Raw genomic sequence first — 116276 nt, forward strand, 5'->3', positions numbered from 1 at the left:
GATAAAACATAGGCACTGCCCTGGTGGTGCAATGGTTAACAATCCGCCTGCCAATGCAGGGAACATGGGTTCAATCCCTGTTCCAGGAAAATCCCACATGCCTCGGAGCAACTAAGCTCGTGCACCACAACTACTGAGCCAGCGCTCCAGAGCCCACGAGCCATGACTACTGAGCCCATGCACCACAACTACTGAAGCCCACATGCCTAGACCCCGTGCTCTGCAACAAGAGAGGCCACTTCAATGAGGAGCCTGCGCACCAGAACGAAGAGTAGCCCCCACTCGCTGCACCTAGAGAAAGCCTGCTCGGAACAACAAAGACCCAACGCAGCCAAAAAATTAATTCATTAAAAAACGTAACTTTGCATGTATCAGCTTTTGAGACTGTCAGCACTCTAGTCTCCTTCTGCCTTTGTAAGATTCCTTGGGCTGCTGGCATCTTGGTGTGAACTTTTTCCTGACAGGTCAACTGCAGGGCCAGATGAGAGCTCTGTCATGACAGCAGACTTTTCTTCTCACTGACCCTGCTGCCTTCCGTGCTTGGAATACCCTGACCCACATGTCCCAGAAAGTCTCAGCTACCGTGAGTCTGGTAGGGCGGGGAGGGGGGAACCTATGGATGGTGTCTGAATAGTTGAGTCAGAATCTACCTTTTTTTTTTTTAAAGCCCTGTTCTCAGAAGAGCATCCAGATAAGCACAGAATGAACACTGCACGGCACAGACACTGCACCTGTGAAGTAGCTGTTGGGAGACTGGTTACTAGCCTTGCTTTTCTGTCTTCTTCTGGCTTCGAAGGCTCATCAGAGTGGCGCCCCCAAGAAACTGTCTGTGCGTCCCAAGTAAACCCTTAGAAAGGGGCTGGAGAAGCAGACTGGGGTGGGCTGGAGGACTTTCCCACATCAGGGTGCTGTCCTCCTCCTCCAGCTGGAGCAGCTGTGCTCCCCAAAGCTCTTCCTCCCGGAGCTGGGATGGGAAAGGGAATGGTTGCCCTCAGAGGGGTGGAGAGACCAAGGGGCGGAGGTCAGCCCTAGACCTCTAAGAAAACGGAGGAGGCTGGCTCCCCATATCTCTTTCCCATGGGGTCTCAGCCGTTCTGGTTTGGAAGGGGCCTCCGAGTGTGGCTGGTAGCCTGTGAGGGCATGACCAGCAAGGAGGGACAGTCTCCAGTAAACGGAGCAGGAATCTTTACGAATTTCCATAGGTCCAAATACTTATTTTCTCTTTCTTTAAACCACAAATGCCAAGTCAGGGTATGTTTTATCTGGGGGAGAAGGCGAGAGACAATCACAGACAAAACATGGGTGAGATCCGTCCACAGTCCCATCAGCGCTCGCCTCCAGGCTGACTCAGGCAGGGGGGCGCTCACCACTTCCCTTGGGAATCTGGCCCAGGACTCGGGGCTCCTCGTTCAAATGCTTTCCCAGCGACTCAGCCACAAGCTCCTTTCCTGGGGGGCGGAAGGGGGGCTGCAGCTTCCCTCGCTAGACCACAAGTGTTGACTCATCTCGGACCTGTGTGGAGGTGGGAGGTGTAGGGCCACGCAAGGGACACTCAGCTGGGGTGGTTGTCATCTGTCACCTGTCCTCCCCCTGGGTGGTCAGCTGGGGGCCAAGCAAAGTGGCCCGTTCTTGAGCTCATTCCTTAGACTTAAAAATTCCTGAGGCTGAGAGCTGCTTGCAGCCCTCTCTGTGTGTTTAGGGCTCAGGAAATGTGAGTATGAAAAGAACCCCCAAATTCTCCCAGGCTGCGTTCTGGAATGATGGGGGCCTCCTGCAAGAGGCCTTCCACTTGCCCTCCCGCAAAGACCCTAACCCCAGAGCTGGTGCTTTCTTCTGAGGAGGAAAGGAACTGAGCCTATTTGTAACCTGACAAGGTGGAGTCAAAGCTTTCATCCTGCAGTAGACCAGCTCCCTCTGTGTCTCATCTGTCCCCAAAGATAAAGCCTTGAACTAGCTCCCCTCCATGAAGACGTCCCCCCACCCCGGCAATTATAGGCCATTCATTTTAGGTTGGGGGACCTGGTCTCATAAACCCCATTCACTGTGAGGTGAGAAGAGTCATAGGCGCCTCCGGCCAGCCAGCACAATTCCAAGGAAGAATTTCCCTCTAATTAGTCTGGTATTTGCTAAAACTGCTCTTACTTTCCTTATTGTAAAACCCAGAGGACAATAGCTCCTTACTGCCAGCCCAGTGTGGTGGGTTCCTGGTCCCTTATTCCGTGACCCATGCCCCTGCATCCCCTTCCCCCACTGAAAGGGGAAGGCTGTCACCCTGTCTGGTTACTAATTAAAAAAAGGCTAAGCCTTCCATGATTGCTATTGTTTTGTTTTTGTTTTTGTTTTTTTTCTCACTGTACTGCATTCAAAGGCAATTTCTTTAGCAGGGCGACCTCCTACTCACTCAGGGAAGAGACGTGGAGCGAGAGGAGGCAGGTTCAGAACGTTAAAAAAAAAAATAAAAAAAGCAGTTGGAGGGCAGGCTTCAAACCATGCTGGCTCTATTGGTTGGTGCCCTGTTACCAGGGTGTGGAATAGGGTCTAGGGCTGGAGTTGGAGCTCTGCCTCCGTGGGACCTTGGCTACTCCCTCTGGGGCAGCTCACCCAGACTTGGGGACCCCAATAAAAGTGTTCAGACATTGGTCCCAGCCGAGGCTCTAGTGACTTTTCAGGCACTAAATCCCTTCAGTGTCTATGGACTAGTTCAGCCGGGACGCTGTCCCAGAACTGATGAGAGCGCGCATTTCCCGTTTAGAAACACTTTTCCTGTGTGCCCCCAACCCCCACCCCGCGCTCCCCGCCGCGGCAGCTTTCCTTGTCCCAGGGATGGCTCTGCTGGGTGCTGCGAAGGGGTCCGGGACCAGAGGGAATGGCTTGGGTTTCTGAGACAGAAATAATAGCTCACTCTACTCCTCGGGGAGATTCGGAGGATAAAGCGCGTGTGAGTGCTTGCTGTGAGTAGAAAAGCTACTGTGTGAGTCCCTCCCAGAGCCTCCAGCCCCGCAGTCCCTGAGTTGGGGGCTCCGGGCAGGAGCGCTGGGCGCCGCGGGGGCTGCTGGCGGGTGAGTCCCCAGGTGCTCCCAGAGGACGGGTCGAGTTCCGGCGAAGAGGGCGGCGGCTGTGCGGGGGTTCCGAGCGGGCTCCCCACGCGCGCCCGGGAGTCGGAGCCCGAGGAGGAGCAGGCGCACGGGGCGCGGAGGCAGGTGCGAGGCCGGGTCCCGCCGGGGAGGAGCCCCGGGGGCGGGTTGGCGCGGCGCGGCGGGGGCGGGGAGGAGGCGCGGGGCGGAGCGCGGGGCCCGGGACCCGCCGGCCGGCGCCGACCCTGCACTCGGAGCCGCGGCCGCCACCGCCGCAGCCAACTCGGGCCCGAGTTCCCGGCCGCGGTGGAGAGGAGAGGGCAGCCGGCGGCCCGAGCCCGGAGCAGGGCCTGGCCTCCGCCGCTCGGCCGCCGCCCGCGCCCCGCCTCCTCCCGCCTGCTCGGACCGGGCGCCGCGCGGGAGCCCTCGGGGCAAGGAGCGCGGGCTCCGCGGGGGCGACCGGCCGACCTCGGGGGCCGGGCGGACGCTCGGCGGGACCGGAGCGCAGCGCGGAGAGTCGGCGCCCCCGGCCGCCCCGGCCCCGCGGTCGCTGGAAGGGCCGGGCCGGGCGAAGAGCGAGCCGGAGCCCGCGGGCCTGACAAGCCGCGGACGCGCAGGTAAGCCCGGCGGCAGCCGGGGAAGGGGAGCCCGCGCCTCGCCGCGTAACTTCCCCGCGCCCCGCGCCCGCGGGCCGGTCGGGGCGCTCGGGTCGGGAGCCGGGAGGCGCGGTCCGGGAGGGGCTCCACCCCCACCTCCACCCCCCCATCCCCGGGGACCGCGAGCTCGGCCCGGGGCGGGGCTGCGGGGCTGGGGGCCCCGGCGGGGCGGGGTCGCGCAGGGGAAGGGGTCCTCGCCACCGAACAAAGCTGGGGCCGCGGGCTCTCGCCGCGCCCGAGCCTCCCCCAGCCGGCAGGTAGCGAGGGTCCCCGCCCTCCCGGCGGGCGGGCGTCGCCGCTGTCTGTCCCCGGGCGGCGACCGCCGGGCTGCGGGGAGCCGCCCCCGGGCGCGCAGACTCGGCCCCGGCCCGTCCTAGCGCCGCGAGCCCCCGAGCTTCCCGCGCGCTTTTCCTGGCGCACTCGGGCCCAGCTGGGGTCCGCGGTGGGGTCTGCGCCCCTCGCCCGCCAGACTGTGGCGACGGCTGCATCTGGATTCTTTTAACCCCCGCGAGCAGTGCTAGTTTGGTGCCTGGATTCCTGCCTAAGCCCGAGCAGGTCTCCGGCTGGTCTTCCGAGTTCTCTGTTTTCTTTCCTTGCGCCTCCGCTTGCCCTGCCTCTTCCATCCCGGTCGGGAGAGGTGCGGGGTGGCCTTTTCCCACCTTCTCGTGGAGCCTCGGGGGATATTTGGCCACGCACTCTAGTCAGAGCCCCCTTTCCTAGATGTTTTCATCCTGCGACTCGTTGTGAAAGATCGTTCCGTTTGCTTGGAGCGGGATTGCTTCTCTTTTACAGAGAGGGGAGCTGAGTGGTGACCCCGCTGTGCTGGGGAACTTGCTCTCCGCTTTCCCCCCCACCCCGACCTTCTTCACTGATTCTGCCACCCGGCCGCTTGGCAACAGCTTTCAGTTACTACCACCCTGGGCAGAGTTTCAGCCTGGTACCTGGAGGAGAAAGGCCAGGATCGTGTTACCGGTCTAGTGGCCAAAGAAGTGCCCACTTGCTAGAGCTGTGATGCCATGGCATCAGCGTGGGTGCGGAAAACTCCAGTGGGGCAGAGTCACCCTCCTGGCCAAATACCAGCACCCAGGCAGGCACAGGGGTGGAAGCTTAGGGTGACCCCTCCTGAGGCTGGCCCTAAGATAATGTAGGAGCCGGGGAGCAGCAGGCACACCCTGGGAAAGCCGAGGACCCGTTTCTGGACCCCGCCCCTCCTGCTGATTCAGATGTGCAGTTTACTTATCAAAGGCAAGGCTCCAATCTCAGGCGTGGATGTGAGGCCAGGCTCCGAGCTTGTGCCCACACGCCCACCAGGACTACACCGCATGTCCTGGGCAGATCTGCCGACTCTTGAGACGTGGAAGGCTGAGTGGTGATTTCCTCCTTTTCAGAATAGCGTCTGTTCTCTGTTCACGCAGACGATTTGTGGCTATAAATAGTGGGAGGAAGGAGGTGCATCTCCTTGCAGGAGGAGTGATGCGGCTGGGCTCTTTGTGGGGAGGTCCAGTCTGGAGCTGAGGAGAGAGGCAGGCTGGGGCCAGATCTCCGCCCCAAAAGGCGCAGGTGCAGTAGGCGCAGGGGAGGAGGTTCGTGGAGCAAAGGACCTACTGAGGTGACATGTGGATAAGTACCTAAGGACAGCCTCTTCCTTTCCTAAAGAAAACTAGCCTGCGTGCGTGAGACCTGCTGGGGTCTGCCTGCTGGGGATCACAGCCAGCCTTGCTTTCCCGGCCCCGACTTCTCATGTATTCCACTATGAATGTGTGAGCAGGCATCTGCTCGGTGTGTCTGAGACCAGCCCTCTTCAGGTCCTTCGGTCATGTTACTGTCTCCAAGGGTGTCTTATTGGCTTGAAACTCTTTTCTGAAAAAAAAAAAAAAAAAAAAAAAATTTCTATGCCCAAAGCTTAAGCCGAATTGCTGGGAGCCATGTACTGTGAAAAGAAAATATCTGGGCTTGTTCTTCACCTGCATGTTTCACCCTGGTCTTGCCCTCGTGGCAGCTGGGAGATTTTTTGTTTGCTCTTCTTCAAGAGGCACAGGAGCCCAGGCAAGGCTGTTCTAATTTTCACTCCTGGGGTGGTTCTGCGGGTTCTGGATTGCCACGGCCGGCACGTCTAGCAGGGGAGGAGACTTTTACATGAAGTGCTAGTCCTCGCTGTCTCCAAAAGAAGCACCAATAAGTCCACAAAGCTTTCCTGTTTGCTGCTTTGGTGCTGTGCTCCCGAGCTCCTTTCCAACCTGCCAGCTATTAATCCCCTTCAACTTCTGAGCAGGTCCTCAGACACCGCCCTTGCCCCATCCCCACACCTGAACACAGTCCTGAGTTTTCAGTGGTTATTTGGTTGATGCTGTATTTGCAGCTTCTTCAAGTCTCTAAAGACTCACAGCAACAGCAGATCTAGAAAGCCCGAGAGAGGAGAGGACATGGGGGCTCCCCACCCTCACCCCGGGGCATCTCTGGCTGATTTCTGTTAAGCATCTTCAGACCGCATCCAGCAGTCCAGAGAAATCCAGCATGGGGTCGGGAACTGACACCGTGATGGAGGTGAAAGGCCCTATAGTTTTTCATATGAATCACCTTTCACGGTAAAAGTCACCTTCTCCCAGTCTCTGAGGGGCAACTGTCCAGTCCCCCAGGCAGCGAGTTGGCAGAGGTGGGAAAGCGGACCCGCAGTCTGGTCCAGCCTGGCCAGCCTTGGCTGTGGCGGCCCCCTCCTCCCAGCCCCCCAGCTGGCTCTGTTTACCTGGCTAAATTTAAGCCTCCGCCCCCTCATCCCAGTTTGACCCACTGGCTCTCGGTCTCGCCCTGCTGGCCGCTGGGCAGCATTTCCAGACTTCGCCCCTGTGGTTGCAGCTGGGGCTTTCCCAGCTGTGCAGCCTGAGTTCTCCTATAGACTTTCTAAAGCTGGTCTCTCTCCTCCCTGCTTCTCCCCTTGGGGCTTTCTTCGCAACTCTTTTTGGAAGCTGGTTGGTACTCAGACTCTCCCCTGACCTCTCCAAATATCTCGCATAGACGTCTCAGGGAACTCAAGCCTTGCCACCGAGACCCTTGTGCTGACTGTAATTGTCTCCAGCCCAGCCCAGGGCCCCAGGGCCCCCTTGGGAGCGAGTGCAGGCCTTAAAGACACAGGGGTGTACTCTCAGACACAGGGGTGTTTCTTTTTGCACCCAGCCCGCCTGTGTGTCCTGTTCTTGTGTGAGGTGTCAAGGGGAGGGGATTGAGGGGAGGGGTGCATTGTAGCGGAGTGTCCCCTCTGGGGGGCTCACTTGTCTCTCCCGCAACGTGGGGGTTGGCTTAGATTGCTGTGGAGGCCCTCCCAGTTCTAACAGTCCCTTGTTTCAGACAGCTCTAGCTGGATCTGTTTTAGAAATCCCTCTGCTGTGGGCCAGGCCTGGCGGTGGAGAAGCAGCCAATCAAAGGCGGTGTCCGTTCCCAGCCGAGGGGCAGCGGGGCGGCTTTCACAGAGTTACTGTTTCACCCTCCTCGAGCCTGCAGGCAGGGCTTGTGGTCCAGCTGGAGGCTCAGGTTGTGCTCCTGGCTTTGGGCTCTTGCCTGGAAGGGCCCCTGTGGTTAATCCCAAGGATGGCGCGAGGCCCTGTCTCCTGCGGCCAGTGTCTTAGGGGCCAGGGCCTGAGTTTCTGGGGGGGGGGGGCACCCAGGGTCCTTGAGCCCCAGAAATGCTAACTCCTCCAAGGTCACTCCTGTCTGACTGATAAAGGGTCAGGGTTGGATTTCCCGAGGTCTGGGCTTCAGTTTGAGAAGTTCTTGGTTTATAAACTTTAGCCTCTGAAGGTCACATAGAGTTATCTGGAATGTCCAATCAGTAGATCTGCTCTGAGCCCTGCTGGGGAGCAAAAGAAATGAGAAAAAAACTTTTCTGACACGAGCTTGGGTGACCCTGTTCCCTGCCGAGTCTCACTCTGCCTTCCTTTTGGAGGGGACTTTGGGGGAGAAGCCACAGAGCAGCCCTGGGCTCCGTTCCTGCTTCTGGGGCCCCCCATTTCTCTTCCCAGCAGATACCCAGAGATGATGGGGTTCCCGTCACTGAGGGAGGTTGAAGGAAGTTGAATCCATTCGTGGAATCATCTCTAAGATTGTAAATCTCATCTATGCTCATTGGCAAGTTTCTCCTGGGAAACTTTGAGCTATGAATTACTAAACACTTCATACAGATCTTGTTTGCAGTACAAGACCTGCAACCAAAGTAATGAAACCTTTAAAGATCTTCTGTACTAAAGTGTAGGTCTAGAAATGTCCTATCCCGCTGGGGAGCTGGAGCTGGTGGATGCGGTGGGGGTTCTAGGTGGTACTGTGGCTTCTGACGCGAGTCCACAGGCTGCGGGAAGCTAAGACAGCAGATGCTCAGCCTCAGGGTCACGCTTCGGCTGTGGCCCAGCACTTAGAAGCCAGCCAGGTAACCTGGCTTCTCTGTGCCTTGGTTTCCTCACTTGTAAGTGGAAACAGTAACTGTCTGTTCCTCTCATGTGGTGGCCGAGAGGTAGTGGGTGGTGAGGGTCAGGGTGTGTAAAGCACTAGAACGGTACCTGGGGCTCTGCGGGGCTGGGGGTTGGGGGATGTTGGCTGTGATGCTGTGGGGGAGGCATCTAGAACCCTCGGCCCCGCCCCACCCTGCCCTGCACCATGCTTACAGACGTCAGCAGAGCGGCTGCTGCCTATGCCAGCATGTGCTAGCCAGTCCTGGAAGGGAACAACTCTCAACCGCATCCCATCAGGCACGACGTCAGTGGGATGCAGGCTCCTGGTTTGTGGAACGACTGCTAACAGGAGGGAGTGGGTGTTCAGGGTTGGCTGTCTTGAAGGGAAGGAAAAGTGGACGCTCTCGGGATGCTGATGGGGCCTGTAGGATTGGGGGTTGAGCAAGGCCTGGCTGGGGAGGGGAGGAGGGGTCTCGCGGACCCCATCTCAAACAAGCCCGTGCTTTTAATTAAGCAGATGCCAGGACAGTCCCTGCGTTTGGAAACCACTCAAAATCCTGACATGTTGTATTTTCTTTTTGTTAAAAAGGTAACCTCTGTGAAGTCAAACCTAAAGTAGGGTTTAAATACACAGGGGGAGCTCCCACGTGGGTGTCTTCCTTTTCCCCAGGCCAAGTCCGTCCACCCTTGAGACGGGGCCACAGAGCGCCTGTGAAGGGCCTCGCCCTCAGTTGGGCCCGGGAACCAGCAGGACCAAACTGCAGGAGGAAGGAGGTGGGTAGTTTCCAGCGGTGGAGGAGGGCTCAGGTGCAAACTGGAGAGGCTTTCCCACTGAGAGGCGTTTGGATCCACTGACTCAGCCCCACCAAACACCACTGCTGGCGGGACGCTGTCCCAGACCTTCCTTGTGACCACGGGGGACCTCGGGCTGACAAGCAGGGACCCGCTGGCTTTCCGGGCGACAGGCCCTCCTCCAGGGTGGAGGTGAGGCCTCACCTGGGGGATCAGGTTGAGTCCTTTAACTTGTCAAAGCCCAGAGACTGCTGTCCCCAGCCCTGCCCCTAACCTAGTCTCCAGCTGTTCCACGGGTCCCACCTCTCAGAGTGTCAGGTTTGGAGCCATCGCACATGGGCTTTCCTGCAGATTTTCTGTGTCTTTCAGTAAGTTCCCTACCTTCAAATTGCAAACTTTCAAAAACGTGAACGTGCATTCCCATGTCCAGTCATGTGAGTTAGTTCACGTGTCTGGCGTACATTATCACTTGCGTGCATCTTCTGCGAGTGGTTGTGCTTTTGTGTACTTTACTGTACAGTACTGTATAGAGCACCGTAGTACAGTGTCTTTATTTCAAGCCCAGAACCTGTGCCATCAGCATCAGGCGTGAGTGACACTGCAGCTCGCCCTGTGTCTCCTGTTGCTGACAATCCTTCAGCTCTACCATCTCCCACCTCCTTTCCCTCCTCCAGTCGGTAAGTCTTCTTGCCTGTCCACTCGACGGCAGCCCCTGTATGCCAGCTGTACTGTACTACTGTACTTTTCAAGGTACTGTGCTGGAAGATTAAAAATGTTTTTCTTTGTTTTTTGTGTTTGCTTGTTCTTTCTGTGTTATTTGTGTGAAAAGTGTTATAAACCTATGATAGTACAGTACTATATAGCCAGTTGTGTTACTTGGGTACCTAGGCTAACTGTTGGACTTACGAACAAATTGGACTTAGGAACGTGCTCTCAGAAGGAACTTGTTCTTATATAGGGGACTTACTGTATTAACAGGGAGTCTTCATGCTTCCCAGAGAATACCCTCCTTACCTCCACTGCAATTAAAACACAATGCACACTGCGTGCCGTAGTCTGCCGAGCTCCCTGTGGCCTGGTCCTGCCGTGCGGGTACACGTGATGCTGCTGTCCTATCTGTGCTGGATGGACCCCCAGCCTCAGGTCTCAGCAGCAGAATTGCGTGCCTCCCCCCACCCCCGCCACACACACATTCTCTATTCCTGGCTCATTGCTCTAGAGCACCCATCACCATCTCGAACTCTCTTGTTTGTTAGTTCTTATTAAACATCTGCCCTGTGTCTGTCCTGTTCGCCACTGCATCCTCGTTGCTGAAGCGGTGCTGATGGAGCCTGAGCTCAAAGGTGCTCCCAGAAGAGCTGTGATTGTTGATCTTAGGGCACTGAGCTGTGTAATTGTATAGCATATTCTTTCTAGAAAGAGGCCTATTTTGCCTTAAAAAATTCCATCCTTAATGATTTTCTGTGTATTGAATTATTCATATAATAAATATTGGTCCAGGCATGTCCCAGGTGCCTGGGACATAACATACAGTTCCTGAATTTAAGTAGCTTTTGTTCTAGTAACTCCTTCTATGTACAAACAGCAAGAGTGCAGAATTCCAAAACCTCCCGAGTCTTTCATTCTCCATGTCCTGTGCTTAAGACCCGTCTGTGACGATGCACACACATCGCGGGTGGTTTGGGATGCAGTAGACAGTGGAAACGCAGAAGAACAGGAAGCCAGAGGAGCGGTCCAGTCCAGCAGTAGATCCCAGAGAGGAAGTACTGACCTGACTTCTGCTCAGGCTGGACGCGTGGCTGTTCCCAGGGGGACCTGGAACATTCCTCCCTGTGCCATTGCTAGCAGGACATCTTCCACCTGAGTGTGACCAGGTGGAGAGGTGGGGAGGGAACTGGGTTAAGGGTTCTGTGAGTGCATCCCAGCATACAGCCATCTACCTCTGTAGGTGGTCATTCCAGACGACTGGCACCATCCAGAAGTTACTAGGACTCGTGTCTTTGGTCCCAGGTTGCCCAACACAGTGTCCAGTAAAGTCCCACTGAGTATACTTTGGGAAGACCTGATAGGAGGTGTCTCCGTTTGCCTCAGGGCAGCTGCACCACCTCCCCTTCCCTGATGCTCGATCTTGGCTTGGCCCCCAGATGCCTCACTCCCCCAGGCTCCCTCCTCCCTCACTGGCCCATGCTTTCTGGCTTTCTTCCTTTCTCCGGACCTCTTCTCTTCTCTACACACTTCGATGGCTATAAATGCCATCCGCACTCTAGTTAATCTCACACCGTCATCTCCTGCGGGCCCCTCTCCCTTGACCTTCAGGCTGGTATCTTGATTGTTCAGGCAGCATCTTCTCTGGAAGGTCAGAGGGGCATCCCGGCCTGACCTTCCAACCTTCCCTTGGACCTGCTCTTCACACAGCCTTCTCCATCTCACTCTTTGAGTTACTCGCGCTATAAGCCCTGGATCCTTCTTGGTTTCTTTCCCTCTTTCACGGCCCACATCCAGGCCAGCAGTGGATCTCGCCAAGTCTAATCTCAGAAGATCCCCAGATCCCTGATCTCTCCTCACCCCCTCCACCCCTTCCTCCAGACTCAGTCCTCCAGCAGTAGCCTCCCAACTGGCCTCCCACCTGTGGCCGCAGCTGTCCTGCTCAGACAGGTCAGATCATATCACTTTTTTTTTCTCTGAGCACTCTTCTGGCCTCCCACCTTGTGCAGGAAAAAGGCATCCTTTTCAGTCTTTACCACATAGACATGTGCAAGCATGTATGCACTTTCAGACACACATGTGTGTTTCTTATATGCTTGTCTCCCTTCTGCACGGTGATGCCTGGAGGGCAGGGACCGTGCCTGTCCTCACCTTCAGTGCCCATCAGGTCTGGCCATAGCAGGTGCCCGGAAGTGTAGAGGAAAGGCCTGGAGACAGGTGTGTGCGTGTCCTGGTGAGTAGCTGTATCTCTGCGGAGGTGGCCCGGTGATTCCTCTGCCTTTTGGGCTCACGAGCTGCCTGGTGAGTGGGACATTGGTACCACTTTCTTTTCCTTACAGTCCCCAAACCGTGTTTCTAAACCTCGACACTGTTGATTATTTTGGACCCGATACTTCTTTGTTGCAGGGGCTGTCCTGTCCATTGTGGGCTGTTCAGCAGCATCCCTGACCCCTGCCCACTAGATGACAGTAGCACCTGCCTTCCGGTGATGACAGCCAAACACGCCTCCAGACACTGCCCCTTGTCCCCTGGGGGCACAGTTGCCCCTGCTTGAGAACCACTGTTCTGAAGTGTTTCTATTCCTTTCAGAGAATCTTTCCTTATTTCCTTTCCCCTAAATCCTTTGGGGTTATTATCCATTTTGCATCCTGTATCGGGGCGCTTGCCCGGGTGTGAGCCCTTATGCATCAGATGTGCATTACGGCCCCAGCTCTCCCGCCAGCTCTTGGTCCCTGATCCACTCCCCAGAGACATTGCTCCGCTCATCTGCTCCCGGACGGTCACCCTGCCGCCCTGGGTCCCTCCCCTGCTCAGCGTTCTTGAGTAACTCCTCCTGTCCCTCCTGAATTCACAGACTATCTTTACGCTGGTGTTCAGTACCTGCAGTCCTCACCCTAATGACCTTCCCAGACTTCTCGCCTCTGCTTCTCTGTGTTGCAGCCAAACCTGAGTCCTGCTCCCTGATGTTTGCTCAAGTCACTCAACCGCCCTCCCCTCTTCCTGTGGGAACCTGCCTATTCTTCAAGGTGCCGCTCAGATGCCAGCTCCTGCCCGCCTCTGTCGGAAATGACCTCTTTGGCTGGGACGTGGCTCAGAGGGGCTGCTGCAGTTCAGAGGCCATCGTGTGGCCCTTTCCACACTTTGTTTTACGTCGTGACCATTTGTGTTCACATCTCATTCTCGCTACCAGGCATGTGGCTGGTTACGCTGTGTTCTCAGCAGATCTTAGGTGAGGCCCTGCGTGCAGCTGGGGCTGCGCCGGGAACCGCCTCAGGGAGGTGACCGGCCGTCCTGCTAACCAGCAGGTCCCGGAGAGTGGGGTGTCCTGCAGCAGAAGGGTTATTGTTTGCCGTGCAGTTGTTTAAACCGTGTCCGCCTTCTGGGCCTCAGGTCAGCACGGCTGTGATTTTCAGGCTTGTCGAGGCCTTGGCCCTCCCTGCTTTCCCAACCCCAGGGAAGTGGAAAGCACGTGGCTTTGGGGGGCAGGTGGGCGGACGTGGGTTTGAGTCCTGACTCAGCCGTTCCCACCTGATGCCCCTCACCCCGGCTGCTAAACTTTCCCGAGGCCTCTGTTCTTCACCCTTTAGACGGGGGTGATACTGGCCGACTCACAGGGCTCTTCTGAGACTCCGCCGTGATGGTTTGTGTGCGTTAGGCGGATGCCTGCACATCGCCAGTGTCAGCCCCCTTCTTTAATTCTTCACTGAACAAATTGAAGGTGTCAAGGAGTCGTCACCCAAATGCTCCAATACCTGCTCAGAGTTTGGTCCAGAGCTGAGTGTTTGTAACTTGGTTCCTGACGGTTGAGGAGACAGAGGAAATCTGAGAATTCACCTCTATGACAGTTGCTTTCACAAGGGGCTGTTGTGAGCTCACGGCTCCAGGCGCCTGGAATTTTCCTTGAAGGACCCACTGTGCGTGGGTCCCTGGAGTAGCCCCAGAACTCAGCGTTGTTAACTCTCAGTAGTAGTTGATAAATCAGTGAGCTAGTGGTGCCTGAGAAGGTTATCAACCCAGCTGGAGAAAGCTGGTCTTGAATTACCCCATTTCATCAGTAGTAAGATACATTAAAAAATTTTATTTTATTGAAGTATAGTTGATCTACAATGTGTTAATTTCTGCTGTACAGCAAAGTGATTCAGTTATAAATATATATTCTTTTTCATATTCTTTTCCGTCTGGTTTATCACAGGATTTTGAACATTGTTCCCTGTGCTCTACAGTAGGACCTTGTTGTTTATCCATCCTGTATATAATAGTTTGTATCTGCTAATCCCAAATGCCCAAACCTTCCCTCCGCAACCCCCTCTCCCTTGGCAACCACAAGTCTGTTCTCTATGCTGACACATTTTAACATATCTGAGATCAGGATGCATTTTTTAAAAAATTATCTATCTATCTATCTATCTATCTATCTATCTATTTTTTTTTTTTTTGGCCACACCAGGTCTTAGTTGCAACACACAGGATCTTTAGTTGCAGCATGCAGGATCTAGTTCCTCGACCAGGGATAGAACCTGGGCCCCCTAGATTGGGAGTGCAGTCTTAACTCCTGGACCAGGAGAGAAATCCTAGGATGCATCTTAAGGGATTCATTTGAAATTTAATATAAAGCTAGCTTAATAATCTTTTTAAATGTATTTTTTATTGAAGTATAGTTGATTTACAATGTTGTGTTAATTACTGCTGTACAGCAAAGTGATTCAGGTATACATATATATATACTCTTTTTTTAAAATATTCTTTTCCATTTTGGTTTATCATGGGATATTCAATATAGTTCTCTGCACCATTCAGTAGGACCTTGTTGTAGGATGCATCTTAAAATCAATGTGTTTAATTGGAAGTACTTTTCTCTCTGAATGGGATGGAATAATGGTGCAATTTAGAATAAATAGCATCTTAGATTTGGTGAAATAAGGTAATGTCATTGATCACTGTTTACTAAGGTGATCTGTTGTCATTTCCTGGAGCCTGCCTTGGTGTTCTCTTGGAAATCTTCTTCTGTTGGTTTGCCAAATAGAGTGTCACCTTCATGTTGACCATCTATTGACTAAGAGTTAGAATTGAGATGGGAAAGTCTAGGCAAAGACCAGATGTCCCATGGCCCTGGACCTGGATGCTTGAGTCCACTCAGCCCCCTGCGGTCGCCTGTGAATCAGAAGTCCAGGATCACTGCCCCTGTGTTCCCAGGGACCTTGGACAAGCCTCCTTGTCCTCATTCGTAAATGGGTTCACAGTGTATACCACCCCCCCCCATGCCTACCTCACCGAACTATTGTGGATTAAGTGAGACGGTGTGCATGAAAGTGGCTTATAACCAACGTGAGGCACTGTTCATCCCTGCAGGATGTACGGAGTGGAAAGGTGACCCAGAGACTTTTTAAATCCACTGACAAAACACAGCCCCAGGTGACTCAACAGTGGTTCCTATCTGGCACCTCTCTTCTCATTTCTCTATTTCTAGGAGAAAGTCTTTGAAAACTTTGTGGAAGCTTGTCTGGTGAGGCAAAACCCTATCCCAAAAAATCAAAAAGAAGTTACGTCCTATAAGTAGAGTGCTGGGCTTTTTTGTTTTTACCATTTAACATTTTCCTGTTTCACTGCCTTGGCGTTGGAAAGCATGTCAGAAAAAATACCATCAACATTGACACAAATGTGTTTATCATGAAGAGTAAGTCTAACCTCTTCATGCAGTGCTTAAGAAATCAACTTCTGCAGCCCAATAGGAGCCTGGTCCTGGCCTTAAAACTCACCAGCAGTGAGAATTCCCTAGAGGTCCAGTAGTTAGGACTCAGGGCTTTCACTGGCCAGGGCTCGGGTTCCATCCCCGGTTGGGGAACTAAGATCCCGCAAGCCACGAAGCTTGGCCAAAAAAAACCCTAAGAAACAAACAACAACAAACAAAACAAACAGACAAAAAAAAAAAAAGCCCCACAAAAAACTCACCAGCAGCATGACAAGCACACAGAGGTGATCTTGAACCAGACCCAGACCTTCTTGCCCTGTTTCCTCATCTGTTAAAATCCTTAGAGGCCTTGTGAGGATGAAAGGAAATGCATGGAAAGCAGTTAGCAGGGCCCTGCCCATAGAGAGCCATGCCCAGCAGATGTTCACCCTAATTGTGCTTCTCAGCAACCACAGGGACCGCTCTTGTGCAATCACCAGTGACCAGCCGGCATCATCAGAAGCTGGGCTATGTGTGGAGAAAAGGGGTCGAGTTGCTGTTATTTTCATACTTAGGCGTGGCATTAATAAGCTACACCAACATGTCAATTCTGCAGTAATCTGACCTCAGCGACTTTGCATTTTCAGATGCAGTTTGTGATACTGTAACCAAATCAGAAGAATCCTGGTCTCAACCTTGCCTGATAGCTTTGAAATATTTTCTTTTGAGTGAGCTGTTGAGGTGCACTACTAACCATCCCATGCGCTGAGGAAGAGCCTTAAGTGGCATCTCACCTTTATGGGTGAAACCTGGGAGGCCTGCTTCTGAAGAAGGGTCCTGAGCTGTTTGCATCCACATGCCACCGTTTGCATCTGGAGGCTGGGAGGAGTCTTGGCGGCCTCAGAACTCATAAGCTTCCTGTATACTGTCCTCTGTTTCTTCACATGCTGCCCTGTATTGCCACAGCTGAACGGGGTGGGGGGGGTGGGGGGGGGTGTGTGTGTGTGGCAACTTTACTTTTTCTTTTTTCTTTTTCCTTATTTCTTTTGGCCGTGCCACAGGGAATGTGGGATCTTAGTTCCACAACCAGAGATCAAACCCATGCCCCCTGCAGTAGAAGTGTGGAGTCTTAACCACTGGACCTCCAGGGATTTCCTTTTCTTTTTCTTTTTAATCAACTTTATTGAAGTATAATTTGCATACAGTAAAACTCATACATTGTTAAGTGTACAGTTCAATAAATTTGGACAAACCCACACAACTGCCTTCCCAGTCAAGATATTTCTATTCCCCTGGAAAGTCCCCAGGTCCCCTTACACTCTCTCCATGCCAACACCCACCACAACTCAGGCAACCGCTGATCTGATGGATGTCATTCTAGATTAGTATTGTCTGTTCTACTATTTCACGTAAACAGAATTATACCAGAATTCTCAAGTTTTTTTGTTTCAGCTCTTTGGTGTCTAGCTTCTTTTGCTCAGCATAGCATCTATGAGATTTTTCCATGTTGTTAAGGTATTAGTAGTTCATTCCTTTTCATTGCTGCATATATACCACTGAATTCACTTTGCGTGGACATTTAGGTTTTTCTAGATTTTGATTAATATGACAGTCTCTGTCTTTTAATTGTCCTGTTTAGTCTATTTACATTTAATACCATCTTTCAACTTTTTGTTTTGAAATTTTTTGAGCTTTACAGAAATGTTGCAAAAATAGTTGTTTCCTCTAATGTTAACATTTTTCTATAACCATAGCACAGGTAGCAACAATAGGAAATTGACATTGCTACAGTATTGCTAAGTATTCCACAGATCTTCCAGTTTCACCAGCTTTTCCCTAATGTCTCTTTCTGGCCCCCAGTTCAATCCAGTCCTGAGTCTCATGTTAAATTTAGTTGTCATGTCCCCTCAGTCTCCTCCAGTCAGTGACACTGCCTGGTGTTTCTCTTGTCTTCCTTGACCTTGACACTTGGATGTGTACACTTGCAAACTGTCCCTCCTTCAGTTTGGGTTGCCTGGTGTTTTCTCACGAGAGGGTTGTGGTTGTACATTTCAGGCAGGAATATTACAGACGGGACGCTCTGTCCTCTCAGTGCATCTTCTCCGGGGTACATGATGTCGGCATTCCTACCACTGGGGATGTTAACTTTGGATCATTTAATGCAGTTTTTGTTATGGTTTGGTTAAAGTCTGCCATGTTGATATTTGCTTTCCATTCATCCCCTCCCTGCTTTTTTTTTTTTTTCTGTGAGGGGTGTGTGTGTTGCTCTAGGGCTAACTGCAGCATCCTTAAATAATCAGGTCTATTTAGAGTACCTCTTTACAGAGGTACTCATACTTTGCAGATATGATAAATTTACAGCAGCATAATTCTACCTTCCTGCTCCTAACCCTTCATATGTTGTCATATCTTTTACTTTTACATATGTTATAAACCCCTCCTTATAGAGTTCGTACTTTTGCTTTACAAAATCAGTTGTCCTCCAAGTAAATTATTTGAAGAAAGAAAAGTCTTCTATACTTACACGCTTATTTACCATTTTAAGTGCTTTTTATTCTCTCCTAGAGGCCCAAGTTTCCAGCCTGATAGATACCCTTTAGCATTTCTTATACTGCAGGCCTCTCGATAATGAATTCCTTCACTTTCATTTACTTGAAAATGTCTCTTTCATCTTTGTTTTTGAAGGATATTTTTGCTGGATATAATTTTTTTCAGCACTTTAAAGGTGCTATTTCATTATGTTCTGTCCTCTGTAGTTTTTGATGAGAAAGCAGCTATCTTTTTCAAAGTCTGTGTTTCCTGTACATAATGTGTCTCTGCCACCCCCACAGACCCCACACTTTCAATATTTTATCTTTGTCTTTTGGTAGTTTGATGGTGATGTGCCTAGACATGGTTCTTTTTATGTTTATCCTTCTTGGGATCTGGTGAGCTTCTTAGATCTATGAGTTAGTGGTTTTCATCTAATTAGGGAATTTTTTGGTCATTATTTCTTCAAATATTTTTTCTGCCCCATTTTCATCCTCTTATCTTGATACTTTTATTAGACTATATTAGGTTGATTGATATTGTCACTCAGGTTCCTGGAATTTAGTTCCTTTTTCTTTAATCCTTTTTTTTATTGCTGTGCAAATTAGATAATTTCTATTGCTGTGTCTAAGTGTTCACTGACTCTCCAATTTGCTGTTAGGATTATCCAGTGAATTTTTCATTTTAGTTATTGTACCTTCCTTTTCTTACATTTTCTTGGTTCTTTACATAGTTTCCATTTCTTTCCTGAGATTCCCTATCTGTCTCCACATTAAGATCATGTTTTTATTAAGTTCTTCGAACATATTTTTTTAATGATTTGAATATAATTGTAATAGCTGCCTCAGAGTCTTTGTCAACTAAGTTCAACATCTAGGCCATGTCAAATTTTATCTATTTCAACTATTTTTTCTCAACTTTTTCCTATTTATTTATTTATTTCTAGTGATTTTTGATTGAATATTGGGCATTATGTTAATATGTTTTAAAGACTCTGGATTTTGCTGTCAGTCTCTGAAGTGTGTTGTCTCTTGTTTCAGCAGGCAGTTAAATTACTGGCTGATCATTTGGTGCCAGTGTAGGTGTGGTGTGGCACTTTGTTAGTACAGATCTGTCAGCCACACAGACTTTAACTTGGCAGGGCTCAAACTCTAACTTCATCTTTCCTGTAGATCTTGTTGGGGCTTGGTTTTAGATTTTATTAGACTGTGTTTAGAAGAGGTTTTACTCAAGGGCAAGGTCCATACTCCTAAGGCATATCTCAGCTGGATTCCAGGGGTGGTAACTACCACTTACTTTTTAAAAATATGACAGTTTTATTGAGATATAATTCACATACCATATAATTCACTTGTTTTAAGTATATGATTCAGTGGTCTTTAGTATGTTCACAGTGTTGAGCAGCCATCATCAGGATCAATTTTAGAACATTTTCATCCCCGAGAAGAAATCCCACACCCATTAGTAGTCACTTCATTTTCCCCCAACTCCCCTACCAGGCCTAAGCAACTGCTGATCCACTTTCTATCTCTATAGATTTGCCTATTCTGGACTTTTTGTAAAATAGAATAGAATCATATGATACGTGGTGTTTTGTACTTGCTCTTTCAGTTAACATAATGTTTTCAGGGTTTTCTGTGTTGTAGTACTTCATTTTTTTCTGTGGCTGAATAACACTTTGTTGTATGGATAGGCCACCTTTTATTTATCCTTCCATCAGTTGATGGATATTAAGGTTGTTTCTACTTTTTGGCTATTATGAATAATGTCGCTATCAACATTTGTGCATGAGTTTTTGTGTGGAACTATGTTTTCATTTCTTTTGGGCAGATACTAAGGAGTGGAATTTAGGATTTGGGTCATTTGGTAACTCTATGTTTAACCCTTTGAAGAGTTGGCAGACTGTTTTTCAAAGTGGCTGTACCATTGTAAAATGCCACCAGCCGTGTGTGAGGGTTCTGATTTCTCTACATCTTGTCAGTCCTTGTTATTAGCTGTCTTTTTATTATAGGCATGCTAATGGGAAAGCCTATGGGCTGAATTACTTCTCCCCAAGTCCCCATGTTGCTTGCAGTCCTACCTCCCAGTATGGTGGTATTTGGAGATGGGGCCTTTCCCTGAGTCAGTTGAGATTAGATGAGGTCATGAGGGTGGAGCCCTCATGATGAGATTAGGGAAGAAACACTAGAGTTTGCTCCTTCTCCCTCTGCCATGTGAGGACACAGTGAGAAGGTGGCCATCTGCGAACTAGGAAGAGAGCCTTCACCAGAACTCCACCTGTGTTTGCACTTTGATCTTGGACTTCCAGCTTCCAGAACTGTGAGAAAATACATTTCTGTTGTTTAAGCCCCAGTCTATGGTATTTGGTTATGACAGACTAAGACAAGTCTGAAGTATTTCATTGTGGTTTTGATCTGCATCTCCCTGATGTCTGGTGATGTTGAGCATCTTTTCATGCTTATTGGCTACTGGTATATCTTTTTTGGAGAAATGTCTATTCAGATCCTTTGCCCATTTAAAAAATTGGATTTTTTGTCTTTTAATTATTTTTAAAATATTTTATTTATTGATTGGCTGTGTTGGGTCTTCATTGCTGCACACGGGTTTTCTCTAGTTGTGGCAAATGGGGGCTATTCTTTGTTGCAGTGTGCAGGCTTCTCATTGCAGTGGCTTCTCTTGTTGTGGAGCATGGGCTCTAGGTGTGTGGGCTTCAGTAGTTGTGGCACATGGGCTCAGTAGTTGTGGCTCTCGGGCTCTAGAGTACAGGCTTAGCAGTTGTGGCGCACAGGCTTAGTTGCTCCTCAGCATGTGGGATCTTCCTGGACCAGGGCTCTAACCCATGTCCCCTGCATTGGCAGGCAGATTCTTAACCACTGTGCCACCAGGGAAATCCTATCTTTTAATTATTGAGTTGTAGGAGTTATTGGTATATCGTAGCTTATCAAATATATGATTTGTAGATCCTTTCTCCTGTTTTGTGGGTTCCTTACTTTTGGGTGCATTGTTTGTGCTGCTGAAGAAGAAACATGTTGAGTAGCTAATACAGGTCTCTGAGATATCCTGCATAGTTACTGATAGAGAAAGTAATCCAAGCATCTTAAGATCCAGTCCAACTATGACAGATTGACAAAATAGAAATCTTCACATCATTTGGAGTACCTAATGTTGTTTTCTTGGATAGTAACTAGGAAATCCTGTAATTGTCACTAACTGGTATCCTGAGGGTTACAGGATCTCCGAAGCCTAGGGCCTCTCCTAGGGGGCAGGTGGCTTGTTCACCAAAGCCCCATGGACAGTTGGCTTGTAGAAGGGGAGTGCTGGGCGCGTGAGGCACCTGCGATCAGAACCTGGGAGTCTTAGGGATGTTTAGACTCCACAGTCACCTGAGCGTCATGCCCTTAGTATCTTGCATAATTTCAGAAGGTTAGAGGTGAATGAAAGCCCTCTGAAAATAAAAGTAAGCTTTTCGGAATGTGTATCATTATGTGCTGTCACAACTCTTCTCTCCCTTCTCCCAAAACACTAGCCAGTGTATGCCTTTTAAATAAATATGAATTGAAGTTCATGGAATTTTCTGTTTCAAGATACCCCTTAAGATAATTGGAGCTGATTAGAGATAACACAAAATTCTAATTGGATACTATTGTTGTGTTAAACCATCCTGAAAAGTGTTTGTGGTATTTCAGTGTCATGACCGCCACTGGAGGTCTCTGTGTGAGGCTGTTCTTTCTGTCCACTGGTAGCCCTGCTGTTTGCCCACAAATCATTTGCCGAGAGCAGGTAGGAATAGGATGATGCTTTGTATTATAGGATAATCGCTCCGCTCTGCCGAGTGTCCCTCTGTGTGGTGGTGAGAAGGCTTTGAGGATTAGAGGTGAGAGGGACAGTCCTGATTCGGAGAGTCTGGGTTGGAGAGCAGGCTGTTGGACCTCAGTCCAGCGCCTGCCTTTGTGACCGCCATGTGCCCTGCTGCTTGCCGAGGGGGTGACATGTGAGGGCGCTCGTGTCCACAGGTGCCAAGGTCAGAGCAGGCACTGCCAGACTTCTTTTGTTTTGCCGTCTTGTTGCCCTGACCACCCCCATTGGAAGGGGCAGGGGGAGACCCAGGGCCTGGAAGAAGGGGTGTGGGGACTACTCGCTCCAGGGCTTTTACAGGGTGTCCAGACCACCTGATGGTGGCCCCCAGCTTGTTTCTGTTCAGTCCTGTTTACTGAGCTTTCTGTCCACACTTGGCTCCCAGCGGATGGGTCCTGTGGTCTCAGGAGATCTCTGACCCCTGCTTCTCCACGTGCTGTCATTTCAGAGCTGCAGGGGCCTGTAGGCACGTCTTGTGTCACATCCACCAAGCCTCCTGGGCTTTCTCCCGGGCGAGTACCCTGGGGACAGTTTCTGCCAGCGCCGTAGTAACTGTACATCCCGCGCTCAGGCTCAGGATGTGAGGAGGGCACGCGAGGAGAAGTGCTGCACAGAACAAATTCACAGACCCACGTGGGTCTCCACTTGGTGACTCGCGGCCACCTCTGTCCAGGCTCTGCAACCAACTGTGCTTTCTTCCCTTCACTTCCTTTGGCATCTTTTTCTCACCATCCTTTTCAATGTGGCAAGTGCGGAGTTAGCTACTCAAAATGCTGTAACCAGAGGGATTCTTTGGAAGAGATTGTTTTATTCAAGAGCTGTTTATTCTATTTTGTGGCAAGGTGCTGTGCTAGGTTCTGCTGAAGCAGACATGGCTAAGACAGTCCTCACCTCAAAGGAGAAACAAAAAAACCAAAAGACACGTATTACAAGGCAGAAGCATTTATTAGCTCTGATGCCTTGGGAGATGCATTAAACTTCTCTGACCTTCAACTTCCTCATCTCTGAAGGGGGTTGAGAGTTCACTTTAAGGGGTTATTGTTAGGTTATTTAAGACAGAAATAAAAACAGTTTTCTTTCAAATTATGTATTTCATCATCTCAAATGGCCCCTAAGTTGTTGGAATATAAACACTTATTGCATTGTTTGGACTTAAGTACTCACTCAATGGAATTACCAGGTATTTTGGGGAGGCCTGGGGGCTCCATGAGAAAATTACTGAGATGCTAATCTTTTTTTTTTATAAAGTTATTTATTTATTTATTTTATTGGCTGTGTTGGGTCTTTTTTGCTGTGCGCGGGCTTTCTTTTTAGTTGCGGTGAGTGGGAACCACTCCTCATTGTGGTGCGCAGACTCCTCATTGCTGTGGCTTCTCTTGTGGAGCACGGGCTCTAGGCGCGTGGGCTTCAGCAGCTGCAGCACATGGGCTCACAGGCTCTAAAGCACAGGCTCAGTAGTTATGGTGCACGGGCTTAGTTGCTCCACGGCGTGTGGGATCTTCCTGGGGCAGGGCTCGAACCCGTGTCCCCTGCCTTGGCAGGTGGATTCTTAACTACTGCGCCACCTAGGAAGCCCCTGAGATGCTAATCTTGATGTGAACCAAGGGCTCATGGAGTCCTTTGGTTTTATGTTGTGCTTCTATGTGGCAAAGAAAGAAAAGCATTGCCAATTGCCTATGAAACAGGGCCTTTCAGACAGTCCCGTGAAACAGTGAGTTTACACCAGCCCACCTGCTTTGCAGTGTTTGTAAGAACTTTGTGTTTCAGTGCTGAATCCCGGAGTCATCTTTTTGAAGACAGTTTAAACAGCAGTTAAACTCAGTGTGTGCAGTACCAACAGTGGACATTGCTCAGCTGAAGTGACAACAGTGTGAAAAACTGTGACCAGATTCTCTTATTCAGCGGCAGCGACAGTTCTGTCACTGAAATGTGTTTGGCTGACAGCATTGAAATTTGCATTTGATTTCAGAGTTGTTAAACTGTGATAGAATGTACTGGAGGACTTCCTAGGTGGCGCAGTGGGTAAGAATCCGCCTGCCAATGCAGGGGACACGGGTTCAAGCCCTGCCCCAGGAAGATACCACATGCCGCGGAGCAACTAAGCCCGTGCGCCACAACTACTGAGCCTGTGCTCTAGAGCCTGTGAGCCACAACTGTTGAGCCCATGTGCCGCAACTACTGAAGCCTACGCGCCTAGAGCCCGTGCTCTGCAACAAGAAAGGCCACCACAATGAGAAGCCTATGCACCACAACGAAGAGTAGCCCCTGCTCGCCGCAACTAGAGAAAGCCCGTGTGCAGCAACGAAGACCCGACACAGCCAATTAAATAAATAATTAATTAATTAATTAATTAAAAAAAAAGAAAGAATGTACTGGAGTGTTGACTTTGATGGATGGTCGCTACCTAGGACCCTGTGCTTTGTGAAAAAGGATCGTGAAGGCCCAGGCACTACTCTCTGTCCACGGAGGAGGTGCAGGGACGTGGAAGGGGTGCAGGGAGATGCAGGGGTGCAGGGGGTACAGGGAGGTGGAAGGAGGAGGGGTATGCAGGGGTGCAGGGAGGTACAGGGGGGAGGAGAGGGAGCAGGGAGGAGGAGGGGTACAGGGAGGTAGAAGGAGGAGGGGGTGCAGGGAGGTGCAAGGGGGAGGAGGGGGAACAGGGAGGAGGAGGGGTACAGGGAGGTAGAAGGAGGAGGGGGTGCAGGGAGGTGCAAGGGGGAGGAGGGGGAACAGGGAGGAGGAGGGGTACAGGGAGGTAGATGGAGGAGGGGGTGCAGGGAGGTGCAAGGGGGAGGAGGGGGAACAGGGAGGAGGAGGGGTACAGGGAGGTAGATGGAGGAGGGGGTGCAGGGAGGTGCAAGGGGGAGGAGGGGGAACAGGGAGGAGGAGGGGTACAGGGAGGTAGAAGGAGGAGGGGGTGCAGGGAGGTGCAAGGGGGAGGAGGGGGAACAGGGAGGAGGAGGGGTACAGGGAGGTAGATGGAGGAGGGGGGTGCAGGGAGGTACAAAGGGGAGGAGGAGGAGCAGAGGGGAGGAGGGGGAGCAGGGCGGTAGAAGGAGGAGGGGGAGCAGTGGGGAGGAGGGGGAGCAGGGGGGAAGGGGGAGCAGGAAGGAGGAGGGGTACAGGGAGCTAGAAGGAGGAGGGGGGTGCAGGGGGCACAGGGAGGTGCAGGGGGGAGGAGGGGAAGCAGGGAGGTGGAAGGAGGAGGGGGTGCAGGGGGGAAGAGGGGGAGCAGGGAGGAGGGGGGACAGGGAGGCCTTGCCAGCTGGGAGACTCCTTGCCCATATGGCCCCCAGCTGCCGGGTGGCTCTGTGGCCCGTCCCTCACCCAGATGTTCGCTCAGCGTCCAGGCCAGGCTCTGGCCGGCTCTCAAACATCCGAATAATGGAAACCATCTCAGAGGAGGCTGTGTTTTCAGCCAGCGGCTCTGGCTGTGGTTGGCGATGGCTCTAACTGTCAGCATAGTTACTGAAGTGGCAGGAGGTGCGGACGGCCAAGGAGAAGTGTAGTTCTGATTCTGTCTTCCCTCCAGACAGACTGTGAGCTGCTGGGAGAGCCGCCTCCACCTTCCCTGAGGGTCGCACTTGCCATTTGTAACTGGGGAGGATGGTAAATGCCGTACCAGGGGTCGAACTTCAGACACCAGAACGGAGGACAAGCTCCAGCTATAAGTACGGCAGCTGAGTGTCAGTCATGGTTCTCGCTAAGGGATAGAGGGTTTTCCTGTTTGTTGTAATGGAAGTGTCGTTGATTTACAAAGTTGCATTAGTTTCTAGGTGACAGAGTCTTAAGTGCAATTTCTTCCGATTTCTTATTCTTATTTTCTAACATTTCTGAAAGCAAACAGGTAATGACGTAAAACCCCAAAGTTACTTTTAACAATGCAAATACTGATTCATTGTGATAAAAACTGTAAACTACGTAGCGTGTCCTGGAATAGCAGCTTAGACCTGGTCTCTTTACTTGAATTTGGGCAATTACACCTTCTCTGTGTATTAAAAGGAAGCTTCGAATGCCAGCTGTTAGACCAATGTTGATAGTGAGTGTCGGTGGTGACACCCAATTTAAATGAAAGGACAGCGTCCCTGGCCTCTTTCTGCGTGGGCCCTGGAGCAGTTTCCCTTCTGTGGCAGCCGGAGGGAGGGAGCCTTCGTTCTCCCTGGGGGTGGAATATGTGTCAATGCCATCACTGCCTAATTGTGCAGGGCGAGAACTTGTGACCCAGGAGTGACAGTCACAAAGGCCTCCGTGGCTTCTGATCCGTGGGGCACTGCTAGCTCTCAGATTGGGTGAGAATGTGGAATACTTTCCTCTCGTGTAGAATCTGGAAGCACAAGAACTTAGCAACTCACAGATCTAAAAAGCTTTGTGTTCTGATAGAGACTCCTGGAAAAAGACCTTCAGTTTACCCAGTTACCTGATAGGTTCACGAACATTATTGCAGGTTTTTTTTATTGTGGTAAAACGTACACAACATAAACTCTACCATCGCAACCGTTGTGCAGTGTTCAGCTCTGTGACTGTGAGTACAGTCACACTGTTGTGCACCCATCACCACCCTCCGTGTCCAGAATGTTTCATCTTCCTGAATGAAGACGCAGTGCCTGTTAAACACTGATGCCCTACCCCCACCCCAAGCCCGTGGTAACCACCCTTCTACTTTCTGTCTCTCTGAATTTGCCTATTCTAGGGACCTCGGAGAAGTGGAATCACAGTGTTTTGTTTGTCCTTTTGTGCCTGGCTTGTTTCACTCAGCACAAGATCCTCAGGGTTCATCGGTGTGTCCATGTTTTGTTTACCCGCACGTCCATCAGTGGAACATGACTGTTTTTTAAAGTTTCTCTAGTTAAGGTCTTGAATGTTTTTTTTTTTTTTTAAATCTACCTGATGGTGTGCCTGTCTGAAGTGCCTGGGTGATTTGGTTCATCTCTGCACTTCCAGGGCAGATGCCAGCGGGTCGGTACCAGGGTGAATGAATGAATAAACAAATAAACCGGCTGGTGCTGTGATTTGAACATTTGCCCAAGAGTCAGAGCCCAGCTCTTCACCTGAACCTGATTTTCTGGGTAAAACTGAGCTACAAATCTGTACTTCCTGAGTGTTCTTATCTGTGACATGAGGGAGGTAATATTTGCTACTCTATTGGCTTTTCAGGTTAAGGTTGCTGTTGAAGCACTCAGGATTAGCAGTAACACTTTTCTCCCCCAGAACCTTTTTGTGAATTTAAGAAATTCAAAAGCCACTTCATTTAAAACCATTCAAGACTTGCCTTGGATTTATGTTAAAAAAGGAAAGAAAGGAAGGAAGGAAGGGAGGGAGGGAGGGAGGGAGGGAGGGAGGAAGGAAGGAAGGAAGGAAGAGAGAAAAAGAAAAGAAGAAAGAAAGAAAGAAAGGAAGAAAAGAAAGACCCCTAGTTACCTGGACAGGAAATAACTTGGCACGTGTCAAACCCGCGTCCCTGTCCAGGTGTCCTGCAGCTGCATCCTCCTCCTTGAACTTGGGCCACCAGCTTGTCCATCTCCTCTCCCTCTCCCCTTCCTCTGTTCTTTTCTGAGACACAAAATTACTCTCTTTTCTTCTTCTATATAATTTTTTCTAACTGCATCTGGTCTGTTCTCTCTAGATGGATGATTCCAGAAACTTCATCTCTGCCCAGACTTCTCTCCCAAGTGTCCCTTCTGCATCCAGCTCCTCTTGGTGTCTCTCCCAGAGAATCTCACGTGTCTGGGACTGAGTGTACGTTTCCGCCACGTCCCACCACACTCCCCGAGCATCCCTCTTTATGCCTCCTTTTCCCCCTGACATCTCTTCAATTACTCAGCAACTATTTATGGACACTGGATGATACTCAGTGAGGGGTCCCAGGCACCCCTGGGTGCACAATTAGCTGGTTAATCCAACAATCAAGAAAAGGAGCGGTCAGGGCTCTACTCCATAGCCTCTGACGGTTCTTTGGCCTCTGCTCCCTTTGCCATTACATCCTGCATCACTTTCCTGGGGCCGCAGTAACAGAGCCCCAACCACAAGCTGGGGGGTTTATAACGACAGAAACTCTTGTTTCACAGTCCGGAGGCTGGAAGTCTGAGGCCAAGGCATCTGCAGGACTGGCTCCTCCCGAGGCCGTGGCGGAGGTGGGTCTGCTGCAGGCCCCCAGCCCAGCTCCTGGTGGTTTGCAGCAATCTTTGGGTTCCTTGGCTTCTAGACTCACACTCCCATCCGCCACCTTCACCTGGCATTCTCCCTGTGTCTTGACATCGTCTTCCCCATGTGCGTCTGTCTGTGTCCAAAGTCCCCCTTTTTATAAGGACACCAGTCATATTGGATTAGGGCCCACCCTAATGACCTCATTTTAACTTGATGTCCAAATCAGGTTCACATAGTGAATGAATGAATGAGTGAGTGAGTGAGTATGTGAAGCTGGTCTCAACCTACCCCCCCGACCTCCATCCAATCATTCCCATTCAAGGGCTGTGTCCTCCGGCCAGACGTTTGGCTTCTGTTTCCCTTCTCGGCCTCCAGCTCGGATCCTAGCTGCCCGCTCAAGGCCCAGTTCACCTCCACTTCCATGATGCTACTGCCTCCCCTCCTCCTGGCCCTCGTGGCACTTTCCTGGGCCTTTTCTGCGGTGCCCTTGGCTTCAGCTCGTGTTACAGTGATTTATCGCAGAACTTAGCTGTTAAGAGGGGTCTTACAAATGGACCAAGGCCAAGATACCTGCATTTGATCCCTTGGGACATTTTAAGAATCATGGCAGATCCCAGAGCCCGACCCTTAGGGATTCTGATCAGCAGGTCTGGGGAGGGGCCCTGGGACCTGTAGTGTTAGAAGCTCCTCCGAGAGATTCTGATGCACAGCCAGGCTTGTGAGCCCCGAATGCCGTCCAGCCTCCTCATCCTGCTCACACGGAAGCTGAGCCACGATGGCTTCCCCAAGGGCCATGATTGGTGGCAGAGCCACCGGTGATGTGGTTCTGTTACCTTTTCAATCAGATTTAAGCAGCTGAGGAACAGAGTCTGCACCTCCCTTGTCTCCATTATCTACATGGTACCCCCCGCACACCTCAGTCGAGACAATTCACAGAAAGTGCTATTTGGTGCCTAGGCCAGTGGCTGTCCTGAAAGCTCCAAGGCAACAGGTACCAGCCCGTCTCTCCTGACTCTTCTTTCTAGAGTCCGGCACGTAGTGAGATGCTCAGTTGATACTGGTTGAATGGACAAAGTATCTGCTGGGTACCAGGGACTATGGTAGATGCTGTGCATACATCACCTCACTTCATTGATTCCAACCATAACCATATGAAGTAGGTCTTTAACATTCCCATTTTACAGATGAGGAAACTGAGGACCAGAAGGTAGCTGACTTGCTCAGGGTCATGCAGCAAACAGTTGGGGTAACTGAGTTTAAAACCCCAGTGCTCTTTCCACTGTGCTGCAGAATTTACATGCTCCCAGAGCTCAGCCCTCCTCAGAGAGCTGTAGGTCCCTGCAAAACATGATGTGGTGCAAAGGTATTAAAAGTCCTTGATGTTTAGAACCGCAGCTTGGTTCTCAGCCCCAGCTTAACCTGGCTGCCCCGTGAGGGCAGACATGCTATAGAATATACCGTCCCCTCATCATTTGCAGGCTTGTGTGTGCATGACTCAATGCTAGCAAAACCTTTTACAAGTATTTCATCCTCTCTCTCTTGTTTTTTCAATGCTGTTAAAATTCCCCGCCCTTTGCAAGGCGAGAAGTGCCAGGAGCAGGGCAAGAGTTCAGAGAGCGTCCCAGCATGAACTGTTCTAATACCAGGTTCCAAGTACAAGCTAATGGTTGAGAAACCCGAGTAGGGGGTGCGCTGGCCCGGCATACCTCGTCCCTGCCCGGATCCCATGCGTGGCAGGCGGGGTCCCTCTATCCCCGGGGCCTTGCATGTCTGGGACTTGGTGTCTAGAGATGGCAGGGCTCTGATTCTGGCCGTCAGGCATGAGAGGCAGATCTAAAGAGCCGTGTCTCAGAGACAGAGTTTCAGCTTTGTCATCTGAAATGTTTCTGTTATTTTTGTTCTTTCCAATTCGATGTTTGATTTGGAGCTTGGCCTTGAACTTATACTCCGTGTAGACGAGTTCCTCGTTCCTGTGGCCTCCCTCTTGTTGCTGTTGCTTCTGTGACCGATCCTTCCTGACACTGAAGTATCACCCCAGGGGTGCAGGGCTGAGTCCGAGGGACCCCAGCTCCCAGGCTGTTTCACAGAGGTGCCAGCCCCCCCCACCCATACCTGCCTCCGCCTGCCTCCGCCCTGCCCATTTTCAAATGTGCACGTACATTTCTTTCCAATTCTCACTCGTCTTCCCTTCTTTTACATTGCCTTGGCCATTATTGCTTTAAGAAGTCCTCTGGTTTTGTAAATAACCTGGCTTCTTACTGACAAAACTGGGGTTACAGAGCCCATCCCAGAAGGGCTGGTGGAGGCCTCGGGGGGCCATGGGGGGCCTGGGGAGAGCTGGTGGTTCTTCTCTCTGACCCAAGGCAGCAAGTTGCATATCATATCTGACTACCTGGGGAGCTAAGTGGAGTGGGGGGTAAACTCCCAGGGATCCTGCCCGGGGTATCCTAGTGTCGGATTCTGTAACGTGCGGCCACTTTGATGGTAGAGGGCTTGGAGCCCACTGCTCTCTGGATGATCACATCTTCCAGCATGAGGCCAATGGATACACTATAGGCAAATCTTTTGACAGTAAATTTCAAAACACTATCCAAATTCATTTGTCGTTTAGCGCTAAATTCTCGCTGATTAAATTTGACTGGAGTTTGTAGACCATGAGCTGGGTTTGAAATTTGTTTTTATCTTAGTGATATGTGTTTAATAGACTCTGACCTATATTACCTTTGCCAAGAGGAATTCAAAGTTACCGACTGGAGTTAATGTGGTGCAAAGAACTAAACAGTTATTCTGAGGAAATGAACACGAGGGAGTCACTAATGAAAGCACTGAGTCAGTAATTTTTGCGGCTTGATATTGCCACATGTAATTCCGTAGGTTCAGAATAGATTCTCAAAGACAGAGTGTTGTAGTGGAAAGAACAGGGGATTAAGCTCTGTGACCTGGAAATTGACCTGACCTCCCTGTGCACCCATTTCCTCGACTATAAAATGGAGGGACTGACTGGGCTAGACCCGTGGTTTTTGAGACAGTTCTTACTTAGGGGCCAGTCTGAAGGTCCCTTCCCCTCCCCAGATTTCAACTACATGCATGTATTTATTTCTTTGGCTTCAACATATGATTTCTGTAGAAAAGCAGACTTATATTTCTTTAAAAAATAATAATAAATTGAAAACCATGGGACTAGGTAATCACTGCCTCTAAATCTTTGTGATTCAATACGATGTCTACCATCAAATTGTCCACAACCCTGGATGCTACTCTCATGTTTTTAGGAAGGCTCCCTACACCATAGGTCTCAGCCTGCCAGGCTCACATGTAGGGACGCTCATTCCCTGGGACCCTTATACCAGAGTCCAAACCAGAAGGCCCACTGGGCTGCAGGAGGGGATTCTTATCCGTGTCCTTAGAGCAGGCGTGGGCAGCAGTTTATAGAACAATCACGAGACAAAGTTCTCCAAGCCTATGGACATCAGAGCCGGACTAACAGCTGGTAGAGAGCTTGGAAGAGAACGTTAGTAAAGGGTGAGCCTCTGGGCTTCCTCCGCTGTGCCCTGTGGAATCCAGGCCCTGTGGCTATGAAATGTGGACCAAGAGAATTGGATGGGTCCAACCGACCAGGTCCTTTGAGAAGAGGCAGTGAGAACTGTGATGGTGGGACAGGGTTTGCTCGTTATTAGTTTGAGGTCCTTTTGTCCCCAGAGATTCTCCTTGGTCCCTGCGGGAGGGGACCACCACCAGGAGTGTTCTCCGCGTGGGAGGGAGGGCCGCCCACAGAGTTTGCCCCTCCTCAGCTCTCCTCTGTCTCTTACCCCGGCCCTCTTTAAAGCTTTGTTCTTTCACGAAGCATCCTCTCACTCATGGAAGCAAAATGACCCAACTTTGTTTATAAAACCGGGAAATTATTCCTCAGGACCAGGGAGAGAGACAGAACAAGAAGCAGCAACAAACACAGACATAAGATGTGAAAAAAAGACGTGTATGTTCTACCTTGTTTCTATTAACAGGAAAGCCCCCTGGGGAGAGAAATGTGTCTGTGAAACGTGGTGGATTTCTTTCACATACCACACTCAGAACCATTATTAGTGAATGATAACACCTTGTCACGTGACTGAAACTGTTTCAGGGAAGGACCAGGGGGATGAAATACAGGGAGGGGATTCCTAAGCAGGTTGCCCAGGTGTGTTTTCCTTGGGGGAGGTGTGAATTCCTTGTGTGTCCAGATATCACTGTGTAATCATAATTTGCTTTCTCAGAAACATATATCATTATTACATAATATCATCATCTTATGTATACATGTACATATATATGTAGACACATGTATACATATATCCGCACATTTACATACACATGTCTATAATGAAAATGTGTTTCCTTGAGGTCGCTTTGGGCAGCACAAAGTATAGTCCTGAGACATTAAGAATAACCCAGAATTGGGACTTCCCTGGTGGTCCAGTGGTTAAGATTCCACACTTCCACTGCAGGAGGCACGGGTTTGATCCCTGATCGGGGAAATAAGATGCTGCAAGCCACGTGGTGCTGCAAAAAAAAAAAAAAGAAAGAAAGAAATAGCCCAGCATAATTATCAGTTATCTTTAATACTATAATAATAATCATCTTAAAACATTTTCATAAGGATGGGGTGTAAAGAATGCATTGACATTTATAGAACTAAAAGGAAAAGGTGGGTGCCTCTTCCCCTCTATGCACGTGAACGTTACCAGTGTTGTATTGATGGAGACTGTGTGTGTGAATCTAAGGAATGGGACAGCCTAAATCAATCCTGTATCTTTGTCTTGCCTTATTTTTTCCTCCTTTTTGTTTTTCCTTCCCTTCTGAGGTGGGGAAAGGTGGTGGTTGTTTGGGTAGATTATTTGTGAGATCAGGGAGAGTGAGACAAGGAAGGGAAGGCAGCTGGTTCCCCCAGGGCTGCCGGGTGGAGGCCGCCGGGGAGCTCAGTCGGGATGGGACACACGCCCCAGGGCCGGAGGCGGCGGGGGACTGTCCCTGGGAGCACTCATCCCCACCAGCACGGGCAGCGAGGGCTGGGCTCAGAAATGCGGGATCTGGCGTGAAGAGGTGGGCTTCCGCGCCCCGCGTGTGGGGGAGAGGGCTCCCCCCCGGGGGTTCTGCACCCGCAGGACACGCTCACAGAGCTGAGGTTATTTCGCTCCCGGTGATCACCTGTCGTCTCTCTAGGACCTGATGGCAAGGACCACATATGGTATTTTGTTTGGTTTTACAGGTGAAAAAAAGTGAGGCAGGGGCAGGCCAGTCAAGCTCAACGTTGGACTAAGTGAGCAAAGCAGAACAGAACCCAAGTGTCTCCACCAAGTTTGCCCATTTCAGTCCGGCCGTACACTAAATATTCAATACATATTTGATGATGTGATCGTGGGGACTCTCCTTGGCCACTCTTGATTTTTATCCCTTTGGAGGTCTCCCAAGTGGCCATGGTAACGGTGGCCAAAGGGCAGACCACCAGTGCTGTCATATAGCCCTGCTCCTCTTACCCGGGTCTGCTGAGTCTGGGGTCAGAGGCCACTGCAAGACAAGGGCAACTTAAGCCTGCCCTTGTAGTCAATAGTCCTCATCCCGCATGGCATTTGTGTGTCATTGGCAGTCAGTCATTGCTGTGACCATTCGAGTGGACGGTCCTTCAATCACTATTTTAGAATCCTGTGTATATCTCAGATTTTAGATATACTTGTGTATATCTCCAAAACCGTGTTTGTGTTTGGCCATAGTTGTGAAACACTTTTTCAATCAGCAAAGCTTAAGCAACATAGCTCATCAATGACATAAACCGAAATTGTGCTTTTAAAAAGATGCTTGAAGTATTCTAATGTATGTTGTTTCCTTGACTTTGAAATGGTTTCCTTGGGACAGGAACACAGCAGTTATCCAAGAGTGACTTTTAACAAATCTGGCTTTTAATAGGTTTCTCACTAGTAAGGTTAGTGCAAGATTGTCCCTGTCTCAGGAATTCGCTGACTGTCCAGTGGTTAGGACTCCATGCTTTCAGGACCAGGGGCCCAGGTGCAGTCCCTGGTTGGGGAACCAAGATCCCACAAGCCTTGAGGCAAAAAAAAAAAAGATTGTCCCTGTCCCATTTGTATTCCTCAGGTAAGAGTTGCCCGAGCCTGTGTGCAGAGTGTGTATCTCTCCTCTGCTTGGATTTGTTGAACACCTGCTGTATCCTGAGCACTTTCTTGAGTGCAGTGGTTACCAAAACAAAGGCAGTTCTGTGCTTTGGTCATTTGCAACCTCACCACCAAAGCCTTGTATTTCTATAAGGTCTTAAGTTCCATAACTGCAAATTCTCCCACCCAAGGGACTTCAGAGACTCACCAGCAAGGATGGGGAGGAGTGATCAAAACTGAGGGGACAGGAAGGAGACGCCCAGGCTTGTCTGGGGGAGTCAGGAAAGGCAGTCGGGTCAGCAGGATAGAGCATTTTAGGGGAGGGTGTGACAGTTCATGCAGGGGTGAGTTTGGGTGCAGGGAACATTTTTTATAACAACCTTATTGAGATATAATTTATGTACAACAGATGACACACATTTGAAGTATACAGTATGGTGGGTTTTGACAGATTTATACCCCCATGGAGTCACCACCACGAGCAAGACAGAACTTTGCTTCATTTCCAAAAGGGTCCTCCTGCACCTTTGCAATCAGATGCAGGGAATTTTTTTTTTTTTTATGATACATGGTTGATACATTTATTTTTCACGGACATATAATATTCCATTTAAAGGCCATTCCACAATTAATCATATTCCTGTCACTGTACATCTTGATTGTTTTAGTATTTTTTGATCTTACAAACAGTGTTGCTATGAATAATCTTGCTTGTATCTTTCCACCCCCCCCCAAGGTTTATTGAAGTATAACTGGCAAATAAAAATCGTATGTATTTATGGTATACACTGTGATGTTTTGCTGTACATATATATTGTAAAATGATGACCACAGTAAAGCTAATTAACATACCCACCACCTCACCTAGTCACCATTTTAAGCGTAGGCTGTGAGAACGCTTAAGATTTACTCTCTTAGCAAATTTCGAGTATAAAATACAGTATTTTATAAGTATAATCACCATGCTATACATTAGCTCTCCAGAACTTTTTCATCCTGCATAAGTGAAAGCTTGAACTCTTTTACCAGCATCTCCCCATTTTTCCTATCCTCTAGCCCCTGACAACCACAGTTCTACTCTCTGCTTCTGTGAGTTCCATTTTTAAAAATTCCACATAGAAGTGAGATCATGCATTATTTGTCATCTTGTGCCTGGCTTATATCACTTAGCATAATGTCCTCCAGGTTCACCCATGTTGTCAAAAATGACAGGCTGAATGTTATATATATATATATATATATATATACACACACACACACACATACACACACATGGAGGGAGAGAGAGAGAGAGAGAACCCATTTCTTAATCCATTTGTCAAAGGACACAGGGTGATTCCGTATATTGGCTATTGTGAATAATACTGCAATGAACATGAGAATGCAGACATCTCTTTGAGATGTTGATTTCATTTCTTTTGGATGTATACCCACAAGTGGGATTGGTGGGTCATATGGTAATTCCGTTTTTAATTCTGAGGGGCACTTCCAAACTGTTTCCCCTAATGGCTACACTATTTTTTTTAAGCTCTTTATTGGAATATAATTGCCTTACACTCTTGTACCAGCTTATGAGGTACACCAAAGTGAATCAGCTGTATTTATACACATGTCCCTTTATCCCCTCCCTCCCGCTACTCCCCCCCACCATCCCCGTCCCAGCCCTCTAAGGCATCACCCATCATCGAGTTGATCTCCCTGTGTTATACAGCAACTTCCTCCTGGCTATCTATTTTACAGTTGGTACTATATACGTATGTCTGTGCTACTCTCTCACTACATCCCAGCTTCCCCTTCGCCCCCCGCCCCCCCAACTCTGTGCCCTCCAGTCCATTCTCTGCATCTGCATCCTTATTCTTGTCCTGTCACTGGGTTCATCAGGACCATTTTTTTTTTTTTTTAGATTCCGTATATATGAGTTAGCATACAATATTTGTTTTTCTCTTTCTGGCTTACTTCACTCTGTATGACAGACTCTAGGTCTATCCACCTCATTACATATAGCTCCATTTCATTTCTTTTTATGGCTGAGTAATATTCCATTGTATATATGTGCCACATCTTCTTTATCCATTCATCGTTGATGGGCATCTAGGTTGCTTCCATGTCCTGGCTATTGTAAATAGTGCTGCAATGAACATTATGGTACATGTTTCTTTTTGGATTATGGTTTTCTCTGGGTATATGCCCAGGAGTGGGATTACTGGCTCATATGGTAGTTCTATTTTTAGTTTTTTAAGGAACCTCCAAAGTGTTTTCCATAGTGGCTGCACCAGCTTACATTCCTACCAGCAGTGTAGGAGAGTTCCCTTTCCTCCACACCCTCTCCCACAGCGGGGAATATTTTAATGCAAAGAATGTGCCCCTTTCAGCATAGGAACAGTTGCATCTGATCAAAAAAACACTATTCAACACAGAATATATATCGTTTTTTTAATAAGAGCTTTAAATATATATTTATTTATTTACTTAGGCTGTGCCCAGTCTTAGTTACACCACGTTGGATCTTTGTTGTTGTTTTGTTGTTGTTGTTGTTGTTGTTGTTGCAGCATGCGAACTCTTAGTTGCAGCATGCATGTGGGGTCTAGTTCCCTGACCAGGGATTGAACCCGAGCCCCCTGCTTTGGGAGTGCAGAGTCTTACCCACTGGACCACCAGGGAAGTCCCAGAATGTATATCACTTTGAGTAAAAAAGATTACTTAAAAAAATTGGCCATGAAATAAGGCCACAAAGTATTTATCATTAAATTCTGAAGAATCAACTTCATTCAGACGAATTCTCCAACTATGAAAAAACAGTTCAGCAGTCAGAAATAATTAAAAGCAATTTATGTGTTTATTGGTGTTTTTAAAAGAATGGTGCAGTGGTCCTTCTTGTACATGTCTTTTTGTGCATAAAGATAAGATTTTTTCTTGGAACGTATTCCTAGAAGTGGAAATTCTAAGTTTCATGAAATGTGCACCTGTTGGAAGAACAGGGGCTCAGAGCCGCCGGCAGGCACAGGTGTGGGCAGCAACCGTGGAGCGGGAGGATGCAGGCCAGACCCCCCAGGGCCTCAGACGGTGTGCGGCAGAGTTCAGGTTTTAACCTGAAGGCATCAAGAAGGACTTCCTAGGTGGCACAATGGTTAAGAATCCGCCTGCCAATGCAGGGGACACAGGTTCGAGCCCTGCTCCAGGAAGATCCCACATGCTGAGGAGCAACTAAGCCCGTGCGCCACAACTGTTGAGCCTGCACTCTAGAGCCCGTGAGCCACAACTATTGAACCCATGTGCCGCAACTACTGAAGCCCACTCACATAGAGCCTGAGCTCCGCAACAAGAGAAGCCATGGCAATGAGGAGCCTGCACACCGCAATGAAGAGTAGCCCCTGCTCGCCACAACTAGAGAAAGCCTGTGTGCAGCTACGAAGACCCAACACAGCCAATAAATAAATAAATAAACAAATAAATAAATTAATTAATTAAAAAAAAAGGCAACAAGGAGCCATTGGAGAACTGTGATGGAGAAAGTGACAGAATCAGGTTTGCACATTAGAAAAATCACTCTTGGAGGTTGGGTCAAAGTTACAAGTGATGAGGACTGACTTTGGGACGAGGTGGTGGGGCTGGAGAGGAGGGCGAAGCAGGTTGACAGGCCGGACGCTCTGGTCCAGCGCTGGGTCTATGAGAGAGAGAGGAATCACACAACACTCCAGGCTTATTGTTTGGCCAGCTCGGGAGTCCCTTTTATGGAGACTAGGTTATTTGGGCAGGTGGAGTAGGTTTGGGAGGGAAGATGTTTAGTTTTCAGAGTGTCGGGTCGAGCTGTCCGTGGATATATGAGTAGAGATGGCTTATCGTTGGGCCTGTGGGTCCAGAGGCCTGGGGCTGAGTACTGCAGCTCATCCTCAGTTCGGTGACACTTTAGTTAATACGTTTTGTTCAAAACCTCCTAGTGTGCAAGCAGCAGTGCCAGGGATGCAAAGTAAAGCCTGGCGTGGTCTGGGAGGCATCCTCTGACCCTTGGACGAGGTCAGAGCCTCTCGGTGTGGGTTTCTCACCCCCAGCTGTACTAGGTGCCTTTGCAGTCAAGACATTCATCACACATTCTGGTAATTGCTAACTGTTTCTCCTCCCACGAGGCGGTAAGCACTGTGGGACTGGCACTGCGCTCAGTCCCTTGCTGTATCCTCAGCCCTGGGTAGAAGCTCGGTGCAAACTCTCACACTAGTTGGTTGAATGCCACCCTGGCCGCCCATGACTGGGAGAGCCTTCTAGGGTGAGGGAGAAATGCAAAGAAGACACACGACGCAGTGTCAGGGGCGCTGATGCTTGGAGCCTCAGATGATGTGGGGGACACGGGAGAAGGAAACAGGAGGTTTCACAAAGTTCACGTGAGCCCGGCCTTGGAGGGTGAGAACATTCTAGGCCTGGGGCACAGCATGCACTGGAGTTGAGGAGGATGAGGGCCGGTGGGAGGTGATGCTCAAGACGCGACTGGGGCCCTGACGGCTCACAGGACCGTCGTGAGGAGCTGGGACTTTATTCTTTGCCAACAGGAAGCTAGTGGAGGTTTTTAAGAAGCAGGACAGCAGTGTGACGTGATTCCATTTTTAGAAGACGTCTCTGGGGATAGAGAGGTTGTGAACCCTTCCCCCTGAAAAAGGCATTGTTGGAGAGCACCGTAGGTCCTCCAGAGACCACACCTGGGGAAGCGGCACGGGAACGAGAGGCGGGTGCGTGCAGGCTGGGGGCGGGGCGGGGACAGTGCACGCACCCGGCACCCCGGAGCTCACGAGGGCCATGCAGCTGGCTGGCCGGAGCAGTCTCCAGACCCTTCCTCTGAGGCTTCCAAATCTGCAGCCTCAGGGATAATAAGCCCCGTGAAGCTTTGCAGACCTGCCTCGTACCTGCTTTAAGGGTCGAGTGTGGGTGGAACGCAGGAGCCTGCCTTCCCTAGGGACCTGGCTGGTCGTAGCCCCGGGTGTTCTCTTGAGCACTTCAGTACGATGCAAGCATCGTCAGGGCCATCGGGAGGTTTGGTAGGAGTTTGTTGGAAAAGTTAGGGGCCTTCTTTTACAAGTCGTCTTTGATGAACTCAAGAGTGTATTTCAAAAGTACTTTTAGGTCAGCCACGATAAACAAATTGCTCCTGAACTAGATGGGAAAGATCTAAACACACCATCTAAGTACAACACTTAGTATCAAAGTATCTCTGCTTGTCTTTCATTTGCCCTTAAAAATCTGTACAAACAAATGTGAACAGACTCTGGACTCTAAGAATAATATTTTCTATGGACATATATGGACAGATAAGCAAAACCTCGGGAGAGAAAAAAAACTATTAAAATAAAAATAAAGATCTCCCACAGCTTTATCCTCCTTCGCTCACTGGGGTTCCTTTCTTCCGCTTTGAGATAAAAATAGTTCAGTTTCTCAGGAGATGCTGATTAAAAGTTGAAGAAAAAGAAAGTCAGTCTAGACGGACTGTCTACCTACATACCTACCTACCTGTCTCTGGCCCTGAGTATTCCAGCCGTGAGCACAGGTCTTTGTGTGGGACTGGGGTTAAAGGCATTTTGAATAAACACTAACAGGGGCCCCGGGACCACGTTCTCCTCCTTGCTGATCTCCCAGCTCCCACTCACCCCAGAAGCCCACGTGTGAAGCTCACGCAGGATGCTCTGGGATCCGGTGGACCCTCTCCACCCCCAGCACTGGGGTCCTTGTTCCAGAACTGCTATTGCCTTCTGTCCAGCTGTGTCTGCATCAGAGCTGATGGTCCTGGGAGCCCAGGAAGGCACCTGGCAGCCTCCCAGGAGCCACAGGGAGAGGAGTGTGTGCTGGGTTTTCACGGGGCAGTGGGGGTGGTGGGGGGCTGAGGGCAGGTGCCATCTTCGAGGCAGTGTCTTGGGTTCTGGGACTCTCTGAGCCCGGTGTGCTGGCTGCGCTCTCCCTGAAGCTTCTCCCTATGCAAGATCTGGGGGCAGTGGGGTCTCAGCCGCAGGGGAGCCCCCCACCCAGGGGCCTGCGCCCCAGGCTCGTGTACGCGTACAGATGCCCACGGAGGCAGCGCCCCCAGCACAGCCCAGCGGGGTTTCTGTCTACGTTTCACTGGCTTCAAAGGGCAGCAGGAGACTTAAATCAGTCCTTTCCTTCTCTAATAAAACAGAGTGACCGGAAGGGATGCAGGGACAACTCAAACCGTCCTGGACGTCAGGGACCTGGGCTGGCCTGGCCTCCCTCCAGGCTTTTAGTTTGTGTGTCGCTGACACAGTCCAGGCCGGCCTGGCTGACCCGAGCCAGGGGCCGGGGCTGGAGGGAACTTGGCCTTGGACGGCGTGACCCTCGGCTCCTCCTCCGGCCACAGCCTGGCCTCCTGCACTGAGAGCTCTGGGAAGCAGGACCCCCCCCCCATTTTGTTTCCCCTAAAACACACAGGAGACACCTGGGCACCGAGAAGGGGGCTCTGCGGGGAAGCCTGAGCCAGGCCTCTGTCCCCGGCGTGGCCCGGGACTCGCCCTGATCACTGCCAAATAAATATTTACCAAGTGAGAGACAGCCTTGAGCCCACCTAATTTGTATTTTTAAAAAGTCATTCATAAACTCTAACATTTTAACTATTAGTTAGCAATTAATCCCAATAAACCAGCAGGCTCTTGTGATGTGAACCTACCCGAGCTCGTATGGGTTGGTCAGAAGGAATACTCATCAGCGTTTCTGTAGGCTCTTCAAGCGGTGTTAGCTCCGTAACTGATGAAACCTGGCTCAAGAGTTATCAGCCCTGCTGCGTGACTGTCAGCACCACGTAGATAAACTCTTCAAGTCCCAGGGAGGACCTGGAAGAGGCTCTGATGCAGGAGACCAAGGGGGAAAATAGCCTCAGTTGCCTGATTACCATGGACCCTCTGGGGGCCTAATCCATGCTGACAGATGCTTCACTTCAAGATCGTATGCAGATCAAGAATAAGATCATCAGCCCCAAACTGGGAGCATTTGTCACCTCACTACTGTTGGCAACTCTGAAAGCTGGAGGTAAGTCCAAAAGGATATGGTCCACTGTCACCAGGGCCCCTCAGGGGATGGAGTATCAAAAGGCAGCTTTGCCATCCAAATTTTTCTATTCTGGACAATTGTTTTTAATACCGATTTTTAAAAAATATTTATTTATTTATTTGACTGCGCCTGGTCTTAGTTGTTGCACAAGGGATCTTCCTTGTGGCACGTGGGATCTTCAGTTGCAGCATGCAGGCTCTTAGTTGTGGCACATAGGATCTAGTTCCCGGACCAGGGATTGAACCTGGGCCCCTTGCATTGGGAGTGTGGTGTCTTAATTAAGCACTGGACCACCAGGGAAGTCCGTAGATTTTTGAAATAAGAATTTATGTGTCGCTTTTAAGAACAGCCTTAAATAGGCAGGCATATTGTAGTAATAATAATATTTAAAAGCTTCAGTGTAGAAATTGCCAGTCAACTACAGGAATGGCAACCATCAGTCTCTGGCCACCACAGTCTGGATGATTCTGGGAAACTCTGTGTCTGTTGGGAGGTGCCAGGGATGGGCTTGGAGGGCAGGGCAGGGAACCCGAGGGCCTCAGAGTCAGGAGTGCAGCAGCCCCCACAGGGCCTGCGGATACTGAATTGAGATTGCTAGGCATGGAGATGGTGGTTTAGAGAATTAGGTGAGTCAGGATGTAAGTGTGCCTGTCATGATGGAAAATGAGTGAACAGGAGAATTTCAGAAATATGAAGCAATACCACAGAGACGATTTGGGCAGGAATGAGGTCTTGCCTGGGTTGTCAGGAGCAGGAGAGGAAGAGCTGAAGAAAATACTGTGGAGAAGTGAGGCTCCGTCTCTCCTGAAGGTTCTCCATCGGGAGAAGTAATATTTCATATCTTCCTCGAGATAGAGATGGTCCACTGTCTCCTTTGATACCCTCGAATGTGTCACTTCACCTTTAGGAGAAGTTCATCTTCTCCCAAAGCGGGATGAAGATTATTCATTCCTGGACTGATAACATTTCAACCTCAAGATATAATTTCCTTCTCTCTTTAGACCTTGAACATAACTTTCTCTTAGTTAATTTGAAAGCCCATACTTTCTATTTCTTAATTCTAATTATGTTCATCTTGCCTTTTGAATGGAAAATTAAGAGAGTTGGCCTTACGTTGGTTTTTAGAAACCTTTGTGATCGAATGAGCGTCTGAAAGAAGTTTACATTCCAAAGTACTAAAATTTCCATCTGCCCTGAAAAATCTGAGATGGGTTGCTGTCTTTATTTTATCAAATTACTGTTTCCGAGTTGCTATTTTATTCTCCCCAAACCTATTTTGGTAGGAAGAGTGGCCTTGAAAACAACTGATGTTTTGTTCAACAGAGTATGTTAAAAGGATGCAGGAGTATAAAAATAATGATAAACATCAAAAGAGTGGTGGTAAGCCCAGGACGGAGTAGACCAGCCTCCTGAGTGGTGACTCTCGGAAGTGCATCGGGAGAGGAGGCCTGGGGACCCTCCCCTGCAAGGCAGGCCTGTCTCATGGTTTGCCCTTATTTCAGGAGTCAGGCCCCCTCAGGCTCTACTTTAGAGATGGCCCACGGTCTCTTGAGGTGCCCTTGAAGTATCACTTCACCCTTCCAAAGACGTTCATCTTCCTCTACAACAGGGTGAAGATTATTCATTCTTGGAGAAAGCTGTCACGCTTTGAAAACCAGGAGAAGTGATTCAGCAGTGACCTCTTTGTCACTATTTGGGGAGAGGACCCCGGAGGGTCCACCCTGACTTGCTTTCTTAAGGAGAACTGTGTGGCCCTCTCCTCCTGTAACACCCAGCAAAGGAACTGTGAAGGCCGACATAAAACACAAGTGTGATATCTGCGTTAAGTGTAATATGTTAAATGTAATAACTGTGTTTCTCTCCATCTACTTCTTGGTTATTCGGGGCCCTTCTGAGGGAGAGCTGCAATATCAGTGAGGCAAAACATGTCAGTAAGGCATGTATACTGGTGAAAGCAGGCCAGAGATGTTGTTTGGCTTTGGGCAGTTGTTTTTATTTTTGACCAAAAGCATTTTAGAGACTTTTAAGAAAGGACCTGAAAATTATCACTCAGCATGGTATTTATTTTGAAATACACGCTGACCTCTAACTTTCAGAGCCAAACAGCCTAATCCTGATCATCCCAGAATGAGTTTAGGAATCTATGATCATATCGTTTTTACTGGGGATCTGCACATATCACTAACCAGCTGGTTTAGAGGATGAGCAGTTTCTCTAGATTGAGATAGAAGGATGAGGACAGAGAGCCAACCTTTACCAGTCAATCCTTAATGAACGCTCCTGTACCAGCAACATCAGAAAAGGTCCTTCCCAACATACAGGGAAGACAACTCCCTTCTATAGCATGTATTTTTAAACGAAGATTCCAAAGAGGCTGATAAAATTGGTTGGCGCCTTGTACTTTTACCCGTATTTTGCCTTGGGAGTTTCCTGGATATTTGCTCAGTGTCGGGGAAGGGTCATTGTATATAAATAAGGAGGAGGAGACCTGGCGAGATTGGGAACACGACCTCTTGGCCTCCGAAGCCTGGGAAGCCCCAGTGAATGCTCCCAACCCCAGCAGCGAAGGGACCCTCCCTCTGCATACAGAGCGGGGTCAGAGGCTAATGAATGAGGGCTGTCCCCGCACACGGGAGCCCGCTCCATAGTGCTTTTATAAATAGGGGCTTAAACGGGGTCAGAATAGGGCCTGCACGTTGCTTCCAGACTCTCTCAATCTTCCTGAAGCCACGGTGTTCAAAGACGCATCCTTCCACCACAGGGCAGGGAGAGGTGAGGCCTGGTGCGCGGCGATCCGGGCGGCTGCGTCTCAAGCAGGACCAAACGGGAAACAAAGTGGGGCTGGTGGGGGGGAGGGGTGCTCCCTCCCCCATTCTCTGTAATCCCTTAAAAAATAATTGCAGACCCAACCTCTGGCCTCCAGCACATTTTCCACTTGATTAGAGGCCTTTGTGAGGTGGGAAAGGGACCCGCAGGCCTGTACATTGTGCGAGGCCTGAAATGTCCAGCTGGGATCTTTTTCCATCAAAAGAGGATTTTAGTAAAACCGTTATCAGGGGCTTAGGGGAGCGGAGCTGCTGAGCTGCACTGTGGGTGGATTAGCTCCAGCGGGCCTGTCTGGGCGCTGGGAGGGCGGGAAGGTGTTGGCGGCCAATTGCCCACAGGGCCTCAGTGGCCCCGTGAGTTCCCGGCAGGTGCAGAGGCAGCAGTGGCCGCGGGAGGGAACGCCCGGGCGTGGGGGGCTCGTGGGACCTTCCCTCCGGGCATCCGGCAGAAGGCGCCAGGTCGGGGGCGTGGGGGCCTGCACGGAAGGGCCTGCCTGCTCCAAGGTCGTGCCCACTGCATGCCCGGCCCCCACTGCAGAGCTGCCTGCACCCCTGTCACAGCCTCTGCAGAGTCACGGAGCGGGTGGCCCGGCCGGACCACTTCAAAGGGCCAGTGATGGCCGTGTGGCCCATGTATTTTTGTGGGGAGGACGTGTGGTGCCGGCTGCCTGGCTTTGCTCACGGGGCCTCTGGGGCCAGGGCTGGGGACATTACCTAAAACAGAAGGGTCGACTCAAGTGCCGGCCAGGACAGAGCGCAGAGGCCCGACTCCTGGGGGTTGAGGGACAGCGGCCAGCCCAGGGGACTGGCCCCTCACAACATAAGGGGTGTCACACGACAGCCCTGGAATGCTGTCGTTCTGGCTGGTTTTCCCTGCAGGACGGGGAAAGGGGGTAGGACAGAACCTTCATCCTGAAGGTGAGAGCCGGGAGGGTGGGCCGTAGCAGCCACGGTCTGGGAGTGGGACCTGTCGACTTACTGCCAGCTCCTCAGGCCAGCCTGGGGACCTAGTAGTTGGAATTTTTGTCTTGTGTCTGATGTACACAACCAAAAGAAGAGGGACTGTCTTCCTGAAAACACAAACAGCCCGAGAAATCTGCTCCCGTGGACAGCGGCCCCAGGGCCCCCCCAGCTCCTCCTGCGGAGACAGCGGCCCCTGAGCCCCACCACCTCCTCCTGGGGACCAGGCTGGGCGTGCTGGCCGTTGGCTTCCCCTGCCCTGACCTCTCCTGGTCTCTGTTTATCACGCTGGTCCCCTCCGCTTGGTGTGAGTGATCCGTGTCCTCTTTTCTCTCCTCTGCCCCCTCTTTTCTTCATCTGGGTTGTTTCCCTGAACCTGTGTTTGTCCCGCGTGTCCCTGACAAAGGTGTATTTCAGCCTGGGTGTCCACAAAGGGTTTACTGCTTTCCTACAACCTTCTTGGTTGCTGGCAGGAGCGGTGATCTGGTTCGCGCCTGGGCCCTGAGTTCCAGAAGCTTCTCCTTTCTCTCCTTCCATTTTCTAACCAGAAAGGACCTCTGTGTCACCGTGCTGGTGGCAGAGCCTCATCGGGATGGCAGGGTGTGGAAGAGCATCCGTGGGGCACGTCCACCTCCCCCTTCCACGCTTTTACTCCACGTCTGCACCAGCTGCCCTTCAGATCCTTGCTTTCATCCCCCGAGGCCAGGCAATCAGGACCAAGGGGGCAGGAGCCCCCAGCCTGCCCCTCATGTGGCACTTTACGGGATGCGGCCAAGCTGGCTCAGAAGTTCTTTCCCCTTGTCTTAATTTCTGCTACCTGTTCCTAATGTCTGTTTTCCATGGGAAGAATTTAGGTATGTGAGCAACCTCACTGCTTTATCAGGGGTCTTAATAATTCTCACTTTCATGGGCTCCTTTAGAATATAGTCATTTTGATAATAAAAAACTAAAAATTGATACTCCTAAAAATTTTTTAATATTTTTGTTTTTCCTCAAAGGATCTTGAGAATTTTTCATCACAGACAGTACACTTTAAAATTTTTTTTGTAATAAAAAGACGCCAGCACGTTTGCTCCTCCTGCTAAAATGGATATTTCCATGTATGAGTGTAAACTTTTTCCCAAGTTGTTCTCCCGGAATCCCCAAATATGGCAATCTAACAGGATTTGTATGGGTCTTAAAGAAAAGTTAGGAGTCGATGTTTGATTCCCGCCGGCTACATCAGGGAAATGTTCTGAGGGTGCATCTGACACTTGCTACCAAACCGAGTGTCCAGCACTGCTCCCTGACTCCACCAATACTTAAAAATTCCATTTCATCTTTTTGGCGATGTGAGATTCTCTTGCCAGCTCTCACACCGCAGCTGGGAAGGTCTTTGTGGGGAGGTGACTGGGGGCACCTGATGGAGGGTATCCAGCTTGCAGGCAATGCTGCCACCTGCTGACGGGACGAGGGACTCGCAGGCGCCGTAGGTAAAGATGGTCTGTCTTTCCACGTGGAAGACAAATATGCAGAGTTTGGCATGAACTGTGCTTTACTTTTCTGCCCTACGGTGGGTCCTAAAATTGTCTTGGTGAAGCTGAGGTAAAGGAAACCACGAGGTCGGACTCCTGGCTCTGCCCCTGGTGTGGCCACGACCCAGGGCTGCATCCCGGTGGGGAGGGTGAATGGGTGGGAGAAGGTAGGAGGGGGGAGGGGGAGGGAAGGTCAGGGAACAACCCAGAAGGAGGCAGGAATGACTTTCCACCCCTGCCTTTCACGGGGTGCCATGTGTGACCTGTCTCCTGACTTGTAGAGACACAGTTTGGCTTCTGAAGCAAGCAGGGCTTAGGCAGCTGCTGCTAAACCCTGTGCCCTGCTTCGTGGAGTGGACTTCCACAGGTCCTCCTGTGACTCCACTGAGCATTAGACCCTTGTGTGTGGGGCAAAGACAGGCCAGCTGCCTTCCCATGAGTCATGCTGTCCTGTCGCCATTTGCCTCCGAGCACCACGGCCGGCCGTCTGGACCTCAGGGGGGCCAGCCGGCTATCCAATCCAGGCTCTGAAAATCCGCACACCTTCCCTGCCTCATACAGCAGCAGGCTGCGAGCTTGATGAAGTTCAGACCACAGAACCTGGCCGTACTGTTTTCACAGGTTCCGGAAAGACTCTTAATAAATTTGGTACCTTTGAAATGAACTAGAAGAGCTAGAAGTTGTCACTGTAATTCTGTATTTTCATATAGTTTGCTCAAGACACACCTCTTGGCCCTTTTTTTCTTTCTTCATTTCTTTTCTTTCTTTTTCTTATTTTGAAGTTCACAGCAGCGGGCTTTGAGCTGAGAAGCTAAGGTTTAAAACACTGAAGTAAAAATGGAAGGCCCTGGTTAGTTTATCATCCATCTAAGAAGGCTACGAATTTGAAGTGTTTAACTGTTGCAAATTCCTCCCTCATTTTACCCGTCGTCGGTCCAATTTTGGCCTTGGTGATTTTACTAAAGATTCTAAGGAACATCAGGACTAGTTTTGAGGATTCCTCTCTATTTAGAGACCACTTGTCAAAAAGCAGAATGGAAGCCGGTAGCTATTCCTACACACATGTACACAAGTGTGTACATAAAAATGCCAGTTTGGGGTAAAGTTTCCCTAAGGAGAAACATTATTATGGAAAACGTTTGTAGTAAATATTTGCATTATCTTTTTAGATGAGAAAAACAATGCTTTCCAAGCCATGAGGAATAATTCCACACTATTCATAAAAAATGAATCTGGACTCGACAATTTCCCCACCGGGCCATTCCTGTCGTTCAGACCCTGATCTGGGGGGGTCACCGCCAGTGCCGTGAGCGGGCCTGAGCGTCTGGAGGGTGGGTCACATCCACCGGGAGCGCGGAACAGAAGCTGTGCTGATGTGAACACACCTAGACCCTTTTACTCTGTAGAGACAGGAGGTATTTGTAGGTAAAACATCTGTAAAGGCAGCACATTTTATCCTTGAGTGATGAGAATACAGCTCGTGTTCGCACAACTCAGTTCTTTCCTGACAGGCGGCCCCAGGCGTGTGGCGCTGTGACTTCTCAGCGTGGTGGTGTTTGCACTGTCTGTCACCATCTGTGACGGAGCAGTGCTGGGGAGCTGGCCCAGGTGCTTGAGGACAACAGGGGATGGATAGGACCCTCACTCGGGCCACCCGGTACCCTAAGCCCGTTTACTAACTCCTCATACTAGCTTTCCAGCTCCTTGGAAAACCCTGTACACGTTTGAGTCTGCATAAGTAATACTTATTAAATAGTAATAATAACTTTCAGCACTCGGGGTGTTTACTCCAGATGAAAATAACGTGCTCTAGGTCAGCTCCCTTTGGAAGCAGGGGGTCAGGTGTTGCCTGACAGCAGCACAGTGCCCTCCTGCTGGAGGCCAGCCTTCACGGTGATCGGTGAAGTCTGGGGCGGTCACTGGGGCACAGTCTTTCACCCTCGTTAGGCCTCTTTTCCCGTTTATAAAGTTAAATGTCCGGGATCCACCAGCTCTGAGGAAACGTAAATCCTGAGACAGGGAAGCCAAACATAGTCGCGATTCCGTGCGTCCGCAGGCCTCGTCCACATCCCGCCCCGCTCGCCTGGCTCTGCCCCGCCTGTGTGACTGGGATACTGTCCACGCTCAGAGATGAAAGCGAATGCACAAGGACACGAGGCATGTGTCCTTTACACAAAGTGGAAGAGTGATAAGAGGATAAAAAGCTTAAGTCTTCTTTTAAGAAAATACGTGCGCTTTTCTGGCTTAACAGGAGGTGGAGGAATTCCACTTGGGTTTGGTTTTGTTTGGGGGGGATGTTAACGTATCCCGTTCTCGTGCTGTGACTTCTGCTCTCGTGCTCATTTCCTCTTGCCCCTAAACTGGAGGAGCAGCTTTGTACGTGGTACCCAGCACTCTGGGTGGTACAGGCAGCTCCACCAGGCGATGTCAGAGCCCCCCCTGGAAAAGAGGAAAAGGCTGATACCGATCAGTTGTGGACACTGAAAGGTACAGATGTCTGGAAACGCCCCTTTTCTACCCGAGACCTGAGTGTTCAATCTTACCCTAGCTGTGCGCTCACTTTGGAGACGTTCTGAATTGTTAATAGTTGGCACTGATCCAAATATGATGTCTCCTCTGTCTGGCAACATTCCCTTTTCAAAAAATTTGACTTGCTCCCTATTTGAACAAGTACCTTGACAAGATGAGACAGGGGTGTGGCCTGGGCATTGGCTCAGGACGCGATCTTTCCAATTTATAATCCTGTGCTTTCCCCAGGACCCATGTTATTTCACCAAAAAGCCTCACCCCTGACTCCTCAGGAGTTAGGGTGGCACACAATTTGGGTCTTGCCCTCTGTTAAAGGGGCAGAATTAACTTTTAGAACAGAGTGATGAGGGGGGAGAACAGGGGGAGAAGGGCAGCAGAGGGGGCGACCCCTGGTTGACTCACTGGCCCCCTGGGAGCAAAGGAACTGTTGTCAGGAGCTGCATGAGGTCTTGGTTTTGTTTTACAAATCTGAGCTCTTAAGAAGAGGGTCTTATTCTTTGGAGACAGTGATCCCTAGGGGCCACTGTCCTCTTTCCTTTGAAAACTTGAGTTCAAATTCTCTAAATCAGAAGGGAAAGATTTTACTCATATTCCAAGGTAAGCATCTGTCTAGTAACCTCAGCAGGAAAGCACCTGGGTTTGGGGGTCAGCCATGCTTCAGTTTCCATCTGGTATGTCTCTGTTTCAGAGGAGGCTCTTACCGTTAAAAAGAAACGGCCATAAAAGGAACATTTGCTTTTTCAGATCTTTGTTGTTGATATGAATCATGAAAGAGTATGATCAGTTCGAGTTTTCTGAACTAACCGTAGGTTAGGCAAGCATCCGTGTCACTGCTGCCACATGTGGGATACATCAAGTGGGCCCTCCCCCGCCTCAGGACGGAGGAATTGGGCAGGAAGGAGTCCGTGGCCAGGAGAATTATGCAACAACACCCAGCACTCTTAGCTAGAGGCCTGTCATGGTCCTGAGGGGGCTGCAGGCACTGTCTGAACCCCGCCATTCACTTACACATCATCTTTTCAGCAGATGTTTTAGGGCTCTTGCCCCGTGAGTCTTGGACAAGAACGTGGAACCCTTTCCTGACTGCCACTCAGACAGTTCCTAGTGAAGTTTATTGCTTCTAGATGATAAAGTTTACACCAAGTTCCTATTTTGGTTTTTCAGTTCTGAAGTTTTGGCCAATACCTGAGCCAGGTTTTTTCTGTTATTCTAAAAATTGCCCTGAAGTGCCCTGTAACTTGTGCATCACCCACAAATTACGTATCCACTCATGTTCTTAGTGCTTCTATTCTTTAAAAGCATTTCCTTCCATTCCTGTAGGTATGATGAGGCCAAGTCCACTTTTACTCCCTTTCAAGTGGTGCCCCATGGCCTGAGCTTCTCCATCCTGGGTTCAGACAGCCACCACTCGCTTCTGGGAGGTCGCCTTCCTGGGAACCAAGGTGCGATCAGTAGCTGATCCTTCTTGTGGAGCAGAAGGGGGCTGGACTTAGTGGCTGGCTGACTTAAGGCAAGCAGTATTCTGATCTGGAAAAGAGGGTACCTTTCAGCAGGTTGCCTTGAAGACTAGGAGAAATTTACAAGTACCAGGCAAAGCACACCATAGGTTCTCAACCCCAATTCCTTTCTTTCTGTCCAAAAAGGTTGAGGGATGAACGAAGGAGGTTTATTCATCTTTCCCAGAGGTGCTCCAGATATATTCTGAACTATGCCTAGTTCACGATGAGGATAACTGGCCCATGATCTTAATTTCCAAACATTAATTTACCAGCCTTGATTCAAGCTTATACATAACCTTTAAAGTAAAAACCAAAACAAAGCAGAGGAGCAGAAAGCCTTCCAGTTATAGTTGGTAGGATTACTTTCTGTATTAAATGAAGGAGGTGAGCGCAGAGCCTAAGACTTAGGAGGCGCCCAGGTTTGTACTGACTGAATCTGCACAGCCACGCAGTCTCTTGGAAGAAGGAAAATAGCCTAAGAACTCACAGCTTATGGAACCTTCATGTGCTGTACAATGTAGAGGCAAATGCTAAATCAGAAAGCTGACCCTGATTCAGAGTTCCTTCTTACTGGGGTTCACACATTTTTTTTTTCCAGGCAGTAAGCACTGTAACCTAAGAGGGAAGAAAGAGATCCACACCTTCCCCAAAGAAAAGGAAGATGGATCTAGTGTCAGGCTCCATTAGACCCACTTGTGATGCTCTCCAAGAAGGAACAATGCAGCTTTTGTGACAGGCCTGATCAGCAAGCTTGGAAATTTTACAAAACAGTCTTACCCAAGAGAAACCTGGTCCCAGCTCCCTTCCTGGAAAGAGGTGTTGCTCCAGGAAAGTTTTGTGCTACTCTTATCAGCTCTTCCTGGGATCAGTATTTAAAAAAAAAAACAAAAAACACAACCACCTCAGAAACAAGACAGACAGACCTATGCGAAACCAGGAATAAGAATAACCCCACTGTTGGAGCATTTATACGGCTTCCGTTTCCACAGCCCAACCACAGGGTGTCAGATGATTTAGTTATTGTCTACCAAAGGGAGCTCTTTGCTGCAATTGTTGGTATTCAGCCCCAATTCAGTCTAAGAACCCTCACCAGAGTGGATCGAGTGGCTGCCTTCTTAAAATGCAAATGTACAAGAACTCCAGGCCAGCCTCCCCACCCCCAGGAAAGCACTCCAACCCCGTGGGGCTGGTGGGGCTGGCCGGGAATGCCAAGGAGGGGCCGGTGCCCCCCGCCCCTGCCGCACTGCTCACACTGAGACTCAGTCCGCATGACTGAGCGCCCTTAACTTTCCCAACAATGGCCCGGGCACCCTCCCCCCCCCACCACCGCAGCCTCCCCACACCCCCTCAGGGTCAAGAAACCCATCTTTTTCTTCCCACTTCCACATCTCATCTCATGACCCATTTCTTGAACATCACCCCTAGATCTCGTGTTCATGTGGAGAAAAATTGGCCACCCTGGTGAAATTGTGACTCTTACAAATCTGGTTTAAGAAAAAGTTTCATTTTGTAGTTTCTTTAAATTTCCATGTTGACAGTTCAGAACCAGAATTATATAATCTCCATTCTAATCACATTTCTAGCAACAAAACATTTAGATGTCAGCAGTAAACGGTATACAGGATCAGTTTTTCACCATGACCTTACCCACACCACACAGGCTGCACCGAACTCTATATCTTATACTTTAGAGACACAAACAGCACCTCCTACTACTTTGGCCTGGACCCAAACACACACTGCCTTAAAAATAATTCACAGATACAACGCTTTTGTTTTTTTGTTTTGTTTTTTTTTTTCAAAAACATACTTCATATTTCCTCTTTTATTATATAAATATCAGTTTAACCTTTTACTGTAAGAATATAAACGTTTTAAGAGGATCTTTGTTATTATTTATACAAATTCACAAACAGTACAATTAATTGATAAAGGTCTCTGGGTTTCTTTAACTCCATGGTCTCGCATGTTGCTGTGGAGGATTCTAAAAAAAATAAACAAAAAAATCCAACAGAAATATACATCCTACTCAAAAGTGATTTTTTTTAAAGCCACGAGTCCCAACCCCCACCAAAATAAAGGCATCTACTCCTCCATTTAGAAACAGAATTTTTAAAAAACCCACAAACTCCCGTTTTATTAACAGAACAGAGATAAGACTTGAATTTCAGTCTCCTCCCCTTCACATTACAGCCCCAGGGGCTCTGGAAGCCAACTTTGCTCCTCTGCTCTCAACAGGAAGCCTCACTGGGTGACCTTTTCGTGGGGAAACTCGGGAGAGGGTGGGGCAGGGCAGAATTTGCATATATAATCATCATTTTCAAGACACAATCTGCATCTCAAACAAACAGACCAGGGAAAAAAAAAACAGTCCAACTCTCCTGTCTCCCACACATTTGTGCTATAAATTAAGTCAAGATTTAGGATCATGGCTGGGCCCTCAAATCCCTATGGACAAGGAGAAAAAGGAAAGTAGAGCCAGAATGTGAAGTGGGATACACTGGATGGGGTTTGGGAAGAAGCCAAAACAAAAAAAGACGTACAAACCCAATGGGCATCTTTCCAGTCCAGGCACAAAAATGTTTCAGTCTCAAAATATCTCTCTTGTAGAATTCCAGGGCTTCAGAGAAAAAAAGTAAACTAAAACGAGGTAGCCAGACACACATATATATATATATATAATTTATATATATATAATATATAGAATATACTCAGCAGAAAAGAAAGAGACCATGATGTCAACTTTCTTCAAAAAATAAAAAAAAAGACAATACAAATGAAATGAGCGTGGGTAGCAGAGTGCTGTCAAAGGAGTGATGGGAAGAGACTGGGATTAGTTACAAAGTGGAAGGGTGAAAAGGCCGTTGTAGTTGGGTTTGCTTTTATACATTTCGAAATAAAAACCAGATCACAGTATTCAAATGAAAGCTGAAGTGAAGGCAGGCATTTTCCTCAACTCCCCAGGGTTGAAAGGACTGGTCACTCTCCCCACCCCCATTTCCAAACGCAGCGCGGCGGGGATACAGTAGCTCAATCCGTCCTCCAAAACCTTTCTGGGAGGAGTGGGTCGTGGGTGGTGAACCCATCTCCGCATCCTCGGGGAAAAGGAGAGGGGAGTGGGTGGGGGGTGGCAGAGGGGCCCGAACTAAATGAGGAGGGGGGAGGGGGAGGACGAGCCTGGGGCTTCGCGTCATCGCCCCCCGCCCCCCCACCCCCGCGTCCGCGGCAACGATCTGGGTCTCCGCGTGCGTGTCGAGTGAGCGTGAGGGCCGCGGCGGTGGCAGGAGGACGAACAGGGCGGGGCTGGGGGAGTTGGTGCTGCCGCCCTCACCTGACCTTCTCACTGTCCGTCATCTGCCAGAGGCCCAGGTTGAGTACCTTGAGGCAGGGCAGCTGCGTGATGCGCTCCAGGCCGCGCTTGGTGATGCGGGTGCAGCCGTACAGATCGATGCCGGTGAGCTGGCTGAGGTGCTCCGCGATCAGCTCCAGGCCCTTGTCCGTGATGCGCACACACTGCCCTATGTTAAGTGTGCGTAGCCCGTGCATCTGCCGCACCATGCGGTTGATGCCATCGTCGCTGATGTGGCAGGAGCAGAGAGACAGGGACTTGAGGCCGTCCAGCCCCTGCGCTATGTAAGCCAGGCTCTGGTCCCCCACCTTGTCACAGAAGGACACATCCAGCCCCGAGAGGCGCAGGCTGCCCATGGCCAGATGCATGATGCCGGTGTCACTGATGTTGTCACAGGAGCGCAGGTTAAGGCTGCGCAGGCCGCCCATGTGCGACAGGTGCAGGAGGCCCGCGTCCGAGATGCCTCCGCAGAAGCTGAGGTTGAGGAGCCTCAGGCCCGTCAACCCCCGGGAGATGTGCTTCAGAGACAGGTCCGTGAGCTTCTGGCAGTCCTGCAGCGTCAGCTGCTCCAGGCCCAGGCAGCCCTCGGCCGCGCTGCGCGTCATGCCGGCCAGGTGCCCGATGCCCACGTCCGAGAGGTGGCGGCAGCTGCGGAGATTAAGGCTCTTGAGGCGCTGCAGGCCCCAGGCGATGAGCAGGAGGCCGGTGTTGGTGATGTTGCTGCAGCCGCCCAGCTCCAGCACCTCCAGGCCCTTGAGGTACTGGGCTATGCGGCCCAGGCTGCTGTCGGTGATCTGCTTGCAGAGGCTCAGGTTGAGGGCGCGCAGCGAGCCGATCTCCTGCACGAACGCGTGGCCCAGCCCGTTGTCGGTGAGGTTGTAGCAGCCGCTGAGGTTGAGGCTCTCGATGTTGGCCATGCCCTGGATCACGTAGCTGAGGCTGCGGCGCAGGCTCAGGATCTGCACCCGGCGGATGCCCCGGGCCTGCAGGCTGGGGAACAGCGACGGGTTGGCCCGGCGCAGGTGCAGCTTGGCCTCCACCCCCCGCCACACCGACTTGTGGTAGGCGGCGTCCCGCCAGGCCGTGCACACCTGCGCCGCGCGCCCCTTGTCGCGCACGTCCAGGTAGCCGAAGATCATGGCCAACAGCTCGGGAAACAGGCACGAGATGTGCGTCTCCATCTTCCTCCCCGCGGCGCCGGGGAGGAGGCGCGGGCCCCGCTCCCGCCCGAGCGACGAGGCGGCTGGCCGGCCGCGCCGCGGGCCCAACGGACGCGCCTCCCGCCTTCCGGCTCGGCGCCGCTCCTCCTCCCGTCCGCGCGTCCTTCCTGCCGCCCTGCCCGCCCTCCCCGCCCGGCGCGCTCGGCGCTCACATCCCGGGCGGGCGCCCCCGCGGCCCGGCCCTCGCTGGGCTCAGCCCCGCCGCGCCCGGCCCGCGCCGCCCCGCCGCCGCGCCCCCGGCCGCATCCTCCGGCGCCGCGCGGGCCGGGCTGCGCGCTCGGGCTGGGCGCCGGGAGGCTGCGGCCGCCTTTGTCCTCGCTCGCTTTTCAAAGCTGCCAGCGGGCCGCCCGCACTCGGCCACCCCCGCGGGGGGACCTCGGGCCGGCGCGCGCTCGGCCCCCGCGTCCGCGCGCGGGGCAGCGCCGGCCGGCACGGAGCGCGCGCGCGGAGCCGAGCCGGGGCGAGCGGCGGCCGCGCCGGGGGCGTCCGGGCCGGACCCGCTGCTCTCCGCGCCTCCGCGCCCCCGCCCCCCGCGCTCCCCCGCGCGCGCGCGATGGTACGAGCCTGCGCGCCGGAACTGCCGGCGTTGCCCTGGAAACCGAGCGCCGGCCCGCCGCGGGTTAACCCTGTGCGCGCTGTCGGGGCGCCGGCCGCCGCTTCCGCCGCCTCCGCTGCCCGCGGGGAGCCGCCGGCCACGCCCGGCCCGCGTCTGGGCTCCGCGCCGCCTGCTCGGAGGGCTCCCCGCGCGTCCCCGGCCCACCCTCCCGCGCGCTCCCTTTATTCCCCCCCCCGGACCACGGCTCGGTGCCGCCCGGCTCTCCTCCCTTTCTGCGTCCCCGGGGCCCCGCCGCGCGTCTGTGCGGCCACTCTCTCGGTCCTTCCCCGTGGGCGGCTTCCCACGGTTTCTTTCTCTCCAGTCTTGTGCCCTAAACGGGGGAGAAACTCAGTTCTACCCGCGCGTCCCTTAGCCGAGCGCGGCCCCCCCAGTGCGCACTCTGGATCTGGCCATTACTACTTCCTTCTAGCATGTTCCGGGTGTTTCCAGACTCCGCCGCCAGTGCGCTCCCTCGGCTCCCGCTGCATCACAACTTCCTCCGCTTCCGCGCTCGGCCGGGAGCCCTGGGCTGCGCCGCGTCGCCTCCGCCTGCCTCGCGCCCGGACGGAGCAGCCTCCCCTCAGCCCTTAGCATCGCTTTCTTCCCTGTCAGCCTCTTAGACGGTGAAAGGCCCAGTTGTGCCAACAGTCAGTGTGTTCGTCTGTGTGGATACAATTTTACCTTTTGGTAAAGCAGAGTGACGATTGGACTTGGTTTAAGGTGCTCCGGCAAATGTCTATTCGTTTATAAACTGTGTTCTCTGGAGCCGTGGGTTGCTCCGGTCTAGAACGTGGCTCCTGGGTCTTAAATGCCCACTCAGAGGATGGGGTTTCAGGGTTTCATTATAACTACCTTCAAACCAAGGTTCTTAGAATCAGAAAATGACCCTCTGTACTTTGAATTAATGTGTAGATCCACACAAGAAGATGCAAGACAATCTGGTTCGGCTATCAGGAAAGGAAAATGGTTTCAGTGAGGACCTGAACAAGATTTTTACCGGGTTCCATATTCAGTACTTGAGGTTCACTTTTGGGCACTTCTCTTTTGCGCAAAAGACCAATACTGGGCCTAGTAGGTGCAAATTGGTGACAGGCATAATACATTTTAGACTGCCACCCACTTCTCTTGTTCCTAAGTCAGGAAATGCAGAAGCAAAATCCTTTACCAACGTTGCACGTGGTGTGAGGCCCAAAGATTTTTATAGCCTTCCTGGAATAATACAGGGTTGTGTTGGTCATCTAGAGGACTCCAAATGTGCTGTGCAGTGAAAGTCTCGATTCTGGGGCACACCTGGGTTGGCACTCTTCCCCTGGGGTGTATCTAAGCGTACATTGGTCTCAATCACTGCTGCCTAAACTTTTACCTCCCTCTCAAGGTGAAAGTGACTTTTTCTGTTGTGCTGTGGATGTAGATGTGTTCGTGTTGTTATCAAGGTCTTAATCCAAAACACCTTAATCCTCAATACAAAACAAAGTGTTAGACCACAAATGGGGGAATGAGCCTAACCTTTAAAGAAGGAGTTAACCAGGTTCCTCCTCCAGACCAGCCACTGCTCTTAAGTCTGAAAAGTCATTCCGAGGTGCCTGGAAACACCTTCTCTAGAAGTTGACCACCCGCTCCTAGTTCTTGCAAAACTTTTTCTTGAGTTTAACTCTAGAATTTTATTAATACAGGGCCTTTGATTTAAGGCATTCAAACGTATATGACAAGGATTTTCAGCAGTATGATTATGTTCACATTCACTAAGTAGGAGAATACACATCAAGAAGCATCTTAGAAAATGCATGTTAGTGGGGAAACAACGCAGTGTCAGGTGACCCTCTGCTGAGTCTGGGGCTCAGAGGAAGTGCCTCCTCTTTCTGAGTCCCAGTTTCCTCATGTTCCACCAGGGCAGAGTGACTGGATAATCTCCAGGGATCTTCTCAACAGTTACACTCTGGGAAGCCATGAGCCTCTCTGAGTCCTGTCTTGGCCCACATTTCACATTGTTCCTAATGCAGCCCCGAGAATAAGGATAGTTGCACATGCACTGGTTTCTGGGGGTTTTGGTTTAGGCTATGATTTGGAACACAAAAGTAGATGGAGGGAATTATGGACCAGAGACTGGTGGTGTAGAGAAGATGTATATCAATGTAGAAAATTCTTTGGACAGCTACTCATATTTTGAGCCCAGGTTGAGACTTTTGTATATGATTCAATAGTTTGCAACCAAGGTGAAGTTTTTTTTCTGAAGGAGCTCTGAACTTCTCTGTTTGGAAGCAGAGGTGATAGCCCTGTGTACAGAGTCTCTAAAACTTTACCAAGGATTTTAAAGACACTGGTTTTTCAGATAGGGTGTGGTTTCATCTGGATGGGTTCTGGGAAAATTGAGAGGCCCAACCCAAAGATCGGGCTTACTTAAGGATGTATGCTTCCTGGGACTTCCTTGGTGGCACAGTGGTTGGGACTCCAAGCTCCCAATGCAGAGGGCCTGGGGTTTGGTCCCTCTTCAGGGAACGAGATCCCACATGCACGCTGCAACTAAGAGTCCGCGTGCCACAGCTAGGGAGCCCTCATGCGGCAACTAAGACCTGGCGCAACCAAATAAATAGATATTAAAAAAAAAAAAAGGATGTATGTTTCCTCACACAGGGAAGATCTGGCAGGAAAGATCAGAAGAGATCCGTAGCTTTTAAACTCCTCATTTAAGTATACGTGTGTCCAGGGACTTCCTAGGTTGCGCAGTGGTTAAGAATCCGCCTGCCAATGCAGGGGACACGGGTTCAATCCCTGGTCCGGGAATATCCCACATGCCATGGAGCAACTAAGCCCATGTGCCACAACTGTTGAGCCCACATGCTGCAACTACTGAAGCTGAGCACCTAGAGCCCGTGCTCCGCAACAAGAGAAGCCACCGTAATGAGAAGCCTGTGAACCACAATGAAGAGTAGCCCACCCCACCCCGTCCCTCCACTGCAACTAGAGAAAGCCCGTGTGCAGAAACGAAGACTCAACACAGACAATAAACAAATAAATAAATAAAAAGAATATATGTATCCAGAAACAGTGACCCAGACAGAGTCTAGTTGGTGGGCATTAGATCAAAGGAGTTAAAATATATTGTGTGTTTTATAGTAACTCTAATGTATCCGTGGCCAATGGATGCCTGTGTAGTAGGCACTGTAAATGTGATTGAACTGAAGTGAATGAGAATAACAATTATATGATCTCTTTACGAAAGACCTTACATATCAAAACTTCTCCAAGAGTTCTGAACCACCAATAACAATGGATATCTGAGGTTTATAAGATGGTGCCTTTCCAGCTGTTTCCCAGCTTCAAGGCAACAGTTTCTCTATTCCTAAATAATTCTAAGCAGGAGAGTATCCTGGGGCACCTCTTGGTTAGAGAAAAGATAAGACATAGTGAGGAGTTGATTCACTGACCGCAAGGAGGAGATTTAACTAGAAACAATGAAGGAGTAACCTGATTAAGTAATGTGCGGAGGACTTGAACAGGCAGTTCTCCAAAGACATGCAAATGGCCAACCAACACATGAAAAGATGCTCAACATCATTGATCATTAGGGAAATGCTGATCAAAAGCACAGTAAGATACCACCTCATACTCATTAGGATGACCACAGTTAATAAGACAGAAAATAGCAAGTGTCGGTGAGGAGGTAAGGAAATTGGAACCCTGGTGCACTGCTGGTGTGGGAATGTGAAATGGTACCGCTGCTGTGGGAAACAGTGTGGCCATTCCTCAAAAACTTAAAAATAGAATGACCTTATGATCCAGCAATTCCACTTCTGGTATATATCAAAAATAAATGAAAGCAGAGTCTAGGTGAACCATTTGTACACCCAAGTTCATAGCATTATTTGCAACAGCCAAAGGGTAGGAGCGACCTAAGTGTCCCTCACAGATCATGGATAAACACAAGGTAGTCTATCCATACAATGGACTGTTATTCAGCCTTAAAAAGGAAGGAGATCCTGTCACAGGCCACAGCATGGAGGAAGCTTGCAGACATTATGCTGAGTGAAATAAGCCAGTCACAAAAAGACAAATACTGTATTATTTCACTTATATGAGGTATGTAGAATAGTCAAAATCACGGAAACAGAAAGTAGAAGGGTGCTTGCCAGAGGCTTCGGGGGCGGGTACTGTTTTGAGGCATAGAGTTTCAGTTTTGCAAGATGAACAAGTTCTGGAAATTTGTTGCACAACATGAATGTACTTAACACTATTGTATGCTTTAAAATGGTTAAGATGGTATGTTTTGTGTTATATGTGTTTTACCACAATTAAAAATGAAAAGATTTAAACAGAACCAATATTGTGAAATGAAGATGTATCAATAAATAAATAGGAAAAATAGGTGAAAATTGTTCTCACATCAACAAATTGCTGGAAATATGCTGAAATAATTGTTTACTCTCTCCCAAATTATTAGTTCACTCTATTCTGTAAACAAAGGGCTTTATCCATCCCAACAGAAATAAGGGCTTGAGATCTGGGTAGCTGGAGCTCTCTCCTGAGGATGACTGTGCCCTTTTGTGTACGAACTGGAAAAACTCACTCTAAAGAGAGGGGGTACTATTAATAATCCCCCCCCCCCAGGTGGATGGACATTCCCTCCTTCTAAACTCTGGAAGTGCGGTTGCCATTTGAAAGTTGTGGTTTACAACTTTTGAGTGTTAACTCTAACATACACGTATTTTCATATTGTCAGGCACCTGACCAAAGGATTAGAAACACTTTGATCAAATAACCCCAAGTATCAGCTATTACTTGTTAATATTAACAAACATCTTAAGTATTTGTTACTGGACAGGTGGCTATGACAACCCTAAAGTAAAACAAGCCATGTTGCAAATGTAGCCATTTCCAGGCACTGGTGGTGCAGTGGTTAAGAATCTGCCTAGGTTTTCAATCATTAGATGGTTCAGGAAATGTTCATACAGCTGGTGTGCACCCACGGCTCTGTGTCCTGGAGTAGACAGAGATGCAGGGGATATATCTGCCTCTGAAGACTCAGGACCCAGCATTGCACTACAAAATAGTGACCGTGTTATCAGTGGTGTAAGTGCCAGCAAAGTAATGGTTACAAGTAAAGTATTCTCGGTTTAGAGGACCACTACAGAGAAGCCTCGAATTTGGATAGTGTTGAGGGGAGGAAGGTTATTAGGTTGGAAACTTACTTAGAGAATAGGCTGGGTTTTCCTTACTAGTTTAGGAAAAAATAAGAATGTCCTAATAGCAAACATACAGTGTCATACATTATTCTGATTCTTCAGTATTCAAGCATCAGTTAGGTTAATTTCAGAAGTCACCTTTTCAGGGAATTCCCTGGTGGTTCAGTGGTTAGGACTCGGTGCTTTCACTGCTGAGGGCCTGGGTTCGATCCCTGATTGAGGAGCTAAGATCCCGCAAGCTGTGCTGTGTGGTCAAAGAGTCACCTTTTGAAAGAATTCTTAGCTTTTTCTCTTTATTCTCTTTCAAGAATAAGAAACCTTTATTTCAACTCTTGTCTATCTGGAATTGGAATTTGGCATCTGAAGTCAGAAATTTTTAATTCATGGTTTGGACTTTGCTGCTGTTTTTAGAACAGAGATTGCTTTGGGAAAAAATTAAGTCAGCTGTCTTTCTCCTCATTTTGCTCCGTTCACCCCTCCCTGACAAGAGAGCTTGGTACCTCACACCCTGGGGGGCGGGGAGGGTGATGGGGAGGGGTTACAGAGGAGAACATTGCCTGGCCCCTGGGATGGCCCGGATCCAAGGGGGGCTCCGCTTGGTGCCTGTGACTCAAGGCCCCTTGGCACAGGGCTGTTCCCCAGGCCCGTCATGAGGAGCTAAGTGTCCCCCAGACTTGCAGCCCAAGTCATACACTGGAATCCTGGCTCTCCCGTTATGGCTGCGTGGCCTCCGGCAAAGTGACTTCAGTACGTTAAGCTTCAGTATCCTCATCTCTAAAATGAAAGTCACTCCTGGTCACAGAGCTGTGGTGAGAATTCATTGAGAAAAAACCATGCAGGGGAACGGGAGGGCCTTCATGCAGAACCTGGGCCATGGGAGGGACCTAATAAAAACTGTTCTGGTTTTTTCTTTTATAAATGTACCATCAAAAAAAGCCCCACACAGATGTGCCCCCAAATTGCACAGATACATTCTTACTGACAGTTAAACATTTAAAAAATGTTATTTCCTGTTTTTAAGAAGTATTCATGTTAAAGGAGAGGAAACAGCAAACTCGAAAGAGCATAGTGAGATGGTCCTTCACGTGGGGGGAGCCCCCTATCTGTACTGTGCCCCCCGTTTTCTCCTCCCTGAGTCAGGAGGGGCCGTGTTCTAGTCAGTCACCAAGAGACATTCCCAGACTTGACGTCTGCCAGACAGACAGACATCCTGTTGCCTCTGACCTAGGCTTTCACCACCAACTCTCGTACTTTCTTGTGCTTCTTGAGCTCGCGTGTGCATCAGAATAACTTTGAAGGCCCCTGAGTCAGAGTTCGGGGTGGGAGGGAGTGCCAAGAATTTGCATGGCCAGCGGGTTCCCAGGTGCTGCTTCTCCTAGAACCTCCCACTCCCCGGTTTTCCTTCTCCTCGTTTAAAACTTTTGTTAAATTATACTCCTTGAAGGCTCTCCTTTTTCAGTAAAATACAAATAATATTAAAAAAATTGTGTCCCCCCCCAATCTTTTGCCTTTGAGTTTCTGGTGTGAAGTCTGAAGTTTTCCCTGTGATATAGTGAAAGAACTTGGGTTTTTAGTCAGACAGATTCTGGGTCAAAACCTTTATCACTTATCAGTTCTGGGACTTTGGACGAGCTGTTTAATCACTTGGAGACTCAATTTTCTCGTCTGTAAAATGGGCCTAGCGATTTTTGTATCTTGGGAGCTTTGTGAGAATTGAGTGGGATGATGCATGGAACCTCTTAGTACACCTCCTGGCTGTCATGAAAATAGCTAGTATCTTTGTTGTTTTTGGCTGCACCACACAGCATGCAGGAATCTTAGCTTCCTGACCAGGGATGGAACCCCCCTACAGTGGAAGCGTGGAGTCCTAACCACTGGACTGCCAGGGAAGTCCCCAAAATAGGTAGTAATTATTGATCATTTATTGTGTGTTGACATTCTTTTTTTTAATTAATTAATTAATTTTCTGTGTTGGGTCTTCATTGCAGTGGCTTCTCGTTGTGGAGCACAGGCTCTAGGCGCTCAGGCTTCACTAGTTGTGGCACATGGGCTCAATAGTTGTGGCTTGCAGGCTCTAGAGTGTAGGGTCAGTAGTTGTGGTGCATGGGCTTAGTTTGCTCCGAGGCATGTGGGATGTTGCCGGACCAGGGATCAAATTCGGGTCTCCTGCATTGGCAGGTGGTTCTTAACCACTGTGCCACCTAGGAAGCCCCGACATTCTTTAAAGGTCTTTACACGTATGCACTTTACACATATGAATTCCTCACATCAGCTCATCTGCACGACTGTGAAGCAGGTTCCATTATTACCTCCATTTACAAGTGGAGAAACCACAGCACAGAGGTAAGTGCTCAAGACCAACCGGCCTGCAGAACTGGGATTTGAACACCATAGTCTAGACCTAGAGCTGCTTTCTAACTCCTCTAACCAGAGGAGTTACGTGCTTCTCTGCCCTGAGGAGGCACGTAACTTTGTCATCCCCCCACCACCTCGGGCTAGGGGGCAGTTTCTGTGTGACACCAAACCAGGAGCGTCCATGAAAGCAGCGGCTGCCAGTGACTGAGACGCTGACTCTGCTGCGAATGGTCGTGGGCTGCGGTGAGAGGTGGCTCTTTTGTGGAACACCTAACGCCCTGGTTGGTTAGCCAGCCAAAGTGGGTCTCTGTGTGTGTGTGTGTGTGTGTGTGTGTGTGTGTGTGTGTGTGTGTGTGTGTGTGTGTGTGTGTGTGAGACAGACAGACAGACAGACAGACAGATAGACAGAGCCTGCCGGCGCCACTGTGAAGTGTGCTCACTGGGGTAATGTACTGACACCTGGCCACATCTCTGGGCCTCCAGCTGGCCAGCTGGCCGGCTCTGGCCTCGCTCAGGCCCCAGGAAGGCGCTTGTGTGTAATTATGTCACCCTCTAGTGGTTACTTCCCTATTAGCCCTTTATCTGGGGAGCAGCCCCCTCTAGGTATAGGTGACCTCTGGGTGAGCAGACCCTCAGGGAGCTTGGTGGGGGATAGTGCTGGGAAAAGAGTGTGTAGCCAAGGGCAAGGAGAGAGGGACAGGGTTGGAAGGGGGCAAAGTACTCCAGGAATAAGGATTCGTTTACTCCCGCAGAGAAGGGGAAGGCAGGAAAGCAGAACATCTGGAGAGAGGACAGGCTCCTGAGTATCCATTATTTTTAACCATTTACTTTTAATGGAAGTATAGTTGATTTGCAATATAATTTCAGGTGTACAGCAAAGTAATTCAGTTTTTTACATATGTATATATACACATATATACAGTATATATATATAGTGTGTGTGTATATATATATTGTTTTTCAGATTCTTTTCCATCATAGGTTATTTCAAGACATTGAATATAGTTCCCTGTCTTATACAGTAGGTCCTTGTTGTTTATCTATTTTATACATAGTAGTGTGTATCTACTAATCCCAAACTCTTAATTTATCACCCCATCCCCTCTGGTAACCACAAGTTTGTTTTCTGTGTCTGTGAGTCTATTTTTGCAGCACCATGGATGGACCTAGAGGTTATCATATTAAGTGAAGTAAATCAGACAGAGAAAGACAAATATCGTATGATATCACTTATATGTGGGATCTAAAAAAATGATATAAAGGAACTTATTTACAGAAAGAGAGCACGTAACCATCTTTGTTGAGTGCCATTTTGTGTTTGTGGGCATGGGTACCGCACCCCGGGCTCTCTCCGGAGCGTCAGTGCCTAGGGCTGGTGCGGGTGGAGAAGGACTATTTTTAATGGGTTTCAGTTCTCTTTTCCAAGGGAAGTAGGCACAGGCCGTGGGACTCACAAGGGCTGAGGGAATTCCACACTCTCACCACCTGGGTGGACCGCTGGCTTCACTGCGTCTCCCTAGCCTGAAGCTGTGTTCTCTCTGCTGGGAAAGGTCATTTTTGTCCAGATGCTCATAGGTTGGTCATCTCTTGATAAATATGTCAAAGGCAGGGAGGGAATGAAGATCCATCCTACTCAGAACCAGTCAGTAACTCCACGTCGGGCCTGGGACTCTGCTGTCTGCAGCCTTGCGGGGACGTTTGAAGGTTATTCCCTTTTGGAAAGGTGCTGGCTCTGATCCAGGCTTTGCTGGAAAGCCTGTGTGGATGAACCAGAGCATTTACATGTCTTACATCATGTCACACCCAGAGGAGGACGAGGGGTCGGCCCTGACGCACAGTTCACAGCCAGGTCCCCTTTTCTGCTAAGGGGATAGGGTTAAAGGTTTAAAAAAACAGCCGGAATCTCAAGGGGTACAAAAGCACAACCTAGCCTTGCTGGTGTTAACTCTTCACACCCTAGAAAAGATGGTTGGAAATAAAAATCACATCTTTACATCGTGGGATCTGCCGCTTTCCTGAACATCAGTTATTCCCAAAGAGGCCACTGACTCCAAGTGTGGCTTCCCCCGCTGTGTCAGGGTATGAAAATAGCAGGGAAACCCTGTCCAAACTTTCCCTAAAGTTGTAACAACTTGTCTCAGTCCCGAACTCAATGAGATTCTTTGTCTGTTGTTTACTGTTTATTTTTAAACTTCACTTACTGTTTAAAGCCAAAAAGTTCAAGTAACTAACTCCAGTTGTCCATGCCTGCTGTGGACCATCAAAGATTCCCTGATTTAGTTGGTTGCGGGAACCAAGCCATGAGCATTTGGGCAAAAGATGGAAACCGAGAGATTGGATTCAAAGCTTCCCTTTGAACCTTTGAGGGCCCCATGAGGACATGTGAGGACTGGGTTTTACAAATGGAGAAAACAAGGAGGAGAATGAGAAGTGACCTTCTCAAGGTCATGGGGTCTTTCCTGGGACCCAACAGTGTCTGGGAATCCCACACAGTGGCTTGCCCTTGTATGTGATGTTTCACTAAAACTGTGCATCTGGAAGGGTAATCGGATGTGGGCAGAAGTCCACAGAAGTAGGCTCACTTGTGCCACTAAGTAATGGGGATGCTAACTGATAAACCGCAGCAGGGGAGGAAAAGCAGCTGCTCCAAACAGTGATTGTGGAAACGAACGGCTGTTAAAAGTGCTGGGTGGAGGGCGGGGAGGGTGGGAATAAATAAATAATAAATAAATTATAAAACACATTAAAAGAAAAAGTCCTGTGAGGAAACGGAAATCCCCGCCTTTGGGATCCCTTTTTTTGCCTGGTTCTCTGTTCTCCCAATTTTACACGTAAATGTTAAAAGTTTGCCATACTTTGAAAAATAATATGTAAGTTAAGAAGCTGTCCTGGCAGGCAGAGCAGAAGTGAGTGAGCTGCATTGTGACTTCAGGAGCAGCTTCATGGTAGAAATGATGCATCTGCTGCCTTGGTCTGACACCCGACCATCAAGATGTTCAATACAGACATTTACTATATACGCCGTGTAAGGTGTCATACACCAATGGAAAGCTGTGACCACTATGTGCATTAATATGCTAATGTTTTCTGTGTTATATAGTATAAAAAAAGGAGGTGCTTGAGGTTTGAGCATTTCTTAGTTCTTAACCAACATAAAGAATCTCACGGTTGAAGAGGGGAGGGACACATTAGGGGTATGGGATTAACAGATGCAAACTATTATGTATAAGATAGATAAGCAACAAAGATAAACTGTACAGCACAGGGAATTATACCCATTATCTTGGAGTTTTTTGTTTGTTTTAAGTTTTATTTACTTATTTAGGCTGTGTTGGGTCTTCGTTGCTGTGCGAGGGCTTTTCTCTAGTTGTGGCGAGCGGGGGCTACTCTTTGTTGCAGTGCGCAGGATCCTCATTGGGATGGCTTCTCTTGTTGCAGAGCCCGAGCTCTAGACATGTGGGCTTCAGTAGTTGCGGCACTCAGGCTCAGGAGTTGTGGCTTGTGGGCTCTAGAGGGCAAGCTCAGTAGTTGCGGTGCACGGGCTTAGTTGCTCCTTGGCATGTGGGATCTTCCCGGACCAGGGATTGAATCCGTGTCCCCTGTATTGGCAGGCGGATTCCTAACCACTGCGCCACCAGGGAAGTCCCTATACCCATTATCTTGTAATAACATATAATAGAGTGTAATCAGCAAAAAATATTCAATCACTATGCTGTATACTTGAAAGTAACACAATATGGAAATCAACTATACGTCAATTTGAAGAAAAAAAAAATCCCATGGTTTAAACTAGATCATCTTAAATTATCTTTGGCTCTGGGAAAGAGCTGGCTGTTCGATTCTGATGCGTGGATGTTCCAAACAGGGTGAGGGGCGGGGGCAGGGATTGTTTTTGATTGTTTTGTTTTTCTTTCTTTCTTATTGGCCGCACTCTATGACTTGGGCTTGTGGGAACTTAGTTCCCTGACCAGGGATTGAACCTGGGCCCCTAGCAGTGAGAACCCCGAGTCCTAACAGCTGGACCGCCAGGGAATTCCCTGTTTTGTTTTTCCTTAAAAAATTTGTTTTATTTTTTATTCTGTTCATTTAAATTTTAAGACAAAGCTGGGAAAGGGAGAGTTGAAGACCTGAAAATAACATTGTCTGCCATTGCTGTTCTACCAGGAAAAGCAATGGCTCGCAAAAAAGTTAAGAAAAAACAAAAGTTGAAGGGATTAAGTCTGCGGTGTTATACATAAGAAAGCACACAGATTCCATGTGAAAGTTGAGTTGCTTCACACCCCTTTCCAAACAGGAGGGATGCAAATATATGGCAGCAGTAGGTTGGAGCCCAAATGTTTTCTTTAACATTTCTTAGATGTTCCAGATTCTGAAAGATTACACAAGCAGAATGTTCCATCCTGAGTGAGTGGCACCTAGTATCTGCTCGGGCTGTTTCCTGGATCCTGCTTGAGTGGACCTCCCTCCCCCTCCCCTCCCAAAAAGAGTAAACTGTCTCTAAACATCAAAATAAAATCAACAACAGCAATAAAACCACTTTAAAAAGACATTTCAGAAGTCCAACCAGATTCTACTCCCGTTTTTCTGCAGCATACCAGGTTGGTTTGCTTCACAGTTAGTTGCACCTGGATTTGGGTGGTGGTTTTGTGGGTGTAGACAAATGTCAGAATTCATCAAGCTGTGTATTTAAAATTTGTGCATTTTACTCTATGTGTATTTTGTTTCAGTTCTTTTTTTAAGTTGTTTGTTTAAGTCAGAGGGGGCTTAACAGGTCAAGGGAGGTTGACTTCTATGCTTGCAAATGATCACAAGTTCTGTTTATTCAACGGGCCCATCAAACAGGTAGAGATTCTGTAGCAGCTGCTCCCTGGAATTGAAGAGGGCCAGGCACTTGGCCCTAACCCTAACCCGCAGCCCTGAGGCCACCCTCGCCCTGTGACTGCCACACCCTCCCCAGACCTTTCCGGCCTGGCTGTGCTTGCTGAACTGGAACAGGGGTTGTCCTTCTCCTCACCCACATCGTGCAGCCCCTGGTATAGCGTATCCAGTGGACACTCGATAAAATTCTTTCAATCCGATCACTTTTTTAAAACAATAACTTTATTTATTTATTTATTGGCTGTGGTGGGTCTTTGTTGCTGTGTGAGGGCTTTTCTCTAGTTGTGGTGAGCAGGGGCCACTCTTCGTTGTGGTGCGTGGGCTTCTCAATGCGGTGGCTTCTTTTGTTGTGGAGCACAGGCTCTAGGTGGGCGGGCTCCGTAGCTGTATCGCATGGGCTTAGATGCTCTGTGGCATGTGGGATCTTCCGGGACCAGAGATCAAACCCATGTTCCCTGCATTGGCAGGTGGATTCTTAACCACTGCACCACCAGGGAAGTCCATCTCTGTCAGTTTTTTAAACCTGTTTTTTTTATGAGGTATATCTGATATATAAAATAGAGACCTTATCATGAATTTATGTCACCCTTGCGCAGAGGCCCTGTTAGTATCTGAAGTACATACAGAAGATACAGATCTTCTCTGTATCTTTCCAGTTTTAGTAGATGTGCTTCTACGGCAGGCACTTAAATCTGTTTTTGTAAACTAAATTTCTGACTGCTTTTGAAACCCACAGTGTTGTTTTATTTTGCTGATGGAACCCAGATGGCAGGAGAGAGTTGGTTTTTTTGCCACGAGTTGAACCACTGTATCACCTAGGCGCAGGGGGTGATGTGGGGACAGGGCTGTGGCTACAGAGCGTGGTTAGCTTTGGGAAAGCAGCAGAGCCAGAAACCGCCTCCCAGTTCAAAACTTCCACCCTCTGTGTGACTTCAGCCCGTATCCAGTTACAGAGTTACAGGCTTTCTTTGGCAAAAACACGTTTTTACGCTAGAGTTAACCAGGCAAAGCCAGTGTCGCCCTGGCCAGTGGAGTTTGGGGACCCCTCTGCCTCACACGTCATTAGAGGCATTGTTTGTTCAGGGCTCCTCTGGAGAATGTTTATTCACAGAGAAGTAGACAGAAGCTCCAACAGCCCAGCTGGCTTTCCAGATCCTGGGTGGAATCCGTAACCCTTTTTTTCATTGGACGCGGCTGTCACAGAAAGAGAATAAATATGGACCCCCCCCCCCCCCCAATGCTATGCTTCCATTGGATTTAACACAGAAGAACAGGCGGGCGTGCTCTGGGAGGCACAGGGCTGAACCAAGGCGAGGAGTCCTACAGGTGTGTCCCTGGAGCTGGTGACAGTGCTGGGTAGGGTCCTCTGGCTCCTTCAGGTGGCCACTGGCTGATAGATGCAGTCCTGCTGCAAGTGTTCTCATCTTACAACTAAATGACCTGTGAAAGAGGAAGTACAAATGGCTAATAATCATCTAAACGCATATGCCCTTGCCAGTATCAAAGAAATGCCTTTTAAAATGAGATAGTGCCAATTTGCAGCGGAGAAATAGAGACATAGATATAGAGAACAAACATATGGACACCAAGGGGGAAAAGTAAGGGGTGGGGGATGAATTGGGAGATTGGGATTGACATATATACACTAATATGTATAAAATAGATGACTAATAAGAAAAAAATCAAATTGTACACTTTAAATATATGCAGTTTATTGTATGTCATATCTTAATAAACTATTTTTTATTTGTTTATTTATTGGCTGTGTTGTGTCTTTGTTGCTGCACACGGGCTTTCTCTCCTTGCAGTGAGCGGGGGCTACTCTTCATTGCCATGTGTGGGCTCCTCATTGCTGTGGCTTCTCTTGTTGCAGAGCACGGGCTCTAGGCGCATGGGCTTCAGTAATTGTGGCTCACAGGCTCTAAAGTGCAGGCTCAATAGTTGTGGTGCACAGGCTTAGTTGCTCCGCAGCATGTGGGATCTTCCTGGGGCAGGAATCGAACCCGTGTCATCTGCATTGGCAGGAGGATTCTTATCCACTGCGCCACCTAGGAAGCCCTCAATAAACTCTTTTTTTTTTTTTTAATATTCAATTTTTTTTAGCTCTTTATTGGAATATAATTGCTTTACACATTTGTACCAGTTTTTGAGGTACACCAAAGTGAATCAGCTGTATTTATACATATATCTCCATATCCCCTCCCTCCCACTCTCCCTGTCCTGGCCCACTAAGGCATCACCCATCATTGAGTTGATCTCCCTTTGTTATACAGCAACTTCCCACTAGCTATCTATTTTACAGTTGGTAGTGTATATATGTCTATGCTACTCTCTCATTTCGTCCCAGCTTCCGCCTTGCCCCCTGCCCCCCCAACCCTGTGCCCTCCAGTCCATTCTCTGCATCTGCATCCTTATTCTTGCCCTGTCACTGGCTTCATCATTACCATTTTTTTTTTTTAGATTCTGTATATATGAGTTAGCATACAGTATTTGTTTTTCTCTTTCTGGCTTACTTCACTCTATATGACAGACTCTAGGTCTATCCACCTCATTACATATAGCTCCATTTCATTCCTTTTTATGGCTGAGTAATATTCCATTGTATATATGTGCCACATCTTCTTTACCCATTCATCTGTTGATGGGCATTTAGGATGCTTCCATGTCCTGGCTATTGTAAATAGTGCTGCAATGAACATTATGGTTCATGTTTCTTTTTGGATTATGGTTTTCTCTGGGTATATGCCCAGTAGTGGGATGACTGAATCATATGGTAGTTCTATTTTTAGTTTTTTAAGGAACCTCCAAACTGTTTTCCACAGTGGCTGTACCAACTTACATTCCCACCAACAGTACAGGAGAGTTCCCTTTTCTCCACACCCTCTCCCACATTTATTGTTTCTAGATGTTTTGATGATGGCTATTCTGACTGGTGTGAGATGATACCTCATTGTGGCTTTGACTTGCATTTCTCTAATGATTAGTGATGTTGAGCATCTTTTCATGTGTTTGTTGGCCATCTGTATGTCTTCTTTGGAGAAATGCCTATTTAGGTCTTCTGCCCATTTGTGGATTGGATTATTTGCTTTTTTGGTATTAAGCTGCATGAGATGCTTGTATATTTTGATTAATCCTTTGTCTGTTATTTCATTGGCAAGTATTTTCTCCCATTCTGAGGGTTGTCTTCTTGTCTTGTTTATGGTTTCTTTAGCTGTGCAAAAGCTTTTAAGTTTCATTAGGTCCCATTTGTTTATTCTTGATTTTATTTCCATGATTCTAGGAGGTGGGTCAAAAAGGATCTTGCTTTGATGTATGTCATAGAGTGTTCTGCCTATGTTTTCCTTGAGGAGTTTTATAGTGTCTGGCCTTACATTTAGGTCTTTAATCCATTTGGAGTTTATTTTTGTGTATGGTGTTAGGAAGTGTTCTAATTTCATTCTTTTACATGTCGCTGTCCAATTTTCCCAGCACCACTTATTGAAGAGGCTGTCTTTTTTCCATTGTATATTCTTGCCTCCTTTGTCAAAGAAAAGGTACCCATATGTGCTTGGGTTTACCTCAGGTTCTCTATTCTGTTCCGTTGATCTTCCTTTCTATTTTTGTGCCAGTACCATATTGTCTTGATCACTGTGGCCTTATAGTATAGGTTGAAGTCAGGAAGCCTAATTCCACCAACTCCATCTTTCCTTCTCAGCATTGCTTTGACTATTCGGGGTCTTTTGCATTTCCATACAAATCGTTAGATTTCTTGTTCTAGTTCTGTGAAAAACACTATTGGTAATTTGATCGGGATTGCATTGAATCTGTAAATGGCTTTCGGTAGTATAGTCATTTTCACAACATTGATTCTTCCAATCCAAGAACATGGTATGTCCCTCCATCTGTTTGTGTCGTCTTTGATTTCTTTCATCAGTGTCTTATAGTTTTCTGCATACAGGTCTTTTGCCTCCTTAGGCAGGTTTATTCCTAGGTATTTTATTCTTTTTGTTGCAATGGTAAATGGGAGAGTTTCCTTAATTTCTCTTTCTGTGTTTTCATTGTTAGTGTATAGGAATGCAAGAGATTTCTGTGCATTAATTTTGTACCCTGCTACTTTACTGAATTCATCGATTAGTGCTAGCAGTTTTCTGGTAGAGTCTTTAGGGTTTTCTATGTATAATATCATGTCATCTGCAAAGAGTGACAGTTTTACTTCTTTTCCAATTTGGATTCCTTTTATTTCATTTTCTTCTCTGATTGCTGTGGCTAAAACTTCCAAAACTATGTTGACTAATAATGGTGAGAGTGGGCACCCTTGTCTTGTTCCTGTTTTTAGAGGGAATTCTTTCAGTTTTTCACCATTTAGAATGATGTTGGCTGTTGGTTTGTCATATATGGCTTTTATTATGTTGTAATTTCCTTCTATGCCCATTTTCTGGAGAGCTTTAATCATAAATGGATGTTGAATTTTGTCAAAACCTTTTTCTGCATCTATTGAGATTATCATATGGTTTTTATCCTTCAATTTGTTGATATGATGTATCACATTGATTGATTTGTGTATATTGAAGAATCCTTGCATCCCAGGGATAAACCCCACTTTATCATGGTGTATGATCTTTTTAATGTGCTGATGGATTCTGTTAGCTAGTATTTTGTTGAGGATTTTTGCATCTATATTCATCAGGGATATTGGTCTGTAATTTTCTTTTTTTGTGACATCTTTGCCTGGTTTTGGTATCAGGGTGATGGTGGCCTCGTAGAATGAGTTTGGGAGTGTTCCTCCTTCTGCGATATTTTGGAAGAGTTTGAGAAGGATAGGTGTTAGCTCGTCTCTAAATGTTTGATAGAATTGGCCTGTGAATCCATCTGGCCCTTGGCTTTTGTTTGTTGGGAAATTTTTAATCACAGTCTCAGTTTCCGTACTTGTGATTGGTCAGTTCATATTTTCTATTTCTTCCTGGTTCAGTCTTGGAAGGTTGTACTTTTCTAAGAATTTATCCATTTCTTCCAGGTTATCCAATTTATTGGTATATAGTTGCTTGTAGTAGTCTCTCATGATCTTTTGTATTTCTGCAGTGTCAGTTGTTACTTCTCCTTTTTCATCTCTAATTCTGTTGATTTGCGTCTTCTCCCTTTTTTTTCCTGATGAGTCTGGCTAATGGTCTATCAATTTTGTTTATCTTCTCAAAGAACCAGCTTTTAGTTTTATTTATTTTTCTTATGGTTTCTTTCCTTTCTTTTTCATTTATTTCTGCTCTGATCTTTATGATTTCTTTCCTTCTGCTCACTTTGGGGGTTTTTTTTTGTTCTTCTTTCTCTAATTGTTTTAGATGTAAGGTTAGGTTGTTTATTTGATATTTTTCTTGTTTCTTGAGGTAGGACTGTATTGCTATAAACTTTCCTCTTAGAGCTACTTTTGCTGCATCCCATAGGTTTTGGGTTGTTGTATTTTCATTGTCATTTGTTTCTAGGTATTTTTTTGATTTCCTCTTTGATTTCTTTAGTGATTTCTTGGTTGTTTAATAGCATATTGTTTAGCCTCCATGTGGTTGTATTTTTTACAGTTTTTTTCCTGTAATTGATATCTAGTCTCATGGCATTGTGGTCAGAGAAGATGCTTGATATCATTTCAATTTTTTTGAATTTAACGAGGCTTGATTTGTGACCCAAGATGTGATCTATCCTGGAAAATGTTCCATGTGCACTGGAGAAGAAAGTGTATTCTGTAGTTTTTGGATGGAATGTCCTATAAATATCAATTAGGTTGAGATGGTCTAATGTGTCATTTAAAGCTTGTGTCCTTATTTATTTTCTGTTTGGATGATCTGTCCATTGATGTAAGTGGGGTGTTAAAGTCTCCTACTATTATTGTGTTACTGTTGATTTCCCCTTTTACAGCTGTTAGCATTTGCCTTATGTATTGAGGTGCTCCTGTGTTGGGTGCATAGATATTTACAATTGTTGTATGTTCTTCTTGGATTGATCCCTTGATCATTATGTAGCGTCCTTCCTTGTCTCTTGTAATAATCTTTACTTTAAAGTCTAAATTGTCTGATATGAGTATTGCTACTCCAGCTTTCTTTTGACTTCCATTTGCATGGAATATCTTTTTCCATCCCTTTACTTTCAGTCTGTATGTATCCCTTGGTCTGAAGTGGGTTTCTTGTAGGCAGCATCTAGGAGGGTCTTGTTTTTGTATCCATTCAGCCAGTCTGTGTCTTTTGGTTGGAGCATTTAATCCATTTACATTGAAGGTGATTATTGACATATGTGTTCCTATTACCATTTTCTTAATTGTCTTGGGTTTGTTTTTGCAGGTGTTTTCCTTCTCTTGTGTGTCCTACTTAGAAAAGTTCCTTAAGCAATTGTTGTAAGGCTGGTTTGGTGGTGCTGAATTCTCTTAACTTTTGCTTGTCTGTAAAGCTTTTGATTTCTCCGTCGAATCTGAATGAGATTCTTTCTGAGTAGAGTGTTCTTGGCTGTAGGTTTTTCTCTTTCAGGACTTTCAGTATATCCTGCCATTCCCTTCTGGCCTGCAGAGTTTCTGCAGAAAGATCAGCTGTTATCCTTATGGGTTTTCCCTTATATGTTATTTGTTGCTTTTCTCTTGCTGCTTTTAATATTTTTTCTTTGTGTTTAATTTTCGTTAGTTTGATTAATATGTGTCTTGGTGTATTTCTCCTTGGGTTTATTCTGTATGGGACTCTCTGTGCTTCTTGGACTTGATTCCTTTCCCATGTTGGGAAGTTTTCCACTATAACCTCTTCAAATATTTTCTCAGACCCTTTCTTTTTTTCTTCTTCTTCTGGGATGCCAATGATTTGTATGTTGGTATGCTTAATGTTGTCACCAAGGTCTCTGAGACTGTCTTCCATTCTTTTTATTCTTTTTTCTCTTTTCTGCTCTGTGGCAGTTATTTCCCCCATTCGATCTTCCAACTCCCTTATTCGTTCTTCTGCCTCAGTTATTCTGCTGTTTATACCATCTGGAGTATTTTTAATTTCGGTTATTTTGTTGTCCATTACTGTTCGTTTGCTCTTTGGTTCTTCTGAGTCCTTATTAACTGCTTCTAGTATTTTCTCTATTTTGTTGTCGAGATTTTGGATCATCTTTACTATCATTACTCTGAATTCTTTTTCAGGCAATTTTCCTGTTTCCTCTTCATTTATTTGGTCTTGTGGGTTTTTTTCCTGCTCCTTTGCTTGCATGGTGTTTCTTTGTTTTCTCATTTTTTCTCATTTATAGGATTTGTTGTCTCCTTTCCTATGCTGCCTAGTAGTAATTCCTCTTGTTTCTGCCCTCTGCCCCCTGTGGTGGAGTTTGTCCAGTGTTTTGAGTAGGCTTCCTGGTGGGGGGGGGGGGGTCTGGTGTCTGCTTTCCAGTGTGTGGCTCTGTGTCTTTTCTCTCTGATGAGCAGGGCCACGTCAGGTAGTGTGTTTTAGGGTATCTGTGAGGTTAATATGGCTTTAGGTAGTCTGTGTGCTGATGGGTGGGTTTGTGTTCCTGTCTTGTTTGTAGTTTGGTGTGAGGTGTCCAGCACTGGCATTTGCAGACAGTCTGACGAAGCTGGGTCTTAGACTCTGATACAGGGCTCCGTGAGAGTTCTCTGCAGTTAATCTCCCTTGTGTCTGAGGACTCCCTAGTAGTCTAGCATCCTGGATTCAGTGCTCCCTCCCCAGAGCCTCCTACTTGACTTCTGATGGAGTAGTCCAGATTTCAGAGGTTGCTTGTCCCAGTTATGTCAGGATCTTTGCTGTCCTTTCTGGTGTCCAAGGTCATCTGCTGGTGTTCAGCTGGTTCTCTGTGGGAATTATTGTGTCTTTTGATGTATTCCTAATGCATCTGTGGAGAGGGATGCCTTCCACATCCTTCTACTTCACCGCCATCTTTCTTCCTAATAAACTCGTTTTAAAAGAAGAAAAGAGTGAAAGAAACTTGACAATGATTTAAAAAAAATGAGATAGTATTTTTCACCTGTCATAAGAGAGGTTTTGTTTTTTGTTTTGTTTTTGGTTGCACTGGGTCTTAGTTATGGCTCGAGGACTCAGTTGCAGCACATGTGCTCCTTAGTTGTGATATGTGAGCTCCTAGTTGTGGCATGCATGTGGGATCTAGTTCCCTGACCAAGGATTGAACCCAGGCCCCCTGCATTGGGAGCAGTGTCTTAACCACTGCGCCACCAGGGAAGTCCCAAGAGAAGATTTTTTTAATGATACTATACAATCATCAATTAACTTTGGTTATTCAGAACTGAAAACTACTTTAGTGTTTTAATAGCCTTTGCCTTCATGAAAAGTTGGCAATTTTTTACACAATTTATTTTGAAAGCATAACAAATTGCCTAATAGACTTAATAAGCCAATTTAACTGGCTGGGTGGACTGGTCAGTAGATGCCAGGGCTGTGAGTGCTGGAAAGGACTTGTGCAGTTCAGCCCTTCATCATCTCTGTTAGGAATCAGGGATGTAGAGCAGGTGTGTCTGGGGTCCAAGGCATGAAGGGCTGGACCTGCATTAGTAAAACACAATGTGCTGTTCCTTAGGTCTTGCTGTAGGTGAATAGCTTAATATCGGATTACGCTTTCTTTTCTTTTTTAATACCTCTAGGGTGTTGTGCCTACTGTCTTTCCAGACAGACAAAATGTCACAGGCCTCAAAGAATGAGAATTCAGGCTGGTTTCCCATCCACTGTCCATCCTTATACGACTGTATGTCTGGATGCCGCTCTGTATTTTAATGAGGATTTCCACCCGACCACAGTTGGTGTCCCTTCAATAGACTTACTTAGCAACCACTTGAGCAACTCCAAATACACATAGGTGTTTACAGTCTGAAAGGGGTTTTTTAAAAGTCCATACTTGAGTCTAATACAGAGTATATTTGAAGGGGTGGGGCAGTGGGGGTGGTTTGGCCGCATTACACAGCATGTGGGAATCTTTGTTCCCCAACTGGGGATCAAACCTGTGCCCCCTGCAGTGGAAGCTCAGAGTCCTAACCACTGGACAACCAGGCCTTTTATTTTTTTTTGGCAAATTAACATAGGCTGTGAGAGTTGGTGTTAGTTAAGCTCACACTAGCTTCTATTGTGAACAAGTGCCAGCTGTATATTGGCTCTAAAATTATAGAAGTTTATTTCTGGCCCCTGTGAAGACCAACATGCATGCTCCTGATTAGCCAGCAGCTCTCCAGGTGGCAGCTCCGGGACCTGGGCTGCTTCCGTTGGTGACTCTGGCTTTAGCCCTCCTTGAACCCCCCATGCTTGTGGTCAACATGAGGCTGAAGAAGCAGGGAGCACAGAGTACAGCTTGTGGGGGTTTTCATGGGCCAGACCTGGGATTTGCCAGCATCATTTCTTCTGAGATTCCACGAAGAAGAGCTCAGTCCTATGACCATCTTATGACATCTTAGTGCTGGAAAATGTAATTGAGCTGTGTGACCAACCCGTGAGCTCTGCCACGAGTAGCTTTGAGGGTCCAGAGTGGGACAATGTCGTATGGGGTGAAGTAGCATCTTAGCAAATAAATGCATAGGTACCCAGGGACGCAGAAGTTATTAATACTTATTTATACAATTAACTATCTTTTTTGTTAATTTTTTAATTAATTAATTGGCTGCATTGGGTCTTCATTGCTGCATGTGGGCTTTCTCTAGTTGCAGTGAGCAAGGGCTACTCTTCATTGTGGTGTGCAGGCTTCTCATTGTGGTGGCTTCTCTTGTTGTGGAGCATGGGCTCTAGGCACACGGGCTTCAGTAGTTGTGGCACATGGGCTCAGTAGTTGTGGCTTTCGGGCTGTAGACCGCAGGCTCAGTAGTTGTGACTTTGTTGCTCCTTGGCATGTGGGATCTTCCTGGCCCAGGGCTCGAACCTGCATCCCCTGCATTGGCAGGCAGATTCTTAACCACTGAGCCTCCAGGGAAGCCCCCATTTTGTTAATTTTAATAAAGGTATTGCTGCTTACTCCTCCTAGGTGTGTACTTACTTCAGGCCATTTGTGTTTTCAGTTGTGGTGCCTCTTTCGGGTCCAGGACATGTTTGCAAGCTGGCCGGATCCCACGGAGCTCAAACCTCCCCCAACCACCCGACATAGCCTTGGAGAGGAGCATGAAAATTGTGAGCTCTCCCCAAAGCCACATGCAGACGTGGTCCCATAAGTATTCTTAATTTCAGTTCAGCTGTGACCAAAGGCACACGGTCTGAGGGCCTGTGTGGTGGCTGGTCCCCACTCCTGACATTCGTCACCCTCAGGGCTGTGTAACACAGACCACACCTGCTCCTGTCCTGCCCACACAGGCTGACAAGCTTCTCCTTCTTTCCTCATTGTGTGCCTGCGGGGTTAGCCCGCCCAGCTAGGCTCCAAGCTCTGGGCTCCTATTCCTCAAACAGCAAACATCGCCAGTCTTCCTGAGTGCAGATCTGATGTTGCCTCTCTCCTGTTGGGGTGTCTTGGGTGTCCTGCAGATTATAGACAGAGGCCCAGACTCTTGAGGGGGAGGTGGTGTCCTAGGGTCTTCAATTAGGTGGCCCCAGGATAAAGGACCCGCCTTGCCAAGAATTGATGACTTTTGTTTCTCTTTGAATTTTGGTTCTCTCTCTCTTTCTCATTCTCTGTTTTCTACAGTTGAATTTTGGACATGAAATGGTTATATGATTTTTCTTGTCATTCTCAAAATGTGTTACGTGTTTCCAACCTCTGCACCTTTGTCCAGTGGGAAGGCCTCCCCCTGCCTTCTCTTCCTACAGGAATCCTGCCGGTCCTCTGAGAGACAAGTTCAAACACCACCTGCATCATGAAGCATCCTCTCCTTAGGAGTTAATCTGTCTTTCTTAGGATTAATAATCAATACACTCATTAGGAAAACAACTGGATAGCTATTGGTACCTCCATTGTAACATGTTACTCTACTAAGTATTGTAATCTGGTACAAGTTTGCCTTACCCCTACAAGATTATAAAAATTTCTGTTACTCATCTTTGAGTAAAACCTAGTAGATACTCTCTAAATTTTATTGATTTGAAGTCACAGAAAGAATTCCATTTGAATTACTTTCTGGCATTTTTGCCGGGCCTGACCTTTTTCCTATACTGAGTAGCAAATACGAAATAGCTAGTCATTTAGTTCTGACGATGGGAAATTACCCCCTACATCATTACCGTGTCTGCTTTTCCTAGTGACTAACTGTAAGGATGAGAAGTAACTGGAATAGAAAGTTTATCTCCCTGGCTGGTAGGTGGGTGACCCTGGGTCGCGGGTTACATTGGCTGCCTTTCCTACCCACATGCCCATAGTATCTTGCGTGTTACCTCTGTTATAGCCCTTATTACACGAAACGTAACCAACAGATTTCCGACGGAGCTTGTGGTTTCGATGACGGTGGTGATGATTTGCTTTCTTGCCTGGCTTCTACTCTAGACCACCTTGGTCCGTAAACTCCCTGTGATGTTGGAAATGTTCTGTGACCTGAGCTGTCCCCAACAATAGCCACAAGACCCACAGACTACCCTGGCAGTCCAGTGGTTAGGACGCTGCACTTCCACTGCAGGGGGCATGGCTTCAATCCCTGGTTGGGGAGTTAGAATCCTGCATGCCACAAGGTGTGGCAGGAAAAAAAAACAAAAAACAAAACAAACCAGCCACAAGACCCATGTGTGTACTGAGCCTTTGAAATGTGGCCACTGCCACTGAGGACCCAAATGCTTATCTTCAAGTCATTGAGCTGCACGGCTTGTGGGATCTTAGTTCCCTGACCAGGGGTCGAATCCAAGCCCATGGCAGCGAAAGTGCCGAGTCCTAACCACTGGATCACCAGGGACGTCAGTAGTCACCAGTGGCCAGTGGCTACCGTATCGGGTAGGGCAGTGATGCTGGTTCCTAGGGAAGTGACACCTCATGCATCTGCTGTCCTCCCCTCTGTGGTGCTCGGCGTTCAGTGGCCCACAGTCAGTATCTGTCAAGTGATGGACGCTGAACACTCACCAGGGGCCACAGGATGCAAGGAGCCTGCCGGCGTCTGTGTATCACCATCATTCTCTGCAGCCCTGATGAGGCGGCCCAGGCCACACAGCCACCCGGCTCAGCCTCGGTCCTTGCAGCCTTTGCCAGGCCGGCAAGCCACAGGGAGCTGTGTAGCAAGAGGGCTGGGAGCTGGTAAAGGGGGCCTGGCACAGCCATAAAGGAAACAAAAGAATCTCTGCGGTGAACTGAGAGCCTCGTCACCTGCCCAGGCTTGAATTGGGTGATCCTGCTTTTTCCAGAGGCAGCCGCACGAGTCATTTAATTCCAAAAACCAGAACCCGTGAGACCCCCAGACCTGACCTGAAGGCTGCCAGCGTGACTCTGGTTTTGGGAAAGGAGAGATGGGTGTCTTGCTGGCAAGGGGAGGGGAGAAGGGTCCTGCCTGGCTGTGGGTGTTCTCGTGAGGAAGGAAGTGGGGGCTCCTGCCTCCAGTTCCATTAGGAGGATGCTTGGTGCCTCTTCCCTCTGAAGACCTACCTCTTCCGCAGCACAGTCCAAGGGTCAATCTGAACTGGGGGACCAGCTAGAGACGGCAGCCGACAGATCGCACCTGAGTTACTGGCAACCAGGGGCCACGTCGCGTGGGCTGTCAGCCCTGGGACAGTCAGCTTCCCCCTCCACTGCCCTCTGCCCGGGGAGCCCCTCCGGCTGGTCCTTCCTCGTCTGTGTCCCTGGTGCCTGGCTGGTGGAGGTGGAGGCCGGGTGTCCAGCATCACCATTCAAGCCCAGTGGATCCAGGCTGTTGCTCCCGCTCTTCTTTTCTCTGCAGCAGTCATCTCCCACTTGTTTATAAAAATGAAATAACTAGCCCGTTTTTCCAAATGGAAATTGCCCATTTTTGGAGCAGAAGTTTGGCAACTTCAGTAAGATTTTAAGAGAGCAAGAAGACTAGAGTGAGATGAGGCAATAATGTACCCAAACTCCGTTTCTGGGATCAAGTGACAGAATTGTTTAGAAAAAAAGAGTCAGTGTATGTAACTGCTTTCAGAAAACCCCATATGTGCAAATCCAGATTTATAAATAGTTCAGAATAATTATTCATATGGTAAAATGACTATTATATGTAATATCTATAAATATAATATGTACTACATATAGTAAGATTCCTTTAAATAACAGAGTCACATACTTAAAAGCCTTTGGGAACCTGACAAGTGAAATGAATGTGTGAAGCAGCCAGGAGAGAGGCGATAAAGAGCGGTGGGCCGTTTGGAAAATTAGCCTGTGTCCCTTTCCCCACCCATGAGACATTCATGTTTCAAAAATTGAAAAGCCTTATGTTAACCTAGATTTGATTGTCTGATGATTGGTGATTCCTGCTTTTTTAAGTAGTGAGATTTCCCAGTGTCCTTTTAAGATACGCTTTGGTTTGCAAAAACAGGAATACATTTAGTTGGTAGCACGAGATAAACATTTTAATTCTAATTAGCCCATGGCTTAGAGAGAGGTTGTCCGCCTGCAGCGTATGGGGTTCCAGAGCTCCGTTTTTTGCTCCATTCACGCTACTCCAAACAAGGAATGTGCAGAAGTGGGTGGCACCCGCCCAGGTAAATGCTCTTCCCCGGAGCAGCAGACCCAGTGAAAGCTGATGACGGGGAAAAGGGGGGAGCACCCAGACAGCGCTCCCCTCCCCTCTCCCCTGAAAACAAAGTCCATAAGCGTGGCTACCATGCTTCCTGTATCACACTCACCTCTGGCCACATGCTTCTGCCTTCTTGTCTAGAGCAACTTTTTAAATTAATTTATCAGGATTCAGGAGCAGGAAAAATTCCTCTTTCTTATCTTCCAGTGGACTTTTGCTTGGTACCCGGGGAGAAAACTCTGCTTTCCCAAGTGAGGTGAGGGAGTCATCAGGGGTCATCAGCTGCTCTGGGCACTGTGCAGGGACCAGAGTCTAGGGACTTGCCCGACCTGCTCCTTGGGACGCATTCCAGCAGGTACAGAGCGCACCTTCACACTTGCTGAGGCCCTGGGACCTGGGGGATCACCTTTCTCTGAAACATCAAGAATTAGTCTTTGATGGGGTGGTCTCAGGACCCGGTTCTGGGTGCTGTCACCCTGTGCTGCGATGGGGGTGGGTTTGCTCTGTCCTTCCCAGATGGTGGGAAGTTCGTCCCTGTGGCAAACTTATTGTTGTGAATGACATCCCTGGCGGAGGGCAGTTTTGCATCTCTCTGAAAGGCCAGAATTAAAATATCATCCCTCCTACGCAAATTCCACCCTTCACCTCGTCCCCAAGACAGGATTTGTCCTTCAAGCTAGAGACAGAAGGAGAAAAGACACAGAGCGTTTGCGAGATAAGGCTTCCCAAGGGGCTTCAAAGAGTAGGATGGTGGAACTGGGATTCCCCCTCCAAAAACCCCAAAACTTGTTTATTTTCATCTTCACCAACTGTTGAGAAAGATCACACAAAGGAATGCTGTGCCTTAGGGCTAAGAGGATTCATCCGGCAAAACTTGGAAGGAAGAACTAAAGAGAGACCCAGGAACAGGAAGGGACCCGTGGGAGAACTCGCTGAGGCTTCCTTAGCTGAGAAGGAGAGCCGTCAACCTGGGGGTGCTGTAGGAGGTTATGGAACTTTCTGATAAAGTTTTGGGTTCATCACTGCATTAATCTCTGGTCTCTCCTTAAAAATATATTTTAAAGAGAAAAGTATCTATGAAAAGAAATGCATGCCGGAGAAACAACTAGCTACAGGACTAAACAGTAACTATTGATCAAAAAAAAAAAAAGTGAGACAGAGGAGGTTTTGCCAGGTCCTCGTTCCCTAGAGTGAGGGGTCGTGGCAGCTGCTGTTTCTGGTGGGGCTGGTGCAGGCTTTGCGCTCCTGTAAGGAACCCACGTGGTTTGCACTGAACCCCCTGAGTCCCTCCCTCCCCGCCAACCTCACCTGCCCTCCAGCCGGCTGTCTCTGTACCTAAAGTTTCCAACGTTCATTTAAGGCAGAGGTTTCTTTTTGAGTGTGAGGACCCTTTTTTAAGCAAGAAAAAAAAAAGTTATATGCCCCAGGAGACTCTAGTTATATTTTCCACTGAGATAATATGTAGTAAAGAGTCCCTCACATCATTAGGTATTTTCCCATTTAAAAATATCTGTGTTGAGACAGACAGCTATTATATGACATCACTTATATGTGGAATCTAAAGAATAGTACAAGGGAACTTATTTACAGAACAGAAGCAGAGTCACGGATGTAGAAAGCAAACTTATGGTTACCAGAGCGGAAAGGTGGGGGGGAGGGATAAATTGGGAGTTCGGGATTAACAGATGCACACCACCATATATAAAATAGATGAACAGCAAGGACCTACTGTATAGCACAAGGAACTGTACTCAATATCTTGTAATAAGGCATAATGGACAAGTGTGTTATTTCCAGTTTGAGGCTGTTCTCCTCTTGACACGCATCCTGGTGTGCACATGGGCAAATCCCTCCAGGAGAGTGGGACTGCTGTGTCTTCAGGAACATGTTTTTAAAAAGTCACAGCTTTATTGAGATACAACTCACATACCACATAATTCACCCATTTAAAGTGTAAATTCGATGGTTTTAATATCTTCCTTGAATTGTAATATACTAACCTCACCACAGTCATCAGTAACACTTTCAAGTGAATTAGTATTTTGTTAATTACAAGGACCTACGTATATGTAGACCATCAGAGTGGAAGTACGTGGACATATTTCTTCATTCTGGAGACAGTGCTTGGTCTACATGTTCTGTGGTTCTGTGGTCTCCGGAGGTCTTTAGCCCCCACGGGAGGAGCCACTGGCTCCAGACATTGCATGTAGATATTTGCCATTAAAATCCAACCACCCATCCATCCATACATTCATATATATGTTACTTGAAAGACTTCATGCTTTAATTCACTGCGTATTACTATGGATGGTTCTGTGACAGTGGTTCTTACATTTTCTTGGGCGTCAGAACCAGCTGAAGGGCTTGTTAAAACAGATTGCTAAGGACCACCCTCAGAGTTTCAGATTCAGTAAGTTTGGGTGGAGCATGAGAATCTCTGTATCTAATCGGTTTTCAAGTGATACTGATACTGTTAATTGGGGACCATATTTTGAGAAACTTGTATTACCTTGGAAGTTGGAGGACTGCATGTGGAAGGAATTCATTCAATCATTCAATAGATGAGATGTGGTATAAGGCACAGTTTGTTGGAGGGAAAAGGGCAGCTAGCAGGCTCTTGTAGTAGCCCAGAGTATGGTGGTAGCAATGGAGAGTAAGGAATAAATTTTAGGGGAATTCCCTGGTGGTCCAGTGGTTAGGCTTTGGAGCTTTCACTGCCAGGGCCTGGGTTCGATCCCTGATCGGGGAACTAAGATCCCACAAGCCGTGCAGCACGGCCAAAAAAAAAAAAAAAGGGACTAAAGTTTAAAAGTATTATGGAGTCTGGAGTCACAATCAAGAAGCCTTGACAATTGTTTTGACACAGAGGGTATGTATGGATGAGGGAGGACTCAAGAAAGCCACCAAGATTTTAAGCCTGGATCCAGAAGGAGAATTGGAGGACAGAGAATAGGCAGGATTGCAGAGAATGGGTGTAATCAATCAGTATCTTCACATCTGTACTTCTTGGCTCTCTAGGAAGACTTAACCATCATTTTAGGGTCAAAAGGTGACTGACCTCCTAAGAAACTAGAAGCATGTGCTCATGGGAGTTTCCCTGGACCACGGATGTTGGATGCTCTGTGGGGATTCAACATCAGATTTCAGAGGGACTCGTAACTTTAACAAAAAAGAATGGTTCTGAGAACATTGGAAATTATTGAAGTCCTTCTTTATTGCAATATCTCTCGGACCCTTCCAAAGGCACCTTGACATTTCCTTTTTGACCAAAGCACATCCTTATATGCCGTCCTTCTTGCCCTGTCCCCCTCCAACCCTACTTCCTAACATGGTCGTTCCCTTGGGCTCCTCCATGCTGTCTTTTGAGTAGGTTTCTCATGTACCCCCCAACCCCGGGCCCCCTCTGGACCACAGCACCTCAGGAAGCAGCATCCTACACATTTCCACTTAGCATGTGATAGCATGTCAGACACTGGATGGTGCTCGGGTCTCTCAGGAGAGGGTAGAGATAAGGCTGGAGGCTGGGACCTGGAATATCTAAAATCTCAACCTGTAGCTGACGGTGATTCCCAAATAAGAGGATAAGGAGCGGAAGCAGCTTCTCGCTGGTCTGTGGGCTTCAGAGTGTGGAGGCTTTAGTGTCTCACCTCCTGTTTTCCTTGACAGCAAAGGAGGGCTTTTCTCTCCTTTCAGTTGGGACCCTCGGGCACTGTACTAATGATGGGGAGGAAATGGTGAACAAGACCGTTTCCAGAGCAAAGACACAAAACCACAAATAAACAGATTAGCACGCCAGCTTCTTGCATGTTACATTAACTCCTGCAGCAGACACACACAGGAAGCTGGGGATGAGGAGGATGGAGGGGCCTTCTTTGGACGGGGTGGTCAGGGAAGGCTTTTTTGAAGGTGTACTCAAGGACAGAGGAGCCTGCCCTGCACAGAGAGAGGAGAAGCCGGTCCAGAGGTCAGCTAGGCACAGAGGGAGAAACAGTGAGGGGCGCAGGGGTGGGGGCTGTCAGGTAGCTGGGGGTTCTCCAGCAAAGTGAAAATCAAGAGCGGGTGAGAGGGCTGGCCGGGTCGGCTCTTGAAAAGGCTCACTCACGTACGTGGTGAGGAGCTCCGACTTCATCCTTTAGGACACAGGGAACCTTTCTTTGAAGAATTTTAAGCAAAGTCATTGGTCAGTTTTGAGTTTTAAAAAGAGCTCCTTTGGGACTTCCATGGCAGTCCAGTAGTTAGGACTCCGCATTTCCACTGCAGGGGGTGTGGGTTTGATCTCTGGTTAGGGAACTAAGATTCCTGCATGCCTCACGATGCAACCAAAAATAATAAAAAAATAAAATAAAATGAGCTCTTTGGCAGTTGTATTCATTGAAAGACAATGCAGTTTTACACTGTCAAAATAGGGTCTTCTCCTCTTGAGGACACAGTCCCTTAGTCAGCATCCCTGTTACAAGCGACCTGAAGCTTCTGCTGTCTGGGCTTTTTCTCTAGTTGTGGCGAGTGGGGGCTCCTCTTCATTGCGGTGCGCAGGCTTCTCATTATGGTGGCTTCTCTTGTTGTGGAGCACAGGCTCTAGGTGTGTGGGCTCAGTAGTTGTGGCTCGTGGGCTCTAGAGCGCAGGCTCAGTAGCTGTGGCACATGGGCTTAGTTGCTCCATGGCACGTATGATCTTCCCAGCCCAGGGACTGAACCTGTGTCCCCTGCATTGGCAGGCAGATTCTTACCATTGGACCCTCCAGGGAAGTCCCTCATTCTATTTCTTATACCTCAACTATACTTCAATTAAAAAATGAAAAAAAAAATCCTATTATTCTATTTTAATTTCTCCAGCTTTAAACAACAGCATGACGTGTTTTCAATCTATGTAGCATTCTGGCTGGGGGAAAGTCTGGCTTTTTTTCTCCCACAAGGCTGCGTGTGTGTGTGTGTGTGTGTGTTTATACTAGTCACTGTGCAATCAGCCTGCTTTTTGTAAACATTGCTTTTGGGGCTACTTTCTACAAATCAGGATGTTGTCCTCAGACAGCCTTCCTCCTGGTAAGAGGGCAGTGGTGAAAAGCAGGGAAGCAGAGCAGAGGAGGCCTTTGCTCCAGGGATGGTACGTGATGTGTTTACCTGGGTTTGGGCAAGAGGGGAAAGGTCTCGATTCCAAGCCAGAATCTCCCCTTCAATGGCTGTAGGACCGAGTTACCTGGCCCCTCCATGCCTTAGTTCCCTGCGGTTCCCTGTTCAAAGTGAGGATAAAAATGGCCTATATCATAAGAATTTTAGTGACGGTTACATGGATGCAAAACACTGGGCTCAGTGCATGTAGAAGGTGTTTAATACATGCTCACTAATATTGGATATTGTCACTGGTCATCAGTCATGAGCTGTTTATTGTCGGCGTAAGTACAGCAGGCAAGATGGGCACCCGAGGTGGGGGGGCGGGGGCACGTCCAGACCTTCAGGAGACTCTGGACCTACCGGAGAGGTAGGAACACACAGAGTCCCAAGGCAGCGTGTGCGGGCTCGGCAGTGCAGGCTGGACACCACCCTCCAGGGGCTAAGGAAGCGCCAGGTCAGTGGGAAGAGCCTCCTGACATTGGATTAATCAAAGGCAGCTTTACGGAGGAAGTGAACCTTGAGTGTGGACTTGAGCGTCATTTGAGGTTTGATTGCTGGAGAGGAAGAGGACCACGATGAGGTCTTGGGGGAAAGCAGGGCTTGCTCTGGGAGCAGGAGGAGACTGGGAAAGAGACCCCGAGGAGGGGACGTCAAGCAAAGCGTGGTGGGTAGAATGAGGCCAGGTTGGGAAGTTTCGGGGGCTCTAGGGTTGGGAACCATCTTGAGTTTTCAAGGGGGGATGTTACGCTGCACAGTCAGTGCTGCAGGAAAGCTGGTGCTGGAGCCCGGTGGGTTAGACGGCAGAGAGCACTTCCTGGAAAACGGGGAAGGGAGCTGCATTTCAGGAGATGCTGTCAGGTGTCCTGAGGTCCATGAGGAGGTGGAAATGCGGTGGCCGGGTTAGGGGGGATTGGGGGGGAGAGAAGAGAAGGCACAGGCCTACAGCTCTGGTACCCCCTCCCTTCCCCTGACCCCACCCCTCCCCCACCCTCCGAAAACCTGAGACCAAGGGCAGCACTTGGACAGCAGCCAGGAGTTCATGCAGGGACTGAGGTTGTCCACCTGCTGTGACAGGACTGCTAATAGAATTGCAGCTGTACCTTTGAACTACACAGCGGCCGGCGGCGGCCGTGGCAGTGGAGTGAGAAGTAGCCAGTGTCGACATGGAAAAGGCTCCCTGCCAGCTGCTCTTTCTGGGTAGGTTTCCAAGTGTAGGGATGCCCGTCTGGGGCCAGGGGGTAGGGGTGGGAGGTGACACCACTTACTGAGGGACACCTAAGCTGCTTGAGTCCTCAGGCTCTGGGGGCAGCCAGTCCTGAGCACTTAATGGTGGTTTTGTGAACAGCCAGTGACCTGGGCAGGCACTTGTCCTGTGGGTGGGGGCTTCCATGGTGTCACTGCTCTGGACAGCACAGAGATGTCCCTTCGGGGCAGAGCTGCTGGGTTGGCTCCACCCGCCCAAGTCCGTCTCCCAGTCTCCTAAGTGTGCGGGGTGGACGCGGCCACTTCAGGGAATGAAAACTGGTGGCTGGAAAAGTCCCAATTCACATATGCACCCCATGCACCACAACTACTGAAGCCTGTGCTCTGGAGCCTGCAAGCCACAACTACTGAGCCCATGTGCCACAACTACTGAAGCCTGTGCGCCCAGAGCCCGTGTTCTGCAGCAAGAGAAGCCACCTCACTGAGAAGCCCACGCACTGCAAGGAAGAGTAGCCCCCGCTGGCCCCAGCTAGAGAAAGCCCACCCAGCAACAAAGACCCAACACAGCCATAAATAATTTAAAAGAATATGCACCCCTTTGGCTATGACAGTAAAGTGCTCTCAGTAAGGACCCTGGACATGCACAGAGGGGGCCCATGTGCAGCAGGGGTACACCCCCATCTATCCACTCAGTGGTTTGGGGAGGCTTCTTCCAAGGACCCTAAACAGGGTAAACTCCATCCTCGTTCTGGATCCTTGTCCCCCCTTGATTTTTCCTCGAGGTTCACTGGACCCAACATATTATGTACTTACTTGTTCACGGCTGTATCTCTGGCACATACCAGGCCCTCAGGGCACATTTGATGAACGACTGTTTTGAATGAATGAATGAAATAATGCAGCAGAGGGCAGAACAGATGTCTGACCAGCTTGTTCTGGCCCTCTGGAGGGGTCCTGACTGAGATGTGGCATCCTCCCCTGGCCCTGAAGACAGAGACCCTGGACCCCTCCTACTTAATCCTGCTCTGTCTGCTCATTAGGTCCAACCATGGTTCGCAGGGCCTCCTTCCTCCCAGCCGGGTGGGGCAGAACGGTTCCATTCGGCCCAGCCAACGAGGCCGGTCTCCAGCACTCACCTCTCCCCCGGCCCAGCCCAGCCCGGCCCCGCCCCAGGAAGGCAAAGCTGATGATCCAGACCCACTCAATGCTGTGATGCTGGGGGTGGGGTGGCGTGGTCACATCTGTCCGCAGGAGAGAGTGTGTCCTGCGGGTTGCTGTGTGTGTGTCTTGGGGGGAAGTGTTCAGTTTCAGCTGCCGGGCATCTGGAAAGCAGAGAAAGAAGCCACCCCACGTGCTAGGGTCTTTTTTTTTTTTTTTTTAAGGTTTTAAAATACATTTTTTTTGAATGAGCTGGGAGTTTGCTGGAGAGCAGAGGGTGGTCGCAACAGCTGCCCAAGTGATGCCCACCTCGGGTGATGTTCATGAGGGCGGGATTAGCGGCTCCGGGAAAGTTTGGCTTTAGCGCCTGTCGCTGGGCGGTCAGAGCTGCTCTGACTCCTGTCTTCAGAGAGGCCCAGCGTGGCCTCGGGTGAACCTGGGGCTTACAGAGCCATAGAGGTTTCACAGGAGCCTGATGAGAGGGTGGGACAGAAGTGAGAGAGAGGGACCTGGGGATGAGAAGTGTCACCAGTTGGGAGAGAGAACTCAGCTCCCTGGGGGTGGGCCTGCAGAGGAGCCGGTGTGGGGAGGGAGAGGACCACAGGGAGTGGCCCCAGCCCTCCAGTCCCTAAGAAGCACTGGTAGTGGGGTTGAGGGTGTTTGGACAAGGAAACTCTTTGAAGCTTCTCTCTGTCCTCCCACTCTGGCCCTGGTCCCCTCCCCTCCATAAAGCCATTAGCTTCTGGTGCCAGCCCTATCTCTGCTCCATCTCTGGGCCCAGTCAGTGCATTCACAGACCTCCTGCCCTGGGGGACGGGAGGATTTATTGGGGGGAGGAGGGTTGAGGGGGGGAGGGGGCCTCTTCAGAGGAGGCGAGGTCTGTTAGGAAAGCAGGGTGTGGAGAGCTGTTAGTGGCTGGCCAGGCCGGGTCATTTCCGAGCTGGCTCTGCATGACAAAGGGGCTTTGATCTGCACCCCCTGCAACCGCGGGCCCCACACACCTGCCTGTGGGTGCCCCTGCCCCAGCTGGGACCTCCTGAAGAAAAGCCTGGAGGGGGTGGGGACGGCGTTGGCCCAGCTCCCCCGGGCTCTGCTTGGCTACCTTCCTCTCCTGGCGGCCCCAGGACAGAAATATCTCCTGGGCTGGTGACCCAGAGCCCCTGCCGCCCCCTCCCGGAGAGCCAGGAGGCCCTGAGCTGGTGAGGTGTGGGGGGGGGGGGGGGCGCTTTCAGAGTGTGGGAGTCGCTGTTTCATGAAGGTTGGGGTGCTGAGGGGCATTGGGGTGTGGGACACGCCCTGGATGGGGGCTCAGCTTGGGGGGGGTGCGTTTCCAGAGACTTGCTCCAGGGTCCGTCTGTCTTCAGTGCTCTGGGAAAGCTGTTCTCTGGGGACAGACAGTGTGATGCGAGTAGACCCACTGCTGCTGGGGGGCTGCTGGGGGGCCCCTGGACGGCACAGAGGAGGCGTGGGCCGCTGGAGCGGGGCGAGGGGGCAGGGGGAGGCACCGCCGGCACAGCCCGGGGGCAGCTTTTACATTTGCCAGAGGAGTTGGCTTGAGAAAGTGAAAAGTCCTCCCCATCTGCTATCTCTCCTGGTAGACTCGGGCTGGGATTTGGAAGACGTGTTCAGGGGGAGGAGGGTGCGGATTGGGAGCAAAGGCTCCTGTTTGGCTGTGGGTAATCAGCTCGCCGGGGATTTTCAGCTGTGCACAACAGACACATCCCTGGGGGGAGTGGATGGGGTTGTCCCATCTCCTTGGATGTTCTGGAAGCAGGGCAGGTGTGCATGGCAGCAGGCAAAGCATCTCCCTAAATGCCCCCAGAGTGGCTCTGCTCTTGGAATGCCTTGCTTTCCTCCCTTTTCTGGTCTCTCAGCTCCCTGTTTCCTTGGGCAGCAGGTCCCGAGCAGGGCTCCCCCAGGCTGGGGACACCCTAGGGTGAGAAGGGGAGGGTGGGACGGGAGGTTGGGGAGAGGCGGGAGGTTGGGGAGAGGCGGGAGGTTGGGGAGAGGCGGGAGGTTGGGGAGAGGCAGACCTTCCCCTGGGAGCAGGCTCTCCTGGCCCCCTGGTCTGCACCCCACACCGACTCTCCCTGTGTTCTCTTCTCTCCAGGGAGCCCATCTCGGAAGCCGTCAGTCCCCGGGGTCTTCCCCGGGCCCTGGGGGGGCGCAGGCGGACCATGCCCAGCTCGCCCGCCCTGCTCGCCGCAGCTGCTGTGCTGCTCGCCTGCTGGGCCCCGCTTCGGGCAGCGGCCAGCTCCTGGTGGTGAGTGTGGGCTGAGGCCCTCCCAGCCCGGCCCCCCCGGGCCGTAGAAGCGGGGGAGAAGGGACCACTCCTTTGTCAGCAACCCCAGGAACACGGGGACAGCTCTTTCTCTCTCGAGCCCCCAGAGTTACGAAAAGTTTCCCTGAGGTTGAGATTAATTCATTTGGCTTTTTCTCTGATCGGGTTCACGGTCGCCTTTCCCTGGACCTCCTCCATCGCCATGGGGTGTTAGAAATAGCTCTTTTGTTGCTCTCGGATCAATACGAATATTGATTTTTTTTTTCCTGCTGGTGAAGGCAAGGAGACTAGAATTCCCAATTTATAAGTCTGAAGACCAGATGAGGGATTTGCAGGACCATGTGTGGCTTCCTTTTGTGTTTTTAAGATTACTGTCACTGCCCCGTGGACAGGGAAATGGCAGGCACCCCCACCCCCATCCGCGCCGCCCCCTGTTTGGTGCCGTCTGTGCTCTGCTCTCATTTTGGCTTAGATGGCAAATCCACAGCCTTCTCCTCCGACTTAGCACTTTATTGTATCTGCAGGTGAGGAGCCAAAGGGAGAGCCCTACAGGGCGGGGTCAGGGGCCGTGTGGCTGAGAAGGGAGGGAAATTTTTAGACTATATGGCCATGCATGTAAACTGGATTCGATTTTAAAGGCCTGGGGGAGTTCTCTTTAGAGGAATTGGTTACCCTCTGCACACATCCTGTACTTGGGCCACCGTGGCCTAAAGCCTCCTCCTGCAGAGCGGCAGCCCCACGCACAGCCGCGCCCACCCCGCAGACCCAGCCCCGCTCTGGCCATCCCTCCCGAAGGCTTCTCCCCTCCTGAGTGCTCCCCGCTGTCTGGTCACGGTGGAGCCAGATGCTCAAGGTGGTCTCGGGCAGTCGACATCTCTCGCGTCGCCTGCGTTCGTGCCTCAGTTTCCCTTTGAAGGCAGGGACTCTGTTCTGGGTGCCTCTCCTTTCCAAGCCCTTGGCTCAGGGCCTGCCCATGGAAAGCCCCCAGGAGGGGGCTGAGTGCGAGGCCTGCTGCTGCCCCCTGGCCTCGCTCACCCCAGGCACTTCTGCTGCAGGTCTTTGGCCGTGAATCCAGTGCAGAGACCTGAAATGTTCATCATCGGGGCTCAGCCCGTGTGCAGCCAGCTCCCCGGGCTCTCTGCCGGCCAGAGGAAGCTGTGCCAGCTGTACCAGGAGCACATGGCCTACATAGGGGAGGGGGCCAGGACGGGCATCAGGGAGTGCCAGCACCAGTTCCGGCAGCGGCGGTGGAACTGCAGCACCGTGGACGACGCCTCTGTCTTCGGGAGAGTCATGCAGATAGGTGAGTGGGGGTGCGGCTGGAGTGGCTGTGCTTCCCAGCCTGGGAGCCAGTGCTCCATGGGGACCCACGTGCAAGGAGGGGGTTTTGGATGGCTGGCCCCCAGCCCTGGAGTCAGTTGGCCCTCTGCTTCCCGCCCCGCCCTGTGCAGGCAGCCTATAGGCACTCCCTCTGGGCAGGCGTCAGAGGTCTGAGCTGAGTTAGAGTGGATCCGGAAGCCTGACCACCACCACTGCCCCTGTGTCGGCTCTAGGCTCTCCTCTAGAGATGTGGGCAGAGAGCTGAAAATTACAGCCCTGAGTGTCTCGAGAGTTTCGCCTCTTCCACTTGGACCCTGAGAGAGAGAGAAACCATGGGCCATGTTGGCGATGGCTGTCATTAACCTGGCCCAGATCCAGTCCTGGCTTTTTCACTCGAAAGGGGGTGTGTGTGCGAGTGGGGGCGGGGAGAGGGTCAGACTGAAGGAGGAAGATGAGAGGGCCACCCCTGCCTGGATTCCTGTCCCGACCCCTCTCCCACTCCGGGCTGAGGATTCTCTGGCTACGCTATTGCTTAGATGGAGGTGTGATCTGGGGTCTAATTGTTTTAGGTCCTTTTGAAATGCAATCCTCCTCTCCCTGGCAAGAAATTGAGAAATCCGGCCCTATTCTGCGGGGTCTTATCCCCAGGGCCATAAAAGGAAGGTGTTAGAGTACTGTGTCCCAGCTCACCTTCTCCCGGAACAGCTTTCCCCCAAAGGCAAATTCTGGAGTTCCCTGAAGCTGGGGGAGCCAGGGAGTTGGGGATTCTGCACCTCTGTTGTGAAGGCCCCTCCCTCCCTGCCCTGCATTGAGAAGTGAGAGGCAGGGGAAGTACGCTTTGAACCTTGCTTCTCTCTTCTTCCTTCAGCATCAACTCAAGGTCCTTGAAAGGAATGCTCAATGAGCTCTCGTAACAGCTCTACTGGGCAGCTTTCCCAAGAGTGGGCCCAGGGGTCAAGTGGGATTCATTCATAGTTGATCAGTTCTTCTCAAATACATTTAGTGTCTGTCCCGTCTTCCTGGTGAGAGTCTTGGTCAGCCGCGCTCCCTGCCTGCTGGGTTTTGGGTGAGGAAACTAGGATGGCCCAGGTGTGGAGAGAGGCATCCCCTAATCACTGTCAGGGAACTAATATTTCTTTGGGACCGAGTGAATGCCTGACATTGGCCAGATCCTTTTCATGTAATTTTGTTGTGTGAAGGCCAAAAAGTGAGGCTTTGCTTTAGGGAGGAAGGGGTGGAGAGTGACCAGTGAAAGCAGATGCTACCAGTCTGTGCCCTATTCCATCACAGATGGAACCCTTCTGTTTGCCTTATTCTCACCGTCCCCTTTTGCAGCTTCCCTGCAGGCTTCTGCTGCCTGGGAAGCTGTCCTCCCTCCTCCCACTGGGCCCAGGGCTTCTGGTGAGTCCTCTCCCTGTGTCTGGCATGTGACTTCCGAGACTCCTTCCCCTTTGAGCCACTGCAAGCATCCACCACCAGAGGGCAGCAGAGCAGCCCGGAGGGTGCCAGGCCCCTCACCTGGAGGCTAGGAGGCAGGAGGCACCTGCCAGGTAGCTGGGCAGCTATGGAACAGAAGGTGTGATATTGTCCAGCTGTCTCCTTGTCCGGGGAAGATGCACAACCTCTCAGCAGCTCCATGGCTGCTGGTTTATCAGCCTTTATACTCTCTGAATTGTTCCCCTTAAAGAGATGCCCCTGTGTTGCTTACCCAGTCTGAAGCCCCAGCTCTCTGCTTGCTAAAAGCAGCACAAGGTCTGTCCTCAGGTTTCCCTGAGGCCCACGTGCTGCCCCAGGAAGACAGAGCTGCCTGCACTCAGGGCCTAATGATGCCCCCAGCCAAAGGAGGCAGAGTGACCACGAGAGATACTGAGTAGATTCACTGGGACAGATGAGATCGAACTGTGAGATGGGCTGGGACCCTCAGAGGCCTGATGTCTGCACTATGAAGCTCAGCTGCAGGAACATCATTTTACCAGGCAATTCTGAGAGGGGTGCCTCGGCTCTGTGAAGCGTGTTTGCTACAGAATGGTGGAAGAAATCAGACATATGTAGCTTGGAAAAGAGAAAACATAAAAGGCATATCAGTCGCTTTCAGATACTGAATGGCAAACAGAAGAGGGATTGGCTCCAGCAGAGGGACGTTATAGGGAAGCATCTCTCGGTTTACTCTCAGAAAGAACAGTCTGGTGATTAGAGTCATTCTAAAGAGATGGAGTGGGTGGCCTTGGGAACCCAACCCGCTTCTCCGAGGACTGTGGTAAAGGCAGATGGAGTGTAGATCTGGGCCCAGCTTCAGACGCTCCTTCCTGTTCCGGGATGCCAGGTCGGGGGTTGAGGCCCCGTTTCAGGAACACCTCTCAGGCATGACTCCCTCTCTAAGAGCCCTTGGCCATCTTACCTTCCTGGAAGCTCCCATAGTCTGACTCCCGAGACCCACAGATTCTGTCTCTGGCTGTGGTTCACACTGGCTCAAACATCAGTCCTGAGGACTGAGTCATGAGTGTGGTTTCCTGTATCACCTGGTTTTCTTGGTGCTGCTCCTACTCCACATCTGACCAGAAGCTGGCCCCTGGTTACTGGAGAAAAACTGACTTGCCCTGTCTGTTTTGGTTGCGAACTTCACTGTGTCATGCCTAGGCTACCCAGAAGTAAGATCAGGTGGCAGGTGGGAGATCGCAGTGGACCTCGCAGTGACTGCAGACTGCCTCCTCACCACCTGCCAAGACAGGATCACAGGATGGCAGCCTCTGACCCTTTGAGGTTCCAAAGAGGGGGACGTGGGGAGCAGAAGATTCTGCCTGGTTTCATCGCCGAGATCAGGACTGAATCTCAGTTCCCAGCTAAGAACACCTCCCCTCCCTCCATACCCAAGTCCATACGAGTATTATTTATTATTTCTCACAACAGCTTTCCTGAAGGTAATTCACGTACTGTACAATTCAGCATTTTAAAGTGTACAGTTCAGCATATACTTACCAGATTGTGCAACCATCACCACTCTCTAATTGCAGGACATTTTTGCAGCCCTATAAAGACACTGCATACCCACTAGTGATCACTCTCCATCTTTTCTCCCTCCTCCCCAAACCCTAGACAACACTAATCTTTCTGTCTCTATGAATTTTCACATTGTGGACATTTCATATAAATGGGATCATACAATACATGGCCTTCTGAGTCTGTTCAATACAGATACAAAATGCGAAATGTCTCACTGTAATAACTCCAGGTTCATCCCTGTTGTAGCCTGTCCACAGCACTTCATTACTTTTTATGGCTGAATACTATTCCCTTGCATGGGTAATGCCACCTTTTGTTTACCCATTGATCCACTGATGGACCTTATGGGTTGTTTCCATCTTTTGGATATTATGAATAATGCTGCAATGAACATTCACGTACAAGTTTTTCTGGGAACATATGTTTTCGTTTATCTTGGATGTATTCTTAGGAGTGGAACTGCTCGGTCATATGGCAGTTCTATGTTTAACCTTCTGAGGAGCTGCCAGACTGTTTTCCAAAGCAGCTGCACCATAAAATGTTCCCACCAGCAGCACATGAGGGTTCCGGTTTTTCCATATCCTCATCAACTTGTCATTAGTTGCCTTTTTGATTATAGCCATTCTCGCGGGTGTGAAGTGATGTCTCATGATTTTGATTTGCATGTCCCTGGTGGCTGACTATTATTTTTTATAAACGTTTTTATTGAAGTAGAACATCCATCGTATGGGTTTTTAAGTGGTTCACTACAGCAATAAAGTCACAGTTTGGGTTTTTTGCAGGAAATGATCTGGATGTTTAGAGAGACTGTGCTGAGTGTCCGTGGAGGTGGTGCCCCAGTGCTGTCGGGTTGGGACGCTGGGTGGACCACGGGGGACAGGGGGAAGTGGCTTGGATGATTCTGGATGTTGCAATCCTGGTCCATTTCTACTCCTGGTCTTGGCCGAAGTTGAGCTAGATAATGCAGCCGTAAAAAGGCACATGTGTGGCCTGTGGAGGGTGAGAAACAGACCTGTGAGGGAGCGGTGTTTGCCTGGACAGAGTTGCACTGTTGGTGCCATGATTTCTGCCCAGTCTCATTCTGGCCTGCCCGCCTGGTCTACCAATGCATCGATGCCCACTCTCCCCTCTGCTCAGGCCGGCCTCCTAGGAGGGCACAGGTGGGTAAACCTCTCCAGAAGGGATGAGATGCAGGCCAGGGCTGGAGGGACTCACCAGGCAGAGGAGACAAACTTCGCTTCCTGGTCCAGGGTGCTCTCTGACCCCGGGAGTTTCGGCGGGGAGAGGTGCCCCCTCCTGGGGTGCGGGGCGGCGGGGAACAGGGGCCTCACCCGCGCGCCCTTGTCCGCCCGCAGGGAGCCGGGAGACGGCCTTCACCTACGCGGTGAGCGCGGCCGGGGTGGTGAACGCCATCAGCCGCGCCTGCCGCGAGGGCGAGCTGTCCACGTGCGGCTGCAGCCGGGCCGCGCGGCCCAAGGACCTGCCCCGGGACTGGCTGTGGGGCGGCTGCGGGGACAACGTGGACTACGGCTACCGCTTTGCCAAGGAGTTCGTGGACGCCCGCGAGCGGGAGAAGAACTTCGCCAAGGGCTCGGAGGAGCAGGGCCGCGTGCTCATGAACCTGCAGAACAACGAGGCTGGCCGGAGGGTAAGCGACCCCGCCCCACGCGCACCTGGACGGCGGCCCCGCCTCCCATGCACAGGTGGATGGAGGACCCCTTGCCGCACACACACCTGGACGGCAGACCCCCCCCCCACCTCACACACACCCAGATGGAGGACCCCACCCCTACACACACCTAGACAGTGGACCCCAACCCCCACACCCCTACCACATCTGCTGTTCCTGGGTTGGGCTGCTCGGTGGCTGGCTGGTCCAGGAAGGGGGAGATTCTTACCCACCATGCTGACCTAGATTCCCACACTGTGGAACTCATCCTTGATTTCAAAAGGCTCCTTTTCCCAGGAGACACATGCACTTGTGACAGTTTTCTTTGCCTTATTTCTCCACAGGACATCCGTCCCTGTAGGACTTAGGTGCAGTCTTATCATCAGAATTTTAGATAGCTCTTGTCTTGACTGCCCTTTCTGTGTCCTTTGAACAGACAGGATGATTGAAAGTTGAGGCCACCAGACCTTTGACCTGTCAGAGGCTCAGGTGAAAGTAGAGCTACCTTTTCAGGGCTGCTATTGTGCACATCCGGAGACCCAGTCCAAAAGCACACTTCAGTACCGGTGGCAGACACACTCGAGTGCTCTAACCTAAGTGGGAGTGTGGAGGGCAGCCATTCTTTGAAGGCCCAGGCCCATTAATCTCACGCAAGATGCGAGGGTCTTCTGAGCCTCCATTTCAGTGGAGACTAAAATGTAGGTTTGGGGGGGAGCTAGGTTTATTGTATGTGCAGAGCACACATGGGCCAGGGCTCTGGGCTTCCTGCATGGGTGCTGGAGAGCTCGGGCCTCATCTACCGGCACATGCTCAGGAAGCCCCCACCTCTGCACACACAGCCAGCTCCTCTTTCCTGGGCCGGGTCTGGCCCGACAGGGTCTGCCTCCATTGCAGACTGGAGGGCTCTCTCAGCCTTTTGCTGTTCACGTGTCCACTGTGGATGTGTGTCCAGGTCTCTCTACACAGAGGTCTGAGGCCCGAGTGCTGGGTGGCAGGAGACCCTCCTGGAGAAGGGCCAGGGCCATGGACCTCTCAGGAAACTACACAGACCTCTTTCTGGGAGAGCTGTCCATACTCAGGTCCATGTCAAGCCTGGGCTCGGGACCCAGCAAGGTACTTAGTGAAGCCGAAGATGAACTAACAAACAAAACAAAACAATGGGAACAGCAGTTTCTGGAGAAGAAATAAATTCAGAAATTTAATGTTGGTTCATTGGTGATTCAAGAACAAGATATGGATATACTTCTAAAAAAGTGTTTCCATATTAATTTTTAAAAAAATTAATTCATGTTTCGTAGTAACAGATATCAGACAAAGGGGATCGGAAATGCCTTTTCTATGACTCGGGCTCCCATGGTGTTGGTAGAGGTGGTACCGTGTGTAGACCTAGCGCCATCACTAGCGTGACATCAGTTGGTCATTGCCCAGCATCCTCCCTGCAGAGCCCACGTCCAGAGGCTAGTTTTGTTTAGCCAGATGTGGGTATTCATCTGTGGCGTGTCAGGAGTTCGGGCTGTCGCTCTGATCCGTGGCTATTGTGCTATAAATCTGGGTAGAGAGACCAGAACTCTCCTGCTCTGAGGGCATCTGTGGAACTGCATTGGTTTCCCATGACTTCCTCTCTGTTTGCCAGTCTTTGGACATCTAACCTGAGAGATTGGTTAAAAAAAAAGTTACGGTCTTCACTTTTTATCTCCCGAATGCCCCAATTCTACCCATTTTTCAAGATCCCAGTTCAAATACCGCCTACTCCCACGATCTGTCCTATCCCCCCATGGTTGGTGGTCTCTGCGTCTGAGGTGCAGGGAGCCTTGTGGACTCTGCTTGAGGCACTAGACCTTGCTTCCTCCTCCTCAGTTTATCGGCTGCAGCTCTTGAGGATGGGGGTTCCCTGGGACCTCTGCTGCACTCTTTGGTGCGGGGGGGAAGGGGGGGCACATATGACTTAGCAGAGAAAATTCCCCGTGGCCTCCTAGCAAGAGGTCAAATTCAGAAAGGCTTCCCTGTCTCCGCTTGGAGCCGTGCTTGGGGCCCCAGGGCAAATGCGGAGGTGACCAGGCTCTCCTCCTCATCTGGGCTGAGTGTTACATCTGTAGCCCACTTGTCCTGGCTCCTCATTTCTTCACCCTTAATTGTTTGTTTGCTTTTTCCAGCCCTTATCTCAGCCGCGCCTTCCCTCTGCCTGTCCTACCCCTTCCCCGGCTTCCTCCGGCTGCTCCCAGTCTTTGGCCCCGTCCTGCAGCCTTCTCACCTCTGAACAGCACTTTATTTCTCCCTGGCCTCCATCTGCTCCAGGTGGGGCACCTCTGTCCCTCTCTAGGTCTTATCCCCCTCCAAGGAGCAGGCCTCGCCATCAATCACCTCCTACCTCCTTAGGCCTACGCAGAGCCTTCCTCAGGAAGGACTAAGCGGTGGTCGGCATTGAAAATTCCCCAGACCGGTATCTCACAACCAGATCTTTAAAACAGTAGGATATCTAGGATCTGACATCTTGACCACAGTGTAAATCTTGGGCATGCTTTGCAAGAAACTTCTCTCAGCCTTTGAGAGCCTCTAGTGACCCCATTTTACATACTGAAGGCAGGGGAGGTGAGTTGATACTGCCTGTCACTCAAGGACCTCTAAGCACTTTCCAGATGAAAGCCGCCTCGTCCTTGTGACATTCCTGCCAGTGACTAGGCTCCGTCCCACTGTTAGATGTGGAAGAGGGGCGACGAGGGGCTCTGCCTGGGACAAGATGTAGAACTCAGAAAAATTTCAAAACCTTCTCTTGCTTTTTCAGTTAGCAGGAAGGGCCAAAATCCCACCCCTCCTTCTCTTGCAAGAGGAGCATCTATATATTAGCAATAGTAAAATATTTAAAAAGCAAACATCACTGTCTCTATGATGTCTTTCTGTCTAGAAGGAGATAGAATGAACATCTAAATAGTGAGAGTCAGTGATGCTCTTCCTTCCGGATTTGTTTTGCTAAAATTCCCGTCCCTTGCTTCCAGGAGCCTCGCTTAGACTCTCCTTCCCCAAATCCCCCTCAGTGTTTGCCTCCGTGGAGATGCTTATCCTGCCCCACCCGCCCCCGTCACTTAGTGGCAGGTACACAGTTTTAGGCCCTTAACGTTTCCTCCTTCTTCTAACAGCGTCAGATGCCTGACATCCCTCTCTTACCTGGGGACCATTTCCAAGGAATGTCAGGCTCCAGCTCAGATTGGGGGGGGGGGGGGGGCGGGATTGTGCCAGAGGGTGATCGCAGGTCCCGTCGTTGCAGTGCCTCTCAGAATGGGGTGTCAGTTCCTTTCTGCCTTCTGCCTGGGGAGGGGAGGGACCTGCCTGCCTTCTTCACCCTAATCTGTTTTTAAACCCCAAGGTTGGCGTGCAATCCCTCCTGGGTGGCCCTCTGTAGAGCAACCGTTTCTCCACCATAAAATAGTGGGAACAGTTCTGTACCAGGAAAAAGTCAGGAAGAGTTTAGACAGGAGTGATATGAGATGCTGCTGCTGCAGCTCTTTCTTGCACCTGCGTTGGTCCCTGCCACGGTGCCGAATAAAGACACAAGCGGGGGACTCTTGAAAAGCAAGCCGAGAGCAACGCTTGACAAATGAGGCCTGGCTGCATCCGGTGACAATAGCTGTGGCAGAGGAAAATGCTAGGCGGCAGACCTGCATCTTTATCCCGCCATCTGCACTTCTGGGCCGGCTGCCAGGGCTCGCCGACACAATGCATCCGTATGCTTTCGCTGAAAAGCACTTTGTAAGCAGCTTTCTGGTCTGCTTTTGCTTTTCCGTTTGGATTTGGGGTCGCCCACGTACAGGTCCCCTCCCATTGTTGTGGTTCAGTGACTTCTGGCTGGATTTGTTCTCCAAGGCAGCCCCCCTAAGGTGGACCCACCAGTCTGCTCTCCCATCACAGAGGGCCCACGCCTCCTCCCCCGCGTCCCAGCCCCTCCCAGGAGGTGTCTCATCACAAATGTGCTGTGGTTTATGGGGAGGCCCCCAGCGGCTCTGCAGGGCTAACGCCCAGCCGTTAACACAGAAAAAGGGACCGCTTAATTCCTAGGGGACTTGGCAGGACTGGGGAGAGCTTTTGGCTAGCCAGGGCCGTGCCAGTGGTCTCTGTTATAGGCTTGCGGTAAGGCTGATTCTTTTTCTCTGGACTGGGCTCCATATCATGTAAAAGCTTTTGTTGGTTTTTATTTGTTTGAGACTTTGATCCAGATAAAAGTATCCTTTTTTTTTTTTCCTGCTGGTAAAAATGACACATTTCTTGTAACAAATTTCAAGTGATAAGAAATGGGTCACAGAAAGGGCAAGGGCCATCCTGGTAGCAGATCAGACGTGGGCGTCACCTCCCCAGCAGTTTTCTATGTGTTGCTCCTCTCATCCACTTTCAACCTGGCAAGGCTTTTGGACCCCGCTGGAAAACTGCCCCTCCGCACACTCACCCCGCCAGCCCTCTCCTGCTCTCGGCCTGTGGGACCCTCGCCGGCCTCTGGGCATCTTCTGTCAGGGATGCTCCTTCTCAACCCCTTCTCTCTCCCCCACCCCTCCCCGCAGGCTGTGTATAAGACAGCAGATGTGGCCTGCAAATGCCACGGCGTCTCGGGGTCCTGCAGCCTCAAGACCTGCTGGCTACAGCTGGCCGAGTTCCGCAAGGTGGGGGACCAGCTGAAGGAGAAGTACGACAGCGCGGCCGCCATGCGCATCACCCGCCGCGGCAAGCTGGAGCTGGTCAATGGCCGCTTCAAGCAGCCCACCCCCGAGGACCTGGTCTACGTGGACCCCAGCCCGGACTACTGCCTGCGCAACGAGAGCACGGGCTCGCTGGGCACGCGGGGCCGCCTGTGCAACAAGACGTCTGAGGGCCTGGACGGCTGCGCGCTCATGTGCTGCGGCCGCGGCTACGACCAGTTCAAGAGCGTGCAGACCGAGCGCTGCCACTGCAGGTTCCACTGGTGCTGCTTCGTCCGCTGCAAGAAGTGCACGCAGGTCGTGGACCAGTTCGTCTGCAAGTAGCTGAGGCCACTGTCCAGCACTCCTCCGCGCTGCCACACAGAAGTCTATAGGATATAAATCTATATAAATTTATTTTATATTTGTATAAAGAAAAGGATGGATGGTAAATAATTAAAAGAAGAAGACAGAAAGGAAAAGCCTATTTAAGAGACGCTGGAGGGACTTCCCTGGTAAGACTCCGCACTCCCAACTCAGAGGGCCCACATTCAACCCCTGGTCAGGGAACTAGATCCCACGTGCCACAACTAAGAGTTCACACGCCACAACTAAGGAGCACACGTGCCGCAACTAGGGAGCCTGCAAGCTGCGACTAAGACCCGGTGCAACCAAATAAATAAAATAAATTTTTAAAAAAGAGATGCTGGAGATCTTGATTGGACTCTGCTGGTTCTCTGTTCCCAGTGGTGGGAAAAGGCTCTGTCTCCACCCTCTGGCGGGGACTCGCACGAGGTAGGACTTGGGAATGTCCACTCTCTACCCACCATGGCCTTGAGGACAGAGGTGGTTCTTGGAGGGAGAACTTGATGTTGTCTGGAGTCTTTGCTGGGTGGGTGACTGTCCTGCAACCCCAGCCCCCAGGCCAGGCGGCCCCGTGAATGGTGGCAGGAACCCAGCCTCACCCCTGGCATCTTCTGGGTCTCGTTCAGAACACTGACTGGTCCCGTGAGAGGCCTAGCGCCTCCTCACACTTTTGTCTGTGTGTGTACTTGCAGAATCCACAGTTACAGAAAAGAGGACGGGCCCCATGTCGTCTCTGACCTGGGGACCACTGGGTGGGTTCAGCTTCTCCCCAGACTCCGGGGCCTGTCTTTCCAGTGAGAATTACTCTTCCTCCATGGTTCACTGGCTCTCACCCACGGGCTCCCTGCAGCAGGAGGGAGGGGTCGTTTGACCTGAGTGTCAGGAAAGACATGGGCTGAACATGAATATCTGTGCCCGAGCCGCAGAAAGCCAGGTGGTGACTGGCGAGGGCAGGTGGACGGTGCTCCCGCGCAAGGAGTGGACGCTCTGATGCTGCTGCTGGCCCTCCCCGTCGAGGGAGGCGGGGTCAGGCCTGGTCAGGCTTGGCCTGGCTGGCGCGGGCTCTTCATCTCTGCCGCGGATGTCGTTTTCCTCTGACATTAAACACCCTCCACTGAAGTTTCTCTCTCTTTCCTTATTTGAACACACGGTTACGTTCCATGGGTCTCCTTTTATTGTCGATCGGATCCTTGGAACCCTGCTGCACGGCGCACACAGGGAAGAGGGCAAGGGAATGGAGACCTTTTAGAGCCCTAGGCTGGTGTTAGAAGGGCAGAGGGACGTGGTGAGAATAATAAGGCGATGTGTGTACGCCCTCTCCCTAAGGGCAACACAGAGGTAAATGATGGCTGTTAATATTACTGTTCTGAACAGAATTCAGAGATTTTTAAGGTTAAACCTCACATTTACCTCCTCTTCCCTATTTTTATCCCCCACCAGGTCTTCCTGGGCTCTTGGTGACCACAGGCAATGGGGATGCCCTCTGCCGGCTTCTCTGTGTTGCCATGTCGGGTTTGGGGGCCAGAACTCCTGTTTTGGAGTATCTGCGACAGGAGAGAATAAGGCAGAGCTCAGGGATCCTAGAAAAGGAAGGAGTTTCCAGGAGAGACACTGAGCTGGGCTGCCTGGTGAGCCAGTAGCCGCTGAAGACCTCGGTTTTATGTTAGAAAAGTTTGTTTCTGGGAAAGTGATGGGATTACGGGATTAACTTGGTTGTCATGAGCAAATGATACTGCAGAACAGTGTAAAAGAGATTCTGCCTGAAAAAAAAAAAGAGAGAGAGAGATTCTGCCTGAGAGGATCCACGGTCCCAGATCCTGCTGTGTCTTTAGTACCTAAAGAAGAACCTCCTGACTCAACACCAAGGCAGGTCCGGCGCAGGGCTGCGTTACCGGCAGCTGTTCCTCACATAGTTCCTCAGGTTCCTTTGGCTGACATTTTCAAGAGGAATGGTCCATGGGGGAAAGTGTTTAAACCATCCGTCCTGCATAAGATCAAAACCATGTCGTTGGCTTCAGTAGCTGGCATTTAACCAAATAAACCCCCCAGTCACCCAAATCACCCGCAACGGTCAGAGTTTGAACCACGGGCTGGCTTCATTTCCTTGCCTACATCACTGGTCTGGAGGCCCCAAGAGTTACCTTGTATCAGGTGCTCAAGGTGTTAAGAGCTGAGATCCAGTTCATCCTCAGGCAGTTCAGAAAGTTAGTTGGGAGTGTCTTCCACAATCCCCCAAAGTGTCCCCCTGTTCACGAAGGGAGATGGATCACCTCCATCGTGCCGAGCTCATTCCCACAGTCCTGGCAAGGGAATGGGTGAATAGTCAGTGTTTTCCTTCCAGCTGGGAAGCAGGTTGTATGTTCAAACACCCATATGATTGTTGCAGCCACTGACAACCAGTTCTTGGGGTTATTTCATTTTCAGAATAGATTGAGATGAAGTTAGAGTTGTTGTCACATGCTTGTTGGATCCTGGTGAGTCGGCAGCTGCCTGGGAAGTGGCTGGAGAATATGGAAACCGACCTGAAAAAATGGGCTTCTGGGGACTGCCCTGGCGGTCCAGTGGTTAGGACTTCACGCTTCCACTGCCAGGGGCCTGGGTTTGATCGCTGGTTCCTTCTGCTCAGAACCAATTCCTTCTGCTCGTAACTGTGGACCGTTTGAGCAGAGCGTGTGGCAGTCAGGCCCCCAGCTCCTGTGTGTCCAGATAAGGACCTCCAAATCATGAACAGGTCCTAAACCTGAGTGTGCTGCGAAAATGCAGAGTCCTAGACCTGCAACGCCAGAAATTTTTATTCACTTGGTCTGGGGTGAAGCCAGGACTACCCTCCACACCCTCACCAAGGACCTGAGGGACCCCTACGCTGGTGGTGCAGAGACTCCACTGGACCTACAGTCATTGAGAGCTGGCCCAGGACCCGCAGGCGGACAGACAGCCAGGCCCTAATTCCCAACGCGGCGCTCTCGGCAACGCCACGCAGAATTCCCTGGCACCCGAAGTGTAATCTTAATTGAATGAATGTAGTGCCTGGACCAAGCAGCCATCCCCGCGAGCCTGTTTGATGAGAGGGGAGAGATGCTGGCACAGGGCAGAACCGGTCTGCGCTGGGATGGTCCATCCAGGATGGGGTTGGGGGGGAGCCTACAGCTCCATTATGAATATAGTAAGGCGATATTTACTTAGCTCTGTCTGCAGGCATTCACCTTGTCTCCAAGATCGGAGCAAGGCGTGCCTGACTGCCTCCACCTAAAGGAGACAGGAGGGTGGGAAGGCAGCCACAGCTGGGGTCGAGAGGAGGCCAGGCCTGCACTCACAGAGGCTTTGTGACCAGAGTCTCAGGAACTGAGTTCAAACACGTTTGGAGAGTGTGTTTCGTTGTCACTGGCTCTCCATCCTTTGACCTGAGAAATGAAACTTGCTACGTGTGTTAAATCCCCAAGTTGGTTACTGCTTCTGAAATTCTGCCCTGTTGCCTCCCTTAAATCATTATTATTTTATTTAACCTTTGTTATCCCCGGAGCTCTAGGCCCAGCAAGGCGTCTGTGGTTGGAACTGCTCCACGAGACAACGATCTTACAGCTGCCGCGGTTTATCAAGATAGAAGCCTATTTCTTGGGTGGAGAGCCACACGATTCCAAGAAGGAGGAACAAAATAGTCGTTTCCATCTTGAAACAAGCTGTGACGCATTGTCAGACCCCACTGGCACTGGTCACGTGTATCTTGGGGCCTCCGTGTGTGCGTGCATGTGTGTGTGTGTGCACGTGTGCGCGCCCGCTCATGGCCGCCATATACACAGGAGTGAACACTTTGATTAATTTTGGAGGGGAGGTGAAGAGGCACTGCAGACCTGGAATGTGTAAAAATAAATAAATAAAAGTAACTGTCTTCTGGCTGAGACGCTGCGGAACATGGATTGTCTTTATTGGAAACCCCTGCCCTGTTGTTGGGAGGACAAGCTTCACATCTCTGGAAGGAAGGTTGGGGGGGAGGGGGCTGAGAAGGGCCCCCCCAGCCATGGTTGCTCGGTATCATTGGGAATCCTCTGTTAGGTAAGAATCTGCACTGTAGGTATCCCCAAACAATAAATAAAGGTATTTGAATTCCTGGTTTTGCCTAAGAACTCTGGGTAATTTGCCCCAGAGTAAGAAGGTGTGGCCCAGGTATGAGGGTCAGACATTGGGTGCGTGGAAGAGGCCCTCACACAGCTGACTTTTGAGATTGTCCACAGTCTGCTTTCTCCTGCCGCCGCCTGCCTTTTGCTCTTTGCTCTGTCTGTCTGTAGCTCTGCCCGAGGCGACAGCAGAAGATAGAACCAAATTAGTTAACGTGGGCTTCCTGAGTAGTTTTGATAAATAACGGAGTGGGAGAAGGGGTGGCTGAAATTATGTTTTTAAATAATCTGCGGATTTAATTTGTCGGTTATGTGTATTGTCTGCCTCTCCCCAGGGTAACTGGAAATAGCCTTAAAGGCTGCCACAGCCAAAGCAGGTAGGAAACCAGCCTGAGTGTGGGGCCTGTCGGCAAACCATCAGAAGGGGCTAGAGCAGCTGCTCCAAGATGTAAAAGAAAAGACACTGGGACTTTCCTGGTGACGCAGTGGTTAAGAATCTTCCTGCCAAAACTGGACCCACAGGAGAACTGAGGCACTGACTCGGGCCCGTTGGTGCTGACCTGGTGCTTCCTGAGTCGAGCTCAGATTTTGGAGGTTTCTCGGGGCGGGGGGTGGAGGGGAGTGATGCAGCCTCGGGACACAGCTTGGTCCCGGCTACAGGTCGGGCCTCTGTGGTTCTGGCAGTGGTTTCACTAGCCCCGTGCTCTACCAGCCCCACTGACTGTGCACCTGTGGATGTGTTTTAAACGTAAAACCCCTTCCAGCGCTGTAGAGGCCATGTCTGTCTATGCTGGTCTTACTGACTGACGATTATCACAAAGAAATATTTACATGGTGAAAAAAGAAAAAAAGAATCTTCCTGCCAATGCAGGGGATATGGGTTTGATCCCTGGGCCAGGAAGATCCCACATGCCGTGGAGCAACGAAGCCCGTGCGTCACAACTACTGAGCCTGCTCTCTAGAGCCCGTGAGCCACAACTGTTGAGCCCACGTGCCACAACTACTGAAGCCCATGCTCAAGAGAAGCCACCACAATGAGAAGCCCGTGCACCACAAAGAATAGCCCCCCACTCACTGCCACTAGAGAAAGCCCTCACACACCAATAAAGATCCAATGCAGCCAATTATTAATTAATTAATTAAAAAAAAGAAAAGACATCATAAGAAGGTGAACCCTTCAGGGACTTCCCTGGTGGTCCAGTGGGTAAGACGCAGGGGATCTGGGTTCGATCCCTGGTCAGGGAACTAGATCCCCCATGCATGCCACAACTAAAAAGCCTGTGTGCCACAACTAAAAATAAAGATCCCGCCTGCCGCAACGAAGACCCAGGAGCAGCTTAAATAAATAAATAATAAATATTTTTCAGAACTACAAAAGAAAGAAAGCTGCACTCTTTAAACCAATTTTATTTTAAAGCCAAAAGGGATGTGACTGTTTCAAGGGGCCCAGCCCTCCAGCACAACTTGCCAGGACTGGGGCTGTGCTCTGTCTGTGGCTCAGCCAGCCCTTCGGCTGGTCCCTGACTTGACTTTGTCATCTCCCGTAGGTTTACTGATTTTCCAGAGACCTTTTAGTAGAAGGGAAGTTTCGTAAAGGGAGGACTTTTTAAAAATCTCTTTTGTTCCCAGTTCTGTCTCCCAGAACCTAAACAGTGCCTTGCAGAGAGCGTTCAATACACATTTGCTGGAGCAATGACAGTTCTCACTCAACAGATAAGGAAACTGTGCAGCTGGTTCTCTCAGAGCCCCAAGTGACGGAAATCCATCAGAGCCAGCTTAAGGGAGGGAGGGGCCATCAGGGTTCAGGAGGGTCCCACCCACTGCAGCCCTCGGGACCTACTGGCCCGGGCTTCCCTCCCTCCGCATCCAGCTCCTCGGGGTGGGAACACAGCAGCATCTGAGCTGACAGCCACAGGAAGTGAGTCCCTGGTTCTTGTGCCAAATTCCAGAGAGGGCTTCTGGGCCCAGCAGCCCCCACCTCCCCAGGACCTCAGGGGAGGGTTCAGAGTTCACGGAAGCAGGAGGAGTTTGTCTGCTGGCGGTCGGATGGGAGGACACACGATCTAGCTTGTTGTCGCGTGCAGACCCCTGAGTGTTTACCCTGGAAATGCTTGAGAGGAGTTCTTTATCCATGACAACATATAATTGTTTGACAAGTCCCGAGACTTTTCTCAAAGGGGTGAAAACCTGAGCCCAGGCCGAGTGTGAAGAAGAGGCTCCGGCTCCCCCAATACCTTCAGGGATGAGATGAAACCCATTTTCTGTCTCATAGGTTTGAGGGGGTGAAGTTGCTAAGAGGCGTCACCAGACTGGACACGATGACAAGCCTGCTGCCGTCCCATCCCACAGATGCAGTACTTTTTTACCCTGAGCTCGATTTGAAAGCAGGCATTCCTGCTAACGATTTAAAGACACTTCCCTTTGAAAAAGAGGGAAAAAAATTTTTTTAAGAAAAAAATTAAAGGGACGTCCTGGTGGTCCAGTGGTTAAGACGCCACACTCCCAGTGCAGGGGGTCTGGGTTTGATCCCTGGTCAGGGAACTAGATCGCACATGCATGCTGTAACCAAGAGCAAGCATGCCACACCTAAGAGCCCATGTGCTGCAATGAAGATCCTGCGTGCCTCAATTAAGACCTGGCGCAGCCAAATAAATAAATATTTTTAAAAATAAATTAAAAAAAATAAAAACTGGATTTTTTAACAACAAAAAAATTAAACAAGCAAACAACGACAACAAAATTAAGATACTTCCCTTTGACAGTAATAACTCTACACAACTGCTTCCTTCACAACTTCCCCAGTTCTGCAAGGTCCGAGTCCTCACCAGAAAGAAATATCCAAGAGGGACAAGGATGGCCAGATGTTTCTGTAAATCTCCCACGGCTCCTGGGAGTAAAGGCAGCAAACACTGGAAACTTTACAAATGCCCTCGGCCAGCCTGCTTTTGTCCCCTCTGATTTGAGAGCATTCAGTGTCCTGCCTTCCGATCTTAGGTTGTGGACGGGGAGGAGTGTTCACAGAGTGGGTCTGCTTGCACGCATAAGGTGCTGTGTTCCTTCCGCATTTTATTTCCTGACTGTTGGCGCCTGACTCCTACCTCCCTGAACCAGGACTAGGTCCCCAGCGTGGGCTCCTCGCTGGGCCGCCCTCCCATCTGGCCACACAGTGTCGCTGTTTCCCCAGTTCCAGCCCAGCGTCTGCGGCTCACACCTTAGCTCAACAGTTGGGCATGGGGTCCTTGTGGCCAGATGCCAGAAACAGACTCTGGATAGCAGCATGGATGAATTTTAGATGTTTTGTTTGGATGAATTTGGGAAGAATTGTCAGCATAATTTTACTTTACTTTTTTTTTTTTTTTTTGGCCACACTGCATGGCTTGAGGGATCTTAGTTCCCCAACCAGGCATCGAACCTGGGCCTTCAGCAGTGAGAGCTCGGATCCCTGGACTGCCAGGGAATTCCCACATTTTACTAATTTTTTAAAAGACTGAGTGTGGAAGGAAAATGAGGGGAGTACTTAGTCCACCTGGGATGGGCCACCAAGACATCGGTGACAGCAGTGGAGCTCGGGCTGGGAAGTGGCATGGCCACAGCTCATCCCCTGCCCCTAAGTAGCTTCCAGACAGCCGAATACTCTGCTTCCTTGAAGGTCATCATTGCAGAGGTGGGAGTAACCATAGCTACCACTCAGAGGCCTGACTGTACCAGCTGCTCTGCATATATTGTGTATAGCTCACTCAGTACCTCTGCAACGTCCGCGTTATCATCCACATGTTATGGATGGGAAGACTATGACTCAGAGAGGTCAAGTAACATCCTCTGACTCACACAGCTGCTAATTGATGCTGACCAACTGCAGAGGCCCTTCTGGTTCCTCAGTGGATTTCTGGGTCATTGCAGGATGTAGACACCTGAAGGAGGAGGTGCCCGTTTCCTTCTGAGCCTCAGGTGTGTACAATAATCTTCCCCATCTTGCCGCCATGAATTTTTTTTTTAATATACATGCTTTATTTATTTATTTATTTTTATTTTGGCTGCGCCACATCTTAGTTGTGGCATGCAGACTCTTAGTTGCGGCATGTGGGATCTAGTTACCCAACCAGAGATCGAACCCTGGGCCCCCTGCATTGGGAATGTGGAGTCTTACCCACTGGACCACCAGGGAAGTCCCTCTACCATGAATTTTGAGTGAGAAGGGTGAGTAGGGAAATTTCTTCTGATAGAGGCACATGGCTGAGGGAACTTGGCTGTCTTAAATCTGAGGTAAGAGGACAAGGTGTGCAGAGCTGAGGACACAGAAAATCTGCACAAAGAGAAGAGAGGGTGTTGACAGACATGTTGAAGCAAAGAGGGGATAGTGGGCGCTGAGCGTGGGGCACTGGCTGTGTGCCCAGGACACCAGAACTGACCAGGTCACTCGCCTTGGGTGTGAATTACAGAGCTGCCTCGTGGCGGGTTCGTTTTACACAACACAGTTGTTTTTGCTTTAGATTCTCTGAAAATTTCAATTTGTTCTGGCACCATTAGTAACACAGCAGAAGGACTTCAGCCGTCAGACTAGGCAAGACAGCGGCCCCTGGAGCAGGCCCCTGGTGGGGGGGGGGGGGGGGGGCGGTAAGATGGCCTCTTGTTGGGAGAGGCCTGAGCCCCTAAGGATGACCCTGGGAAGGATGTAGGAGTCGGTCCAGGAGGTAAAAGGGGAAGAGTCCCTGCCCTGGCCTTAACCCACTGCTTAAAAAGGAAAAGCATCCTTCCCTTCAATAATCAGGGAGAGGCCTGAGTGGAGGGGTCAGGTTGCTTTCTGCTTGCCTCTCTGTGGACCTACAGTGTCCGAGCACAGAGGACAAGGGTGGAATCGGCTAGTGGGGGGCGAGGGTGGGGGAAGAAGGTCACCATCCCCTGGGTCCTCGAGCCAAACCTGGGCCTGGACTTCAGCCTCAGGGCAGAGCACATCTGCACCGGGAGGTAGGCATGTGCGGCCCTCAGGAGGGGCCAGAAGCTTGCAACGGAGGGCAGGGCGGAGGACGAGCAGTCTCCACTGGGCACTTCCCTGGATTTACACAAACTCTGCTGCCTTTCCCGGGTCGGATGAGTCTGAGGTTTGAAATGATGATGCTCTTCAAAATTCAGAAGTGCAGCAGCAAGGCCATGAGCTGAGCTCCCACATCCCTCTTCTAATTTTCTCCTCCAGCTCTCAGCCTCCGCGCCAGGACCCGCCTCTCCATCACAAATAGGTGTCTTCTACCACAGAGAAGGAGACAACCTGAAATACTTACAAATTATGTGCATATTTTCAGCCACTGAGAGCCCTCCCCTCTCAGCTCAGTCCAGCCTTAGGCTCGGACGTGCTGGCGGCTGAGTGGGACCGGGACGCTGTGCTGTGCTGGACCGAGGGCCTGAGGCATGGGGGGCGTGGGGAGGAGACGGAGGGTGGTCTTGTGATTGCAAGTGCAAGTGCTCCAAGGCTGTGTCCACCGCAGGGGCAAGAGCAGAAAGAGCAGCTCCTGCCACAGGCTCAGAGCCCCCACCTGGGCTTCTGGGCCCCCATCCTCTATCTGCTCAGAGAGAAGGGAGCCCAGGACCAAGCAAGATGCTGTCCGTGGGTCCTGGGAGAGGAAGCTCGACCTGGACGTTGAGTGGAGCCTGGACAATCACAGGGCCTGAGTCTGAAGGGGTGGGAGTGGTGACTTCTCCCTCGTTTGGTGGTGCCAGCAAAGGGGAGTCCCCTGCCTTCCTAATTGCTTGCCCTCCGTCTGGCTGTTAAGATCTGGGGAGACTTGAGAATTCACAGGACTTCCCTGGTGGTCCATGGGTGAAGATTCCACACTCCCACTGCAGGGAGCGTGAGTTTGATCCCTGGTCGGGGAGCTAGGATCCCACATGCTGCACGGCGCAGCCGAAAATAAATAAATAAATAAAATAAGAATTCAGACTTCCACGACCCAGACCTGGAGATGCTGATTGAGGGAATCTGGGTTGAGGTCTGAGAACCTGTGTTTTCAAAATATGCTTGGGGCGATTCTGCTCTGTGGCTAGGTTTGAGACTTGCCGATAGGTTGTTAGGTCTGACCAAGCAAGCCTTGCATGCAAGCGAGACAGCTGTTTGCAGAAGAGCTGGGTTTATAGGAAGTGTGCACAGGGTATCAGGCTGCTAGAAATCAGTTTCTACACATTCGAGATTGATCGTGGGCACGGGGACAGTGGGCCGTCCTGAATTAGCGTCTCCCTAAGAGACTAAAATCAGTACAGTCTGTCCTCAGACCCTTCTCCATAGTAAGATGTGTGAACGTAACTTCCTGGACCTGTTTCTAAACCTCTGCTGTGGTCCATGGGACACATTGTATTCAATATGACCAGATCAGAAGGGCATCTTTTGGAGGCAAACCTGAGCCCTGAGCTTGGCTGTGTCTTTGTCTGTCTTCTCTGGCTTTGGAGAGACGCACAGGACACAGCGTGCACTGGGGCGGCCCTGTACTCAGACTGTCCCAGACCATGTGGACAACAGCCAAGAGGAGCCTCTGCTGCTGCCGGTTCCCAGTTCTGCACAGGGCAGAGCCGGCCACTGCGCGCCCTCTGCCCACCCTGCCCCAGCACCAGCCGGCAGAAGCCAATGTGGGCTTTGCGTTCTCTCTAAGGAGAGTCCCCAGGCTTACCTCTGCTTCTGCCTCCAGCAGTCCTGAATTTGGACTTGGGCATGAATTGAGAGCTCACCCAGGTAAAAACTTTGTTAAGCTATCAAGTCAGCGTGACTTTGTGACGGGCATAGATACTTGCTTCTTAATCCCAGGGTCACAGACCAGAATTCCTATCCAGCTCTGCTGTCGGCTTTTGCAAAAGCCCTGGACGCAGCACCAGGCTTCCAGACTTTGGCTTCTTATCCAGTTCCAGCTGCCCCTCAGGGGCTTTGGAAGGCTCAGCTGCTACAGAAGATGGGCAAGGGCTTTGGACTTTGGAAGGCTCAGCTGCCACAGAAGATGGGCAAAGGCTTTGGACAAGGCATCCACATCCACATTAGCTGTTATTTCAGGTCTGCTGCGGACTGACCCAGTAATCCCAGGTTTATTTTCTGGGTCCCTTATTGGATGTTTATAGTAAAACAAAACAAAACAAAACCACTCTCGGCCTAACAGACTTTTTTTTGGTAACAAAAAGAACCAAGGTGGAAATAAAGGATGTCTTTCTAATCAGAGAGAGACTATTTGTCACAGGACAGGTAACCGAGAGTTATAGATTTCATTTCCTAGAGATGTTTAAGAAAATAAGTGGCATTTAGATGTTTGGGGTAATTTAGTAGAGTCTGGAGACAGGGAGAAAAGCAGACATTCCCTGGAGACCTGTTTCAGCTGCAGGACTGTCGGTCCTGCCTCCCCCTGGGGAATTAACATCAACAGGGGCTCGGGTTTGGTGCAGAGGACCTGGCTTTCCAACGAAGTCATCTCAGGCAGTTTCCTTAGCAATAAAACAGGGATAATAATATCATTCCTTCAAATAAGATAAAGGATGTGAAAGCCTTTTGTAAAATATAAAGTCTTTTTAAAGATTGAGACGTTGATACATTGAACTTGTACCAAGGCAAGATCAGAGGAAACGTGATTTTTTAAAAAGCACGTGATTGTGGCACATAAGATCTTCGGAATCATCTCTTGATCAAAGCCAACCACAAATGCAAGAATCTAACCTAGATTTATTTGGCCTTTCGTACACCCAGAAATGCACCGTTCTTCCCAAGATCAAGAAGCTTGGTCTTTCCTGAGATGACCATCAGGCTCTTCCAAAGGAAGCCCTTTTTAAGGTCTGTTTACCATTGTTTCCAGACCTTAGGGAACTTCAAAAGGGCAAAGAAAACTTGACCAGAGCAGAAGGGAAGCAGGCTCACCACTGGGCCTCCAGAAGATGTGGACAAGGAGCCAGGGCTGTACTCCACCCTCCACGGAGTCCAGCCACCCACTCCCAGCTCTTTCCCCTCTCCAGCCTGCACCCCAGGCCCCAGCAGCTACATCAAGGGCTGAGAACCGGGGAGGCCCCTGCTCCCCAGTCACAGAGGGCACAAGTTGGAAGGCATTTTTTGAGAAGCACGTCTTTACTCAGGGAGGGGATTCTGCTACCATCGTCCCGCCTTGACTGCAGCAGTTCTTTGGGACTGTCCTGAACTGTAAAAGCTTACATATAGCCTTGTTTATCTGGGGCTATGCCTCCCAATTCTGAACAATTGACTTACAAACTCTCTTTCTGAGAACAATGCTGATTCATGAGACAGGACATTCTGTTCGGGTGACTCCCTGCTGGGCAGTTGCAGCTCTCAGGAGAGGGAGCTGGGTGGGGTTTCACCCCTACAAAGCTGGCTGTGTCCCAGTGTTTGCTCAGAACATGAGCACACAGGGCCGACTGGTCGGGACCCGCCCAAAGGAGCACATCCTGTGCGTGTGGCTGTGACATGTCCTGCTCATGGACCACCTGCCCTTCTCTCTGAGCTGAAGAATATTGGATAACTGTGTCCTCTGCTAAGGTCCAGTCCACAGCTTCAGAAATTGTCCAGGCCAGGAGACTTCCCTGGTGGGCCAGTGGTTAAGACTTTGCTTTCCAATGCAGGAGGTGCGGGCTCAATCCCTGGTGGGGGAACTAAGATTCCCACATGCCTCGGGGCCAAAAAAACCAAAATGTAAAACAGAAGCAATATTGTAACAAATTCAATAAAGACTTTGAAAATGGTCCGCATCAAAAAAATTCTTTAAAAACAAAAAGAAATCATCCAGGCCAGAAATGTTAAGAAAAGACTTCACTCCCAGGTGGGGCACTACTGTGTCTGCTCACCTTTTAACAAAGCAGGGGGAGGGAAATTGTTTGGAAATCAGAATACTTTGGATTTTGTTTTGGGTTTGGGGGGGGATGTTGTGTTTTTGTTTTTGTTTTATTGCATTGCAGGTAAAAAAGTGCTTTATTTATTTAGTAAAACTGAGTTGTTTTTAAATAAATTTATTTATTTATTTATTTGTTGGCTGTATTGGATCTTCACTGCTGCTGCGTGGGCCTTCTCTAGTTGTGAAGAGCGGGGGCTACTCTTCGTTGCAGTGTGCAGTCTTCTCAGTTCAGTGGCTTCTGTTGTTGTGGAGCACGGGCTGTAGGCATGTGGGCTTCAGTAGTTGCAGCATGTGGGCTCAATACTTGTGGCTCATGGGCTCTTGAGCACAGGCTCAGTAGTTGTGGCGCATGGGCTTAGTTGCTCCACGGCATGTGGGATCTTCCCAGACCAGGGCTCGAACCCATGTCCCCTGAATTGGCAGGTGGATTCTTTTTTCTTTTTTTTTCTTTTAATAAATTTACTTATTTATGTATTATTGATTAATTGATTGATTGGCTGCATTGGGTCTTCATTGCTGCACACGGGCTTTCTCTAGTTGTGGCGAGCAATGGCTTATCTTCATTGTGGTGTGTGGGCTTCTCATTGTGGTGGCTTCCCTTGTTGTGGAGCATAGGCTCTAGGCATACGGGCTTCAGTAGTTGTGGCCCACGGGCTCAATAGTTGTGGCTCTCGGGCTTAGCTGCTCCATGGCATGTAGGATCTTCCTGAAGCAAGGCTTGAACCCATGTCCACTGCATTGGCAGGCAGATTCTTAACCACTGTGCCACCAGGGAAGCCTAGAGAAGTGCTTTATTTATTTATTTATTTATTTTTCTTTCCGTTTTTTTTTCTTTGAAATGTAATTGACACGCAGGGCTAGGTTTTGGGGGAACAGCATGATGACCTGACTCACATGTATTATGAGATGATGACCATGATGAGGTTAAACCCATCACCTCAGGCCTTCCCTGGTGGTCCAGTGGTTAGGACTCCACACTCTTATTGCTGGGGCCTGGGTTTGATTCCTGGTTGGGGAAC

General features: G+C 49.7%; 2 protein-coding genes and 1 pseudogene across 3 annotated transcripts; 1 reads left to right on the forward strand and 2 right to left on the reverse strand.

The window, feature by feature from the left end:
* The first annotated feature begins 3339 nt into the window (after positions 1-3339).
* WNT5B (Wnt family member 5B) lies at positions 3340-102640 on the forward strand. Of its 2 annotated transcripts, XM_057703083.1 has the most exons (6): positions 3340-3691; positions 77927-78035; positions 91101-91253; positions 92327-92574; positions 96947-97239; positions 101808-102640. In XM_057703083.1, exons 3-6 carry the CDS (start codon positions 91168-91170, stop codon positions 102264-102266), a joined length of 1086 nt encoding a protein of 361 aa, XP_057559066.1. In that variant the 5' UTR covers positions 3340-3691; positions 77927-78035; positions 91101-91167; the 3' UTR covers positions 102267-102640. The 2 variants fall into 2 exon arrangements, with proteins under 2 accessions (XP_057559066.1, XP_057559064.1); XM_057703081.1 differs by lacking the exon at positions 77927-78035.
* Positions 51903-55098, reverse strand: FBXL14 (F-box and leucine rich repeat protein 14). Its single transcript, XM_057703080.1, has one exon. It carries the CDS (start codon positions 54895-54897, stop codon positions 53695-53697), a length of 1203 nt encoding a protein of 400 aa, XP_057559063.1. The 5' UTR covers positions 54898-55098; the 3' UTR covers positions 51903-53694.
* On the reverse strand, positions 68496-68630 carry LOC130834286 (U6 spliceosomal RNA; annotated as a pseudogene).
* Positions 102641-116276: the final 13636 nt, after the last annotated feature.

The sequence above is a fragment of the Hippopotamus amphibius genome, chromosome 12 (genome assembly GCF_030028045.1).
Source record: "Hippopotamus amphibius kiboko isolate mHipAmp2 chromosome 12, mHipAmp2.hap2, whole genome shotgun sequence".
In the NCBI taxonomy this organism is placed as follows: domain Eukaryota; kingdom Metazoa; phylum Chordata; class Mammalia; order Artiodactyla; family Hippopotamidae; genus Hippopotamus; species Hippopotamus amphibius.

What these genes read in the sequence shown, in the direction of transcription:
- WNT5B (XM_057703083.1), top strand. Translation starts at nt 91,168, where the DNA reads ATGCCCAGCTCGCCCGCCCTGCTCGCCGCAGCTGCTGTGCTGCTCGCC. An exon ending in GCAGCGGCCAGCTCCTGGTG is followed by an intron (nt 91,254 to 92,326) that starts GTGAGTGTGGGC and finishes CTTCTGCTGCAG; the next exon opens with GTCTTTGGCCGTGAATCCAG. An exon ending in ACAACGAGGCTGGCCGGAGG is followed by an intron (nt 97,240 to 101,807) that starts GTAAGCGACCCC and finishes CCCTCCCCGCAG; the next exon opens with GCTGTGTATAAGACAGCAGA.
- FBXL14 (XM_057703080.1), bottom strand. Translation starts at nt 54,897, where the DNA reads ATGGAGACGCACATCTCGTGCCTGTTTCCCGAGCTGTTGGCCATGATC.